Here is a 144,179-nt window from a genome sequence, read left to right on the forward strand (position 1 = left end):
TAGCTGAATTTTTCAGATGTTGCCTGTTCCAATGGCTACCCCACAGTGTTTTTGCCTTTTTTGCTCCATTCTTGTCTATTGGTCCATTATTTGTTTTTTGCTCTTGAGCGTTCTCCTCTCCTTTCCTCCTCTCTCCTCTCATCTCCTCGTCTCTCCTCTCATGGCAAAAGGCCATACTAGTTCAGATGTCACTTTTCTCAGGCCATGAATGATGAATATTTGATCAGTAGCTAGAGCTTCCAGAGGCTCCTTTCCAACATTCTTTCTTTTGCCAACCTCCCTGCCCCCTGCCCTCATGCTCTAAAGACTGGGCAGCTCCAAATGTCAATGATGTTAGTTTAGGCATTGTACACGGCTGGGTGAAGCTCAATAGGCAGCTTGTCTGTAGGCCAGCCCCCTACAACGTTTTTTTTTTCTTTATGAGATTTGTTCATAGCTTTGTCCCTCTTCATGAAGAGGACTTTTTTTTTATCTCTCTCTTGTTCCATCCTTCTTGTAGCTCATTTTCCCTAGGGCTGAGTCGGGGAAACAGCTTTAAATAAGAAGAGAAAGACCTGAACTGTGACTAAACACTGAGTAGTTTTAAGGGGCAATTTTTAACATATTCCACATGTAATTATAAGTACAGCAGAGTAGCCGTAAATCAGGCTTTTATTGAGTTACTTGTAATTCCCATCCTACAACCAGAAAAAGCCAAGAAAAACACCACATCAACTCAAAAATGCTATTTGGGAACTCCAAACTCCTCTGAATTCAGACACTGACATCAATTTACCTTGGATGCACTCAGCAACAAAGCAGCACTCCTTTTATTTGAATGGTTTACACTGTATACTTGTGTACATTATCTATACATGTGTATCGTTATCTTTATTTTATTATATTAGTAAACATGCTACCATATTCATTTATTAAATCTTTACCTAAACATTTTTGTGTCTTTTGATAATAAAAATATATATCACTCATCACAGTTAGTTTACTACCTTTCTTAGCACAGAGGTAAAAAATAATACCATCCTGAGTATCGACTTTCCACTTGCAAGTAAAATTGATTTAGTAGCAACTAAACCAGAATACATTAATTGGCCTAATTAACAATATATATATATATTTCCATAATAATCCCCTTTATGTCTCCTTTCCATAAAAATGAAGTGGACATAACCTGCTGTACGATGTGTGTGTGTGTGTGTGTGTGTGTGTGTGTGTGTGTGTGTGTGCATGTGTGTGTATTCTGTTTCATTCACAGTCAGCCGCTAAAGTGATTATTATCACTAAGCAGTCATCTAGAGTTCCCATGTGGAAAATGTTTATTTTAACACATTAGGCCAAAAAAAAAAAAAAAAAAAGATTTATGTAATATTTTTTGAGTAGCTGCTGGCCGGCCCAAAGCCAGACACTGGAGAATGGTAAGAATTCCAGCAAACACTGAACATGTGGTCAGACAGAGTATGGGAAGAAAGAGAGAGAGAGAGAGAGAGAGAGACAGACAGACAGACAGACAGACAGACAGAGTCTTCTATATTTAACCCACTCATGAAATGTAGCACTTACTAATGGTCATAATTTTTTTACATGCCTGCTATAGTTATTAAACAAAAAAAATTACAAATAAATTACTCAAGTGACTTAATAAATGAATATACTTTAAATAAATGCCAGGTAGGTAAACACTCATGCATTGATTAAAATAGCATAAAATGATGATATTCCAAAATAAAATAACATAAAAAATAATTAAAAAAGACAAATAAAACCCTTTTATAAATGTTTAATTTAAATTCCTAAAAATAATAATTAATAATAAGTGTATTTTGTGTCTAATTTCTTCCTGTTGTTGTATGAGGCTATTTTTGCTTGTCCTAGAATAAAATTGATGCCTTTTCAGCTGAACTTCTGTTCCCATATTTTCAAAGTTACTACAGATCAAAACCTGTGGGGTAAAAACAGATTAAATTAAATATTAGATCTCTCGCATCTAAAGCAGTTATAGTTAATGAAATTATCACGGATCAGGAATTTGATATACTCTGTTTAACAGAATCCTGGATTAAACAGGACGAGTATGTAGCTCTAAATGAAGCTAGTCCTCCTGGATAAAGCTACATACACCAGCCTCAGTTAACTTGTAGAGGAGGCGGCATCGCATTATTTACAATGATAATCTGACTATTATACAAAAACACGGACACAAATTGAATTCATTTGAAGTTCTCTAAAGTAACATAACAAGTGTAGCTACAAATATGAAGCCAGCTCAGTCGATCCCGATAATCGTCATTTACAGACCTCCAGGGTCCGTAAAGTATTCAGAATTTCTTTGTGAATTTGCAGATTTCCTCTCAAACCTAGTCGTTTCTGTAGACAAAGCGTTAATTGCTGGAGATTTTAATATTCATTTTGAGAATCCAGAAGATCCTTTGCGTAGAGCATTTATGTCCATACTGGACTCAGTAGGAGTAAATCAGTGTGTAGTAGGACCCACTCATTAAGCAGGTCACACTTTAGATTTAATAATATCTTTCGGATTAAGCATTAAAAACTTATTCACAACTTCACTGTCTGAAGTTATATCAGATCACTATCTTGTCTCAATTAAAGTGTGTTATAGTGATAATGTATGCGCAGCACCATGCTACCGTACTAAACGTACATTCACATCATATACCACACAGAGTTTTATCAGTAATCTCCCAGAGTTAACAACTTTGATTGGATTACCGTCTGACCCCACAGAACTCGATTGGGCGACTGAATATTTAGAGTCGACGGTCGGTTATACCTTATAATGTAGCTCCAGTTAAAAGAAAAATTATTAGAAATAAGAAACTTGCTCCCTGGTATAACGACCACACACATACTTTAAAACAGACAGCTCTAAAATTAGAACGTAAATGGGGTCAAACTAAATTGTTAGTATTTCAAATAGGATGGAAGGAGAACATCCTGTACTATAGAAAGGCTCTTAGTGTAGCTAGATCAACATATCTCTTCACTCTTATAGAAAATAAAAATAATCCTAGATTTTTATTTATTGCTGTAGCCAAATTAACTAGAAATAAGACCACTTCAGAAATATCTACGACAACATCGTACAATAGTAAGGACTTTAGGAACTTTTTTAATAATAAAATTTTAAATATTAGTCATAAAATTGAGGCTTTAAAACCGGACAATGTAATTCATGCAGATGTTAAACTAACCCTGTCAAATTGGAACCTAGAAGAAAATGAACTAATTTCACTCATCTCTACTGCAAATTCATCAACTTGTATATTAGATTCTATACCGACACATTTTCTTAAACAGATACCAGCAATAACAGAACCCCTGTTGAGAATAATTATTTCTCCACTCAGCATTGGGTATGTTCCAAAATCTTTTAAATTAGCAGTTATTTAACCAATTATTAAGAAAACTGAAATCGACCCCTGTCAGCTGTCTAATTACAGGCCAATATCAAACCTCCCGTTTATCTCTAAGATTCTCGAAAAGATAGTAGCGGAGAAGCTATGCTCATTTCTACATTGAAATACAGTAGCATACATGAACTGTATCAGTCAGGATTTAGGCCTCATCACAGCACAGAAACAGCACTCGTTAAAGTAGTAAATGACCTTCTATTGGCCTCTGATCAGTGTTGTGTAACTATGCTTGTTTTACCTGACCTCAGTGAAGCATTTGCCACCATTGATCATCGGATTCTTCACAGATCAGAAAATGTAGCAGAAATTAAGGGTACAGCCCTCTTATGGCTCAGATCCTATTTGACCGATCATTATTAAAATGTAGACTTAAATGGTGATTATTCTGCATGCTCTCTAGTGGAGTTTGGTGTTCCACAAGGTTCAGTTTTAAGCCCACTGCTATTGTCCCTATACATGCTTTCTCTTGGCAACATAATCCGTAAACATGGTATTAGTTTTCATTGTAATGCTGACAAAATACAGTTATATGCCTCAGCAAAACCAGGTTAAAAAAAAAAACAGCTTACTAAAGTTGAGCAATGTTTGCAGGACATAAGAGATTGGATGCTAATTAACTTCCTTCTGCTTAATCCTGATAAGACAGAAGTTCTAGTCATAGGATCGCATTCAGCTAGAAGTAAGATTTTAGATCACACTGTAACTTTAGATGGCCTTTCTGTTCCATCGAGTGCAACAGTAAAAGACCTTGGAGTGATTATAGATTCCAGGCTTTCATTTGAAGCACATGTAGATAATATTACCAGGATAGCATTCTTTCACCTCAGAAATATTGCCAAGATAAGAAATAGACTGTCGCTAAACGATGCAGAAAAACTAGTCCATGCTTTTATCACCTCTAGGTTGGACTATTGTAATGCCTTACTGTCTGGTTGTTCAACTAGATGCATAAACAAGCTTCAGCTAGTCCAGAATGCAGCAGCCAGAGTTCTCACTAGAACCAGAAGATAAGAGCACATCACACCTACAGTATCTTATCTTCACTTCATTGGCTCCCTGTGAAATTTCGCATTGATTTTAAATTACTACTCTTGACATATAAAGCATTAAATGCAGGTAAAATCATTTACTCAGACAACTCTGTCTTTTAGATAACAGTTTATACATTGCTCACAACAGAGGCTTTACATAATTATTCAACCCAAGGACATTGCACCATGTTGTGTCTACTCTCAAACCGAAGTGATGAAAAGTTTTCACTGCACTGCGGAAAGTGAATATTGAATAAGTCTGGCTTGAATGACTTTCACTGGTTGACTCAGTCTCTGTATCAGTGGCATCTGATGTAGAAGATGCAGGGTTTGGACAGGCTGCTAGTGAGGAAAAGGTCAGGGATTTTCTATTTAGGGATTTATTTAAGTTTTCTTGTCAGTTGTCAATGTTCCTTGACTAATGTCAGCTACCTTTGCCTGGATAGCCAGCTAAGCTATGTCTTGCATGTTAATTATTATGGCACTGGGCGAGTTTTAAAAGCTACTGTGAATAAGGCAAAAAAAATTCTTAATGACATTAAAATAAATTTAACACTAATCTGAAAACACTACCAACAACGATAGTACAGCAGGGCTGTGTTCAATAACAAGGGCAGTTTTTAAACGCTTGCGAGTGAATGATAGTTGAATCGTTTAATGAACTGTCTCAGTTATTGAACGCCGCCCTGCTGCTGTTCTATCACACATAATCCTGTTCTTTCACACCAGACAGGCATACGCAGCAAAAAAAAGTCTATAACACCATAAAAGATCATTGCATTTTTTGTCGGTCTCCATTTTTGACTGCCCAGATAAAACTAGTTGCAAAATAAAAATATTAGGTGCAGTGGCAACTATTTCAGTCACCACTTGGAGCCCTGAATGGTTAAAGACTTAATGTGGGTGTGTAAAAGTGTCCTTGATAAAAAAAACAACAAAAAAAACAGGTAATCCAGCTAGGATTACTCCTACATAGGCCACTAACACTGGCTTTGAATCTACTACGCGGTTGTATTTTGGGTAAGGATTTGTGCAGCCTACAGTAGTTTGTGCCATAGAATTGATGCAGCTAAATTGTTTTCTTTGTGCCTTTTCAGTTCTTTTTTTTTTTTACCAGGTGCACTCCCAAAAAAGTAAAGTAACTTCGTGTTTTCCATGCTGGCTTGTCTACAGGACTTGTTCCTCACGTGTCCAATCCCTGACTAAATGGTTTAAATCTTGTTCCATTTCATTTTTGCGGATGATAAAATATGTTGAGAATATAAATCTTTTACAACATCATCTATTTTTATAAGCTAACAGTATATACAGTAAGGGGTAGTGCAGGTTGGTACTGAGAGACCAGTATGAGCAGGGTGCACATGACCCATCATTAACTTTCTGTCAGCTCTCAATATCACTGTACAAAACTTTAATCATGGCACTGAAGCATAAGTTGAACCCAGAATACTACAACCCCTAATAACCTTTCTAAAAACTTTTCTCTATCTTTTGGACGATTGCAAGCTCACTTTTATAAATACATGAGTGAAAGTGACTGACTTGCAAATTACAGTTGGTTAGGATATGAAATCCCCTGATTATTTCTGCACAGCATGTATTAAACTTTGCTTAGGGCCAAAGAAGCACTTTGAAGGAGCATCTATTTCTGTTATGCATTTAATGCACAAGTTGACCAGCACCCCCTACACTGTTGTTTCGAGTCATGCAAATTTTGTTCTTTTTCAGAGCCTCAATGTGGACTCTATTTCCTGTGGTCTCCACTAACTTTTGGAGCTCCACCACTTCAGTCTCCAGAGTTTTAGGAGATCTGGTAATGTACTTGGTCGCATTGTGAGTGTTGACAAAATAATTTAGTTTACATTTTTGCCACATCCCACACTACTTAGGTAAAAAAACTGCTTCTGAAGTGTAAAAGTTAAAAAAAGAAACACAAATAATTTCTCGCTTTAAAATGTCGGTATGCCCTGTCAGCTTTTACATAGCTTTTCTTAAAAACACACTGTACCATGTTATAATTCAGCCGATGCTGAAGCTACAAGAACAGTTAAGAAGCATCAGAAAACCCAAAACCACTCTTTTTTCTTTAGTGTATTTTAAAACCAATGAACTTATGTGGCTATGCACAGCAGGGGGTGGGGGGGGTTTGGGGGATGCAGGAGGTTCAATTAAAGTACAGTAGATTAATAGGGTTCTGCCATAGAAAAGACAGAAACTGCGGGCTCAGACACAAATAGGTCACGTATAGTGGACTTGGCCGTAGCGGGTACATTTAACCCATTTTTCCTGGACTGAATTTTCAGAGTTATTGTTTGTTTTCTTAAATGGAGCGACTGGTTTCCCATAGCAGGAGAGCTCCTTTGCCTCAATTACCTCATCTCTTATAAATGGTGGTACAATGAACAGTTTTCTTTTCTTAGATGTAGTACTAAGTGGGCACGACAGTGTAAGTGGACCCTGCATCATAACACTATTTTGTAAACTTCAAGTATATATAAATTAATTTTCCAAGTATACTTTATGTAGTATGTATATAAATTTAAAAAATGATAAAATACTAGACAATAAAGATATGCAAGATTGAATATTGTATCATGTCAAATAAAATAAAATTATTTAATCAGTTTTAATTTCAGAATAAAAAAAACAGCCCTTTTAGATTCATGAAACAGTCTTTTGACATGTACAATTTGTGCATGATTACACTCAGCCAGGAAGACGCAACATTCAAAGTGTTACTGAAACATTAAATAAAACATGAAAAACCAACAAAAGTACACAACGTTATTTTCATGGACGTGTGAGTAACCACAAACATGAGTACAGCAATATGTGTGTGTGTGTGTGTGTGTGTGTGATGTGTGAAACAGCTGCGTTTTTGTGTATTATCCTACAAAAAATCTGATTCATCCAGTTATAATAAATAAAAAAATCAGATATCCTAGATTTATTACATAAATCTTTTTTGTTTGCCATCTGATATTTTGCTGTTGTCAGGAGGTTAACAACGACTGAAATAAGGTCAGACATGTCCTTGATGGTGAAGATGAACATCTGACCAGGGCTGCTTTTGGTTGCTCATAATGAAAGAAACATTTTCTCTTTTCTTCAAGCAGACTGTTTGATTCGGCATCATTCCTAAGGATCATTTAGTTTTTTATTAAATGTGTTTCTGTCTCAAGATTTTGGATTATACTCTTCATTGCCTCTGATATTTTCCGCATCTCCCACCCTTTTTTCTTTTTCTCCATTCATCAGCAGGAACTTGTTTCCATAAATTTTGAATTAAAATGTCAAAGTGATCCATGTTTTTATGTGTCAGACATCATTACATGTAGCTAAGTGGTAATCTAAAAAGCCATTGGAGAACATGTCTTCCTTATTAATTTTGACATAAAAGCGGTCTAGTCTTGCTACAGTGATGCTTGGATCATTTACTTTTATCCAGGTGTATTATTTTATGCCTTGATTTTTTCACCCTCCTTACATCAACCAAGCCACGCTGATTGATGAGTCCCTCAAATGCATTAGCAGACTGTGGGTATGGTTCCTTCCCATTTCTGTCTAAATTAAAATCTCTTGTGCTGTCTCCTCCACTAAGGATTTGTAGCGCATTATTTATTTATTAAAGAGCTGCACCCTCTTTTTGCCATTATTAGAGGAATAAACATTTATGAAGATAAAACCTATCCTCTTTATTTTTAACTGCCTTATTATTTTTAACCCTACATTGTTCTATTTTACAGTGTCACTGTTCCCTGTTACTTAAATATTAACTGCATTCAACGATCTTTTAAAAAAGTATTCTCATACCAGCACTTGCATTAGGCCAATAGCAATTCATTTGAAATCTAATTCTAATTTAATATGTTACATGCATGACCATACTCAGTAGGATACGCAGTGAAATGCTACGCAGAAACCACATTCTGTTTGATTACTGTTTTCTCGTAAGAAAATTACATTGTTTGTTTTGTTTTAGTAAATTCTTTACTACCACTTCTTTATGACTGTCCCTGCCTCTATTGACATCCCCAACAGAAGGAGTGAAACCTGACCTGTGACATGATGAATATCAGAAAAAGTTCCTTCCTGTAGTTCTTCCTCCTGCACCTCCTTATCCTGCTCAATCTTGATTGGTTGTCCCAATGACTAAGTACCCCCCAATTGAGAGAGAGAGAGAGAGAGAGAGAGAGAGAGGAAGACGATAATGCAAGTAGCCCGTAATTTATTGTCACATGTCTGCCATCGAAATTATAGCCAGGAACTGGATACAGCTTGTCTGCTTTTTATTGAAAAAATGATAATGACAATAATGCCTTTTAATGTGGAATTTGGAAAGAATAGATGATCATCATATTTAAAGAGAAAGAAGTATATGAGAAGTTCCTACTACGCCTAGCAGTCTGGAGTTACTTAAACTTTTTGTCATCTAAAACATACAGTACTTACAATTTATGGACCTCATGAAACACTAAAAACTAAAAATAATTATTTAAAAATCATTTTAAATACTACATTTCAAATATTCCTAAAACACATTCAGTGCTGCCTAGGTATTTTCACATCTGGAAGGCACATGGTATTGAAACAAAGTGAAGAGGTCAGAGGTCATTTGGGTCCTTAAATGTTGTTTTCTTATATTTTTTAAAGGTGAGGAAATAAAAGCGATCCAAATCTCAGGAGTGGTTCTAAGGCAAAATGCTGCCACGGATACCAAATAACCTACCACAAAGGACGACTAGGGTTATTTAGTCACAGCACTTCTTAAAAGTTATCCCTCTAATGATATTCCTGTTCAGACAAGCCTACCATCTGAACTGCCTTCTTTCATAGCAAGGTTCAGAGACAGAGAACCTGACCTGGCCTCAGGGAAAATCACCCCTTCACACTCTGTCTTGTCTTGTTGTTAGTGAATATTTATTTTGTACACACCTGAAGATTCAACCTATGGATGATTACCATGACAACTTGCTGAAAGGGAATGAAGCTCTGTTCTCACATCCATTTCATCTCCTCTCCACACTTTGCTCCAATGATTCACATTATTATTATTATTATTATTATTATTATAAGTAGTAGTAGTAGTAGTAGTAGTAGCAAGCAGTATTCTATTTTGAAAAAAAAAAGAAAAGAAAAAAGGAACACTTAGATCGCACATGTTTCAGGCAAATGTTTGGCCATCTTTGTTATACTTAACTTTTTTTTTGCTGAGTCACCTTTGTACCAATTATCTATTAAAGGCAGAAGCAAGTAGACAAAGATGTATTTTTATGTTGAATTACACCCTCACACAATGTGAGACATTGAAGGTTATAAAATGGGTTCAGAATGCCTTTAGGGCTGTTTTGTTTGGGCTAGTGTTTTTGGAAAACCACTTAGTGTGATCTCCTTTTGTCATGGTGCAATTGCCTTTGCTCCATCTATGTGTTTATGTTTTCTTCTGTCTAATGCTGTTTCCTGTGAGTCTCCTGTTCTGAGTAATTTTGAGGAATTTCATGGGTCTACTTTCACCCCTCCTCTCTCTTCAAAAATATCCTTTGCAAAAAGATTTTCCAAAGTGAGTGAAACTTGCTACAGTATAAAGTGAACTCATACTCAAAATACTAAAGGATGGAAATGTGATACAGTTTTGTTTAGTCTGATGTGATCAGACCACATAGGGAATACTTACCTTACATACTGTAATAAATCTGATTAGGCAAGAGGGCTTTATCAACAGAAATCAGGGAACAAATCCTATACTGTTTGTCTGTGGCTCTTTTTATCTCCCTCTCTCTGTTTAATTTTATAGCTACCTAATGAACTACCTGCTTAGCTATTTAGCTGCCTGCATTCATCTTTGATAAATGCTTTCTTTTTCGTCAATGTCACAGTGGATCTCTAGCCTTCCAGGAACACTTGACCAGTCCACTTCAAGGCACCACACACAGTGACCAATTAACCTGCTGGCATCTTTTTAGGAGGCTGGGAGAAACCAGAGAAGCCATGGAAAACCCACGCAGACAAGTAAAGAGCATGTGCAACTGCATGCACACAATAACCCAAACCCTGGACTCAATGGCCCTGGAGAGGTGGCTGTCACCATATCACACTATTTATGTACCTGCTACACATACAGTACTGTATAATACATTACATTATCTTGCTATTTCTTGCATGAAATCCTTAAAAGCATTACTGCAGTTTTCACATTTGCTAACAAACATTATCTACTACCAAGTTTGAAATAATTACTCACATACTCACAGTTAATAAGAAAAAAAATCTACTAATAAATTATAGTTACTAAACAAACTGTTGTTCATTACAAAGAACTTCTGAAAATATCTAAATTATTATTTTAGGTAAAAAGCTTACAGTATATGTAGAATAGCATATACCTTATCAGAAACAAAATTAAAATTAAACTTTTAATAATCGCCTGTAAATAGCCATTTATCAGGTGATTAAGCTTTATTACTAGTAGTATAAAATAAAGGCATGACTCACATCGCATCCAGTCAGCCAGCTCCGCTTGCCATAGGAAGTGCTGAAAAGGCATCGAGTGTAAGCTCAGTCGTGATCACTTGATTGCTGCTTAATTAGAAGATCAGATCGATTTGGTTCAAGCTCTTTAACTTTTTTTCTTTCCTTCTTAATGGTTAAATATAATTATACAATAGCTTTGTTAATAACTTACCAATTAAACTACTAATGTTACAAATACATTATCTCATCATCCCCCCTTGATTTTCATTATCTCTTTTTATAAATAAATAATTATATAATAAAGATAAATAATTTTTCTGGAAAGGAGTTCTACTACATTTGGGAACATGGCTGTGGGGATTTGTGGTCATTTAGCCAAAAAAGCATTAGTAAAACCACTGATGTCAGTTGAAGAGGACTGGTACTTTGCAATTCATCTAATCCCACCTTGGCAAAAAAAATTCTAGACAACTTAAAATGCTCTGAAAACAACTTGGTTTTAGGCTCACATATGGGTGTGATTGCCAGGCTATTTTGGCTATATAGTGTATATTATCCCAAATGGAGGGGTGTGTTTCTCTTTGTCACTGACAGGCTACAGGACTCAACATTTCTGGGCCTGTTGCAGGAAGCCCACTGTTTTGCTTCATATAATTTTATATGTTTTACTCATGTAAGTGGCCTCCCCTGACTTAGGTCTAATTTAACTGATCATTATTAGTTTGTAGGTGTAAATGTTGACTTACAGACAGACAGACTTACTATGCATATTAAAATAAAGTTTTGTGTTCTGTGGTGGAGTTTTCATTTTAGGCCCTTTGATTAGTCTTATACAGTGGAACCTCGGATTACAAGTAACACGGTTTGCGAGTGTTTCGCAAGACAGGCTAAGATTTTTAATAAATTTTGACTTGAAAAATGAACAAGTCTTGGTTTACGAGTACCAAGTATCATGTATCACGCATGCACTTTATGCTTTGACGAAGACCGTCACGTAATCACAACTGAGCCAATTGTTTTTATCTCACGCGTGCTGCTAAATTGTGGGTAATCTTCTCCCCTGCGCGGTCTTAGTGCACATCTCTCACGGGTATGATCAACATCCGTGCGCGCGTGTACTGTTTACTTTACCACTATGACCATGTGTGTGTGTGTAAAGCATCTTATTTTGTGTTTGTATGTGTGTTTATATAGCGTGCATACTGTTTTTATAGGACATGTGTGCGCACATGTAACGCAAAAGATTATTAGACTCTTATTAGAGAGGTTAAAGATCCATTCTCTTTCTCTCTCAGTATCAGCATGCTGTTATGTGTGTGTGCGCATCATTGGACATCGTGCCCCTTCACACACACCACTCCTCCTCTCGCCTTCACTCACATACACCCCTCCTCCTCTTGCCTTCTCTCACACACACACACACTGCTCTGTCATTCTTTTCAAAGATATAGTGCAGGTTAATTTGTTTTATTTTTACTTTATAGCAGTGATCTCAGTGGTCTTAGTGTTTAGGTCTAGGCTGAAAACTCGTTGGTTTAGTAATGTCTTTTGTGAATAATTTTGCTCACAGATAAAAGAGCAGACTTGAGGAACTCATGCACCTATAGACTGTTATGAATAATTGGTATATTTTGATGCATTCTTTCCCCACTTTCACGAGTTCACTCAGGTTTGTTGAAGCCTTCATGTCTGTATTTTCTTTTTGTCATAGCTAGTTCTACCAGAATCCATACTTGCATTCTGAGCAACTATTGACATATATTAATGTTATCCATTATGTGATAGTGATTATAAATATCTGTGTTTCTCTTTTTTTACGCTTTAAATAATGGAATTAAGGGTGCTCCCTGCTTACAAACCTTAAAGGGACCATAAGTACATATGTTGTGAGCATGCAACATATGCATGCAACGTATCTTCCAGAAATAAGAGAAAAAAATGCTGAAGTAATGTTGAATTAATTCCTACTGTATTGTAACTAACTTCTTACAGTGGAATGTGTTGAGACAACAGGGAACATTATGTTCTTGAAAATTTTGAAGACATGGACTGAATAAATTAATAGATTCAAGTTGAACCAGCAATTTGCCTTCACTGAGGTGAAATCATGTGAAAGTTCATCAAAACCCAGAAGTGTTAAAGGATATAAAAATTGCTATGCTAGTTTGGCTTCAGACTCGCTAATGCTCATCTATGAATGGTATATCAGTTAACTTATTTGTATGAAAATCAAATTAACAAGGTACCCAGGTAATTTAAAACATCACTCCAAACATGTAGTTACGTAAAAACTCTTGAAAATATCAAGCCTTTAAAATATGAAACATTACATAGATTTAACCCTTCATTAGAATTCCAGAAACAGTATTTTGCACACTCTAGTGTTAAATAGCATTATTAATATATTTAATTTTGATCATTGCTGAATATTTTTATGAAATTTATGTATATCTTTGTTTGTCTTTCAAAAGAAGACGTCTTTTGTTCTATTTAATCAGTAACAAACTCAAACGACTAATTCTTTTTTGTCTGAAAAAATAATGTAAACAGTTCATCATCAAGCATCTGGTGTCATTCAGGTATTTTACCGACCTTTAAGCAAAATAGAACCTGTGGTCTCCTGTTTTATGCAGATCACTGTTTTAACTTTGACTTAGTTTTTGAAAAATAATTTTATTTAAGTAATGTTTGTGCGTTATAATTGTTGGGGTATTGTTAGGCCAATGAAATTTTTTAGGGAAAAACAATCACCTGAACCAACTATATTACTGGGCTATAATGGGGGAAAATCCAATTTGTGAACAGTAAACAATAGATTAAGAGGACTAAGTCAACCCTACAAAAATATAATTAGTTCAGCCTACAACCAATACTACGTGAGCTGACTTAATTATTTGAATCTTAAGTTGAGTCTTACTTATTTGTAAGATAAACAGCAATGTGAGATATTTGTTTGGCCAGCCAATTTCTCTAAAAGCTGTTTTTACATTAAGGCTTTTTTTTTTTTTACAGTGCAGTCTGAATCGTGGGATTCTTATTACAGTATGTGCCATCAGTGGTCGGTCATCAGTGCTCGGTAAGTGCTATTATATCTAGTCAGTATTAAGCTGCAACATAATATTGCTGAGCCTAGATCTGACCTATTGAAGCAACCACAGATCATAACACTGTCTCCAGAGACTTTCACAATGAGCACTATCCAGGATGTATCGCTGTTGTTGATGGTTCATTGTTATTCTTCCAGGTTTTAATAATCCATTGGACAGTGCTTGTTTGGTGGCTTTTTATTTTGGCCAGACAGTGTACATCAATCAGCAGTGACAATCAACCTCAATTATTCAAGTGCCTGTCTGAATAAATTAGCTGTCAGCAACTTTTTATAGTTAGGTGCGACCTGTGTGCGGCAGCGTGTATTAGGCACCACTCGTGCTAGAATGCCTGACGCTGGCCAAAATGTCTCTCATGTGTTGATCAGTCGTCAGTGCTTCCTTCACTGCCTTTGAAGTTACTGGAGTGCATGGCACCACTCTGACCTTTGAAGTTTCTGGAGCGCATGGGACCGCTCCGTCTGCCTGCCCACTCACCGCTTTCGCCTTTAGCATTGGCAGCTCAACATTAGGCTCTGAGCATTAAACTTGCGCTGTTGTTACTTTAGACTTTGGACCCCTGACTCAGTTCTCACACTGCTTTTAGAATGTGCTGGAACACAAGACTAATTTATTCTTCAATTTGTCACCAGCCTTGCTGAATCGGGCTGTCTGTCACTGAGAAGCTCCATGCTGCCAGATCAGCTACCCCTATACTGTATATGTTCTCCTCCTGCAGAATTCCACATGATAAACCACAAGATCCTATTGTCTTTCCTTGCAAGCCTCAGAATCTGTGGCAAAACATGGTTTGCCTTCTACCTAGAAGGTTCCTCGTACAGTATGAGGTGACATGCTCCACACTGACTATCCACAGGTGTCCCACAAGACTCAGTACTTATGCTGCTCTCCCTCTATACCCAATCTTTTGGTGAGGTTTTATTTATGTGAATAACACTCAACTTATTCTCTTCTTTCCTCCCTCATATACTCAGGGTTCCTGAAATTGGCCATGTCTGGCAGAGATTACTTAATCTTATGTAACTTAATCAACTTTTATTTTCTAAGCACATTGCTAAATGACTCACTGATTTCTTCCTTTTTTGGGGGGGATTTTTCCCAGATTTTCTCCCTAATTTGGTCGTGTCCAATTCACCAACACCCCGTCACTATGGGGCTCCCACATTAAGGCTACTACTACCACTCAGTCAGGAGGGCCAAAGACTCTCATGTGTTTCCTCTGAACCACGTGACGCCAGCCAACCAGATCTTTTCAAACTGCTCACTCACGCACCGTTAGGGTCAGCATAACACACTCGCAGGACAGCGCTATCCGCTCCTTCCGCTTGCGTGAGCTCACAGACGCCCCTGATCGGCTGTAGAGCTGGGATTAATGTCGGAGTACTAAGTACCTCTCATCCCTCTCCTCTGAAAGAGCTCGGCCAATCAGCTCTCTAAGAAGAATTTGTTCATTTCTCTACACTCAGGCCACTCAGGTGCTTGTTCACAACTCACTCCTGATGAATCTGCCTCTGTGCATCATTTGTAATCTGTAGCAGATCAATTGCAGTAGTGTTCTACACTAAACCGGGACTCACGCCGAAGCTGAGGCTGCAAGAGAAGAAAGTGAAGACAGTCCAGTGCTCCCCGCAACCCATGACCAAGAAGCAGGTTATCTTCTTGATTGGTTATTTTCTCAATTATTATCTCTGTTTTGTTCCTGGTTTCTCCTCTATGACAGCACCACTCTAAGACCACCTGATAAAGGGCCTTCCGGAGAAGGTTTGCTAGATACCCGGCAATTAAACAATTGAAGGCCCACCTAACCAGTTTGGAGTGGTCCTGTCTCAGAAGTTAGACGGTAAAGAATAATGTAATTATGTGAGAAAGCTCTTGCCATTAAATGGGCAATAGAGAATTTGAAGTACTCAGGCACTTAACGCTTTTTACAGATCATGCTTCTCTACAATAGTTGGCAAGAGCTAAAAACACCAATCCCCGAATTTCCAATACTGTACTATATTTCAAATTTTTTGCTGTTCACAGGACTGGATCTCATCACAGAAACACAGATGGATTGTCCAGAAGACACATTGTGATCTCGTTGGCAGGTGCGAGTTGAAAGCTAAGGGGTCTGTGGCGGTACTGTGAGTTAAACCTTCTGACACAAACCACTCACACACACAAAATTGCACACGCCCCTCTACATTTACATTTACATTTACATTTAGGCATTTGGCAGACGCTCTTATCCAGAGCGACTTACAAAAAAGTGCTTCAATGTTTACAACATTGGATACATACTTATACTGGGTTAACTAGGTTAATATCTAAGTACCATTAGTCCAACACATCTAGAAGAGTTTTTTTTTTTTTTTTTTTTTTTTTGGGGGGGGGGGGGGGGGTGTTAGTCCAAGTACTGGAGAAACAGATGCGTCTTGAGTCGTCGTTTAAAGATAGTCAAAGTCTCTGATGTACGGACATCTAGAGGAAGTTCATTCCACCACCTTGGTGCCAGAACAGAAAAGAGCCTGGATGAATGCCGCCCTCGATCCCTGAGAGATGGTGGGATGAGGCGAGCAGTGCTGGAGGATCGGAGGGAACGTGGTGCAGTGTGTGGTGTAATTAGCGCAGAGAGGTAAGTGGGTGCTGGGCCATTTTTAGCTTTGTAGGCAAGCATCAGTGTTTTGAATTTGATGCGGGCAGCTACAGGAAGCCAGTGCAGGGAGCGGAGGAGTGGGGTGGTGTGGGAGAACTTGGGAAGGTTAAAAACGAGTCGTGCTGCTGCATTCTGGATCAGTTGCAGAGGACGAATCGTGGACAAAGGCAGGCCTGCCAGGAGTGAGTTGCAGTAGTCCAGTCTTGAAATAACAAGGGACTGAACAAGCACCTGAGTAGCCTGTAAAGAAAGAAATGGGCGAATTCTTCTGATATTGTAAAGAAGAAATCGACAAGAGCGAGTAAGGTTAGCGATGTGTGGGGAAAATGACAGATGATTGTCCACGGTTACCCCAAGATTGCGGGCAGTGGTTGAGGGAGTGATTTGGTTGTTGTCCATGGATATCACAAGGTCTTGACCTGGAGATGAGTCACAAGGGATAAACAACAGTTCGGTTTTACTGAGATTGAGCTTCAGCTGATGAGCAGCCATCCAAAATGAGATGTCTGCCAGACATGCTGAGATCCGGGTGGAAACCTGAGTGTCAGAGGGAGGAAAGGAGAAAACAAGTTGGGTGTCGTCTGCATAACAGTGGTATGAGAATCCATGCAATGATATGACCTTACCAAGAGACCGGGTGTAGAGGGAGAACAGAAGAGGACCAAGTACTGAGCCCTGCGGGACACCAGTAGAGAGTCTACGTGGGGCAGATGTAGATCCCCTCCATGTTACCTCTTATATCTTACCTATCTTACCTCATATGACCCTCTACCTGCAACCCCTGTGTGTGTGAGAAGGGGGTTGGGCTTGCTGATATACCCTGGCTCACCATCCTCCAGTTGCCAGCAGCTTATAAAAAAGCCACGGCATGCTTGACTGGTGAGTAGACCATTTTAATGCCTAAACTCTGACACTGTTGTGCCAAGAAGGAAGCTGCCTGCCTCATGCTTGCACATGCACCACGCTGTCTTTGCTTGCCGCGTGCCACCTGCCTGCCTCATCACGACCCAGAGGACTTATGTTATGCCCTGCGGTCTCATCCCACTTGCCTAGGCACCACCGAAACCGCTGTTCTGCACCAGAGCGTAATTTATCTAAGACTTCAAACATTTAACCTTGCTGCTGAATGTACTCAATAAAAACTGTTCATGCTTGTGAAATCTCAACAATTTGCAATCAAGCACAGGGATACCATGGTCCTTAAACCATGTATTAGTTTTTTTGGTAATGTGGGCAGGTGCCAAGTCCTGCTGGAAAAAATAAAATTAGCATCTCCATAAAGCTGGTCAGCAGAGTGAAGCATGAAATGCCCTAAAACTTCTTGGTAGATGGTTATGCTGACCTTGGACCTAATAAAACACAGTGGACCAACCCCAGCATATGACATGGCTTCTTAAACCAAAACTTTGCAAACTTTACAAGAAACTTGGATTCTGTGTCCCTCCTCTCCTCTCTCCCCTGCCAGACTCTGGGATGCCTCTGATGTTATGTCTGGCTTAAGAGTAGCTTGACACAAGGAATGCAAGAGTTGCAGCCCATGTCCTGGATACATCTGTGCATGATGGCTCTTAAGCACTGGCTCCAGCTGAAGTCCACACCTTGTGAATCTTCCCCAAATTCCTGAATGAGCTTCATTTTACAATTGTCTACTTGTAGACTACTAAACCAGACTGAGAAACAATTTAAAGCCTCAACAAACCTTTACAGACGTTTTAAATTAATTATCTGATTAGAATTTTTTTTACAATATAAAATTTTTCTGAGATGCTAAATTTTGTATTAATAAGTTTAGAATCCTGTCTTTTTAATAAATGAATTTATTAATACAAGAAAATACAATTTTGTAAGTCTGAGGATCTTCCGGCTTGGTTGGTTGATTGTACTTCGTTCATCTTCAGCCAAATACACTCCCTCACAGATGAGAAATTGAAAAAGTAGATCAAGATCAAGTTTTGTCTTTATACAACTTTAGTACTGTTATTTCAGCTGTGAAAATATTAACTGGAGTAATGTCAGTAAAAATATTCAGTTAAGCTATTCCAATTAATATTTATTGGTGTAAGTTTACATTAAGCATGTAAACTATGTAGCATTGTACATATTGAACTTAGAGTATTAAATCCGGCACACAACTGTTCCTTACATCACATTTACTCAATATTTTGACTTTGGCCATACAGTACCAATGTGCTCCCAGTTCAGGTATGTTACACACCCTCACCTCGGACTTCTATAGACATGTATGTTTGCTCGATCACTCCATGTTTTATCTCATAGTGACGCTTAATGTCCTTTAATGTATGAAACATAATGATATCATCGAAAGACAAAAAACTGACAAAAACCTTCTGAACTCACTTTTTACCAGGAAAACATCTCCCTTTCCCCCTCCATTGTCATCATCACTAAATTAACCTCTGTCATCACTGACATTTCATAGATGCGGAATTACAAGTAACAAATCTTATGGACGGAATGACATAGGTAAAAAAGTGGAAATGTTCCCTGTTTACTATGATGAGGGCTTTTAAAGAGGGCTTCGGCAAAGTAAATTGCTCTGCCCCCTCACAGATTTTATGAATGTGCTTTTGACTCATAGTGCAGTAGGTACCATGCCACAAGCTAATTGCATTTACCTCCTAAAAGCAACAAAAAATCATGTAATGTACAAATATTGAGGGACATGGAGGCACCTAAATGAGGTTACATTTGCCAGTTCATTCTCTGGCAAAAAGCTTGATTCTTCTTTGTAAAGAAGAAACAGGCTGTTTTAAACCTAAGCAGACTATAGAGGCCTGTACCAAATATTATAACTATTATTATCACTCTTATGTGACACATACAACAACAAAATTAATGTAATATTTGTTTACTGTAAATTTTTGAAGTAGGCTATCAGTACTTTACAAAAAAAAATTTCATTACAACATTTAACTTTAACTTTAACTACACTTGAACAGTGTACAGTACTAGCAAGCTTCATTGAGTATGTGATTGAAATAAACCCACTGCGAGTTCGATTCCCGGGTGATGCTGTAATCTCTCACAGCCAGAGGCTGATTGGCTAAGCTCTCAGAGTGGAGGGATAAGAGGTACTTAGTGCTTCCACATTAATCATGGCTCTAGAACCAATCAGGTGCGTCTGTAAGCTCGCGCAAGGAGCGGATAACGCTGCCCCCAATTGTGCATGAGCGAGCAGTTCGAAAAAAAATAGATGCGGTTGGCTGGCATCATGTGGTTCAGAAGAAACATGATAGTCTTCGGCCCTTGCGACTGAGTGGTAGTAGTAGCCTTAATGTGGGAGCCCCCTAGTGATAGCGGGGAATTGGACACTACTAAATTAGGGAGAAAATTTGGGAAACCCCCCATAATATTTAATGACTATCTAATGAAGATGGGCTCCCTTTTGAGTCTGGTTCCCCAAGGTTCTCATCAGGGATAAACTGCTAGATATAATTTATAACTTTTTATCATTTATATCCATAGTTTTTATTCCTGTAAAGCTGCTTTGTGACAAGGTCCATTATTAAAAGCACCATACTCAGATGCCTTAAAATGTGGCCGTAGAAACTGTCATCGGTGGTCTGGCCCCATGGCGATGAACTCTTAATTCACAATATCACAAGTGTGGAAAAACATTATAAGCATGCACTTGAGCTGCAGACTTGCCTCGCCTTTTTCGGTCGTACAGATGATGGGCTTTTCCTTTATGAACACTTGGTCTTAGGGTTGCACTGTACCCATACACCCATGTTTCGTCACAGTAATCCTCGACATGAAGGACGGGTCATCCACGGCACGCTAAGTTCTTGGCAGAGATCCTGTTTTATCCAAGGCTTCTTGCTGCGGAACATTTTGATTGATTTTTAAGTGGTCACCCAATCCACACACCCGTTAATGTGTTTTAGAACAGAGTTTGTGTAAATTTTGATCTTGGTGTCCGTGTCAGTGGTGGCCTGAGTAGAAAATTCACTCCAGTCCCTATGTGAGATCTGCTGCTGGAGAGTGGTGTCCCTTCCAGCCAAACTTTAACAGTCCTGATTTTTGGTTTCCCACATTTATTACTGAAGAGTACTACTGGACCCTCAAGCTCTTGTGGTAACTGTTGAAAATTATTCAAAAACAGTTTGTGTAAGTGTTATTAAAATTCAATAATGAGCGTCCTTCATAGGTTAATATCACACAATTGAATCACATGATCATACAGGAGAATAGTGTGCAAATAAACACACAAACAGCAAATCTGGAGGGACTCAGAGCATCGAGTTATGTACGCATTGTCATCTTGGTCTATAGTATGTATGCCTGATTATTGTTTTACAAAAAAAAGGAATCATATTTTATTGGAACTTGCTGTTGGGAGAAAGAACTAAGTTACGTCTATCAAACATCTTTTGTGTGCTTATATTTTCTCCACATTGTGGGATGCTCAATGAGTAGATGATGTAAGACTGTTTACATTGGTTCTAAATCTCACTGAAAAAAAAGCACTTGAAGAGTGGTTAACCCCATTGCGGTAAACTATAAACGAAAAATGTACCACAAATGTAAATATGTAATAGATATGAAGTAGTATTTTTTTCATGCAGAAACCTCAGTTTTCACATTTACTGTTATTTTGATAGTTCATAGTTGGCTATGAAAATAGGAAGATAGACTAATACCCAAGGACCAGAAAGGATCTGTAAATATTGTAATGAAACACTGAACTGTGAGGTGGTGGGAATATAAAGCATTTTTATATGCCTGTGGATTATATTGAGACCTATGGGCAGAGTATTTGGACTCTCTGGGAGAATGGTTCAAGATCTGACAACACTGTTCAATCTGGGAAGTCGGCTATGTATATTGATGAGATAATGAAAAGGAAGTACAGTACATGTGTTTTTGACTGTTTGTGTGAAATGTGGTGATGATATGGATGATATGGGCCAATTAGCCAAAATTAATGAAATAAAGATACTACTACTAACTAAATTAGAATGATCTGCAATAGACAGGATGTGGTGAACCACTAAAATCATTTTTTTTTCTGTTGTTCTTACTAAAATCCTATTTGCACCCGATTTTCTACATGCCAATGTTTCAGGATGCTTTCCTAATTTAATTGTTCATTCACTTTTTATCTGAGTTGCTTTATTCCATCTGCCGACACTTCCTATCAGCTCCATTGGTCTCTAATTAATCTGCCTCTTTGTGCTACTTATTCTACAATTCACACTTCACAAGATTGTCTCTTGAAGTCGTCTTTGAGCTGTCCAGCCTACATTCTGTTCCAGTAACATCTTACTGCACAAAAATGTCAGCTCCTTGTCCCTCACTTGCTTAAATATTCATGCACCATGTTTATTCATTATTTTACAACAAATATTTGAACATGTCACATAGTGCCCTTGCATTTGAGTCTGTTCCTGCTAAAACCATTACAGTATACCTGCAGAAAGGGAGGCCGCCTACCTAGTGAGCACCGGAGTACTGTACAGTAAGTGAGGAGCAATAGGAGATTTTGAACACACAATGGGCAACTGATCTATGAAATGGCCATAAGAATAAAGGAGCTGTCCTGTCAAATCTCCACTTCAGGTCCTGGACCTTGACATTTTTCTCCTAAATTTTATGCTGGTGAACAAGGTGCTTGGGAACAAGAGTGATTAGGTAGTTCTTCCTTTAAGAAATCCTTAGAATCCAAACAATTCATGTCCAATGTAGATGCTTCTTGTATGGGAGCCATTCTAATGCCACATTTAACCCTGCCTGCACAATTTTTTTTCTAATGTCTTCCTTTAGCAAAGAGGAATTTATTGGTAGCCAAACAGACTGGCAACACTGATTAGAGAAATCAGAGCAGGTTTTTTTTTTTTTTTTTTGTATTGACCATAATAACAATTACATACTTGTAAATACAAACTTGTTGGGCCTTATTCTTTAACTGATTCAAGTTTACTTTCTCCTATTATGCAGGCACTAAAATGACAAACTTGATGCCTTTAACCTGTCCATTAGTTAGATGCTCCCATTAGTTCAGCAGAGAGAGAATAACCGGACTACATGCCTAGGAGAGACCAGTCTAGAGATTGAAAGCAGGGTACTTAACTCATTACTAAATACTCTTGTACATCTAAAGATCTACTAACTGGTCTTGGGTTTCGGTCCCTTTTCTTTCACGGGTGCTCCAGTGGGCTCACAAGTCCCATTTGTCCTGTCACCCGGAGCAACCTGCACCCAAGTTGTGGTGCCTTCAACTCGACAGCTCAGAGACTATTTGGCAAAGTGTGAATTGTAAAATAGGTAGCACAAAGAGGCAGATTTATTTGAGACCAATGAAGTTAATTGGGTTAACTGGCTGAACACTGCATCTCAGACAAAAAGTGACCAAACAATCAAACCAGGAATGGATCCTGAAACAATGGTATGTTTTGATGTCTCTTCCTGTCAAAAGATGTCTGTGAATTTGTGGCTGCTTGCTCTGTGTGTGCCCAGCAAAGGCCTCTAGCTGGGTTTGCCTACCCCCACTGACTGCCCATTCCCAAAAGCCCCTGGTCCCACATATTTATTGATTTTGTTGCAGGTTTATCCAGCTCAGATGACAATACAGTACAGTCTCACATCCTCACCATAGTCAATCATTTCTTCATGCTTTATCATACTGCTGAAGTTTCTGTTAGCTAAAGAAACAGCTATAGTTACAGCGGATATATTCGATTATACATTTGCTGCTTATTATTATTTGCTGTGTTTCTGACACAGATCTGTGCTGATTAAGCTTTAAGGGTTAAATCTTGTATTAAAGAGAAAAAGTTGAGGCGATTTGCAAAAACATGGTTTATGCCCAAACATAAACAAGGCAAAGAACAAAGAATTTTTTTAAAAAGCTTAGGATAATAGGATACAAGGATGCTGAGTAGTTATTTTGCATTAACTATGTGAATTGAGAGTGCTTAAAAAGTGTGTAATTGAGATCATCTGTGATGTTTGAGTTCATAGCAGGTGACTGTGAGTGTGCTTTCATGTGCAAACACATCATTTGTGTTTGCTGGGAATTTGAGGCCCATGGGAATGTGATGCCCATGTTTGTTGTTTACAATGTGTGCTGGGAAATGGACTTTCTTGCTGAAAATGTTTGCACAGTTTTAAAATCGTGTTAGGAGCGACAATATTTCCCTTTAACACAGTATGTGGTACCACCACTAACCATAGTAGGACTGCAATTTGGTGTGGATGGTATTGGAGTCCACTGTGCTACTGTAAAGTCATTGTATGTTTAGATGTTGCTTTTACCAGTAAAATGCTTTGAAAATACCACATAGATGGGGAAAAGATGGGAACAAGAGGACTGTAGGGTGAGATGTTTAAAGGTATGGTTTAAAGAGACATACAGTAAATACAGATCCTGAATGTTTAAATAATATTTCTTAATCTGATAATAGAAGAAATACTTGTTCTTAGCAAATTTTGGTCTTTTAAAAATCTTACAAATTATTTGTGCAAATGCATTGCTTTTCCATAAGTACACCTTAGGAAACCAGCTGACTTACTTGTTTTTACATCTATAAATAAGTTTTCTGAGATTTATACTTAGGAACTAAATGTGGCATTCTGACACATCATTCATGGCAATAAGAAAGTCATATTCTATTGATATATAGTTCTTATTTTTCAGAATTAGATAAATGCCTTCACTCAAATTCATATAATCTAAACAGAAATATTAGTAGTCTTTTTTGTCCTTGGATAGCTGGATGTAATTATGACTAATTGTGAGGTCTGTTGTGAATGGACAGCAGGCAAAGAATAGTTTGGAAGAATGGCTGCATTCTTTTTATCATTTTGTATGCATACAATGAGACTCCGTAATGTCTGGAGATTTCAGTTAAGTCAAAACTTAAGGTCAGAGTTCACTTGCTCATCTCTTAGTGTGTCATGACCAACATTCATACACAGCAGGAGAGTGAATGAGTAAAGTACTCCCTTAAAGGAACATTTTAATTGAGTGTAATATTAGAAGACAGTGTAACTTTTTTGTCTATATTAATATGACCAACATTTCTGAACCACCGCTGAGGCATGGGGCTGGCATGCAAGAAAGGTCTTTAATACTGTATCGATAAGACAACAGTGTTTTGTTCTTTATTTCTCTCTCTCACTCTCTCTCAAGCTAAATTGTTGTTGGAAGGAGGAGGTGCTTTGTACTCGTTAGAGCCAGTTGCTGGAGGTGGGTGGGAGTCTGGAGAGAGAAGCAGGGTGTCAGAGATGAAGAGAGAGAAGAAGACAGCTGGGCAGCAGGAAAGCCAAGGGAGATCAGAGAGGTCATCTTTCAGGGGCCAAAAAACAGCAAGACTCGCAATATTGCTGACACACAATATGCAACACAGGAACATACATATTTTTGCTCGTGTTTTTAAGTAACTTAAATTGTATGTAAGAAAAAAAACAACAACAATTTAACAAAACAAAGCCAAACCAAATCTATTCAGTTTTTTCAGCTTATTGCCTAAAGCTTTAAATTCTAATCCCAATTCAGTACTAGCCTTTGACTGGAGATTTAGTATATAGCACACAACTCAAACTGACATTACTGCATTGCACTGAAGCAAATGTGCAAAAGTGAAAAAGAAAATTTAGTTGGCCAATTTATTTTACTTAAGACTGAATGTGACCAAAGCCATGCAGAATTTACTGCTCTGTATTTTAGTCATGAATCATTTTAGGAGACTGAATTCCACCTGTCTGTTGTAAATGTTTTCATAAATTTTAAAAATTACAATATTTTGTAAATGCCTGTAAATAGATGATGATCATCTATGTATGACTTTATTCATAAATGTTTGTTATGTTAAATACTTATTTTACTCTTCTTCTTCTTCTCATCATTATTATTATTATTATTATTATTATTATTATTATTATTATTATTATTATTATTAATGCTGATAGTTATTATTATTATAATGATACTTATTATTGTTATTATTATTATTATTATTATTATTTTGGAAAGACATTGTAGTTCTTCTGCTCCGAGTTTTGTCTTCATGGAGCTCACTTTGTGCACATGGGCATTGTCCCGGATGTATCGGAATACATTTAGGAAACCTTAGTTCCATTAAGGCATGTTAAGACATCCCCTCTCCTAGAGAGCTGCAAACCTTCAAAGTTCAGCTGCAACCCTAATCAAACACACTCTAACATGATAATCAGTGGCTTCAGGATTACTAAGGCTGCAGGTGAGTTTTTGTTTCAAGGTTGGAGCTGAAAGCTGCAGGACTGCATCTCTTTAGGAACGAACTTGCCTACCTCTGCCTTTAACTTCAAATTTCAGATGTTTATTTAGTCCAATTAGGCCTATATAAACATTGTGGAGTGTTAATTTAACCCCATGGGTCTTCATTCAACACAGAGAAATTTGCTGTGATGCATATGATTGTTAGGTGACCAGATACCTTTGGTCATATAATGTATTTGTCTGTCAAATTATGCCAAAGCTTATACTGTTTTAAACATTAAACTGTTTTTTTTTTTTCAGTACTACTGATTTCACTATTGACAGGACATAAACCCTCATCAAATGATCTATACTGTATATTAACAATTCTTGCTGTGACCTGTCTTCTAAACAACTTCTGAAAAACTTCTGCTTTTATGAATTTCGTATTTTATTGTTTATGTGTTGCAAGAACATGCATGCACATTTTATTTTATATGCATACTGGCATTATTTCATAAAATTATTTTATCTTGCATGGCAATCAAAGTCCTTCTAGCTTATTTTGTTCACATGAAAGAATACACCTTAGTTATTGTCATGAGCAGCAATTGAATGGAACAAGATGATACAGGAATGTAAATCGCTGTTAATAAAGATAAAGGATTAGCTCATACAGCTGAACTCCACAAATCCATTTTGTTTCCAGCTAAAAAATAAAAGCTGTTATACTAATTTTGTGCAACATTCTGTGTGCAACCTCAGGTTTACTAAATAAAAAAATAAAAAAAAACCTTGCCCACCTTGTTTGATAAATAACAGTTCAGACATAAGAACCATAAGAATTGTGGTTCTTGTAAAAAAATAAAAGAGAAAGGAAACGACAGAGGGGCGGATACAGAATGATAAGGAATGGCATTTGTTAATCCTTGCACATCTGGTTTCTATTATGATGTAGGGGCTGTTAAAATAATGTTTTTCACCCTACAAGTCTTTCTGTGCTATAAACCACACGCCAGCCACTATACCTTCTTAACTGGATCTCTCTCCTCTCTCTCTCTCTCTCTGCCATCCTAAGGTTTTTTCTGCCCCCCGCCCCCCCCCTCCCCAACCTCTGTATTAGCCAATGATAAATAATCCTGTCACTTCTCCACATGATCTCTCCCACTCCTTTTGTGTCCTCATGGAGTCTGGTTGCTTAAATTTCAGCATTCAGGGCTGTACTCCAAAAATGTTAAAAGTTAATTGTCTAGCATAACATTTTTTCTATGTGTCATCAAATACAGCAGTCAGCCATAACATTATAAATACAAAACATTAAGCCCAATACTGTGTTCCCCTTGTTCTCTGTACCCACAGGGCATGAAACAACAATACCTCTAGTACCGTGGCACCAGGGTTTTGGTTTTTCTGTGGGATCCGACCAAACAGCCTAGCCTTTGGTCCTTACAGAAATAGAAAAGCCTTGGGTACCCATGATCCTGTCACAAGTTCACTAGTATATAATTAATAATCAACATTATTCAAGTCACCTGTTGTGCCTGATCAATGTGGCTATTTGCAGATTTAATATAACTTTTTACAGTTTTCATTCATTCCTTCATTTATTCATCCGTTTATTCATTCATTTGTTCATTCACACATGAACCTAGATAAGTCCCAAAACTATTACCTAAGGAAAGTCATGGAGAAATACAGGGTAGGTATTAAAAATATACATACTGAAATATAAATAACAACTTACTGAATGGTAGCCTTGGAATGTAAACCCTGAATGACCATGAGATAAAGCAAGATATAGAAAGCAACCAAATTAGGCAAGGAGACATAACAATTTGTGTTTTGTCAAACTTTTACTTCATATAGCTTAGTAGACAGTGAAGCCTAATTTTACATCCTCAATCTATCACCAGAATCGCTTCTCATTTGACATGGATTGCTCACTCACTGGATGCTTTGCATGATTACCTACTCTAATGGCTTCTGATTGAACTGCTAGACAATTTTCTACCGCAGAAATTTTGGTCAGTATCTGGCTTTGTAGGAAGCAAAGCAAGTGTTTTCTCAGGTGTTAATGTGACTCTTTTTTTTTTTAAACCAGAAAAGTGATTTCTCAGGACTTTGAGAAGCTGCAGATTTTATGAAATGTGTGCATCTGCACAAGTCAAGTAGGCTTTTATTATCATTTCAACCGCATGCAGTTCAATACACTGTGAAAATCAGCTTTTATCCTTGATCAAGAATCAAGATGCTAACTAGCTAATAAAGAAGCATAATTAGACAAACTAAACAGACATTATAAATTAACAAGAACTATCAACAGTAACAACTTTACCTAAACATAAAACACCCAGGCTGAATTTGACTAAAGGTAACTTGTGCTTGTGTCTAACAAACCAAGAATCTGAGAGAAAAAAATTGTTTACCAAACTTCAATTTGGAAATGTTCATTGAATAAAATGTTTTAAATGTTCACATTTTAAAAGGCATGACAAACAAACCAATTATTCTGGCTTTGGTGATTTTTTTTTTTTTTTACCATTTTGGTAAATTCCTTCCTTTTTTCTTTCTTTCTTTTATATTCTTTGTTTGTGTTTTTACATTTTTATTAACGCTTTCTGAGGGTTGTGTGTATTTGTAAGATTATATATATGTATATGTTTATATTTTTATACTGTATATATGTTTGTTTTTTTTTTTTTTTACTAAAAAAACAAATGCTAAAAGTAGTTAGTCATATGTTGATCCTTGTTGGACTATGTGATGACAAATTTTGGACAGCAAATTCGGGAAGTGCCCAGGTAGAGAGACTTTTTTTGGTTTCTACATATGCAACTGGTAATTTCAAGTATCATACAGTATGTACTAGTGCAACCTTGAAACTAATCAGTTAAAAGGCATTGTAGTAAAGACAAAAGTCTTCTGTAAGCATAACATCATGAAAGACAGGAACTAGTGTCTAAACACATTAGACAAAGCAGTAACCTAAGGCCTGCATGTCAGGTTAGCATGGGGCCAACATTAAAATGTTTTGGGGGAAAAAGAGGTTAAAGTGTGGAGGGTCAGTACTTCTTTACTAGAGATGCCAATTAACAAAATTACAGCTGACACATTCAAGCAGATAAAGGTAGGGGTGTACTGGCTAAAAAGAGAAGCCAAACAATAATGACATGCACTGTGCTTGTGGAGTTGTTTCCAATTAGTCACTGGTTTGTTCAATGTAGTGACACTAGCATTGTAAAATGTGAAGAAAGCTTACGTTTCACTTATGAAGCAGAGTACACTTATGTTTATAAGTTTGCCCTCCCCCCCTTTTTTTTAATTCTGAGTGTTTTTATGTGAAAACATCATAAAAATGTGATCTGATCATTGTGGGTCTTAGTATAAGGCAAATATAACCTCAGATAAAAAGCATGTATTTTCTTTTTACACTACAATTTTTTTTAACAAAAATGACACCAAAAAAAAAAGCAATTGTTGTTGATCTAATGCACATTAGTAAATCTACATCAGAATAGCTGAAAAAGAAAAGAATCAAAGTTTTGTAATGGCCCAGTCAAAGTCCAGACCCCAATCCAACTGAAATACTCAGGTGGGACCTTAAGAGAGCTGCGCATAGGCAAATGTCAAAAACCTCATTGATCTGAAGCAATTAAAACATCTACACATGAGAAATTGATGAAGTCATACAGAAAATGATTCCTGGGGAGGTATTTAGTATTGCTCACATGTTTTTGTTTTTTAGCTTTATTTTTGTTAAAGTGCCCCTATTCTACTATTGCTTAGTGAGTCTCTTAAAACAGGTTTACATGTATTCAAAATCAAAAAACACTTCAGTTTTCTCTAAAAATAGATTTAATTTTACCCCATTTCTAAATGATTCGTAAACGACTCGTGTGAACCAGTTCGAAGATTCAGTCTGTCTAAACCCCTCCTTTCCGTTAGCCCTCACTGCTGTGATTGGTCAGATGGATCCATAACAGAGTAAAAATAGATTTGCTAACGACTCATTTAGGTGAATGTGAGCCGATTCTTTTTTTTATAGACAAAAACTCCATTTATCATTTTAACTGTCAGCGTCACAGATAGTGCAGATAGTTTATGTTCACATACAGCTACATGACACACTGCATGTAAGATTATATTTGAAAAAGCAGGACCTCTTTAAATAAATAGTGGCTCTGTAAAAAAAAGTCTCTGAGGTTGTATTTGGCTAACACTAAGTTCCACTATGATTAAATAAATTTTATTACACAAAAATGCATAGAATAAAAAAGAGGGGTACTAACTTTTGAACATGACTAGAGCTTTCTAGTTAATATACAGCAATCAGATAATGGTTAAGCAAATAATATAATCTGTATCGCTAAACACACAGTGTATTGTGAGGTATTGTGTGTAGCTTAGAGGGTTAAGGCACCAAATTGCAAACGGGAAGGTTGGCAGTACAAGCCCCAGCTCTGCCAGGTTGCCATTGTCAGGCACTTGAGCAAGGCCCTTAACTCTATCTGGGGCATAGATATACACTGAAGTAATTTCACTGTGCATTACTGCATATATGACAAATACAGGCTTAAAGTAATGTGACGCTTGTCCTTTTAATTTCATTTATTTTTTGTCTGATTTAGGTGCTGACATTCTTCAGATTTGTGCCCAATTTTGCAAAAAGGTAGTTTTTAACATTGGCATTGCAATTTTTTTTTATATGCATAGTCTGTGGTTTGCCTGACCTTCTCCCCTAATGATATTTGATTGAGCTGCTAGACAAAGAGATTTTAGACCACAGAAATTTTGGTCAGCTGTTTGTCTGTGCCAGCAGTAAAGCAAGCTGATTTCAACAGCAGTTGTTTACTTCAGCAGAATAACAGTTAACTCTAGTGAGATTAAAAAAAAAAAAACTCTATTGAGATTTTAAAAAGACCAGATTGGTCAAAGAAATAACCAAAATTGGTCTATGCTTTTTTTTTAATTTATCATTCTTTCATAACTAGCAGGAAAAGGGGATTTATTGGCAGAGTGGCAGTCCTCCCAAACTGAAGTAAGTGTCTAATGTGTGAGATACACCCAGGATACAGCCGGACTTTGAGCGAAATAAATAATAAACTTTGGCTGTTTATTATTTTCGTATGGTGTGAGCATATTAATTTGTAGGTTTTGGCACACAAAGCTTCAAAATTTCCAACCTATAAAAGCAGTTATTACAGCCATGTATCCTGGGGTGTACATATTTCTGTCACACTGACTTACATAAGGGAAAAACATTGACAGAATTTCTGGCAACTGTTTCTATGTTGTGTTTTATTTATTTAATATTTAAACTTACATTTCTAATTCAGCTAAATGCTGTTATTCATTTTACCACAATTATTTCCAGACTTAATAAAGTGGACAAGACATTTGTAGAAGATGCAAAAGCTGATCAGTATGCTGAGTGATCAGTATCAGTGAGATGATGTCCAGTATGCGGATTGCAGTGATGATAGGTCAGATCTTCATAACAATGGCCTTTCTTATTGGTAACATGGAATCTATTTAAGCTTTATCTTTCAAGAATTCCATCAAATAACTTATCGGAGATTTGCCTGGGTTTTGAAAAGGAAAGTCATGCACAAGCAGAACAGACACATGCTGCATGCAATTTTTAATGCTAAGACCATCATCTTTCTGTCATGATCCATGGGATTATTAGTGTGGAAGGAGAAGGAGGTGATTTCCCCACGTGGGGGTCTAAAATATCAAAGCTGAGCGAGTGTGGGGAGGGAGGGAAAAGGAGGGAGGAAGGGGGTGAGTGCATTTGTTCCAGCTCCACCCCAGGATTCCAACAAAAAGGCTCACCGAGCAGTCTGATTCGTTATGGCCCTAGTTTCTTCACTCTGATTGGTTCCACTGAGTGGGCAGATGTTCTGGCTGCAGCAGGGGTTCAGACCAAATCAAGTTCCACTCTTTCATATTGCTTGATAGTCTCCCATTTTATTAACGAAAGGTTTGCTCAGTATCACAGTACATACTGTATACAGGACACACGTATTAATACTTTAGTGTTATAATTACCTTTCCAGTTCTATATTTTTAATGTATTGTGCTTTTGACTCTCTTTAATTTGGACAAGTTTTATTTTGAAAGGTATGATAATAATAATATATATAATAATAATATCAAGGCCACAACATGATCTTAACACACAGCATGCATAACTTATTATCTTATGTGCAACATACACATACATGAAACATCTTAACTGTGCGATTCAACATACAGGCTGGGGTCCAGTCAGGTGAAAATTTTAGATTTATGAACAGAGCATGAGAGTTATAAAAAAATAAGGTCAATAGAGAGGTTGCAGTGTTCTGCAATTTGAATATGAACTTTTTATTGGTGACGTCGAGTCAAATATTATGTATTTTATCTCAGTGTCTTGTGACCTGCTCCTCTCTGGTATTTTGGTCTACTAAATATAAATTTTTGGCTTTCAAGGTCAAGACTGGATTGATGAAGCTTATTTTGCTGGGCAGTTTGATGAATTAAGCCTAATGAGACGGACAAAAAGATAGAGATGCCTGATGCAACTAGAATTAGAAAAGCCTTCAATAACTGTGGTTAGTCTGATTAAAGATGCTTGTCTAATTGTAAACATAGGATCCTCAATAGATGCCTCATCTCTGCCTATCATTGCATGCCACACTTTTAATATGTTCCTGTGCTTTCAGAGATCAAGACATCTTTTTCATTTGCTGTTTTTCCTTCTTGTAGTATGAATTGCATTAAATACATGCACCCTGACTTATTTGGAATGGTGACAGAGACTCTTAAATGAGCAACCCAAAAGAGTTATGCATGAATTGTAAGTATTGCATTGTTTTCTTGCAGAGAAACAGATGGAAACTGTACCCATAATAGTAAGACCTATAATAATCAGGCATGGGGCCCTACTTCACTCTCCCTGAAGACACTCATAAGTAGGGAGAAAAATGCAATTTTTCTGGCGGTCACACATGAAATGCCTAGGGCTTGTGAGCGCCTTAAATTCATATTGCAGTTTGTAAAGACTGCTTCACCTGGAACTCAATTGCCATGATTAGTTTATAGTCATTTTAAACCTACACATCTTTAAGACAATACCTATGTTTTGTATTTAACAATGAAAATGGTGTACTCTCTCCTTATCATTAATTTACTTTTATGTGTGTACTTCTTTGTTGGGTGACGGAGCATGTGAGTTTTTTTTTTTAAAGAAATATCTTTAACTTGGAGTTCCTTTTTTCTCTTGGGCAAAGTCTTTCCACATGTTGTGATATATTATCATGAGAGAACAGCAACATTAAGGAGAAACAGGTTAGAGTAGGGCTTTATGCCTTTGATGAGGCTAATGAACACTGTCAGTTTGTCAGAACTTAAACCATGGGGCAGGGGTCAACGATTTGGGAAAACAGACCGGTGCTGTCTGAAGCCCTCAAATTCAGGCAACTAGCAGGGAAAACACACACACACACACACACACACACACACACACACACACACACACACACACACACACACACACACAGAGTACAAAGTAACTATGTAATGGCACGACTATGCTAAAAGATAAAAAGGAAGAGAGAATGTAATAAAGAGCAATAGAGAGACATGGAAAAAAGACAATCTCGTTATGTTGATCAAGCTGGGCCTGGCACACATGCAGCTCGGCAGGTTTGAAAGATAACAGGCCACAAAGAGCCCGTCCACCTCATGGCCAGCTCCCCACCTAGTTTCACTGCCAACTGCAGTCCGAGCCAGTAATCCACATCTGGCCCTTATTTTATTGGTGTTCAGTTTTGTGTTGGTATGCACAGAGGGCAACAAACAAGTGCCGGTTCCATACTGTTCTCATATTTTGGTCTGCGAAATCCCACCCCCTCTACATCCCCCCCAGGACAGACATGCATTATCAGCTGGTTATGTAAAGGTACAGACCTTAAATTGAAGTTGAAGTCCACTGCAGCCCCCACTGGGTAGAATAAAGGGATTATTTAGAAGAAAAAGGAAAGGGGAGACTATTAGACATAATGTCTGAATAGGACAAAAAAATATCTACAGCTGAATGAGAACCCTATAGCCTCTAAAAAGAGATTCATTTACACTCACAGGAATATTTGTCGCCCTTCTGTCTGAAGAATCAATTTAGCTGTGTGAAAGTAGAAATAAAGATTAAGTAGTATTTATAGAGCTGAGGAACAGACAAGCTAGAAAAAAGCCACTCCGTCACTATCAATCTGTTCTAGTTCAGGATTGTGTAGTGCAGACATGCAAAGAAAAGCAATGCTTTCCTCCTTAATTTAACCAGCATTCTACTCGCTGTCTTCAACTTCCTGTTAGCACTTCTTCCTGTTCTTGGCTTCTATTACATTTTCAAGATTTGAAAACATTTTCCACAAATTCAGGACTTTCTCCTTGCCCTTTCCCAAAACAAATTTCCAACAACTCTCTTAAAGCCGAAAAGAGATCCTAGTCAGGCATGTAAAGTACCGCTGTCCAATGAAATGAATGTATTATGCTCTCAGGTAAGCATTAAAGCTATACAGCTAACCAACCAAACTAAAAATTGAATGCACAAATTTGGGATGAAAAACATACAAACACAACTCCAAACTTGTATGTCCTGTGTATATATATTTTATACGCCTCTCGGAGTACAGAAGAGCAAAAAGACTTTTGGGACATGGTGATGTTGAATGACATGCTTGGTAGTACTTAGTGCCTCCAACATTTTTACCAGTTACTTTGTTGTTGTCTTAGATTTCCACTGAATGTGTGCCTAAATCCTAAATTATATAGTGTCTTTGTGGTCATAAGACTTATACCACACTTATACTGTACAGACAATAGTCTGTACAGAAGACAGTACAGTGGCTTAGTGGTTAGTACTGTTGCCTCACAAAACTGCCCCGGTCCGTGTGCATGGAGTTTGCATGTTTTTGTCATGCTTGGTCTCTGTGGTCTATTCAACAGTCAAAAAACATGTATTGGTGGCTTATTAGTGTTTCCAAAATTGCCCATAGTGTATGAATGTTTGTGGGTGCGTGTGCCATGCTGGGGGACTAAGCCTTATGCAGGGATTTCCCTGGGATTCCCCCCACCTCCCCCCACCAATGACCCTCCACAGGATAAGCTGTATAGACAATCAATATATTGTTTGTATGAATGTTCATGGTACATTTTAGGTTGGAAATTGCTCTGTTGAGGACTTTTTACATTTCATTATCTTCAGGAATCTTCTAGATTATTATAAAAGATGTATTTGTTATTTCTTTCTATAAAAGATTAAACTAAGGTTGAGTTTTCCTGGTCACTTTGCAAAAGTCATGGTATCATCTACAGTATGTTTACCATCATATTTTACTCTGCTATCTGTTTTTTTTTTCTTTTATGCACCACCTAATTCTTTTGCCAAGCATGTTGGTGTTATGTAGCCTATAGCTTAAACTGAATTTTGGTCTCATATGACCAGAACACACAAATCTGACTGTATTGTATCGTATCATATAGTATTGTATCGTCTCGTATCGTATACCCATGTTTGTGGGTTAGGACGTCTAATGTTCCTTTCTGATGTAAACCTGGCATAATTCAAGGAACATATAGTTCATGCATGGATTTATTAAAATTTACTGACTGCCAAGCTGAGATCACAGGTTTTGGCCCCTTCTGGTGCTACAGTGCACTGGGAGATACCCGTGGCAGATCATTATGTCCTGGGCTGAACATGACATGACATGGTGACCACTGTGAGAGATAGCAACTAGAAGTGGGTTAGAACCATAGCAAAGATTCCCAGTGGTGTGACTCGGAATAAGGGATTATGGAAAAGGAGGATTAAGGTGAGACATGTATTTGCATGTGTTGCAACTGTTTTGGGATAATAAGCTTATTTTTGCAGCAGAAATGTATTTCTTTATCAGTATAGTAAAAAAATACATATTAGGAATTATTCCATAAAGAATTTATTATTATTTAACTAAAGTGGTGGACACTTAAAGTGGAGAAATAATATTCCTCATGGTTCAATCGTACTCCAGTCTGCTTCCTGAAGGTTAAGCGTTAGTGTTGTGGTTCAGTTCTGGTTATTTATGAGTGCTCTGAGCTGAACCATATGATGTGGGATGAAGATGAGTGGGGAGAAGTTGAAGGTTTTTATGGCTGTGGATGATCGGAAAGGCCTGTTTTAACTGTCACGCAGTTTGAGTTCAAATGCCAGTGAGGGATATCAATTGTGTCCTTGGTCAGATGCAAACATTATCCTCCTTATAATGCACTCTTCCCATGAACCCCTATGGCTATCACTGCTATTGTCATAACTAGAGATTTAAATGTCTAAAACATTAAAAAGAGGTTTTGGAGAGAGGTCATGTATTATTACTTAAAAATTTTCCTTGTATTGTGAAGAATATGAACCCAGACACTTGATGCATTTCCTGTATATTGTATGTTCAAATGACATTACCTTGAATTTACCTTGAATGTTATAACTGTATACTTATAACATTATATAACATTACAAAACAATTTTCAATTGTACAATTTACAATTTTCTTAATTTTTAACTTTTTTTGTTAAGGTTGTTAAAATTTCAGATTTGTGACGGTAAAAAAATCCCTTTTTATACTGTTCCACTTTTTTTTTATGTCTAATACCACAATATAATGATAACACAATAGACATAATATTATCTAAATTGCAAATAACTAATACATTGGAACATGTAATAAAATAATATCCCATTTAAATTATAGTTTGTATAATTATGTGACCATGGCGGCATTGTGGAATAGTGGTTAGCACTGTGGCCTCGAGTACTGAGTACTCCAGTTTCCACCCACACTCTAAAACATGCAGAGTAGGAAAATTCGCATTTCCAAATTTTGCCATGTCCTGTGATAAACTGAGAATATGGTTTAGGGAATAAGTGAGAGAGTCAATATGTGACTATTATAAAGCACTGCTACTATATTCTGTACTTTGAGCATGCTTTATTCCTTTTTAAAACCCTCAAAATCCAAGCAGTACAAAAATGTGCCAACAACGCAGCATAGGTAAATGGCAATAAAAAAAAAAAAATAAATAAACCTTATATATAAACCTTGCTGGTTTGTGTTACTGGGGATGCTCGAGACTTCAAACTGAAGTGAATTTTAATGTTTTTGAAGAGTTTTTGGATATGTTACAGTCAGGTAGAAGAAAACGTAATCATTACTTTTTTAAAGGGGAATAAGTGGAAATAATTAAAAATAAAAAAATAATGTGGAACTCTCAAACTAAGAATATTATTATTATTTGGTCATAAAAAAAATTAAAACCACAAAAAAAACATGTGATCATGTTTATCTGTGCGATTTCTTTGCTTATGTGACCCAGTTTCTATTTTTTTGCTCGGTCATCTTTGGCTAGTTGGTAAAAATTAACTAAAATTAAATCATTATTGGCTATTTTGCGCTTAAAAAAGGGATATCACACTCTATACTGCATAATCCTGAGCCCTGTATGTTAATTAAAAAACAGCAAAACAATGGCTAAAATGCTCTGTGCTTTAAGGGCTACATATACAGTATAAATGTTCATTCTTTCACTTCCCAAATCAGGTTGCCTCAGGCCTAGCTTAGCATATTTAGGCAGCATTTCCACCAGCCTTAAAGTCTTTTGTGTCTCATCCTAACATCTAGTATTGCCATGATTTTAAAGACTAGAAATGATTAGAAAATGTAAAGTTCTTTTATTTAAAGTTTAAAGTTTTGTTTAAAAACATATTGCATGAGCAGCCTAAGAGATTCTTAGGGCACAGAAATGAATTTTCTTTATTCACAGCTGAAACACTTAGCCTGTGAGTGCTAACTCATCTTATTGAAGAAACACTGGTCGTGGAATAATAGTGCAAAATGATGCAATTTATGCACTTCAGAAGCTTTTGTGTTTTATGCCTCAACATAGTCAACATGGCTTTCCTGGCCACCAACCTTACACTCACATGTTTTTTGTTGTTTGCAGCTTTCTGATGTGCAATGATTTCCTCAAACCGCTGTGTGTCCGAATGCCAGAAAATAAGCAGGTTGTGAATTACCCAGCCTGCCTTTCACTAAAAAAGATTTTCCCTAATTATTACATATGTTTGATGTAAACATTAATTAAAACTCTTGTTAACTTGTAGCTTTAATATTTATGAATTATAGCTGATTGGATAATTTAGTCAATTTTATCAGCTTTAAGCGGTAAAATAGCTATTTTATTTGACTCACGTATTATTTTTCACAGTTAAAATGTAATATAATAGATAATGGTATATTTAAAAAAGAGTGTCAGTTACAAATTTTTAATAATTAGTCATATATTTTTAGGAACTATTTCCTCATTTTTGGATTAAATATTTTTTGGGAGTAAATGCTTTGGAGTGAAATTCAGCTTCCATTCAGACACAAGACTCCCCGCAGATGAGGAATGTGCTTCCTTCGGGGTGATGGCCTTTTTCAACACTTTCATTTTACTTCCTGTTTCTATGACATCACCAATTCAGGATTTACAGCCCGTTGGCGTAAGTGAAAGCTGATGGTGTGTGTGAGCGTGTATGCATGTGTGTGTGCATGTGTGTGTGTGTGTATGTGTGTGTGTGTGTGTGTGTGTGAATAAGTTGTAATCCTTCTCATCCTATATAGCATTAGCATACTAGAGTACCAAATCTTACATTCAGCAAAACTAAAGAGCTGAAACATTCCCCCAGATCAGGTGTACGGAAGCATTTTTGTTTTCCTGGTAGGTTACAGCACTTATTCAAAATTGTCTTTCTTTGATGATTCAGTGCAGGCTAAAGAAGTCACAGCAGCTTTAAGGAAATTGATAGGATTAAAATGCACCTTACACCTCACTTACAACACATAAGCTACACAATAGCACAATGACAAAATCACACTGCTTTAAATACTGTATTTCACACCAGGAAAGCTACCCATGTTTGACTTATTAAATTACAAATTCTACTTTTGTTCTCTTGCTATATGCTGCTAAGAGTCTAAATGAATAATGCAAACACTATAATAAAGTGTCTTATACTCTGATGTTGAATATTCTACTAAGAAATTTTAAGCCAATGCTTATTTTGTACGGTATCGAAATTTACTCTCTCGTCGTCTATACTGCTTTATCCTGTGTACAGGGTTGCGGGGGGCCTGCAGCCAATCCCAGGAGATTTAGGGCACAAGATGCAGTACACACAAACTCACACACTATGGGCAATTTGGGAACACCAATTAGGCTAATCTGCATGTCTTTGGACTGTGGGAGAAAACTGGAGCACCCAGATGAAACCCACCAAGCACCCACGGGGAGAACATGCAAACTCCAAGCACACAGACCCGGCCCTGGACATGCTAAGCCACTGTGCCACCCGGGTATCAAAATTGTAAAAAAAAAAAAAAAAAAAATCCCTTCATTTTATGCTACATTTGACACACATAAAAGCAAAATTCTCTCTCTCTCTCTCTCTCTCTCTCTCTCTCTATCTACCTATCTATCTATCTATCTATCTATCTATCTCCCATTTCTGTCTCTCTATTTCACACACATCCTGGTTTTCAGTCATCATTACTTTATCATTATGATTGTGTGACAGTTTTAAGCTTGTGGGGCATTTTTTTGTATGGTATAGTAACATACATTCAGTGGAAAACCCAAAGAATATTTGCAAGTGTGTGTGTGTGTGTGTGTGTGAGAGAGAGAGAGAGAGAGAGAGAGAGAGAGAGAACGAGAGACAGAGCAGTGCACAGAAGATGTGTAAATAAGTAAGATGTTACATACTGATGAAATTCCCAGAGGGACCAGGATGGATAATGTTATCTAGCTCTAGTGATGTATAAACCAGATGGGGAGGTTATGTCTCAAATATCTCTCATTATTACACACTGTTGCGGTTCTAGCACATTTAAAACAGCACGCAAGTACATTTAAAATATATATTTTAACCTTTCTGGGGGACTAAGGAAAAAGTCTGCTATGGGGCCCTCCTACCTGTTCACTGAGCCATTTACTACTGACACACAGTAACACCTGACACCTCAGTGCTCCCACTACTATCATACCTCCTATAAATCAGCTTGATTCATCTGCCAGGGAATAACTAAACCGATGCAGAGAAGAATTTGGTATAAATAAACAATATTTATTGAATAATATATAAACAAACATTACATTAACAATATTCATTGACTGTGCCATATTCTTTTTTTAATATTATTCTTTTTTTATTATTTCTATTATTATTATTATACAATTTTCACATGACAAACATTGTGTTCAATCTACAATCTGGGCATTACTATGGCTTGGTTCAATAGCAAAGTCTACTTGAATGTTATTATTTACTGTTCATTAAAATTGCATTGTTAAAACGAATATTTTAAATTCACTGTTTAATCGATTGTCAATATTAATCAATTACTTTGGATGTGGCATTAGTCCAACTTTTTATTACATTTTTTGGCTAAGAACAGTTAAATACTAAAATTCATGTATGAATTAAAAGAGATGAAAGAGATATAAAAGTCGATATTACTGTACACTGACAGAAATATGCATTTTAAATAAGCATGAGTCTTATATTAATGATTTTTTAAAATATTTTATGAAGCTTTAACAGAATTAAAACAACAATAATATAATAAATATATAATAATAATAGTGTTAATAAAAGTGATGTTAGAATCATCTACTAACAACAGTGTGCCTGAGCATAATGGACCATTTACCTTAAAAAGTATGTAAAGAAAATTTACCACATGGTGCCAAAAACTCAGTATGAATGGGCATTCCCAAAACATATGTTTGTAATCCCCTTTAGAGCTTGTATTGCATGTTTTTATATGCATGTTTTATTATTGGACAATTTTAGCAAATAACTTTGCATGGTGTTACATACTCCATGAATGAACTTAAAGTGTATCTTAAAGTGAAAACTGATGGCCCAAATTTTTAGATGAAGTAGAAATATTATTCCAAATATTTTCCAATTAAGGTCAACACCAAAAACTCTAAGCTCTCTGGACCAGACTAAAAGAAAACCTATAACAGGATCTTTATGAGTACTGAACAAATTATACAGATAAGAGACCAAACTCTGAGTTGGAGATTTCTGTAGATGTTGAAACAGGGGATGATTTTCTAATTGAGCACCCAGGGAACACCATACGCTCTAAGTGTAGAACGCAACTTAAAATATAAGAAATAGGAATTTCCGGGAAGTGAAAAAGAGTGACAAAGATCCTGAAAAAAAACGTAAACCTTCAGAATTTAAAATTTAATTTAGGATGTTTAGATCCTGTTTAGATGGTTTAGAGCCTGTCAAGAGGTAATTATTGCACCATATATGAGAAGATCTATGAAATTTGCAATTATAGCCAAGCAGTTTAGACAACTGTTTCCAGAATTAAGTTTTAATAGGTCCCAAACGAAGTGTTAAGCTTCTGTGTGTGATGCCAGCAAATGGTAGGTCTTGTAACCTATATCAGTGTCTTGTTTTAAATGTCTGCACTGACTCTTACTGAGATTACTGCTGGAAAGCACATTTCAGTACATGCAAATATCAATGCACATTTATGTGACACACTACACAGTTATCTTTTTAGAGCTGTAGTCTAAACAATGTTGATCGAACCCAGGGTTCACTATCGTGGAGTTTTTCTTATGTATTTTTTAATGTTCTGAAGGAAAATTATGCAAATTTTGTCCCATTGTCATGACAATGTCCCGTTGTCCCAACTGTCACATTGACAAGAAAGAGTGAGAGGCTTGTTTATTTCGTAGGGCCTTACGCAATGCGTGGGGTGATAGGAAGTTCCGGCTGTATGTACATACATACATACATATATACATACATACATACATACATACATACATACATACATACATACATACATACATACATCTATGTGTATATAATCAAAGAATCAGTAAAATGGAGCTAAGGGGAGCTCAGCTCTGCTGAACAGGACACAAGCTCCCTTCAAAGCCTTCTCCCTTGAAAGAAAATTGCCCACTTTTGTGTTATAATTTATATTTTATTTTCAGTAATGCCTGAAATAAAAAAGAAAAAGCATAAATATGTCAATTTTGTGTGTTTATTTACTCATTACATTCCATTTTCCGAACATCTGTCTCCACAATTTTGTGTCTATTCCTGCTGTGGCCATCCAAGTATGATGTCTATGCATTTAAATTACTAGATTTATGTATCCATCTGAAATCCTCATCACTGAGTGGGTGCAATATTTGAATGGACTGCAAGTTGTTCATTAAGAAAACAAACTGTTTTTAAATCAACATTTCCATGCAGTATATGGATAGTCAAAATGGAAACCACCTTACCTGCTCGGACAATTTGGATTCATTAAACAAATAAAGAGAAGACGGAGGATGTTACCCTCTGCTTTGTGATTTTTTTTTATTTTTTGCTTGCTCTGATTAGACTATTAACTTCATGTGTGATTCTTTTGTTGTTATTGTGCCTATATGAAACCTTTTTTATGATAGGAATTAACTGCTTGCAGTAGTAATAATAGAATGTTTTTCTCAATATGTATGTGTTAGTTCTGTGAATATATACTATACTGTATATGTTTCACCAACATATTTTATTCTTCTGTTTTGTGTAAAATCATAAAGAATAATATCTAACCATGTACACACCCCAAGGTGAAAGGGATCAGTCTTGAGTCTGAATTGGGGTGGGTAATGTCCTGATGCTTGTCTAATTTAAAAAATAATAAGCCTAAAGCAATTATATGCCCCTTGTAGAGGAAAAGACAATGGTATGAAGCTCTGTCGTCACTTTTTGAGTGTAATATTATGTACATATACAATAATATAGGCGAGTGTAACATTTATGTTTTTAACCCGTGTTACTATGTTGCTAGTTTAGATTACACAAAAAATTTTCATATAGTTATAAAGAATATGATTATGTATTTGTGTTGTTCCAAAAGTAAGAGCAAATTAAGGTGAAAGGATGTTTTATTTTAATTTATTCTTGGCATGTTGCTGAATGTGTTCAGGGTGCAATACACAATAAAACCACCACTGCATGCACGTGACCTGGGAAGTCATGGCACACACCTGAAAATAGGGCTCCAGCCAAAGCCACTGTGTAATTTGAAGCCTTGTTGTAATGGTTTTGCTGCAGGCTGCGGACATTGTGATGTGTAAAACTGTGTGAAATTATAACCAGTGTTATGTAAGTAAGCAAAAGAGCAACATACATGAAGAAACAGTGTTATACTTGCTTATTTCATACCATGCAAAATACTCGAAAAATTGTCTGCCTATCTTTATTTTTTGCCTCTTTCTCCTCTTCTTCCCCCTCCCCCTTCTAGCGCAGAGACCTAATACCAACCCAATTAGGCTTCCAGCGCAGAGACCTGAGGTGACTTCCACCTAGCTGCCCCAGCCCCCATTCGAATGGGGAACCTTCCCAGGCAGCAGCCTTGTTCATAAACTAGATTCTGTGTATTCATTCTCACTAGGTTAATTAAATTTTGACATGATATTATTTATGTGACGTGTAAAATAGAAAACGCAAATGCCACCATCATTTACTTTTTGTGTGGGCACATGGTGCCACGCCTGGCAGCTGCCCATGTTGTCTGTACCTAAATCTGTGTCTGTTTACACATACAGTCTCACACACAGTCACTGTCTCTCTCACACACACACACACACACACCTTACAATTTAATATAAAGTGGAATTTTCATATCTGTCCACTAAAGACACGATGCAGAACAGCACCTTAATGACAAAGTGATGAAACAGCTCCCTTCCCCGATTTGATTCAGCAAAGGACCCTGAACCCTGACCTGTGAGCCTAACCTACTGCAAGTATCTGAAGTGACCTTCCTATGGCAGGGCGGACCAGGGTATCTTTGGACCTGTTGACAGTAGCATATCTGCCTCAGCTCACTTTGCAGCTCCTAAAGGCTCAGTTGGCACTACCTGTACAGTAAACAAGCCTGACAGCTTTAGCATATGATGGGTGGTTTGAGGCTTTATAACTGGAATGTGGATGATGGTCTTTAGTGTTTATTTTTGGAAAAGGTTAGGATATGTTGAGTGTTTCACATAGCACTGGGGATGTGATGCTTGTGGTTGTTTTTCTGTTAATGTCACCTGTACACAGTAAAAAGGCAAGAGAGAGAGAGAGAAAGGCAGGGAGAGAGAGAGAAAGAGAGATTTTTTTATTTTAAAAAGATTTATATCATTCAAAAAATATATATCAATAAATAAATAAATAAATAGCAACTTAATTAAAAGCTGAATAGAAAAAGCCAAGTAGGCTTTTATTGTCCTTCCAACCATATACAGTTCAGTTCACAGTGAAACGAAACAACGTTCCTCCAGGACCAAGGTGCTACATACATGCAACATACATTAACAACACTCTACCGGAAACAGCTAGCTAACTAAGAGATCTAATTAGCTGACTAGCTCAGATATGACAGATTTACATTATTTAATTTTTTTAAGTTAACTTAAACTATGTCTATACAAAAAAGAGACAACAATAGACAACAGACAAGTGCACATGCAAATGTGCAAACAAAGAACTACAAGAGTTAAGTATTATTAAGTACTATTACGTGTAAAATTAGGTTAACAATCAACAAAGCAACAGGACAGTTTTCATTATGACAGAAGACAGTTTGCACGAAGGTAACAAGGTAAAACCGTCCTTCTCTGGAGACAAAAGGGACACTTGTGGGCTGTCTCTGGACAGAATAGAGACAAAAGCATTTTAACAGCAATCATTTTAAGCCCATGTCCAAAGATTCTCCAATTTATATGAACATCTTTTATATAATAGTGGCTTACGCAGTGCTTTCCCCTGTGAATGCTCTTCCATGCTCAACCTTGGAGGACAGTGCTCCATGTCAACTCCACCATTGAGCCATTCCTTATAAAATGATAATAATAATAATAATAATAATAATAATAACAGACTAAAGATATTCAGGTTAGGTTAATTGGCATCCCTAAATTGCCCGTAGTGTGTGAATGAGTGTGAGTATGTGTTCTGCGATGGATTGGCACCCTGTCCAGCTCCAGGTCCCTGCAACCCTGAATACAGGATAAAGCGATATAGAAGATGAGTAAGTAAGTGAGTGTTATATTAATTTCACTAACATACTTTTCAAATCCTCCAATTTTTCCACATATTGTCCACATCGTGAGAACTGTGTTGCTTAATTATTTTGAGGTTAATTTTTTTTTAAATTTCAGATTATATATGCAATAGCACAAGCTCTAGTAAGTGTTGTGTGTGTAGTAACTGACAATGTTGTTATGCACAGCCCCGAAAGGATCCTCTGCAAATGCCTCTTTTGCATTCTGCCAGAAACCACAGCACACCCCAAAAAGTTTTGTGCAGTCATGCCCAGAGAGCATATTAGCCTTGTAGTGTCATGGCTGATATGTGTATACCTCACCAAACAGTCCTCATTTCTTGCCACCATCTTCCGGTCACTTGCTGGCGTCCACCAAAATCAACACTAGGAGCTCCTTTAACTTTTGGCAGAGCAGGAGGAGTGCCTGCAGCATCTGCTCTAGGTGCATGCAAAAGATCCAGTCTGTTCAAAATTGGGGATTCCCCAGTCACTGAACCTACACCCGTGTGGCACTTACAATGATGGGGTTGTAGAATGAGCCGAATGCTTTTATTAAGCTGTTTAACATGTCACTGAAGTGTGGGTCTGTCCCAAAGTCCATTGGGACTTCCCACTTAACAGCTACTGGCTGCAAACATGATCTCAAAAGGGTATTTTTCAATTTGAAGAAATACAAAATACAGCCCTTCCACATGCTGACCAACTGTGGCTGGAGCAGTTTCACACCTGCATACCGGGAGTACAGCAGAGTAGGTCCAGTGCCATTGCCTGGAGTTGCTCAATGTGACAATCCAGCGTTTAAAGGCCCATATGGTAGCATATGGAGGGGGAAGAAGGAATTTCTCTTTTCTCTCTCTTTCTATCTTGTCCTTCCTACTTTCAGGACCAGTTTCTGATGATGGAGGTAGAGGCATTACCCTATCCAAGAGGGTACACCCTTGGTGGATTTTAACTGAAATCAGACTTTTACCAATCAGTCAATTTACCAAAGCCTTTTACAAGGTAGGACAATGAGGAATGCACGGGTGGTAAAGGTAAAGTGTATTCATGGAAATGTTCACCAATTTCTGCTAGTACATTGATTAAGAACTCCGGTCCTGAAGGCTCACCTGTCCTGCACATTTTAGTGTTTTCTCATCTTCCAGCACCCCCTGATTTAAATAATTAGCTAATCAACAGTCTTTTCATAACTGAAGTGGGTGTGATAGAGCTGGGAAAACACTAAAATGTGCAGGGGACGTAGTCCTTCAGAGTTGAGAACCACTGTGTAGTACCTGTCACTATTCAAATCTTGGAACCAAAAGGTGGCAGTTGGCCAACTGAAAGCAACTGATGTTCAGCCAACGCAATCAAATTTTGGGCTTTCCCATCTGTACTTTGCAGTTATTAAATTTAGGTTTAAGTTGCAGGATACTCAAAATTAACATGTTCTTATCTTGTAACACCCTAGTAGCATAACATGAGGTGTAATAAGCATTTTGCGCTCTTTATTAAGAAAATAAAAAAGCAACGTTGTGCTTTGACATTGCTGCTGATCACTTGTCGATTGGAAGAGATACAAGCACACTTACTGAGAGATTGAAGAGGTGTATAAGTCCTGAGCCAAACACCCTGAGTAAACATGTAGAATGTACATCCCCTGCTACTTTAAAGAGCATGAGCCAATCACACAATCTGAAGAAATCCAAGGAAATAAAGAGGGGGAAGATTTCTGGAAGTTAATATAGAAAATAGAAAAAATAGAAAACACTAACAGATATTTACTTAAACATCCTTTCTTGACAATATAATCATTAACAATAATGTCGGGTGAGACCGCTGGCATGGCCAACCCAAAAAATGTGTGCAATTGGACAAGTGGAAGGTTGGAATCTGGGATTCCAATTAGGACAAGCTGAACTCTGTTGCAAGCTGCTCTTACAGTATCCTGAATTTCTTGACAAGTACAGCACTATGAAGAAAGAGTGTTTGGCCCTTGACTCGGCATTCCACACATACAGCATTTGACGTTTGAGGTAGTCCACAGCCTGGGGGTGCAAATTGCTGTAGTGGATTTCTGCTCCCATCAAGGGGAGGATGGTCAGCAGCAGGACAGATAGCCAGAGTCTGGCAGTCGGGGTATGTGGCAGCTGAAGCATGGCCAAGCTAGTCATTGAAGAGAGGACGTAGGAAAGGTGAGTGGCAAAAAGGTTATGGGGATTATATGCATCACATCATGGCTTAAAAGTAAAATAAAAAACGGAAGATAAAAAGTCACTACTAGGAAAGTAGGGTTAAAGTCAGAACTTTAAATAAACTTAGGTTAAAGTAATTGAAATCTTGAGTAGATAAAAAATTTTAACCTCTCCAAATTTTTTTGTTAACAGATTATAGTTTTGGCAAGCCAATGCCTTTTAATTCCCTATACACAAGTAGAGGGGGTCAAATGTTTTCAAGCTCTTGATGGGCTATGTGACATCATTTGATTCAACTGTAGATATACCTGTGGATATATTTAAAGGCTTACTTTCCTTGCCTCAGAAAAACAATTGTAGAAATCCAGAAATTCGACTCATCATTCAAACAATCCACCCCATTCATCTGTACAAACAATACTATGCAAATCCAAACATCATGGCAGCCATCATACGCTCAGGAAAGAGGGACATACTTTTGTACAAAAAGTACATTTTAATCCCAGAACAACTGCAAAGGACCTTATGAATACACTGCAGGAAACAGGTACAAAAACAGCTATTCCAATAAAGCGAGACCAATATCGACATAACTTGAAATGATGTTCAGCAAGAAGGAAGCCATTTATTTTATTTGCAGCTTCACATGGGGACAAAGATCTTACTTATCGATTAAATGTCCTCTGGTCTGATTAAACCAAAATGTAACTATTTTTCCATTATGATAATCATTGTCTGGAGGTAAAAGGGAGGCTTGCAAGAACACCATCTTAACTGTGAAACATGAGGGCTGGCAGCATCATATTGTGGTGATGCTTTGCTCGAGGAGCTTCATTATGGTGAGGGAAGATTTTGTGGATACATTGAAGCAACATGTTAAGACATAGGGAAGGAGGTTAAAGCATGTTTGCAAATAGGTTTTTCAAATGAACAATGACAGCAAGCATATACTTCCATTGTAACATGTTTAACAATTTAAACTCAATATTACCAAATACTAACTAAGTGTATGTAAACTTCTTACCTTCTAGGAATGGGATAAAAGACACAAAAGCTTAAACAAATCTTTAATTTACATTTCTTAAATAGAGTTTCTAACTGATGTAATTTATAATAAAAAATTCAACTCTCATATACAGTGGATATATAAAAGAATCACCCCACAAATTAATCACATTTTGTTGCTTTGCCATTTGAAATTAAGACAGATATAGTTTGTGTTTTACCTAGCTGTATTTATTTAGTGCGACTTTAAACATAGAAGCAAAAAATATAACTCCAACATGTCAGAAAATATGGACAAAAATAAAAAACAAAATCATTAAGTTGAAACAGGATCATCCCCTCCTGAAGCATTTATTTAGTTCCTGACAGTGCTCTTTCCTGGAGCATTTCGGTCCCTGGTAGTGCAACTGAAGCAACAATCAACTATGAGTGGCAAGGCACTGTAAAAAAGATTTCTGAGATAAAGTTTTGCACAGGCAAAAGTCAGGAGAACAATACAAAAGAATTCGAAAGGGTGTCTAGAAACAGTCTATTATTAAGAAGTGGAAGGTATTTGGTACAACACAGACACTCCCTGGATCAATTGAAATGCACTGCAGGTATGTAATAACATCTAATTATTTTAGGTAGAAAGATGCTAAAAAAACCACTTACTTGTAAAAGCTATCAGGGGTAAAAAAAATATGTGCACATACTTGCAGAAAAAAACTGCTTTATAACTAAGGAGTGGCAAATCTGTTCCAGCATGACAATGGCCCAGTGCACAAAGCAAGGTCCATGGAGACAATGTATACAGGTTGGTGTGGAAGAAATGTCCTGCACAGAGCCCTGACCTCAACCCCACTGAGCACCTTTGAGAAAAACTGGAATGTTGACTGCATGCCAGGCCTAACTCAATATCGGCTGACGGTGCCCAAGTCCCAGGTCCTCATCGTACCAATATTGCATGAATATGCAGTCTACATCTGCAACATTTTAATTACATCAATCTGGCAGCAAAATGTAAAATCTCACCAAACAGAATGAAATCATCACTTGCGAAATAAAAGGCACTTGTCATACTAGGCACATAACCAATTTTTTCTCCTTGACTTTTTCTCTTTCTAGGGTCAGGTTTTACTAGACCTAAGATGCTTAAAGGAAGAATTAAGAAAAAAGCTAATTGTCTTGCTTCAACTAGTGTTATGGTAGACTGAACATACAGTACAATTATTCATTCATATTAAAAGTGAGACTTCGAGAATAGTTCAGGCATACAACTGGAGAATCATAAAATGATTTTAGTTGGCTTTCAAATTATTCTGCATAAATAAATCACCATCACTCTTTATAAAACTCTGCATCTGAGGATTAAAAGTGATAAAATGAGGTACTCATGCAATAGACTATATATTTTATCATACTCACATTAAGGAAGCTTAGCACACTCTTTCATAAAATCTAGCCAAGTCAAAAACACTCTTGAGGATGTAGGGGTGTCATTGTCAACTTATGATTCTGTATGACTGGCATGTCATGGGTGTATATTGATGACCTGACTGCTGATAAAAGTAACAGGATAAATTCTGAAGTGTATAGGTGTCAGAATTCTGCTCAGATTCAGCCAAATGCGACAAAACTGATAGGACACCACTTCATATTGCAGGTGGATAATGACCCAAAACATACAGTGAAAGCTACCCAAGAGTTTCTCTTTCAGTTGTTTTTCAGGTGCTACTCCTGTCAGCTACGAATGGCAAACTGACACTACAGTTGACATAGGTTCACCAAAAGTGAACAATAGCTGATTGGAAAAATGTTGACTCTTGGTTTGATGAATCTTGAAAAAACATAAAAGCATTGATCCATCCTGCCTAGCATTAATGGTTCAGGCTGCTGGTGGTGATATAATGGTGTAAATAATGGCATTTTTTGCCACATTTTGGGCCCCTTTGTACCAGTTGAGCAAGAATTGAGTTGAGTTGAAGTGTAGGCACTACATATGATGGGTGCAATTAGTTCTTCTAGCTCCCTTATTACCGTGATGAACCCATCACTCTAAAATGGTAAATCAGGACCCCTCAGACGACATGACCTTTTTCCAATGCACCACAGCCCAGTCTTTATGCTCCCTAGCTAACTGAATCCTTTTTTTCTGATTAGCCTCAGCCTAAGGCTACAGGTGTCTAGTCCCAATCCCTTAAGTTATCTTTGTGTTGTGATTGTGGAAATGCTCTTACTTTCACTATTAGAACAGTATTTTTTTAATGATTTGATTTTATACTAAGCTTTTACATGACCACCCATCATGTTTATTTAGAATGTTTTTGCAACCACATTTCTTTCTTGATGATGATGGTTCGCCACTATCCTTCTAGGCTTTAATAATGTGTTTTACAGTTCTTAATGCAATTTTAGTAGTTTCAGCAATCTTCTTAGTTGTTTTCTTTTCTTGGTGCAGGGCAATAATTTGATCCTTCTAAAACAGAATAACATCTTGACTTAACATGGTCATTTAGTTCAATTCAATTTAATTCAGTTTTATTTAAATAGCGTGTTTAAAAATAGTCATTGTTGCAAAGCAGCTTTACAGAATCAAAAAAATGGCAATGGGTTTACTATAGTATGTATAAATTATGTATAAATTATACTTATCAGATTGTCTCTGATGAGCAAGCTGAATTGGGTCATACTGTATGTTAGGAGGCTGGAAGTTCAGTATAACAGGTAAGGTGTTTAAGTTAATATGAACTCCACTTTGATTATTGGAACAAAAGGTACAAAACTACTCTGGGAATTTCAGCTCTGAATTATTAAGCGAACCTTCCCCAGTCACCACACACATCCCAAGCAGACTACACGGGCAATCCTCAGCAGAAAGCCGGAGGCCTCCATGCAACAAAATTTTCAACCAAAAGCAGGGCACCATGATGTTTTAGACAGGGCTGAAGGGCAGAGAGGCTGTGGACCACAAGCAACTCAGGAGTGCCATTTGTAGTTTGAGATACAGAGAAAGAGAGAGAACAGTCAGGTATGCTAAAAGTCATATAATATATAAGGTCACTGTATATTTTGTAAGTGCAAGCAGGGACTCTGGCAAGAATGAGTATGAGAACATAACTGAAAGGGAGAGCCAAAAGAAAAGAGACATAAGGGTTGGCTGGAAAGTAAAGCAACCAGTCACTTCACCGTCAACAATGCTAAAATGTCAATTTATGACTTACAGATGACCTGCAAACATATGGTTATAATAAAGTGAGATGACATAGTCAGCAGCAGATAGATATTTGTTTTTTTAAAACATGGTAAAAGTCAATTTAAGGCCATGGTGGCTCCATAATAGTTAATTCTCTGGGACCAGCACTACCAAACTTTCACAGGTGGCCAACTGAGCAAGGCCCGTAACCATCTTTGCTCAGGTGGTACCAGTCCCTACCCCAGTCTCTATACAAGCTGAGCTGCTCTACCAGTTCTGACTCCAAACTTTAAAATTGGATCAAAGATAAAACTCAAGTCTTGTCTTGTCAAGTCTTTGAACCTCCAGGGTTCTGGTTTGATTCCCACCTCAGGGTCTGTGTGCATGGAGTTTGCATGTCCTCCTTGTGCTTGGTGAGTTTTCCGCTGGGCACTCCGGTTTCCTACCATAGTCCAAAAACCATGCAGATTAGGCTAATTAGCGTTCCCTAATCGCTTGTACCACAGCTGTAAAAATAGGAACAATTACAATGGTGACTGTTGGCCTTCCCTGTCCCCTACACTACGGAGATTCTTAGATGGATGGATAGATGAAACACTCAAGTAAATCAGAAATTTCAGATATTTAAATGACTGTCTTAAGAACAGTGAGAAATGTATTCTACTGATCTATTTCCCACCACTGCTAGTAAATGCTCAGTCCTAAACCTAACACACAACACTAAGTACATACTGTACTGTACTGTACTCGTGTGTACCTTGTCACTATGTGCAAAAAAAACCCCTGCAACTGGCCGTCCATTTGCTACTGCAGTTGACCACGTAAAGTTACAACTTGTATATTAATGTGTTTCTTTAAAAACGCATGCTCTTTTTTGTTTTTGCACGCGGTATATCAGTTTGCTGCTAAAAGTTTGCTGTGTGAGTGGCTGTAGTGCAGCACCCCCTCCTTTTTCTGCTCCGGCACTGCCCTGTTGTGGGCTTGCGGGGTTGGTACATTCCTGGTTTGACGACCAGCCTGCGCCTTCGCTGCCATGATTTGCTGAGCAATTCGATCCTCGCCTCGAGCATGTGTGTGTGTGTAAGAGAGAGAGAGAGAGAGAGGGCGCGTGCGTGCGTGCGCGCGCGGAGAAGGGAAAAAAGACAGTTGCAATGCGAGAATGAGCAAGAAGCATAAAACCTACACGGTCCCTGCGGTGCGCGCTGTCTGTGAACCACTTCACATGACTTTTCCTTTTCTGCTTCACTTCGCCTAGTTGACTTTGTACTCCATGAGCGACGCTACCTATCACCTAAAACGAGAGAGAGAGAGAGAGAGCAGAGGAAAGAAACTAAGAAACTGTTCGCTCGTTTTTTCTTCTCTTTTTTTTTCTTTTCACATCGTGTCTAATGGAGGGTCCTGTGCGGATTTGCTGCTGTTAGAATGCTCTGTGCTGCTCGGCGCTCCGGCTCTCTGCGTTTTCCCTCCATCAGAAGGTAAGAGTTCCTTGAAGAAACGCGCAGGAAACGCTGCTCAGGTTGCTTGCTTTGAACACACACACCCGCACGCACACACACACACACACTATACACATTTTACGCAGACTTATGGATCGCAGGACTTGAGTGTTGGTAGAATATTTTGCGTGTTGTACGCGTTGTACACTTTAGGTAAACGTGTGTTTGTATGTGTTCGGTTCAGTGTTACGGAGCTGATCTGTAGGAAAGGGGGCGCCTTGACCGCGGCTCTAACTTACGCGTAAAAATACGGGAGTAAATCGGTGCAGTTACGCTGAAGAAAACAACTTTTTCTTAAACATTTCGGAAACTTTGTAAAGTTATTGTAACACATAAATACCGCGACTTTCAATCGGTTTTCAGGTTTCAGTTTCAGTCAGTTCAGACCGCATACACTCACTAATCACAGCCTGTGCTTGCTTTAATTGTTTAATTAGTAACTTTGGTTACTAATTAGAAGACCCTGTTTTTTTTATTTGGTACATGAATTGTGTCAAGAACTTCAAAACAAAAATGTGCAATTTAAAACTGAATCATGCAAAAACGTTTTTTTGTTTGTTAATAATAATAATAATAATAATAATAATAATAATTGTACAGTGTCCTGGGGTAAACTTGAAATTGAATACATGTTTGCTTCAGCAAAACTAAGAAATTAAGATTTAAAAAAATAATAGAAAGAGATATAATTTGAGAAAGCTATATAATTTGAGGCACCTGCAGGAACAAAGGTGTTTCTTAATGATTATTATTAGCAAAACCAAAGTTATTTGCTTTAAATCACAATCAGTGATTGTTTCACTATGAAAATTGTGGTCTTGTTTGAAATAAAACATAACCTCAACATAAATCCTAAGAAAAATAATTAATTAAGTAGATATCGTTCTACCTTATATATAAAAAATTTTAAAAAATGTGAATACATACATTATATTTAGAAATGTTTCTGAAAAAAACAGAAACATGTACGCAAGTAATTCATTAACAAACGCCCTAGTTTTATTCATCTGTTTTATCCGTGAACACAATCTTTCAATCACAAACACCATCACAAAAAGAATGCAACATGCTTTTCCCCCCCTTTATTGTTATAAGTACAAAAATATCAAAAGTTTAGTCCTGATTAACATGTCTATGGAACAGATTACAGTGCTATATTTGTACACCAAATATACACACAAACACATTATTAGAAAAATGTCTAATATAAAGTACTGGTTGCACGTAAAAAATAATAAAAATGCATGCTTATCTCACGGACTTGGACTGTGACTGGTGCTGTAAGATTCTCTCACAGAACTGCTTTTGACACAACCCTCCCAAAGAGATGTAAATGGATGCCTACATGTGGCATGTGAGTGGCTTTTGTCTGAACAGAGAGGTTAAGAAAACATCGCTGCCACACAACAAAACCCCCTACGCTTCCTTTACAGAGAAAGAAAGTGAGATTCTTTTACCATCTTTAACCGGCACAATATAATTTTGAAGAGCCTTTGGTTTAAAGCCATAAATGTATATATGGGAAGGTATTTAAGCAAAATATATTTTGCTTTTATGGTGGAATAATCCCCACTCATTGTATTTCACTTTAGTTAAATTTAGTTCCATTTAAATAATCCTGCTTTTGTAGCTGGGTAAAGGCAGAAAGTTACACTCAAGTAGAAAGTTCAGATTTATAAACTGCCTGGCCAAAGTACATCACCATTTGGATTTAAATAAGCAATAGTTAAGGGCCTATGATTGGATAATTACTCAAGTGACTAATACGTTTTAGATGGCATCAATTATTTTAACATGAACTGATGTAATACGTCGTTTCTTAGTCTCTAAACAACAGTGTTGGAAAATGTACAGTATCTTGTAGCAAAACGGGGTTACTGTGTCTCAGAAGCCTTAAAGTACTGGCATGCATCAAACAAAGAAAACATCTAAGAAGATTGCTGAAATTACTGAAATTGGATTGCGAAATGTCCAATTCATTATTAACATATTAATATATGTGGTTGGGGAAAAAATGAATGACCATGATCTGAGATAACTTAAAAAACGTAAAGTTGCATCATTTATAAAGTGACAGTAAAAATCAAAGCTATGTTTAATAGTAAACCTGTGAGCATTCCACATGCACAGTGGGACAAGAACTTACAAGGTTGTGACTAAACAGCTGTGCGCCCATAAGAAAATGATTCGTTAGTAAGACTAATTGGCTTCAGTTTGCTAGGGAGCATACAGATCGAACTTTTGAAGCAACAACAATAGATCATGTGTTCTGCTGAGTCTTCATGTATTGCATTCTCAAGCGATAGCAAGTTAAAAAACAAAAAAAGTGCAAAAAGCTATGCACCCATTATGCAGAGTGTGGCATTAAAATTAAGTTAACCTATTTTCTCTATCTCTCGTGAATGACCAGGTTATCCCTTCCGTGAATTTTTTTTTATTATTTACCTAATGCCATGGGCATATTCTAGGATGACAAAGCCAAGATTCATATTGTTCAGTTTGTGAAGAAGTAGTTCCAGGAGCATTATTATGGGAATCATTTTCACACATGAATTGTCTGTGGGCATCCTTGCTCAGACATGCTTTTTAGGCCATATGCAGGCCATTAATTTTTTTGAGATTCAGGTCAAGGGTGTGTGATGGCCACTCTAGTACTTTTACTTTGTTATTTTTAAACCATGCTGGTATGATTAAGATCAGTGTTTTGCTGAAAAAAAATCTGCCAAAGACATTCTTGAGGTTTTGCTTCAGTATTTCTTGATAACTGTCCTTCCTTACAGTATGATGCAATATACAGTATTATATGGTGTAAAGGTAGAAGTTCTCTGTGTTCCAACTCATCCAGATGCTGTTTATTGGTGCTGTCAGGGCTGTGTGCAGAAAGTCAGAGCTGTGTGTGCAGGCCCAGTGAGTTCTTAAACAACTTGGCATACAATCTTTATGGTGGTTGCTTTGTGCACAGGAGCATTGTCTTGCTGAAAAAGACAATTGGCTAGACACCTTAGGTGCTGTTCACACCTGGCGTTAACATACATACTGATGATCAGTTCACAAGTGATTAGTACTGGTGTGATACAACATCCTGGGCTGGTCTGAGATGTGTATGACCACATTTCATTTGTAGAGTTAATGTTAATGCATCTTTATGCCTCCCAGACAGCAACAAAGCCTTAGTTTCCATCAAGGGAATTCATAATGCTACAGCGATTTTCCCTACAAAGATATCTAAGACAGTTGTGTTCTTTCAACTGTGGGGCACCAGTTTGGGGATGGCCAAAATATTTTATTTTAACTAATAATACAATTAATATGATTTATAATAATTTTAACCATATCCAAATATTTTATTCATACCACTAAATTTATTGTTAAATTATTATTATTATTATTTTTTCCAGATTTCCTTAATGTAAGGGCTTCTTTATTTCATGACCGTCTTTCAGGCAGTGTCAGTGTAGGGCTCTTTAAATGGTGGATGTTGGTATCTGATACCTCTAATTCCTTCACCAGTTTCTTTGTTGTTGTCTTGTATTTTTTAAAAATATTTTAGACCAAAGATCATTCATCACATGGGCTTAATTCGTGATCCTTTCCTGAATGACATATGACATACCTACTGTGTGGCCCAAGATTTATATATATACAGTATGTGTGTGTGTGTGTGTGTGTGTGTGTGTATGTATCCCCCCCTTCTCCTAAGAAGAAACTGGTCTTATGAACATGCACAGGTTTTTTTTTTTTTTTTTATCTTGGCTTGGTTGGTTTTTCTCATTGTATCAAGCAAATGGTTATGATCTCTAATTCCTCAGATGCACATCTTAATTAATGTCTGATTATGACAATTGACCACATGCAAAAATCACTGCAAGAAGTAGTTGTAAGTATATAAAATATTTATTTCCGGACTGTCTAAAGTTACAGTCAACTTAGTAAATTTTGGCCATATTGAAATTCTGATGAATTTAGCTAATTAAAGCACAAATCACTGTGTCTCAAAATCTGGAAACAAAGCATATCCTCTAAAAAGTCTCAAAAATAAATGTATGGTGTATTTTTAGCCTTGTTGTAAACATTTGGTTTTAATGGTATACTCTAAATAGTACTGATATGTATAGTCACAGAAAGTAGGCTAATAAAATGTTAGTAATTTTACAAAAAAACTAACATTATTTAGCTATATAGCTCCTTATTAGTTAAAAAAGTATTACCATTTTTACCTATAATTTTATATTACCTTTAAGTAGCATTAGGTAGTCAGCACGAATGTAAAGTATACTGTGATGCTGATAGATCGTGTAATGCATGCTTAAACCATAGCAATTTCCTTTTCTCACTTCCCGTTAAAAACATGACAAAAATGCATATCCTTTGCGATTTCTTTCGCTTTGATCATTTTCCAGATATGCAAACAGGTGAAATAGATACTGTTTTATTGAAGTCTAACATCTTTAGACTGGTTATTGTTTATTTTGTTTCTGCCAGTGTAGACTAATGGAACCCTTATCACACTAGTTTTCCCGAGTGACTTTTCTTTCATAGGGGCTGTATTTAAGCTGAAATGTTCAGAGGAACAAGGTTGTGATTTATTAAGTGCTTGAAGTCACACAGATGGGTTCCTGGGAAATAAAGCACCAATGGGGTTGAGTTATTTATACTTTTTAAAAAATATATCATTTGCTGTTCAGAGTGCAGGTAAAGCAAATGTTTTTTTTTTTTTTTCATTCCTAGATGCACCTAACTTAAAGAGAGTTGGTGTGTTTGATTTTTTTTTTTAAGTCTGGTTACTGAACCTGGAACCATTAATCAGATAACTATGCTACATCCTGTGATTTCAAAGGAATCATCCATCAGTAGCTCCAAGTATAGGCATTAACAAATCATTAGCATACCAGAGCTTATCATACAGCCTGATTCTAAACACTGCTGTGCCATTACAAGGGCTAGAATAATGTTTGGCCGATTAGAGTGTTCTGGGTAATGCTAAACACATGTGGCTGCTAGGGAGGTATGTTATGTGGCCAATTTGAATGTGTGCTTGTGTAGTGGACTTTTTGCTTCTTAGGATACTCTAGTGTTGTATGTCCTTCAATGCGAAGCATACTGAATCATTGTGCTAAGGTCTGTCAGACAGTAAGGGCATGGGCATGGCAGCATTGCAGTGGACTCAAAGTATGGTTTTGGTGCTATGTTTGTGCTGCACACAGGGCAAAGAATGCATAGTAAAATTGAATAATAAATATGTTGTGGTGTAATGATGGGAGGCAGACCGGGTGTGTCTGCCAGAGAAAGAGAGGGACGGCCTGGTCTAAGTTTATTTTGGAACCTCCTTGGCTCATTGCAACACGGATGTTATACAGTTTGTTAATCCTGTATCTGGCATAGGAGGGATAAAATGGAGTTTAAGCTGCTAAATCAGTGTGTGATTGTGCTGTTTGTTTGGGGCTTTGAGTTTCATACTCATTCTTATAGAAGAATCAGAAGAGACATAAGATGACTTGGCAAAATCACCAGGGTGAAAAAAGCAGCACAATTTAGGTTTCATCATACATGCCCATAGGAGTATTTAGAGTCAGTTGTGCAAAAAGTAACAATATGAGGTGTCTTGTAGAGTATGTATTGTAGCATGAGAAGTTAGTATAGCTAGAGAATATCAGTGCAGTATAGTAATATAGAATTTTTCTGGATCGTCGTTAAACTTGGTTACAGAAAACAATAGTGAGTGATTTAAGCCCTCTGCTCACCTTATATTTGAATTGAATTTGACAAATGCACACACCATGTATTAAATGCAACATTGGAAATGATCGAGTGTTGCATTTTTTTCTTTTTGGCTAGCCATGCCCAGAGCCTCAGGGAAAGTCCCTAAATATTTAGCCTGCAGCCTGGCCTGAGCACAGTGCTGTGAGATTACAGTGGCGTTAGCCTGTTGCCCTCTATTTTGCTTTTTCACCTGGCATTCAGTAACTATGCATCAATCACACTGATGTGCAAAATAAAAATATTTTGGTCTCGCTTATGTAACACTGAACATTCTTAAATCACTAATGCCTGTATCCTAACAGCAATGAGATGATCATTCATTTCACTGCATAGCATAGCATGGTGTTTCTGTATGTAATCTAGCAAATATTTCTATTCTACATTTTTCATATCATATTTTAAAAATTATGAATTGTTTCCTGTATAATTTATTAGTTATGACTTGGTGGATTGTCTTGTAAAATATGTAATTGAAGGGATTCACCGCATCACATTGCTGCTTCTGATCAGTGAAGCAAGCCTACCTTCTGGGCAAAATATCAACTGATGTTAATAAAGGAAATGAAATAAATGTTTACTGACAGGTGACTACCATTGCAACTTCTGAAGTGATGGAGGTTCTGTTGTTTCATTGTTGACGATCTGTAAACTGAACTTATTCAGCGCTCCAGACTGCAACGATTTTTTAAAACAGCATGACTACATTTTATAACCAGGCAAACCATTGGGACTTACAAAAACTCCCGCCTTCTTTTCTTATGAATCATCATTGTGTTCAAAACTTGTATTTCATTGTGTTAAAACTCTATCCGACGTTGCTCTCTGCTTGTCTGGTTCATGAGATAACATAGGTGTCGAAAAAGGCAAAGACCTACAAAATACTATTTACTTACTTGATATAGTCATTTTATAGCTAGTAGTAGTTACAGCTACAAATGAACTATTCACTCTTTTTGCTAAAGGTATAGCACTGGCAAAATGGTTAAATAAGTTTATCTGCCTAGCTTGTCATAACAGGCTTTCGTGTTTTTCTTCACTTTGTATGTTGAATGTCCCAAGGTTTGGGGTTATGTAATTCCAACTTTCATCTTCTGGGTTAAGTTGAAAGCAGCATTTGGTTGATTGCGCTCTGTCTCATTAATCCGCTCAGAAAACAGCCGAAGGGTGACAATAGATGACTAAGTACCGTGCTGCCAAAACAAATATTTCATACTCATTACTAAAGAGGCTGTAATTTTGTCTGTGTCTGGGATCAGCAGCGAATCACCATTCGGGTGAAACATTTGGACAAGGAGTGGCGTTTTGCTGTCAGTTTCACTGGTGAACATAAGAATGGTTTTCCATTTTGTAGAATGATGTTTTGTTTGTAGAAACTCCCTATTTGCAAGATTTTTTTTGGCCTTTTCCTGTACTTAACTCTACCCACTGTCCTGAGAATGAGCTACTTGCATCAGACTTACTTTTTTCTTCCATATGTGCTATAACCAATTTCCCTGGTTATATCACGTTCCACTTTTAAATTGAAAGTCATGAATATTATATTATATTATACTGTATGATAAAGGGTCAATTACTCAATCCGAGTGACCACTATTTTAAAACCAGTGATGAACATGAGCTCCACAGCAATACATATTAAGCCAGAAGCTGTTTTGGAGCCTTTAGTGTATCGAGACCCAACTCGTGGTCTTTTAAAACTGCTTTGAGATTGTCAAGGAGAGTGAGTAATAATATTTTTGAATCCTAAGGATAGGGCTGCAGTATTTGATAAAAAAATGTATATTGTGATTATTTTGACACATTGCAATTTAAACTATTAAACGTACCATTGAGAATTCAAACTTATTTATATAGACTAAAAGTAAGTAATAGCACCAAAAATAGTGGTGCTAGCATGAAGACAACTTGTGTTGTGTGTTGTAGTCTCATGTGTTTATTGAAATCCCTCTTTCACAACATGGCCACCGTGACCGTTCGGCATGATGATGTTCCTAAATGCTTCATACGAATTATCCCATTTATGTTCAAAAAGCACCAAAACCACACATACCTCCACAGTGCATCTTTTTTTCAAGATTGTGAAAAAACGTTTTTTTAAATTTGTTATTTGGGTGAAAAAGTGAAACTCCCATATATGAAATATTAGAGAAATATTTTAAGCATCTAATATTTCAAAGATCCAGTACCTCAAAATATTAGAATATTTCATCTCAAGTTAAAGCTGATTCACTGTTCATATGGTGTAAATACCTGTTATCTCTCAGCCTAGTTCAGTACATGCATTACCTGCAAGAAATTGCAACTTTTCGCGATTAGATATTTGCATGGGTTCAATTTCTGTGCGATTAATCGTGCAGCACTATAAGCAAATCCAGAACGCAACGCAAAGTTAATAATATAATCATAAGCATGAAAGGGTGATGTGTATGTTTTCTGAAATTACACTGACCAGTTTGTCTTATGATATTTGGGCAGCAAGACAAGAACTTTACACTTCCAGTGAGTCACTAGATTATACATAAACATTTTGACAGCCCGAGGCTCAGGCATGAGTTTTAGTGTGGGCAAGGGAAGAGCAGTTAGCCTGTTTTATATTTTATATCTTTTTTTCATACACTTGGAAATAGACTAACATAACCATAGATACCAAAATGTTAGCTTCTAATGATCTCTTTGTAGCATTGTAGTTCTCTATTTGCACATTTTACCTCATGGGTTTCTATAGTAACTGTTTGTAATCATACCATCTGCACAAGAAAGCTGTCCAGCATGAGCTTTTTCCCCTTGACAGATAATTCACAGTTACCTGAGTGTGAGCATTTCTAGTCTTTGCTTCTTGGAACTATCTGTTTGGAGACTTGCTGTCAACTTGTTTTTGCTTTCCACATGTTTCAAGGCACAGTTTTTAATATATGTCTCTACCCCGGGGGTGCTTTTGGTCGGGGGCCAGGGACCTATCGGCGGGAGACTGAGCAGAGCCTGTTGTGTAGCTCAGTTACCACAGTGACAAAAAGATGTGATGGAGGAACATTGGGAAGAGCTGGGGCTTGAACTGAGATAGAGAAAGAGAGGTAGGACATGAAGGTTGAATAGTGGAAAGCCTTGAACTGGGTCCAAATTTTAATCAATCTGACTGTTGTCTTATCATAGTCAACAATCAATGTGATGTGCAGTAATGGGCCAGGCTTGGCTGGATAAATGTATGGTAGAGTGGTGTTTTAAGAGAAAAGGACATTTTAGCGCAAAAGTTACTTTAATCCTAGTTTTTTATTCTTTCTAGCTCTCTCATAGTCTGTGGAATGTGAGTAATCAGACACCCCCTGACAACTCAAACCTCCTTTCTGAATCCTTAGTACTCCAGGGGGACATGAACTCTGCTACAGGACTATTCAGTGACTCCCACAATACAGGGGGCATACCTTCGCATTGTAGCAAGCTCAGTTGTAGCCTTAAGGATGAGAAAGCAGCATCCTAAGATTCATTTCCAACTTCTGAGAAGTTGCTCTGATTGTTTTTGACATGGCTTTAAATTTCGGTTGTGGAATCACTTACATTTTCGCCTCTTCTGTCTCTTTGGATGGGAGGATTGTTGAGGGCTTGGTCAGCAAAGCACTGTGTTTGTTCTTGGTAAATATTGCTTTGTTGAATGTTAACCTCTGCCAAACTTTGTTCTTCTTTCATACTTTTTTTGGTGGGACACATTTGCCAGTCTGACTCCATCACAGGGCTGTAAGATAAGTTCTGTGTTTAAGTTAGAACAGGTGCTAGTAGTCATAGGTCATAAGATTTGCAGATATTATGATAGTAGGATAAGTAGGATTGGCAGATATTATGATGCCATCATTGATGTTTGAGATTTCCTTTTCTGAAGTATGGAATCAAGATTTTTTTTTACAGCGTCTCCTGTTACAAGCATCATAACTGTTTCAAATGCCCCCCACCATGAAGTTAGATCCTACATGCTGCATGTGAGCACAGAGAACAAGAAATACTTCAAAAGTGGGGACATAAAAGGCTCATCTACCCACACAAAACACAGGCTAGTGAGATTGGAGTGGTGTGGGGGTGAAAGAGAAGCCAGCAGCAGGAAGCAAGAACACCAGTAGTCTGGGTCATTGCAAGAGGTGCAGTTACTGTGTAACCTGTAGCTGCTGCTGTTAAGACTAGTGTTGAAACTAGTGCTAAGACGGGACAGGCAAGAGGAATTATGATCCTAAAACTGGGCATGGAGCAGACTCCTCGAAGACTGTATCACTGAAGAACACAGAACAGAAAATAAGGTTGTAACAATAGAGATTGATAATATTGGTTTAATATTGGGAATCGCTGATCTCGTAGTAAAGATTGCTAACAATAGGTTGAACAGAAGTAGTCTGATAATTGTGCTTAAAGGTTAAGGAGAACGAAAAAAACTCACACAGGTTACTGAGGTGGGTAAAGTGCTTTAAAAGCATACGTAAAGTCTGTGATTCGAAACATTCCCTTAGCATCTCACAAGCTAGACATCATCTAAACGAATATGGGGAAAAGATTATAAGAAGGTCTTAAAATTCATGAGAAACTGCTGATGATGGGGATTATCAAAGTTTCCACTTTTTTATTAAAATGCTGATCTGAAGCAACTAGGCTCTTGCTTTATTAAGATCAAAATGTCATTCCTGCATCAGTGAGAGCCAACATGTTGCAGTAGATAGACCAGGACCAGAAGGGATTCACAAAGAAATAGAACAAAGGAACTATCTTATGGTAACCTAGAAATGGCTTAATTTACCTCTAACGCTAGGCTTAAGGCTATTAAGCAAATTATGTGAATGAGCTGAGAAATGAGGGAGTTTAACTTAGAAATGACTTCTAAACCAGGGTGGCCTATATCGTGCCCTCATTGGCCTAACAAGCAATCCCAATTGCTGCAACTGGAGCAAGCCTATAACTGTTTATGACTTGTTGGGAAATCTTCATCACCATTCGGTTAATGGGGAAGAAACTATATATACTCCTTTTATTTGAGACCTGGTCCAACAAAAGGACTCGAAGGGGAATCATCTTACCAGCACTTCTATAATCTATGACATTTTGCACAGCTGTTTTCAGTGCTATGTTCAGACCAGGATGTTAGAGTTAAACTTGTTGGTGAAAAAAAAGGTGGACACCTGCCAAAACTGTGGCCAGATGGAAAAAACCACAGTCTTACTTTCCTTAGGAAGGACCACAGCAAAGTGTTGGGTATAACACGATTATTAGTTTATATACTGTCAGGAGAGTCACACAGACTGTGAAAGACTGTTTTAGATTTCAGATTAAAATGATTCAGATTTTGGACAATGATTATTGTAGCAGACTACCATAAAGTCATATAGTGTCTAAATGTTTATTATATTTATGGGAATAAAGTATTGTTTTGTTAAAAAAACTATGTTATATATTTTTTTAAGTTTAGTGTTCAGTGTCCTTGAGTTATACTACCGTCATAAAGAGCTGGGATGCAGTGATTGTTGACCTAGTAAACCTGCCACAGTAAGCAGGTGAGCATGTGCAGGTCTAAAATTGGACACAAATAAAATAAACCATGGATGGACTGGTGTAAGATGTCTATTTGACTAAAGAGGTAAACTCATGTTAAAGTAGTAGTGTAACAGCAAACTTGAATAACATTATATGATTTATTAGGCAGTAGACCTGAGTGTACCTGAGACTTGTGGTGCATTTTGAAGGGCTTTTTTTTATTTGTAGTGTTAAATACTAACTTTGTCGCAACTACTGTCTGCTGCTCTTTTACTTATTCACTTATTTTTACTTTACTTAAATCATTTATTAAAATGTATTTTTTCTTTTTCCTAAAGGCCCAGCTGTTTTGGGCTAAATCTTAAAAAAGCCTCTGTAGATAACTCAGTACACTGATCACAGAGGATCCTAACCCTATATTCTGTTAGTCTTATTAATAGAAAATGATAATATTCATGGATCTATAGGCAATGTTATGTTTTTTGTATGTTTTTACATTGATTTGATGATTGCATTTTAATTTTTTTTAAATAGTGCCATATTTCCAACCATCAGGAATTCCAATGCATCTATTAATACATTTTCTTTCAAATTGAAGCTTTAATGTTTGCTCAGGAATAAAACTGGAAGTTAAGAATCAAGGTTTAATTTGAGAGGTCTATAGAAAACAGTAAAGATTTGACGTTTTGCCTTCAAACATGACGTATTTACATGGTAACATGTGCACATGGTCTCATTGGCTTCTGGTCTTTCTCTTTCTCTAAGGGGTGGGTGAGTGCTTGGAGGACTGCAAGGACTATAAGTGCTTGGTCTCCTTAACTGCTGTTTGCAGGTATATATGTACATATTGATTTACTTTAAATGAGATCACAATCTATTTCTGGAAGAAAGTGGATTGTTTGAGAGTAACTGTAAGAACATGCATCGTATTTCCATTCCAAGTCAATCATCAATAGATTGTAACCTGCAAAAGATAGCAAAGCATGAGATTGTGTCACTGGTGAGTGTCTGATAAATTGAAGAACATTTGCACACTGAACTTTCTATTCACCCTAGTGAATTGTTTTGCATGTTATCAAATCAAGAAGCATGTTTTATTAATATGGCCACATTTCAAATACTTAGGCTATGCTCACATTACAAGCCACGTTGTTTAATTATAGTTTAAATGACAGTTTACTTTGATAATTTCAAGTGACTTTTATCTGACTGTAATGTGCTCACATTATTTGGGTTTAAACACATCGTATTTGTTCGTACACTCATTCATTTTAAACAATGGATGCAATTTTACAAAAAAATATTTGGTTTTTGGTTTGGCAACTAACTTCGGCAAGCAGTTAGTTGACTATATTTGTTAAGGCCAGAAGAAGGAAGAAAGCCAGATGCCCCGCTTAGCTGTTTTAGCGCCTATTGCTAGCACTGCTATGAAATCCCAGCAGTGTTGATGTCAGTTCCCTATACATGTGAAGAGGCACGAAGTCGCATGAATACCGATCTGGTGTTCTCATTCAGGTCGCATGACTGCATAAGATATATGTCCGATCTATGACTACATACGAACGTGACTCAGATCTGATCTGGAAAACATCACATTTGTCTTCATCCTAGGCTTTTTAACGTCCCTGCTCATTTTTAAAAATCGGTCTGGAGCCTTTAATCAGAGAGGAGCTGCTTAGGAGAGGCCCAGCATTTCCATTTATTAACATCCTGTGCAGAGTCTAGGGCTGCTTCATTCCTTAATCTTTAACCAGTAGAAGCCAAATATAGGCTTGTTGTGGCTGGCGGTGGTGCCTCAACAAGTCCACTGTCTGTCTCGCACTCACTCCAATTACCACCAAGTCACCCCCGAAATGAACCTTAATTCAGTAAGTTGTACCATTATATAATTGTAATCAGTAGACAGAAAGTGCACTTCACACAGCATCAGTGTGTCTGTCAGGCATTAACAGGGGAAATGAGATGAGGTTTGGCAAGTGTTTACATCCTGATTAATCCTCTCATTTCTCCCGCTCCTTCCTTCCCCTTGAGCCATTTCTCTCCTAACGGGTTTTATGTTACACTTTTTTTGTAGTCATTTTTTGATATCAGTGATGGTCTTGTTTTCAGTGACCTTTTGGTTTTTCATGTTCTTTCTCAGACGTCTTACCCTCCTTTGCTTTCGCTAAGGAATGTGTGTGTAGCAGCTCCTCTGTCAGCAGCTGGGAAGACGAGTGTGGACAGGTTCAGAGTGTAGTATGAGAGACATCTTCAGCATGTTAGATCAGACTATCACAGCTATTAACTTCTTTCTTTTTTACTGTGCTAATGATGTCTGTTTTACATCCATTTTACACATCTGTTAACTAGCGTTTGGTTTTGCATATGAGAATTTATATATAAACTGCCTCCTCTTTAGTATTTTTCTCAATATTTCCTGTCTCTGTCTTATGTATTTCACTGTCTATGTGCAGTGTGATGCCCTCTGCTCCTTTCTCTGTCCCTTGTTAACCAATACAACTATTTTGTGTTGTACTTCTTATTTAAAGGGATGCAGGTTTCTCTAGATGAAGCTTACCCACAGGGGCCTTTTTAAATGCTTATCTTTTCTGATGTTGCCCTGGACGGAGCTTTCACACCAACAAAGATGCTCATCTTTCTGGAATAGACCTTTGGGGGTGTTAGAGTATACCATTTTAGCAGTTAATGGATATATGAAGGTAGAGAAAGTTTGAATACTTTCTCTCCTTTGCAGCAGTAATGTACAAAAGAAGGAAAAAATCTCAGCAGTGTACTTGGCCCTGGATAGGAGTAATTTTTAATGACTGTTTTTTTTTATCGCTTGGCATAGTGAGAATGTTAAATGCAGTTTCCTTGGACATGGTAGAGATGCTAGGGATATTTAAAAGAACATAAAAAAAAAATCCTTCCCACATATATTAGGATGTGTGGATGCACATTTTAGTAACTATCACAACCAGACTTATTTAAAAATAACATATATATCTTATCTATCTGTTGAATTAGAATACTATTGTTATTAGTAAAATTACGAATTACTACTACTAAACACATATATTACGACAACATTACATACATACTACATTACATTTATACGTCAATTAAAAACATTACTGATACTAATATTATTATTATTACTATTGTTGTATCTAACACATACTTCCCCTGGTAAAAAATTTTTATTAAAATAATTTAAAATTATAGATAACATAGACATCTCTACCTTTACAGGTATAGATAACAAAGACACCTCTCTACCTCAGCACAGCCCCAGAAATAAACATTATTTTGGAATACAGTATGTACAATAGGTGGAGGATTTGCTTTCAGGCAGTGTTTTAAAGGCAGTCTGCAGTGGTTTTAAAAGTAAAATTAATAATAATTAATAATATTATTAATGATAGCAGAGGATGAACAGTTATAATGAATAAAAGTGGAGAATTTTGTTTTAGGACATGAATTGTCATAATGTCATTAGTACACACAAGCTGTATGTGTATATAAGCACGCGTGTGTGTGTGTGTGTGTGTGTGTGTGTATTTTATTGTGTTTTTATGACGGACAAGACAATTGAAGTAATTATTCTCCTAAACTGTAGCACAATTTCCTAGCATATAAAAGATGCTTTACTGTGTTAGAGTATACCGAAATTACAGTAATGGATGCTCTTTGTGACATTAAAACACATTAAATATTACAAGGGAGCCAGAAGGTTAAGTTGTAGTTAAATTTGCTAAAATAATCTTGTAAAAATAGTCTGTGAACAAAACTGTGTATGTAGAGAACAGCATACATTTTTATAAGCCTTTGTAAATAGAGTTGCAGTGGAAATCTATTTCAATGCTTTCAAACCCAGCAATAGACCATTTCATACGCATATGATTATATTTCACTAGATTTAGGAAAGTCATTTCGCCTTATGCATATTTTTAAATGGTAGACGAGATGCTGAATTTACAGCTAGAAAGCAGTGTTTTAAAAAAGCATTTTATTTTTAAATGAAGAAGCTATAGTTTTAGCAAAGTGTTTGTTGAATAATGTACGAAAGGTCTGTGGTGTCCACTTGCTGTGCTGTCCAGACAGCATGCAGCAAATTCTTTCCAAGCACATTATTATCATTTATTATAATCATGATTTATCATATCATTCTTTCATTACTGTGTCATTCTTTCATTACTATTTTTTCAAACACCGTTCCACACAAAAATTACATAAATATATACCTACCCGTTCAGCTGCTCTTATTGTTCTATATTTCTTCATACATTCTTCAAATATTTTCTATATTGTGTGTTTTTGTCGTACAGTTATTTATTTATTTTTTACTTTAGTTTTTATATTTTATTTTATTCTTTCCTAGTTATATTTACCCTATATTTTACTTTTCATATTTATTGGCCTAGTAATAAGCACAACAATTTATATCTTCAGTTTGAGGTGAATTATACTTTTCCTGGTTGTGGAAACCTACCAACAGACAGGCCTTGGTCTTTTTATGCACTAAATATCAGATGAGGCAATACAGGCAACACTTATGTGGCACCATGGTGTTTTATCAGCTGTTGCTATTTTTTGCACTTTTGTTACTTAAGATTTAAGTATTTAAAATACTTAAATACTTAAAATACTTAAATACTTAATACTTAAAATTCTTTTTTTATTGGAAGTAAGATTATCATCAAAACAAGAATATACTGTACTGTAAGAATGTGTATTTATCAGCCTTATCCATGTCTCTCTCTGTCTCTCTGTCTCTGTCTTTTTCTCTCTTTTCCTGATAGCCATTTGTTAAAATTACAGATAGCCCCTCTTTCCTACCAGCATCCAGCTCCTCTTGCTTTCCCTCTCTTTTCCTCTCGGTCTATGAAGAATGATACCAGATATCCTGTGCAGTATCAGCCTACCATGAGGCTACTGCCTACAGGCGGATGTCAGTAGAATGACAGTGAGATAAGAGACAGGAATGATGCCTCTGTGTTTCCTCGTCTCGCCAGATTGCCAGAAGAGATAGCAAGAGCCACTACTTTCTGTACCCACCCCTCACTTTATCCTGTGCACGAACAGGTGGCATTAGTCCACTGTAAAGTGCCACATTTTGTCCACTCAGCATTCGCACCCTTATAAGATATCAAAATGCATGGTTTTGAGTGGGGTTTTAAATGACAGGCTTTTGTTATTGTTGAAATAATATATGATTATGCTGGAGGTAAGGAGCAGATTCCACCGATGGCATAGGGGCAATGCTTAAAGCTTGTCAGGACACGTAGCAGAAAAGAAATACTGCCCTTAGATTTATAGGACAGCGAAGATAAAACACAGCTATCTGCTTCTTACACATTCTACACGTCACCTTTCTTACGTTACGTTTTAAAACATATTGTATGAAAACTAAGACAGGTTGCTCATTTTATCATGACTTATTTCTTTTTATACTGGGGTCACCTGTGTGCATCCAAGTGTATGGGACTGCTTTCTTTAGCAGCTCAGCGGTGATGTGATAGTGTTTCTTACCCGCTCCTTCTTACCCACCCCTTTTTTTTCCAGAGGTTGACCCCATGGGGCAGGCTCAGGCCTAACAGACACCCACTGCCTCTTCATTTGCTAATGACCTTTTGACCCTCTGGGTAAGAGTAGGCGTGAGCGAGTGGCTAGAACATTTATTATTTCCTGTGTGTGTCCTTCTGTCGCCGATGTGCTTGTCTTAAGTGTGTATTTACACCTCACTGTAGTTGGCCAAAACATGGTATTGGTGCTAAAAACATGTCTCACCTAAGTGGAAAAATTAAACACAATACAATTTCTTTTATGTTGTGTCTGTAACTTTTATGAATTCAAATCTATCAATGATCTCAATATTCATTTAGATGAAACTTGGCCAGTTTAAATTTCACATGAAAAGACTTTATAAAGGGGTTATATTCTAAAATGCAAAATTGTTTATATATTGCAATATTTGACATTGTTATGGACACTACAGCTTTTTTGGGGAAAAAACTCCCTATTTAATTTTGCACGGGATGCATTAATTAAAGCAACAACTTTAGCAGGTCAGATGCTTTTAGAAGCTTACACCAATTTGAAAAACAAAACTTATAAAGGAATATGAATTAAATTAAGTTTTAAATTATTATTGTTTGAAGCGAGACAGTATAACATTGAATATTTGCTATTTTTGGCGCACATATAAAATCATCTCTCCAAAATGGCTGAAGTTTGCAACTTGACATTTTTAGGGAAGCAAAATTGGTCACTTCTATGTTGCATAAACTTCAGATGTAGCTTCTTTGGCACACACATTTTCTTTTTTATATACATATAAAACAAAAAAAATTAAACACAATCAGCACCAATACTGTGTTTTAGCCAAGTAGAATAACTCCTTCACTTTTTTGAGTTGAGTAGTTGACCAGACTTTTTATGGATGTTTTTGGTTGTGGTTATCGTGGTAGTATGTTATTCAGAGTACACAGAGGAACATTGCGTAGAATTTTTGCTGTTAGTGATTCTGTCTTTAGTTTTTTCTATACACTGAAAACATTTAAGTTTGAGATAAAAAATTAGCCAATAGATTAAATATTCAGTTTTCATTTCCCCAAATCAGGTGCAGTTAAACTTGTAACAAAGCAGATTTGGTGGCAGAACATCCAGGATTATGGTGAACACAAGTATTGGAACAGATAGTGTAAACAAATATTGTTGATATTTAAACTCAGCTAAAGAAATGCAGAAATTAACGAACCTGCATTGCCAAGGCAGTGCCACCAGCACCTGGCCTAGCTGATCAATATTAATACGAACCATACGTGAACATAAATACTGCCTATTGCTGATTAGCTGGAATATTGTTGTGTGGTGTGCTGTGTGCCACTTGGTTTGTTTCCTTTTTACAGAGCCAGGGCTGTGCATGACCCCCTGATTTTTTTTTTTCCAAGCCCACAAACAGAACGAACAGCTAGCAGAAGGCGAGGAAATATTTGCAGACTTTGACAAAAATAAAAAGGACTGATTTGTGATTGGCTTCTGATGAAGTCTTTTGTTGTGGTAGCAGTGTTGTTGAGTCACTGTCTAACTGCAGGACGATTTTTTTTTTCTGTAAATATGCAGACAGAATATTTCTGTAGACTTGTGAATTCATTAGCTCCTACCGTCAGCAGTAATGAGTAGTGAGCCTGCTCCAGAAGCGGACGTACATGACACTATCGCCACCATGCTAGACTGATGATCTTGTATTTCTTGGCTCACTAACAGATCCATTGTTTCTCAAAATTTTTGGCCTTTCCATCACTTTCTTAAAGGTTAATCCTGGTTCTATAACTTTCCTGACTCAAATTCCAATTCTGCCTTTCTGATTCTTTTAGCTGATTCTTTGTGGCTTGGATCTTGTGGTATGGCCTATATTTCTGCTCTCAAAGCCTTCTTCAAATAGCGTATTGTGATACATTCAACCATGCCCTGTGATGGTTGTTGGTGATGTCACTGACTGTTGTTTTTGGGGATCCGTCATCAACTGCTGATGTTTTCCTTGGCTGAAGGCTTTGCCGTCTGGTTGTTAGTACACCAGTGTTTTTTTAGGCCATTTCAAATCTTATGTATTCGCTATGCCTAATGCTTGTCTAATGTCTCTGATTGATTTTCCCTCTTTTCTTTTCCTTCAGAATAGCTTGCTTTGTGCTCGTCATGCTGGTTTATCCTTTTTAACAACAAATCTAGTCTTCAGGGGTAAGGCACATCTGTACAACAAGGAAAAACCTTCAAAACATGTTCCATTATTTTTAATCACGTTTTTACCACATATAGATGCGAGTATCAGAAAATGGAAGCTGGAACTTCTGAACTGCGCTTTCTTGTTCATCGGTTGATCCCAAACTCAAACATCTTCAATGTTTAGCAAAAACAAAGGAATGGCCTTTGACATTCCAATACTATCAAAGGGCGCTATGTGTGTCACCTCTTTAATTTGTCCAAGCTGAGCAACCTGTACTGTGTATTAAGCTCCATGGTATCCCCATTATGAATGCCTCAGCTGGAAGGCTATTGTCGCTAGCCCCCCAGCCAAACCACACTTACAAAAGAGGGTGATCAAAGAGTCATCAGATTAACTTGGGCCTGACACAGGAGGTGGAGCCAGGAATGTGGGGGTGGGGTGTCTGCTGGTTCAAAAGGAAAGAGGAATACCTCTCATTATGTTCCTTCCACTTCTTTTCTTGTCTGTCTGTTTGGGTTCTCTGCAGCAGTGTGTTAATGTGTGTCTGTGTGAGAGTGCGGGAGCATGAGCCAGCACCCCATGTCTGCCCTTCAGGCTACAGTGAACCTTTAAGGAAGCAACACACTGCGAGAGGAGAGTGATATTAAGAGTAGATGATGGCATGTGCTCCAGGCAGAGAGTGTCCCTAAGAAACACAAAGAGGGTGTCAAGAGAGACAGTAAGAAGTGTGTACGACAGGGGGGCAAGGAAGACACTACGTGGGAATTCCAGAGCGTGAATTTGGAGAGTGGGAGTCAGAAGTGAGAGATTTCTCATTGGGAGGAAGGCTAGCCAAGATAAAGGAATGCATAGGAGGATGGGTCGCAATGCTTGGTGTAAGAGTTGTTGGGGATTCGTAGTAATTCAATAAACAATACAAGTGTACACTGATCAGCCATTACATTTAAACCACCTCCCTAAAATTGTCTAGGTGTCACTTGAGCCACCAAAACAGCTAAAAGGAAACATCTTTATGGAATAATGTTGCAATCACTGGCAGCACCAAAAATTTTCCTGTAGGACATTGCCCAGAGCATCACACTACCTCCCCCGGCTTGTCTTACCACACTTACCATAGTGCATCTTGCTGCCATCCTCACCTCAGATAAACATGATGCCAGAGAATACATAATTTCTTAGACCAACCCAAATTTTTTCACTGCTCCAGTTTGCATGCTCATGTGGTCATGGTTGTGGGAAGGGGATGGGATGGGAAATCTGAGATCTGTATTGTGATTCTGCAAACATCGCAATTTTATGATTTCGACTTAATATAATTTTTGTTTGATTTTGTTGCAATTAAAAAAACTTAAGATGCAACACAGGATGCTTTGCTGCCTGCCAAGGTGTGAATAGTTTAGAGCATGCCACCTGTAGGATTATAGTGGAATAACACCATTTAACCATCTCAAATGCAAACATATATAAATGACAAAATACAGAATTACAACATGCAGAAGTATGCTGTGCATTCTGACTCACAGAAACAGAAGTTCAGTTGGTTCTTATAAAAATATGTTTGCCCGAAAAAAAGTATTTTATTCATTACAGACTTAGTTTTACCAACACAATTACCTGCCAGGGCTAGCGCATACAGACACAAGTATCGAGAAATGTGAATATAGTGTGTTGCTTTAATTAGTTGTGACTCGTAGTTTGTACATCACATATATGAATTAGATATTTAATTACATTAAGTGGGGAAAAACATAAAGATACATGTGCTAACAATCTTTTCCTTTTCTGTGCAGGTGTGCATGTGGAGGGTGTGCATGTGTGAGACCTCTGGTTAGTGTCCTGAGGTAAAGCAACATCATGGAAGACAGAGGCCTAAGAGGCCAGAAGGTTCTGTCCATTGTGTTGTGCATTTGCCAAACCCTATTTCTCAACTGTCCTTGTGAGTATACACACACACACACACACACACACACACACACATATATATATATATATATATATATATATATATATATGTATATATATGGACAGGAGGTTTTATGCACAATATGTGGTGTTCTCCTGGATATACACATCTGGAAATTGGTTATGCATATTTCCCCCCTTCCTCTGGCCATGCATACATCAAAGCATTCAATTCCAGCATCGAGCTTTGCTTCAATATGAGTCATGGTAAAATTGCTGAAATATGTCATGTTCATTCATTCTCTTTCTCTTTTTCTCTCCCTCTCGTCTCTCTAGTTGCATATTCTCTTCTATTCCACACGCAGCCTGCTTCTGTGGTTGAGAAGCAGGGTGGTGCTGTACACCTGCAGTGTTTAGTGCATCCTGCCTCAGCCAAAGTCACCTGGTTTTTCCAGGGTCGTGCCCTGGAGCAGGATTTGCCACCTGGGGTGGTGGTTCATCCTGACAAAATCTCCCTGCCTTCTCTCCAGCCCCAAAACACTGGCACGTATCAGTGTGTGGCACACTCAGGCACAGGTTCCATCACCAGCCAGTGGGCACGGGTAACCATTGCAGGTATGCAGACAGGAAGGAAAAGTACTGAGAAAATATATTTTAATGAAATATGCTTTAGGCTTGGGACAGAAGTATCTGTAATCAGGAAAAGATACCTATCATCACAATGGCTGGAATAGATCGTTTAAATATCCTTTGGAAAATGTGCAGGGCTACAGCTTTAAGATAAAATAAGAAATATGTTATTGTTTTAAGACAAATCAAATTTTTGTATCGTATAATGGTTTTTTTCATACAAACTGTAATAACTATGTCTGATTTTAGAGCAGAACAAGAAAACATCTTTCTCTGATGCATCTTGGCTTCCCTTGTCTGTGCTTGCTGTTTTTTATGTGATGTTTATTAGAGATATTTCTCTATAAAAGAATTTAACTTCGCCATGTTCACCCAAGTATTGTAATTGTCCATCATATTGTTCTACAGCTTCCATTTTTTTACTCGAAGTTTTAGAATTGGCTTAGGGGGAGTTAATGTAAGTTAGTTGACTTCAGTTATACAACCATTCCTGACCTTGTTGTCAGTTTATTAATATAAATAAATAAATAAATAAATAAATAAGGTGGCTTAGTGGTTATCACTATAGCCTTGCACTTTGAGGGTCAAAAATTCAACCTCGCGCCTCGGGTGAGTGTGCATGTCCTCCCCGTGATTATTGGGTTTCCTCCATGTACTCCAGTTTCCTTCCACAGTCCAAAGACATGCAGATTAGTTTAATTGGTGTTCCCAAGTTGCCCGTGGTGTGTGAATGAGTGTGTGGTGTGTGCACTTGTGCGCTGTGATGGATTGGCACGCTGTTCAATTTCCAGGGTTAGGCTCTAGGCTTCCTGCGACCCAGTATAGGATAAGCAGTATAGAAGATGTGTAAATGAATGAATAAAAGAAACTGACTAAATGCTAACATATTTCATTTGTACTTTGACTTGTAGTTTAAATCATTTACTGTATATCTACAGTATATACACTTTCATATATATATTTACAATTACAACATTTAGCAACACCACCATCCAGAGAAACAGCATACAACCTGTGAAATAAGACATTAAACTAGACATTCAATTATGATGAAAGAAATGTTGTAACATAAACAGAGAATGGGGCTGGTCTGTCTGTGCATACCCTTAAGCCATAAACAAATGCCTCAGCTGACAGAAGACTAAGCTGTGTAACACTTCAGGATGTTGGCCGAAACCACTAGGTTAACCACTTAACAGGCTCTGCAATTCAGCTTAATGCACAATGTTTTATGAAGCTTTTATCTTTAGACAAGTCCTTAGATGCATCACGGTCTGAACTGCACTGTAACTAGAGCTGTAACCACAAGTGAACCTGTAACGTTAACTGTAACTATGCTAACAACCACTATACTATGTGAGGGGTCACGTCACATGATCCAAACATCTCTGTTAAGAAAGCTTTTAACAGCTGGATATTTGAAACTCTGTTCTTTACAAGGATATGCAAATCTCACTGATTGGTCAGTATTCTGAGTAGCATGGGTATGCCCAGCCACATTCCCCATAGCACATGCACTCACAGTATGGACATGCTCTCCAGAGTGGAGTGTAGGCTGAGAAATAACGATTTCTGAACATGTGCTGTGGTATCTGGCACCGAAACATTAAAAGCACCTTCTTTAAGCCCAGTTATTAGATACTGTTGCATTGTTTTTAATTGGGAGTGTAGGGAATTTACAGTACTGTGTGAAGGTATTGAGTCACCGCTTATTTCTTCATATTTTGCTTCCAAAGCGCCAGACTTTCTTGTATTTTTATTGTAGTCTTAAGGAATAGTTCTCAGGACTTCCTGAACGACTTTTTTGGCTCTCATTTTCTGTCCAGTCAATCTAGAAATTATTCAAGCCAAGAAACAAAAACATTGAATTTACATAATTTAATTTATTATAAAGAAATGAGGTGTGTCCCAATACATTTGCACAGTACCGTATAGACACTGAGGGGAAATAGATCCACTCTATTTTCGACAAATTTTCATACCGGCCCTCGCAGACCAGCGCTCATTAATGGATGTACATTCAAATGAAAAAGGAAATGATGCCAAAATAGAAGTTTAAGCTGCTACACTCCAAATCAAGGGCTTCAAAGGGAGGGAAGTTAAAGTTGAAGTTTTTTTTTTCCTTTTTTTTAGTTCATGCACCTCTTTAGCAGCATCCTTTATTAGCCTCGGGGTTTCCTCTGCAGCGGCACAGGCTTATGTCGGGAAGTGGATGTTATGAATTGCAGCACTTACATATGACTGGCCAGATAAAATGATAATAATGTATAATTATACAGCATAGAGGACATGATCCCACTTACTTACATTCTTGGTTATGATGTTAAATATGTTTTATTTTACGATTTTACATTGCTTTGTGTGTTCACTGCACATTTAGATATTATGGAGTTTGGACAGACCCATCGGCGGTCTTTAGTAGAAAGAGAAGGGAACACTGCTGTTATTGAGTGCCAGCTACCTCGGAGTAATCCCCCAGCTTTGCCACGTTACAGAATACGGGGGAAATGGCTAGAAGAGTCAACAGGTATACGACAAAATCTTCAAGAAACTTCAAGAATATAACTTATGTTTATTGTCAAACTTTAATACTTTTTCTTTTCCTGTGTTTACTTTTCAGATGAATATTTAATACTTCCTTCTGGGAACCTGCATATAGTCTCTGTTTCCCCAGAGCATCAGGGCATGTACAAATGTGGAGCTTATAATCCTGTTACCAGAGAGGTCAAGGTCGAGCCTTATGGCACTAAGCTCCTAGTGAAAAGTATGCTGGGGGGGAGAAAATGCACAACTGCAAAGACACTTTGTGGAAAACACAAATAATGTTTTGTTTTTAATGTTTATGGATTGCATTTAACTCACCCCTCTCCCCCTTTACAGATGCAGATGGTCCTTCCCCTGTGGGGATAGTATATCCCGTCAACTCTGTCAACCTGACAGTGGAACAGTCCATGTCCTTGGTTTTGGAATGTGTAGTATCAGGAAATCCCTCTCCTGTTGTTAAATGGTTGAAGGATGGCCAAGAGCTGCCTCTTGCTCCCAGACTGAGACTTCTGCATAGTAATCTGGTGCTGAGTGATGTTCAGATAAGTGACGGAGGAAATTACACTTGCTTTGTTCAAGGAGAGGATGGTGCCATGGCCAGTGCCAACTACACTGTTGATGTGCTTGGTGAGTTTAAGTCATGTAGAGTATAAAAAGAAATATAAATACAGCTACGGTTATTCCATGTTTTTCCTGTGATGGAAACGTGATACACTGTTATTATTGTTTTCCTTTTCTCCTACAGGGCCTCCTGTTATAGTAAAAGGTCTGAGCGATCAGCTTGTGAAACCAGGCTCAAGTGTGCAATTCAGTTGTCTCACTTCAGGAAATCCTGCTCCTAACATCACCTGGCTCTTCAACTCTTCTCCTGTTTTTTCCTCACCTCGACTCCAGATATCAAACTCCATTCTGCATATTTTCTCAGTCACCGCTCAGGACCAGGGCATGTACCAGTGTGTGCTGGACAATAGGATTGGCTCTGCACAGTCAGCTGCCAGACTTAGCATTCAGTTGGGTAAGAATGTTTTCTTTTTTGAACAGCATTTAAGGTTTACCCTCAGGGTAATTTATCCGTTTATGATTTACGAGAATCGGCAAGTTGTTGGAAAGTCCATTACACAGCATATTCGAATCAATGTTGGAGCGTGAGCAGTGGCGTCAGTGACTGATATACGAGACTGGTGTTGGAGGGGAGTGGGAGTACGCCAGGCTCCGTTGAAGAGTTGGAAGGAGGATTATGGGATGCAGACAGGCTTTTTGGCTGCAGCAGTGCTGGGGGAGGGTTGCAGGAGCAGAGAGGTCCTTGGCGGGCAGCAGCAGAGCCATGAGAGTGAGCTTTGTGTGTACTGTCGTGGATAAGCTCTTGAACAGCGGAATGTAAGGAGTAACTGTACAAGGTTATGATGAGAAGCAGACCACCCAGCTGTCAACCATACACACAACTGGCCTTCTACTTAGTAACACACACCTATGCACACACAAACACACACGCAAAGCCTCCCCCATTCTGCTCCAACTCTGTTTATCAGCATTGCACTGCATCTCTGAGTATGATTGATAAAGGCAGAGATATGCAAGCTTTATGTCAGAAAAAAAGACAGCTGAGGCCGGTTCCAAATGGTATTTTTTTTCCTGGCTTGAATGATGGAGAGAACATGGTTTGATAAAATGCAGGTTGGCTTAAAATCATGACTGTTTATGAAAGTTGTTCATCTCAGATACTGGAGGGGAGTGTATTATGGAAAAAAGTTGCATGGTTAGTTGTCTGGAAGATCTATCATTGCAGCACGAAAAATGTGAATTAAAGTAATAGCTCATCGCCTAGTGCATCTGTTCTGCTGTTTGAAAAACTAAAACTAAAAAAAATACTAAAAACAGTTTAAATTCATGTATCCAAACTGTGGAGTTGTATTGCTTTAACATAGACAGACAACATGCCAAAACATCTTTAGTATATAATTTAAGGTCAAGTTCATGGTACATCGAGAAAGTTTGGTTTCCCAAACGGGACGTGAAGGTGGAATACACATTTGAGTTTATCTGGCCCTGTCTACACCTACGCACACACTCATTTAAACCTAGTGACAACTTAACATAGGCATTATATCTACCTGCACTTGTTTTGAGAGAAAGGGGAAAACCAGAATACCTGGAGAAAACCCATGTGTACACAGGGATTAAAGTTCTCCATTACTATGTTGGATTTCCGTCAGTGGGCTTCCAGAGGGCCCATGCTTGTGATCTGCGTAATTCCAAAGAAGAAAACGTGAGTGTCCTGTTACAGAACTTAGGAATCATGCTATCATGTGTTTTGTGATTTGTATAGTACCTGATTTGTACAGGCATACAATCTTTAGGAGATTAATGATGGGATGAGAATCACCAGGGACCACCCGATACGATATCATCGCGATACATAGGAGTTGATTCTTGTTGAAAAAAGGATACATTTAAAAAAATGACATTGGGATTATTTTGACAGATAACTCAATTGATATTTAAACTGTTATTTACTTATCAAATTTACCATTTTGTATTCAAATGTATTTATCCAGGCCAGCAGCAAATAAAGGCACAAATGATCGCAGAGGGTGGATGCCAATATTTATTCATCACCTCAAAATTATTAACAACAGTAAAACAAATACTTCAATTATTGACACATTCTGCATGAATTCCTGACTATGCATATATTACCTGTAATAAATTGCAGCCTTTTGCGATTAAATAATTGCATATGGCCAAATTGCGATTTTGATTTTTATGCAAGTAACTGTGCAGCACTTCTATATAGCCTGTAGCCTAAACTGTCGCAGTGCTTCCCAAAGTATAGGCTGCAGCCTCCTGGTGGGCTGTGAAGACACTGCAGGTCAGCCATGAGAGATAAACAGCTAAATAATTGCATGTTTTCAATATTTTAAATCAAGCTATTTAAAAACGAACTAAATATGTACAACAAATAGTATATTTATATAGATTTTTACTATTTATTAAATAGTATATATATTTATTAGGGCTGCAACTAACGATTATTTTGATTATCGATTAGTTGGTCGATTATGTTTTCGATTAATCGATTAATCGGATAACGCCTAACCACTTCTTTAATTTGATATTTTGCTTATAACTATTTAAAAAAACATAAATCAGGTATTATTTATGTATAAAAAGAAACTTTTAAAAATGCAAAAGCCACATATAGAGTTTAATAATCTTTAATTTTGACATTTTAAATGAACACCTTAAATGAAAATATAATATATACAGTATAAATATATACTATACTATATATATATATATATATATATATATATATATATATATACACTTTAAAAAATACACTGATATATTCAGTTAATAAGATATAAACAGCTAAAATAATGTAATTTTGTATAATAAAATGATGTATGCATAAGTAAAACCACAGTAAATTACAAGTTAACTTTGTAGTAGACTATAAAAAAACTGTAGAAATGCATAAAGCTAATAGTCATAAATATACTGTTATTTGCATTCGCTGAAAACCACAACATTTACTAAATGTTATATTCTACTGTGTAAATTAAGCTACTCATTTAACTAATCACTATTGCTCATGAGGTGATTGCGCAGTGTGATGCTAGCGAGTAGCCCGTGAACAGATCTAGCGCGCGACTGTCCCGAAGTTAGCAAACAGTTTAAACAAAAGCACTTAAACTATATAACTTTTACACGATGGAGATACAGTTTTTACCGAACCTGCTGACGTTTCGCCATCCGTAACACCAACACGTTTTCTGTTTAAGTGTTCGTGCATGACATGCCATGAAAGCTCGGTCTTGCATAGCGTGCAGGTTACCGTCTTCTTAGATGCGTTTAATGTAAATTGCTATCAAACCTTGGAGGACTCGGGGCGCGCGCTTTATCCTGCAGACGCTCCTGTAACATCCATTGCGCGAGCGGCTGTGTATCTGTGTGTATTTGTGCATCTTGTGGTCGCGGTCTTTAGTGACGTCAGCAGCCCAACTAATCGATAACCGCATTCGTTGACAACGAATTTCATTATCGATAATTATCGATTTTATCGATTAGTTGTTGCAGCCCTAATATTTATATATAATTGTGAATAAAGGTTTGGGTCGGTTGCGGATCATTGTCGGATTTCAAATTGTACGGTTGGCAGCTTAAATGTCCTGCCTTGAATGACGAAGAGAATATGGTTTGATAAAATGCAGATTGGCTTAAAATCATGACTGTTTATGAAAGTTGTTCATCTCAGATCCTGGAGGAGTGGATTACGGAGGAGGAAAAATGTTGCATGGTTAGTTGTCTGGAAGATCTATCATTGCTGCACGAAAAATGTAAATATAAGTAATAGTTCATCGCCTAGTGCATCTGTTCTGCTGTTTAAAAAACTGTGCAGTATTTTCACTAAAACTAGAAAAATAAGGTTTTTAAGGTTTAAATGCCAATAAGTTGTATTGCTTCAAAATACACAGACAACTAGCATCACCAGCACCTCTTTAGTAAATATTTTATGCTTGTGGAAATGCTCCTACTTTAACTATTTAACATAGGTATTTCTACTGTCAACTTTTTTACGAAGCAACTTCACCATTCAAGTGATCTCTGATCGCTCTCAGTCGTTATTTTTTTTTCTGATTATATGTCTTCTGTAAGGGTAACACTTTTCCACTATCCTGCCAGGTTTAACATTGTGTTGGACCATTCTTAACCCAGTTCCAGTAATTTTATCAGCCTCCTTAGTTGTTATCTGTGCTTCATTCAGGTCAATAATTTGAATCTTCCTAAACACATTAACATCTTTTCCGTGAATATGTGATAGATCTTTCAAATTGTTTAAGAAATGAGAATCTACTCACTGTATCAGTTAGAATAAAAAAAATCATATTGATTTCTGCAGCAATTAGCAATTTAAAGGCTCTTAAGTGTTTGCTTATTTAAATGCACACCGTGACTTTGATCAAGTAGTGTAGAATGTAGGCTTTTTCAAAGGTAAACAAACAGTTTTTTACCCAGCTGCCTCCACCTGCTTTACATGAAACCCTATGGGAAGTGACCACACGGCTGACTGAGGGGCCGCTTTAAAAAGGCACTGACTACAATTTTCAGTCAGAGGATTTTTTTTCCCTGTGGACATCATGTGAAACTTTGCACAGGTGAGAAATGAACTGGCGGTTCCTCAGCTAAGAAAATTTAAATGTCACAAATTTTTAACTCTATGTTAATCACCATGTTAAGGAAATTTGGCCCATCCTGTGGTCATCTGATCCATGTGAGCCGCTGCTATAGCTGTCCACACCGCCACTCGCTCCCTCTCAAAGATCAGCCCACTCATTTTATTTAGGCTTCAAAGTACATTCATGAGGTTTCTGATGAGCACAGATTCAAATAGATCAAGGCTTGCTAATGGCTAATACATTCAGTGCACCCACAGGTTTCTCTGTCAACTCCCTCATTTTCTCACACTCCTATTTTATTTGTCTGTTAGATGTCATGGTGGTCTCGTAGTGGTTATGTTTAAAGGTCATTCAACATTCCCAATTATTACACATAACAGAGACAGGTGCATGTGTAATTAATAATAATGTATTCATGTTTGGTTACGTTCCTAGTGGACAAAGTAAACAGGATAAATATACTGTACGTCTCGGAAACTTCCCCTGCCTGTCTTGCTGCTTCACAGAAGATTTTTTTTCACTATCCAGATAATCTCAGGTGCATTAATAAAAATTATACAGTTCGTACTGTTAGTTACTCACCATTACAAAAAAACAAGTTGAAATGACTCTTTTTTAGTGTTTGCAAAATGAGCGTTGTAAATAATAATAATAATAATAATAATAATAATTATTATTATTATTATTATTATTATTATTTTATATTTTAAAGACATAATTATAAGTAGTTTATAAGGTTTTATACATGTGGCCAAATTATTGTGTTTAAACCTTAAAAAAATAAAAAAATGTTTAACATAAAATTTTTCATTAAAAGACAGAAAATCAAAGTAGAAACTGAGAAAACCATTACAATACATTACAATAATTACAGTTACTAATTGCACAGTTTTACATAGAAATTCTTGCTTCACTGGTTGAACCAAGTAAATTAATGACTTTTCTGAAATTTAACAGACATTATTATAGTAATACCACATTTAATTGTTTTTTGCCAGTCTTACCACCTTTTTTTTTATTTTTTATATTTGATATCTGTGAAAGAGTTTATTTTTTACGATGTAATACCTGTAACACTTCTGTGATCTTAAGATGCTAAAATTCCACAAAATACTTGTGGAAATCAGACTAAATGCACAAAACGTTTTGAGTAAGTTGAATAATTTATATATATATATATATATATATATATATATATATATATATATATATATGGCATTCTCTTTCACCCGTCAAGTCAAAGTGAGACTACCATACACGTCTGTAAGCTCATGTACGCATGTATGCCCTTTCAACATTCTTGAATGATCGTTCTAAGCAGTAATTAAAAGAAAGTATCCTCAGATGTCATGCCAGGATCCCAGTTGGATTTGCAGAAACAGCTGCAAAGACGTCCCAGCTTTATAGCAGATTCTGATAATAAAAATAGCAGATTGTCATTATATTTCTGGAATGTTACACTTTCCAGAAATATAATGTTATACTTATAATATTTTTAATGATTTACTTAAAAAAAAAAAAGATATTTAAAAAATAGTAAGGTCAATTTGGTAAAATACTACTAGGTAGCTATTATTCTAAAGAACAAACGACAGCTTCTTTATTTGGAAAAGATATTATTGCTTTGAAACACAGTTAGCTCGTTACTCTTTTGGTTAAGGAACTGAGTGTGTTTCTGTTCTGCAGTTAGAAAATTTAATTTAAAAAATGACTTTTCAGCAGTCCTTTTTTTCATCAGTATTTTCAGGTAGTAAGGTTGCCAGGGCATATGGTAAGGTTAACATAAAAAAAAAACATTTTGGGTATGGACCACACACACTTTCGGTTTAACGATGCAGATACTGGTATTGCATGAAGTCTGTATTTTCCGTACTCTATGCATTCAACTGCTTGAATTCTATGATTATGTGTCTGTGCGCGTTAAAAACTTGCTGCACAGAGAGGACCTAAAGGGGTAAAAACACAGTGATTTACTGCCCTGTGATGGAGGGTATGAGTGTAGAGCTACTTTAGGGCCCTGACTGTTTCTGGTAGTGTACATGAGTCAGGTGAAAGGCAATGCACTTGTTTTATGCCAGGCCTTTTCTCTATCTTCTTTTTCAGCTTTTTTGGTAAAGAAAACCAGTGCCATGCACGAAGAAGCAGGTCTGATAAGAGATTCAGAGATATCATGTCGTATGCAATGAAAACTCTGAATGGTTCTTTTTTCCCACACAGATTTAGCTCTTTTCTCTGTTTGGCGTATAAATAAATTTGACAGAATTTATTAATCTAACTACACACACTACTCACATAGACACCCACTGTTTCAAGGCATCACTCATTTCCATAACGTTTTAACTTTGAGCTTTTAAACATGTATGAGATGTAGTAACTTTCCAACACTTTGTTATTTCCCAGGTGGACCACTTTGGCTGCAGATTAGCATTCAGTTGAATAAGAAATAATAAACAAAGCATTACTGTGCAGTGCTGTTCGATTCCTGGCTACTGCTTTTTACAATACAGATTGAAACAGCGCCATATTCGCATTTAGGCTTCCAGCATGGTCTCCTGTTGCACTAAGGTTTTCTTGTGCCGTTAATAGCTTTTCAGATTATTTCTGTTTTTTGCAGGGTGGGATTTGAAAGCACTATATAGAGATTCAACATAGTGCTCATTATTGTGTTATATTATTAAGTTCGACTTTTATTGTTCAAGCACAGAATATTAAGGAAAACTGCTAAAATAATGTTGTTTATACTGTGTGATTATTGGATATACTAATAAGACATAAAGCATTAGATATTAAACACATTTTTAATAATACCCAACATTTTTTTTTTACAGAACCTCAGTACAGTTCCACCACTGCTGCTACTGTGGACACACAACCAACTGTCCATCCAATTCAGAGTGATGGAGAGGGGCTGTTCTTGCCCTCAGAGGACGCTCGTAGTGATGCCAATGGTTCATTCACAGAGACGGCCAGTGACAAGCCCACTCCAGAGGCTCCGATCATTATCAGTCCACCACAAACACATAGACCTAATGAATATGATTTAGAGTGGCGGCCAGGACGAGACTGGGGCAGAGCAATCAACGCTTACTTCGTTAAATATCGCAAGGTAATTAACGTTTTATTTGCTGGTGTGGTTCGCAAAATTTTCTTTTGAAATGCTTGTGATTATGTTAGTTTGTTCCATTATTTATATGGAAAATGTGTACAGGACATGCTTTTGCTGTTGACCAAAACCTCTAAAGATGGTGTCAAAATGACATTAAACAAATTATTATTATTAGTAGTAGTAGTAGTAGTAATACTCAGAGACCTGTTCAGGCACTTCCACACAGCAAAACATGGTTAAATTAGAGCAAGATTGGAAAAAGACAAACGGAAATGCAGATAGCATCAGCATGTCTATTTTGTATGGTATTTACCTTCCCATTTCCTTTGTATGAGATAACTGTTGATGCATGTTGATGGATAATCATAAGCCACTGTGGATTTGCATGTTGCTGCAGGTGGATGAGATGGGCAACGTGGTGGGCAGTTGGCACACAGTACGGGTTCCAGGCAGTGAAAGGAGCCTCCCCTTGTCTGACCTGGAGCCTTCCAGCCTGTATGAGGTGCTGATGGTAGCACGCAGCAGTGCCGGTGAGGGCCAGCCCGCCATGCTTACCTTTCGAACGGGAAAAGGTGAGGATTACACTCACTCATTCATTGTCTCCCTTTTTTTTTTCCTCTTAGCTTTTGCCTGGTTGGTAGCCTGTTTCAAAGCCAGCATTGACACTGAGCTGTTAAAATCCTAGCAACATTGCTGCACCTAATAAACTTTGTACCTTTACAGCCATGGGAATGTCACCACGGTGCTGACAATTGTTTACCAAGTCAAAGTATATAGGTATCAGTTCAGGTTAATTATTTAAGATTAAAAATGAGTTACATATTAATACACCTGTAAGCAATGTTAACGAAGTTGCCAAAAGTATTAATTCACATATTTAAAGGTTAACTAAATTGTCATTAAACACACATTGACAACTTCCTTTTTTACTTAAACTCACTCACTCACTCATCGTCTATACCGCTTTATCCTGTATACAGGGTTGCGGGGGCCTGAAGCCTATCCCAGGAGACTTAGGGCACGATGCGGGGTACACCCTGTCCAGGGCACACACATACACACTCACATACTCATTCACACACTATGGGCAATTTGGGAACTGATCTGCGTGTCTTTGGACTGTGGGAGGAAACCCACCAAGCACGGGAAGAACATGCTAGATCCATCCGCACGGGGAGGCGGGAATCGGACCTGGCCGGGAATCAAACCTGGCCGGGGATTACCACTAAGCCACTGTGCCGCCCCTTAACTAAACCATAAATTAAACAAAATTACATTAAAATAAACTTTTAAACAAAACCAAAGTCTAGTCTCCTGGTGTTAATATCAAAAGTAAAGTTTAGCATTTTGCCACCTACATCATATGAATAAATCACCTGTTTGTTCTAAAAGACATCACTTAACATAGAAATGTTACTTATGCTTGTTTGTTAATACTGATGTATTATACTTAAATGTGGTCTCTCAAAAGTTCATTAACAAGAAAGAATATTTTGTTTATCGAACATAGATAACTTAACCTGTATCAGCTATCTAAATTTTAGCCAAATTAACTTAATAATAAAAAAATAATAATGCTGAATTAACATAAATTAGTAGTTAACATAAAAGAGTAGTTGAATAGACTCACAAAGCAATATGCAAAAAGTTGTGTGCCTTCAAACATGTTCCAAACCAACATTTTCCCAAATGTACCCAAGTTTGTTGTGCTACAGTTGACGTCTACTATTTTAGTTTTTGGCTTTATTACGTCCCAGAAAGATCAGAAAAAGTTCACTGGGCTATAAAACTTACAGAGCTGCTGGGAGTCAAAACAGGATCCTTGATGTGGCATTTTGTTTTAATAGCTGTGCGATTTTCTAACATTATATTGATGAAAAAATGATGAAGAATGATTGTTTAACAACGAAGACAAGTTTGTATAATAAATGTTTAAATTTTGCAATATTATTTAATGATAAATGATCAAAGTCAGCAGATATATGTTGTCCTGTGCATGCTATATGGAGCAATACTTGTTGTTGTTGTTGTTTTTATTCAGATGGTAGACCTGTCTCGCTTTTTCCTCCATAAACTTCATATGAACCTTTGCATTGTTACTATTTTATTGCATGCATTTATTGCTTTACAGCCTTTTAATACAGTTAGTGCAGTAACGCGTGGCCAGTCTCGAAAGCTAAATGAAGCATATAGACTACACTGGCACAGTGCAGCCGCTGTCAACAAAGGGAATAACACAACTATAAATCACTGCAGATCTCTTCCCAGCACTTCTCTCTGCTTCTTTCTTCTTGCCTTCTCCTTTTCTTTTCTCACTTTTCTCTCCTCTGTGATGTTTAGAGAAGAACCCCCCCTCCAGTAAGAATCCGTCCAAGGCCCCATTTGTGTCTTTGCCTGAGAAAGCCCCTGAAGAAAAAACCACCAATACGCACTATGGAGTAGTCATCCATGACAGAGGTAATCTGTAAAGATGAATAAGTCTGATTAGTTGAACAGAGTGAAATGAAACAATTCACATACTGTGCAACTGATTGTAAGTGAGAATGCATGGTTTAGATAGTTATTAGAGTATGTAAGCATGTATGGGTGTGTGGATATGTTTGTGTCTATGATTGGACATTAATGTAGGCCTTACACAATAAATTATCAATTTTACTAACCCTCTCTCCTCTTTGGCTCTCTCTCTCTCTTTGCTTGCCTCTGTCTATGTCTATGGCCCAGAGCCCATTCAGTAAGTACATGCTCCACTCTGGCATGTGGTTTGTCTATGTTGTGTGTTTCTGTTTATTTTTTCTTTAGCTTCTTTTTTCTCTCTGTGTGTATTTGATCCTCTTCAAAAGATGAGTGGCCAAACGTTTCTACTTTATAGGAAACATGGCCATTTATCACGTTCAGTCTAAAAACTAGAATAATCATGTTCACAGTGTTTGATTTACTTACATTTCTGTTTTGTTTTACAGTTCCTGAGGCCCCGGATCGTCCAACCATCTCTACGGCATCAGAGAATTCCGTTTACGTCACGTGGATACCACGGGCAAATGGCGGTTCTCCAATCACAGCTTTCCGTGTAGAGTACAGGAAGGGCCGTAACACGGCTTGGATCATAGCTGACGATAACATCTCGCCTCTCAAGCTATCTGTGGAAGTGCGCAACTTAGAAGCAGGTATAGCAGCACACAACATCAAACACTGGCCTGCGTCTAAAGCTAAAGAAAATAGTTTTAGCTTTTAGCATTTACCAATATGTCTTCACAGAAGTTAAGTCACGAAAAAAGGCAATATATAGACATACACTACACATATACAACAAATTACTGCTATATAAAATATTTAATATTATGATTTCTCGTTATCACAGACACTAAAATTGATATTGGATAGACTTTAAATACACCATGACTAAACTACAGTTGTATTTTACAAAAAAAAAAGGTTTAAAAAAATGTATAGACCCAAACCACAGCTGCAAGCCAATACATAGTCAAACACTTATCCAGGGTATTCAGTTAAACCATGTGTATCTTTTTCTCATATGGATATGCAGAACATACCACGAGGCCTTAGCCCTTTTGTAGCCAGGGACGTCTTTAAGCACAAAAATAAGTTGTATAAAGCTTTTAGTCAAATAACTTTTACAGCATTGGCATCTGAGATTGACCTACCTCAGAAGGAACTCTAACATTAGATGTATAGCGTGATGACATCCACCCTTCGGGACAACGTTGTTCTCATACGTTAGATCAACTTTGATATAAAGACATTGAGATTCCGTTGAACGAATAACCTAACACAATGTCATTTTAACCATTATTTGGAGAATTAATGCTGTTAAGTGTACATATTCTGTATAACATTTACACAACGTCCAAGCAAAAAACTTCTCAACAGTGTTGAGTGGTTTTACTTCGATTGTAATGTTAATATCAATCTTTTTATTATTTAAATATTGAATGATGGAAACTTTAAAGCACTTTTGTATGTCGCTTTGGGTAAGAGCATTTTCCAAATGCTTAGATCTAAATGTTTATTTATTTTTCGCAAATATTACTCTGTAGTGCATCTTAGCTTCTGAAGTACTGTGATTTAATATAGTGTTTCATCACATTACATCAGTTCCACAGAGCAGATCTCAGACGTTAAGAAGGAGTTTTGTTTTAATTTTGGATACTTTACTGTATAATGTAACATTGTCACCAGCATGTCCCCTCGCGCTCCACTGGTGTGCGTGCAGTGCTCTCATCGTAGCGGCTGAAGTTCAAATCTCAGGCTGCTCAAGTTGTACATTTTGTATTAATATTGTTTTAAAATCGTTTTTTTCAACATTATATTAGGGGCATTGGTTCAACGCTATTCCATTGTCATGCAATTTTAGTTTTTTAAATAAATTCTGGTAGTTCGGTGCAATTTTTTTTTTCTTTTTGGAATGTAATAACAATGTTTGGATGTGTATTATTATTATTATTATTATTATTATTATTATTATCATTATTAGAATTATTGTCAACCAAGAATTCCTCCTGGGAATTTGTATTTAACCAATTTAAACTAATTAAACAGCTGAATATCTACAGTATTTAAAAGCAATTATTAGTATAATATAATGTAATAATAGTAAGGGCTGTTTAACGTGCACCTTTAAGGTTCTTGAGAAACAGTCACATACAGTCCTCCATCTGTGTTTTTGCTCTGTCAGTCAAGCTCTGCTACAAAGGGCCTGAATAACAGACCTTCCCAGACATACAGACATAATCCATTGTAGATTTGTTAAGCGTTATCACTATTCCCTCCACAGGTTTCACGTACCGTTTCCGTGTCATCGCCATGAACACCTATGGTGAGAGTCCCCACAGCGCTACCTCCAGGCCATACCAGATAGAGACGATAAATCCACCTGGGTCCAACCGACCAGTGGCCGGCCCTCACATCTCTTCTACTGACGCTGTTAGTGACACGCAAATCATGGTGCGATGGACTGTGAGTACTGCACTAGCAGGAACATGTAGAGAAAGTACAGACACACTTGTTTTTACTACAAAATAAACAAGTTTTATTTTTGTTAGATTTATCCCCTTTATTTGTGTGCGCAGCGTGTGTTTCTTTGTATTGTCTCTATGGTACCAGCAGTACTGTTTTCCCACCTGGCAGGCTAGGCACAGAAAGCCTACAGACTCTGCCCTGCATGATTTCATTAGTATGGCTATAAAACTGAACTCCCTACAGGATAACCAGTTAAAAATTCATATAGTTTGGAAAGCTTAAGTGGATGTTGTATGCTTGACATTTGAATTACGTTAAAAAGCTCAAGAACACTTATGCATTCCAAATCCTTTGTATTGTCAGTGAGCTGAATTGGCAGCGGCGGTAACTGCTATATATTTATTGCATGCCTGGAATCACTGACCTTCTGTATCATTTCCCAGTTCTGAGTTAACAGCACAAAATTTGGAAAAACTTACCCAAACCTGTGTGAAATCGTATGTATAGGAACAGACTTGTCTGTGTTACTTTATTTTTGCCAAATGACACTTCAGGGTTTGCTTCAATTCGACTGGGTGTTTTCAGGGGGGGTTGTAAGTGGGTATGACCTGAAGGTGTTTGTCAAACATTAGGAGGCTGTGTCACGTGTGCAGTTCTAGTGAGCAGGAATGTAGACACAAAAGGAGAATGTGTTCCATTTTAGGGAAATAAAGGACAAAAGTAATTAATGAGTGAGAATATGGTTTCCTCTGTGGGTTTCTCTGTGACAAGGCTATAACATATTGGATCCAAGTCTGTGTGTAATATGGTGTGTGTGTGTGTGTGTGTGTGTGTGTGTGTGTGTGTGTGTGTGTGTGTGTGTGTGTGTGTGTGTGTGTGTGTGTGTGTGTGTGTGTGTGCGTGCTGGTGCATATATGTAACAGAGGGTTGGTATTATGTTTCTGTCACCTTTACTACACAGATTACTTAAATATACAGTAAGCCAAACATGATGGTTAAAAATCTGTTCGGTAAATGCTTTCGATATCACAGGTATGTTGTGGCCGGTTTTGCCGTTAGACTTAAAGCCTAAAAGAAAAACAGTGTTTTCTCCTTTCTCAGACTAAAAGAGATCGAGTGTCTGAAGCTCCTACACCAGCATAGCAACTTAACTTTCTACAAAAGGATAATATTAAAAAAAGTCAATAGACAATTATTTACAAAATCTGTGTGTATATAAGTTGAGGGCTTTTTATAATATTTTAAATTAGTGGATGATCAGCCTCACATGAATCACTTCTTTTTATTCACAATAAATGGCAATTCATTTTACTTTAGAATTTACAAGCGTTGCACAATTAATCACATAACAATCAAAACTACACTATGGACCCGTGCAATTATTTAAGGCTGCAATTTATTACAGGATTACAGGCTATATAAACATAGGATTTAAGAATTAAGAGTTTGTCAGTAGTCTGGGTATTTATTTATTTATTTGAATAATTTTGAGATGTTAAATCAATATTGGCAGATATCCTTTTTATGAGATCATTTGTCCAATTATTTGGTGTTAGCCTGATAAATATGTTTAAATACAAAATTGTACATTTTATAGTGAAATATTGAATTATGCATCGCAATATGTCTTAAAATACTAGCAATGTGATTTTCTGATCAAATCGTCAAATAGTTGATCTTAAAGGTAGGATTATCTGGTGATGGCTAGAACAGATGGTCGACTGTGATTAATAGGTCATCCAGCTCACTATTATTAAACCAGATGGGAAGTAAACCGTGCAACTTTCTGAAAAGGAGAGAAGCAGCACAAATATCTGTAGAAAGGTATATCCATATCCAAAGCATGACTACAAGACCATAACATCTGGTTCCTTTACTCAAGGTACATGTTTATAATGGTGTCATTCAGTGATGTCATTCAGTGATCACTTTCCCTGAATGGGTGGAACAAAAAACTTGTTTTTAGTTGACTCTGAAGTCAACTAAAAGGATCTTCAGTCTGAAGTCCTGGAGAAGTTTTGAAAATGCCATAAAAAAGGTTTCGCCCAAAACAGTGTATGTTAACCTTGCTGTGAATATTAGCTATTCTATGTGATAGTTTATTTAGACTCAGTGTGCTATTTGTATTTGGAAGAGTGAACCTAAATAATTCCTCATTTTGGTGACTTGTGTGTCTCTCTCTCTGGTTTTCTCCTATAGTATACCACTTCCAGTAACAACAACACCCCCATCCAGGGCTTCTACATCTACTATCGACCTACGGACAGTGACAATGATGGCGATTATAAGAAAGATGTAGTTGATGGTATGGAAGATTCATGCTTCATGATGAGGGCATTTTTCTACACTATTTTTAGTCGTTTATCCAGTATACCAGCTGTCCTTCAAGTTGAATCATGCTCCATGTTAATCGATTACATTTAAAGTTACATGTTGTTCCATGCTCCATGTACATCTGTGATAAATTGGGAGGGGCTTTTATGTTGGAGTTAAAGCATTAGTATTTTGTGTTTAGGGGTGTGAGGGTAAGGGATATCCTGTGCGCTATGTCTGCTGATTGATGTGCAGTGAACCTGCAGTATGACTTAATGAGCCAGGCTAAAAGATTTGTTTGCTGTAAACAAATGGCTACCTCTCTAATGGGCCGAAACCCTACACTCAAAACATCAAGACGGGCTTCCATAGTTAGAGGAATGTTAAGAGTGATTCCTAAACCTTCCCATCTTAGATATAATTCTTTCAATTTCACAGGGGACAAACTTTAACTGTTGTGCTTTTTTGGTGCTGTGGTATGTTGTATGTGTGTATTTCTGCATGCTGTAAGTTCCTGTTCAATGCATGGTCATGAAACTCTGTCCCACAATCTGTGATTAAAGAGCTGACTTAGAGTGTGCATCTGTGAGATCAGACTGTGTGCATAGTGCAGTGGGCGTATTGAAGCCCAGCCAAATCAAACATTAAAGTTTCCTTATAGGGAATCTGTCTGAAATAAAGCATGTGGCTTAGAGAGGGGGGTTTAGAGAGGGTGTGTGTGTGTGTGTGTGTGTGTGTGTGCGGGTAAGAAATGGCAAAAAAGCAAAGTGAGAGAGAGGACTTCACTGGTTTATAGTAAATGAAATACACTTAAGGGAGACAGAGCCGTGTAAGTATGTCATGGTAACATTCCCCCAATTTTTTACCCTCCCATAGGAATCAAACGCTGGCACATGATTGGTCATCTCCAACCTGAGACATCCTATGACATCAAGATGCAGTGCTACAATGAAGCTGGAGAAAGCGATTACAGTAACGTGATGATATGTGAAACTAAAGGTGAGAGAAAGAGGAAGTATGAAAGAGGTGTGTGTGCATGTGTGTGTGTGTGTGTGTGTGAGAGAGAGAGCAAATTTGCACTGTTATGGGAATATTATACTTGAGCATACTACAGGAGGCTATAAAATCAACTGCTGTAATTACAGACCTGAACACAGCAATGGTCTATTAGACTCAGAGACAATGGGACACATTGTGCTTCACTGCCATTACGTCATTTTCTAATGACTGTTATTAATACAGGCCTGGGGTAATCAAAACCTGACTCAATGCACACAATGACCTGTTATTACCCCAAAGCTTTGAACCTGTAAGGCGCTTGCTGTGCAGTTTTTTTTTAATAAACATGTGTTTGTTTCTTTTTATCTTACATTTTATTTTGCAGCTGAGGATTTAAAAAAACATGGTATAAATATACACAGAATACTATAATATCATGGCTTTTGGATACAGCTACTTAAACAAAATAACTGCGCACCTGCACATTCATGCAGTTATCGAGTCAGCCAATTGTGTGGCAGCAATGCAGCGCATAAAATCTTGCAGGAACGTGTCAAACGTTAATCTTCTCAACAAACACCTGGAAAGGGAAAATTTTGATCTTTTTTACTCTGATCGTGGCACAAAATGAACATAAAAACTTCCTGTGAGAAGGGATTTGGCATGCAGAAGTGTCTTGTTGTTGAAAGAGGTTAGAGATGTACAGTAGGGCCGACCTCAATCTAGCTCACAGGAAGGCTGATGAAACCCCTTAATCACTCTTTACAACATGGTAAGCAAAAAGCATCTCAGAATTTGCAACACAATGAACCATTAAGGCATACAGCGTCACTAGCAGAGGACTAAGTCATGTTCTACTCCTGTCAGCCAACAACAGAAATTTGAGACTACATTTGTGCTCAGGCTAACTAAAACTGCACAGCTGAATAAAAAAAGCTTTTTTTAGTCTGAAGACCTTTTTTTTTTTTTTTTTTTTAATTAAAGGAAACTAAGGAATTAGCTATGATAAATTAACTTGGGTTCTGTCAGGTAAACAGAGAAAGACGCACAGTGCATATGTCTTAGCAGCTTAACATAGAGCAAACTGGATAATAACTGTTCAGGGTGTACCTCACCTCATGCCCTAAGTCTTCTGGGAGATGCTTCAGGCCCCCATGACCCTGTACACAGAATAAAGCGGTATAGAGGATAAATGAATAAATAATCACCTTTTCATATAATCAGGTTGCCAAGCAACCAGTCAGTGTATTGCAGGTGTACAAACCACAAAGCTAGCAAATTTACCTTTTAGCTTCTGATGGCTAGCTAGCATACAGTGTTTTTTTTTTTTTTTTAATACTTTCAGTATAACTGACTGTAAAATGCTTAATAATATGTGCATTATTTGAAGTAAATCTGTGTGTCCAAAATACTGGAGTTTAAAAAAGTGCTATTTTATTAACGTTATGGAGATTTTTAAGAAACTGCAGAATGTGGCTCAATATTGATGCTAATTGAAGTAGATATCTAGTATAGTAGAAAGAACCTCATTGATAAATTAGTAACAATAACTGTGATGCTGTTTGCAGATATAAAGATATATTTTGTTAATATCCTTTAAAAAAAAAAAAAAAAAAAGTCAGTGGCTGCTATATATGGTATGATGCCTTTATTCTTTTTTGATAGGATTGAGCTTCACCTTTAAAATATATAAAAAAAAGAGCTGACAAATTATTGGGACATGCACAGCATTATGATATCTGTACACAGTAAACCCTAATGCTCAAAGTAATTAAACATATTGAGTACTGTTAACTTAAATAATTACAATTAGTTCAAATTAATAGACCTTTATGAGTATTTAGAACTTTTTGGTATTTATGAGTTTGTAGAAATTACACTTTTCAAGTTAGCTGAACAAATTTTATATTTTAAGTATCTTTTAAGTACTTAAGTAACAGTAACTGTCACCTTAAAGTTCCGCCAACTTAAAATCTTTCAGACTAGCGATTTTGTGTCTGACGTCATCAGGGCAATAGGGCACTCAGTGGTAGGGGTTTCGCCTGCAATGCGAAAGGCCCGGGTTCGATTCCCAACAACTGAATGAAGTGCCTGCCCCAAGTCTAGATAAAATGGAAGGGTTGTGTCAGGAAGTGCATCTGGCGTAAAACCTGTGCCAAGCTTGTGTGCGGGTTGGATTGTCTGCTGTAGCTACCCATTGCCGGAAGCAGCCGAAAGACCAACAACAATTTATTTAATTTGCAACAACAAAAGAAAAAATTACTACAATAAACTCAATAGTTCCATTTACTTAAAACTGGAAACATCATTACTTAAAAAAAACTTAAATTTTTTGAGTTTTGCCAACTTATTCGGGTTTACGGTGTATTGCTGTAAGTTGGAATAATCATTAACTATTCTTCCTTCCTCCCTTTCTCTCACTCTCTCTTTCTCTCTCTCTCTGTCTCTCTCGATTTATACAGCACGTCAGCCTCATGGTGTTCCCAGCCAGTGGCCCATCACCCCACCAGTGGTGTATCCTCCTAATTCAGGTTCTTCAGCAGGTGGCGTCTTGTACCTGATTGTGGGCTGCATTTTGGGGGTCATGGTGCTCATCTTAATTGTCTTCATCATCATGTGCCTTTGGCGAAACCGCCAGCAGCACACCATGCACAGTGAGTCTCAATCCATTCTCAAGTACATGTAAAAGTAGAAGCCCACATATCCTATTTACAGAACAAGGTTGGCAAAGAAGCCAGTCAGTTTATAAAGAACTGAATATTAATATGTTCTTCACCTATTTCTGCACATTTTTTTCTCGGGACAGTACCACTAACAAACAATGTTTACCTGCTCTCTCAATGTGTCTAGCTATCTGTTTCTAACTTTCTCTTATTTTCTACAGAGTATAACCCTCCTGGTTACCTGTACCAGCCTGCTGAGATGAACGGTCACATTTTGGAGTACACAACTCTATCTGGCTCTAGCCAGCTCAATGGCAACATGCATGGTAGCTACGAGAACAATGGGTCAGTCATGCCGCAGAGTTGCCATCACCTCCACCATAAACTCCCGAATGGTCTGACACTCCTGAATGGCTCAGGCCCTCACTACAGTATGGGACATTCCCACACGCATGACATACCTCTGCCCCACAGCACCATGGACTTTGATCATGCACACCCTCACCATATGCACAGTGTAAGTAGTTTGAGATAAACTGTCTGGCTGTAACCAGTGTACAGATTATGTGTGTTTATATACCAGTCATTATCCATATAGTGACAAATTATATGGATTTATACACCACTCATTCATAATATTACAACTACTGACAGGTGAAGTAAATACAAAAAATATTTTAGCAAGTAAAAAACAGTCAGTTATCAAAGTTAATGTGTTGGAATAAGCAGGCGTAAGGATCTAAGTGACTTTATCCAAAGCCAAATTGTGATGGAATATGTCTGACAACTGGGTCAGACTAATTCTATGTGGAGTGTTCCAGGTACTCAGTGGTTATTACCTTAAACAAATTGTACCAATAGAGACAACTGGTTAACCTGCAACAGGATCATGAGCCCCAAGGCTAATTGATACACATCAATGGCTAGTATGTCTGTTCCATTTCTATAGAAGAGCTACTGCAGCCCAGATCTCTGAAAAAAAGTTTATGCTGGCTCTGATAGAAACGTGTCAGAACACTCAGTGCATCACAGCTAGATGTGTTGGGCTGTGTAGATGCAAACCATTTAAAGTACCAATGCTGACCCCTGTCGACCTAATAAGATTTCTTTGCAGATCACATGCACCACTTAATAGCAACTATTCCTTAATGAAAGCTGCCTCTTAATGCTTCCTTCCACACTGCAAAGATTGTTCAGTGCTGTTTTAAGGAATATGACTAAAAGTTTAAGGCATCAATTTGAGATTAAAAGCCTCACCTTTCAAATTACTGGATTGAAAGCTAATTTGTCCAATGACGCACGCGCACACACTCAAAGAGCAGGCTGATACAGAGAGAGAAAATGGATATTTAACCTCTCTAATGCGACTTGCTTTTGCTTTTCACACGTGCTGTACACACACGCATACAGACACAAAACAAAATATGTTTTACGTGCACACACGTGGTTTAATCAAACAGATGTTGATTATACCAGTTAGAGACGAGCACTAAGACCCATCAGGGGAGACGATTACCAACAATTTCGCAGCACAAGAGAGAGAAAAACTATTGGCTCAGTTGTAATCACGTGACAGTCAGCGTCAAAACAAGAAGCGCATGCGTGGTACATGATACTCGGTACTCGTAAACCAAGACTTGTTCGTTTTCCAAGTCAAAATTTATTAAAACCGCATTACTCGCAATCCGAGGTTCCACTGTACTCATATGCTCTGTGACACTCTCTTGGTCAGAGAGTAGGGAAATGGGAATGCAGGCTTGGCACAACATGCGCATATGCTTTAAGATGTGCAGGCATGCACACCCACTGACACACACAGCTCTCTGTTGCTCAGCACTCAGCTACCAGCCCTTTGCAAGCTCAAAATTCTTATGTTATAAATGAATAGACTTTAATATTTAGTCACATTTTGTTGATTAGAGCGGACATTGGAGTTTCCTCTGATTCTCCTCTGCTTCTTCTGAGCAGTCTTTTGAATAACAGAAATAATCAGAAGAGAAGCAGAAAAAATACTTCTGTCTAATTCTGGTTGCCGTCTTGTTCGTTCGATTGTAAACAACATCTGAATCAAAGTCCAAGTCTTGTCTTCTCTCACTGGCGTCACACAACACTGGCTTATTTGTGAAATACATTGGCACCATTCTGAATTTGTAAGTTTACATTTGGATAGTAATAAAAATGCGCATTTCTGTTGTTTAGGCAACAGTGGTTGCATAACCTCAATCTTATTTTGGCATGACAAAACACCTGCCATTGGCTAATAACATCAAAATGTTGCATATGTGCACATTGTATGGGTTCATGTCACCTGAATTCTATATCGAGGTATCCCACAAAGATCAATGTTTATTACCCTTTACCACAATTGTTAACAATTAATGATTGACACCTGATCATGAGTGAGATTTTAAATTAGATGTCTAAGTGAATTTGAAAAAAATATTTTTGAAATAGAGTCACTGAACTACAGCCAGATGTATTTCTCCATACATTTTACTAAACCATTAAATCAAAGGGAAGATATCTAACTAGCTGTACTTTTGCTGTGGCAGCGAGAAGGCTTGTACACATCTGTACCCCAGACGGACTCTTCTGACTGCATGAACTGCCAGAACTTCTGTAACAACAACAGGTGAGAGAAAACCACTTATGGAGAAAGTGCTCTTTCTGTCTACATGCCAATCATCTGGGTCTGAAGAGTTCTTTCTGGTCCAGGCATACACACACTCTGTGGCATACGTCCATCAGTGGGGCTTGTTTATCTGTTCTAGTGTGTGTAGCACTAACAGTTTATTCGGCGTGCAGCCATGCAACTCCCTTAATGACAGCAATGTTTACTTCTCAATGTCCCACAAGTCAGTGGGGAGTGCTTAAGTGAATGGAACTGATAAGAGCAGAAGTCATTCAGAGTTAGCTATGCATGCGTGTGTGATTCTGTTTACTTAGAATAATTTCTCATTGTTTCTGTGTGTGTATTTATATATTTTCGGGTTTACACATGTGCATGTATTCGTGTGTGAAAAGAAGGTGGATAAAGTTTTATCACTCAGCACGGACAAACAGGGCTTGGGTTTGATAAAATGCATCCAGGAGCTGAGACAGACTAGAAGCCCATTGAATTAAGGAATTAACTCTGTGATATTTTAACAGCCTGGATGACCAAAACCACTTCTGTGTTTATGACTAGGTGTTACACGAAAGCCAATGGCAATTTCACAGGTGGCTTAAAGCACCACCTGGTACCTTGCCAGCTTGATGGTCTTGAGATGCTGCCTTTAAACCATGGCTCACTCCTGTGCCATGGTAATGACTGCCCAGAACCCCAGGGGAATTGCGAGAGGGCAGATGGAATCAGAGAACAGATGCAGGTTAACTCAGACTCAACATCATCCCGGAGTTCTCAGAGTGGAACTGAACAAGAAGTGCAAGGGATCATTTTTAGCAAAGGTGAGCCACTAAAGTAGTTTTCTAGATCATCAGCTTTTTTATTTGTAAAACAAAAATCTAAAGCAGTAGTTATTATGCGTATGTTTTAGCTGCATTAAATGGCCAAAAGTCCATTGTGGACATCTTGACTATCATACCTACACCAAGCAGTCATAACATTACCACCACATTACATTAATATTGATTATCAATTATATATCAGTAAACTGATGGAAGGATCATGGGCCAGCCAGTCCGGCCTGATCTCACAGAAAAGCCAGTGCGACTTAACTCTCCAAAAAAAGTCAGCAGTGGCCAGCAGAAAGGCACGTCAGGACCCAGTGTATCATAAAACACCAGGCGTGGAGCCTGGCACGCCATGAGCCCAAGGCCTTCTTTTTTTACCCCAGATCCCAATTCGATTGAGCACTAATGATGCAAGGAGCAGCAAAGATGTGCGGCCAATATCTTGGTGCCAGACCAACGCACACCCCAGAGGTCTTGTGGAGTAATTTCCCATAAGACTCATAAGGCTACTGTGTGCAGGCCACATCCACCATACCTTGACAAACCATGTCTTTATGGTGTGCAACATTTTTAATGTGGCAGGAGATTATAAAAGGCTATATATGGGTGTTACGGTCAGGTGTCCACATACATTTGGCCATATAGTGTATGTAAAGTGTATCTAACAGATTGTTGCCTTTGACATATCAGTAAATCCCGGACTGTAAATTGCTTACTGAAATGTACTTTTTATAATTTTTTTAATCACTGTAGAATTTGCTAACGCTAATTGTCTTCTGCTTGTCTCCCCTTGTCTGCTGTGCACCTTTATTTTGTGCATATGATGATACAGACTCAGCACAGTGTGTGAACTCTGATGAGCCACTGATGTGTTTGGAGAGGCTGGACCTATCTGATTTGGACTGTAGAGAGAAAACCATATGGATCTCCACTTCAAGTCTAAATGGAGACCTTATCCATCCTACTGCACAGGAGATCTGAACTCACAGACACACAGCAGCAGTCAACACACGCATGCACACACACACAATAACATGCATCTTCACATACATACGCATCTCATACATGCGTACCTACTTATGAACCGCAAACAATGAAGAAACGTTTAAACATATTCAGTGAAAAAGAAACAGCCAGCGCCGAAAGGAAATGCTCAGACTTCACCTGAAGGACACTACTGTGCTACGTGTGAATGAGCGAGGAATGAGGAAAAAGTTTGTAGGCGTCGAAGCATGGTTTTTGGAAGTGCTGTTTCTTTTTTTTTTTTCCCATCTGTGCGAAGGACTTTAAATAAAAGAAAATCTTTTTAGATGGCTTATTTATTTTTTGTAATAGTAAAATATTCTTTCATATGAATGTATCTGTTTTAAGAAAAAAAAGTTAGTCGTTTATATTATTTATGCTTTTTGGATGAAATACATTTTATTTTTTATTTTTTTGTCATTTTTTAGTTTTCGTCACATTCCACACAGGGTGGAGTTCAGCCATTGTATATATAAAGCTGTGTAATAATATAAAGAAGATATCTTAGAGAGTGTGTCCTGCTTCTCTTTGTGTGTGTGTGTCTGAGTCTGTCTGTTTTCAGTCTCTGAGAAGCAAGGAATTTATTTTATTCACCATCACTGATCCTAAAGCATATTTTCACCAACACATATAAATGAAATCAAGATTTCAGGAAAGATGCCTTATTCCCAGAACATCCTAGCCGGACATCGTTTATCAGATATTTTTTTGTTTTTAAGCAGTTTACAGACATCTTACAAGTCAGCAGTAGCCCTGTTGATTGATCTCTAAGTCTTCCTGAATGCTTTATTTATACATTTGCTCCTCCCTTAAGTTCTCTCTAGCCCTTTGTTCCTACTAAACCAACAGGGAGCCTGGATGACATTTGACCTTTTGGGTCCATTGTGGCAAACTAGCTGTTTTGTGTGATTGTAGAGTCTCTCAGTTAAAGATGTGGTCTGTGTTGGTGACAACTCCTCAAAGAATATAAGGATTTTTACTGGTCTATACAGACAGTCAATACATGAGCGCTGGTTAAAGCAAATTTATGGAGTGCTTTTTGATTCGAGAAAACAATTCGGAACATCATTGTAAATACAAGTCAGCGGTTAACACTTTAGCCAAGTATATTTTAACCCAGTTTTATACAATTCAGGACATTTAATCCTTATTCCCTGTTAAAAGTTAATTAGGATCAACCACTTATTTTAAGAATGTGAAATGTCAGGATAATAGTAGAAAGAAAGATGTATTTCAGCGTTTATTTCTTTCATCACACTCCGAGTGGGTCTAAAGTTTTTAAACACTTTGTTAGTTGCTTAAATTGTTAACCTCGAGTCAAACGTTTTGGATAGCGTGCCACCAGCTTCTTACAATAATTTGCTGGAATTTTAGCTTTACATGGCTTTTCTATTAGCACATGCTTTTTCAGTCCTGCCCACACATTTTCTTGCGACACTAATACCTCAACTTTATTGTCTTTAGGCCACTTTGCCACAACTTCGGATGTGTGCTTTGCCCATTAGGTCATTGCCCATTAGAATACACGTTTGTGACCAAGCTTTAACTTCCTGACTGATGTCTTGAGATATTGCTTTAATGTCCACATAATTGTTCTTTCTCATGATGCCATCTATTTTGTAAAGTGTACCAGTCTCTCCTGGAGCAAAGCAACCCCACGACATGATGATGCCACCCACGTTTGGTATGGTGTCCTTCAGCTTGCCAGCTTCCCACTTTTCACTCCACACAATGATGGTCGTTATGACCAAACAGTTCAGTTTTGTTTTATCAGATAATAGGATATTCGTCCATAAAGTAAGATCTTTGTCCCCATGTGCAGCTGCAAATCATAGTCAGGCTTGTTGTTGTTGTTGTTATTGTTGTTTTTTGTGGTTTTGGAGCACATCACTTCATCCTTGCTGACCAGCTTTTCAGGTTGCATCAATGTCAGTCTCATTTTACTGTGGATATGGATATTTATGTACCTGTTTTCAACACTGTCTTCACAATGTGCTTTGCTGGTGTTCTGGGATTGAGATGTACTTTTTGTACCGAAGTATGTGTATTCTTTCTAAGAGGTATGATGGCTGCATCATCTAAGGGAGTTTAAAAGTTTATAGTATTGCTGGTACAAGGTGCTACCTACAGGAATTTGGAAATTGTTGGCTGAACCAGGCATGTTTTTTTTTTCTTGTTTTTTTCTTTGATGTCTTGACTGACGACGCCCAAAGGTACACACCCCATCATATCAACTAGCCTGTCAGAAGTTTCTAAAGACATAACCGTTTTTTTTTCTTCTTCTTTCAAGCTGTTTAAAGGACCAGTCCACTAAGTGTATGTAATTTTTTTAACCCACTTAGAATTGTGGTATCGTGAATTATGAGTGAAATGATCTGTCTGTCAACAATTGTTGGAAAAATTGTCATGCAAAAAAATTGATATCCTAACTGACTTGCCAAAACTAGATTGTTAACAGGAAATCTGGGGTTTGGGAAAAAAATATTTTAATAGCTTCCACCAAAGCGTATATAAATGTCAAATTTGGTCTGTACGAAACTTTGACATTGCTTTTAAAAAAAAGACTGAACATTTGTGAACACTTAATAGTTCAGTAAGCTAGAGTGTTATTATAAAAGGTACGATTTCGGAAGTCTTCTAAAGAGACAGAAATGGTGCTTAGTACCTCATGGATTTGCATGCATGAATGCCAACAGCAAGGTGATTTACAGTCTTGCAGGGCCAAGCATGTGTCCACTGGCAATTAGGACTCCTAGACCACCATTTTGATGATAACTTCCTTCTACTGTTTGTTTGGAGAGAGCGGTTGTTAGCTTGCATCTGCCAGTCTGTGGTCATTTATAGTTCAGGCCAAGACATTCTGAGGCGGTTTTGTATGTTTTTTGGTGCAAGATTCTGGCTTGAGGTTAAACTGTCTGGACTATAAAGTCATACAGGCATCTGTTGAAGAACAAGAGCCAGAATCCAAACAGGTGGACAAATCAAAATATTACTTCAAATCTTTTTGCACATGAACAGCACTGTTCATCTGAAAACAAATGTACTGTACAGAGGAGTTTATGGTCAACTGAATGACTACAACCTGCCCAGGCCCTGTAGCTACAAAACAAGCCTTATTTATCAACCCTCCACCCCCATGCTGGACAGTGAGTATGAGGGGTTTCTGTTGAATTGCTGTTTGGTTTTATGAAACATGGCACTGGGCATTAAGGCCAAACTATTCCACTTTAGGAGGCTTTCTCCTGGCACACCTGCTGGTGAAAAGCCATGTGGAGTTTATTTACTTAATACTGAGACCTGCTACAATCAGATTTTTTTTTTAATGATTTTTAAAAAAATACAAAAACAGAAAGAATTAAAAGCTGGAAAAAAGTTTTTCACATAACATTTTATGTGATTTAGTTATCACCATACAGTGGTGTGAAAAACTATTTGCCCCCTTCCTGATTTCTTATTCTTTTGCATGTTTGTCACACTTAAATGTTTCTGCTCATCAAAAACCGTTAACTATTAGTCAAAGATAACATACTTGAACACAAAATGCAGTTTTTAAATGAAGGTTTACGTTATTAAGGGAGAAGAAAAACTCCAAATCTACATGGCCCTGTGTGAAAAAGTGATTGCCCCCCTTGTTAAAAAATAACTTAACTGTGGTTTATCACACCTGAGTTCAATTTCTGTAGTCACCCCCAGGCCGGATTACTGCCACATCTGTTTCAATCAAGAAATCACTTAAATAGGAGCTACCTGACACAGAGAAGTAGACCAAAAGCTAGACATCATGCCAAGATCCAAAGAAATTCAGGAACAAATGAGAACAAAAGTAATTGAGATCTATCAGGCTGGTAAAGGTTATAAAGCCATTTCTAAAGCTTTGTCACTCCAGCGAACCACAGTAAGAGCCATCATCCACAAATGGCAAAAACATGGAACAGTGGTGAACCTTCCCAGGAGTGGCCGACCGACCAAAATTACCCCAAGAGCGCAGAGACAACTCATCCGAGAGGCCACAAGAGACCCCAGGACAACATCTAAAGAACTGCAGGCCTCAATTAAGGTCAGTGTTCACGACTCCACCATAAGAAAGAGACTGGGCAAAAACGGCCTGCATGGCAGATTTCCAAGGCGCAAACCACTTTTAAGCAAAAAGAACAACAAGGCTCGTCTCAATTTTGCTAAAAAACATCTCAATGATTGCCAAGACTTTTGGGAAAATACCTTGTGGACAGACGAGACAAAAGTTAAACTTTTTGGAAGGTGCGTGTCCCGTTACATCTGGCGTAAAAGTAACACAGCATTTCAGAAAAAGAACACCATACCAACAGTAAAATATGGTGGTGGTAGTGTGATGGTCTTGGGTTGTTTTGCTGCTTCAGGACCTGGAAGGCTTGCTGTGATAGATGGAACCATGAATTCTACTGTCTACCAAAAAATCCTGAAGGAGAATGTCCGGCCATCTGTTCGTCAATTCAAGCTGAAGCGATCTTGGGTGCTGCAGCAGGACAATGACCCAAAACACACCAGCAAATCCACCTCTGAATGGCTGAAGAAAAACAAAATGAAGACTTTGGAGTGGCCTAGTCAAAGTCCTGACCTGAATCCTATTGAGATGTTGTGGCATGACCTTAAAAAGGCGGTTCATGCTAGAAAACCCTCAAATAAAGCTGAATTACAACAATTCTGCGAAGATGAGTGGGCCAAAATTCCTCCAGAGCTCTGTTAAAGACTCTTTGCAAGTTATCGCAAACGCTTGATTGCAGTTATTGCTGCTGAGGGTGGCCCTAAGGTTCAGGGGGCAATTACTTTTTCACACAGGGCCATGTAGGTTTGGATTTTTTTTCTCCCTAAATAATAAAAACCATCATTTAAAAACTGCATTTTGTGTTTACTTGTGTTATCTTTGACTAATAGTTAAATGTGTTTGATGATCAGAAACATTTTGTGTGACAAACATGCAAAAGAATAAGAAATCAGGAAGGGGGCAAATAGTTTTTCACACCACTGTATATATAAATTACATTGATAGTACAGCCCATGTATTTCAATAATGCATTTTTGCTTCATTCGTCTCTCATCTTTGTTTAACTCTCACCTGGTCTGAGCTCCAAAGTCTTATTAAGGGTATCATGAGAACAAGTGCACCTATTGTCGGTCCCCCAAATTCTTCACCTGCTTTTTGACAGGACCTGTTACCACCATCTTCTGTTTTCCTGCTACCATTCTTCTGCAAACTTCTCTGGGAAGAGCATGATTGGCCTTAGATTTTAAGCTGTTTATCTGCAAGAAGTCATTCTACCACATGTATTCTTTCACTGCTGGGTATAGCACAGACATGTATTATTTTCTACAATTTAACATTAAAGGAAAATTCTTAGCTTAGGAAGGACAAATTATTGAGCTACAGTACATCTAGCAAGGAGATTTGAAATTGGTGGAACTGGGTTAGGAACCCTAAAACTCAGAATAGTGCTGAATCGTCAACTTTTTGGAAGAATTATGGTCAGTAAAAATCATGAAACTTGATTCTGAACATTTTAACTTTAAGTTTCTTATATCAAACTAAAGTTATTATCTGTTCAGTAATAGAAACTTAAATGTCAACTGTTCTTAACAGCAATTGCTGTCTTAATGCTATGCAGGAAATCTTATTATTTTGAAGAGTTTATCGATCCCTAAAGGAGCACTTCACAAGCACATTCATGCTGTGTTCCATTCCACTTCTAAGTGTACTCCTGTGCACTTGTGCTTCCTGTGCAGGGAATTTTGGATAAGGGAGCTTCCTTGGAAAATTTGCAGTGTCACTAATGTGGACATCTTTTTTTTCTTTAGTTTATTTCAAAATTAGAAGTATAAAATATGAGTGACCTACTGTACAATACACAGCTTGAGAAATAATAAATATGCAAATACACCAAAGGATTTGATAAAACTGAAAAAACATACATTAAGTAAATAAACATGACAGTAATCATACAAACACATTATATTGTATTACTATAAGTTGTAATAGCTGTTTGTGTTGCTACAATCATCTATGTAGATGATATAAAGGTTAAGAAAGACATCAAGGCCAAAAGAATTGACCTTTTAAATCTGTAAAAATGTATTAGTGCATATAAACTTTCGACAAAACTAGAATTTGTACAAAGTCGATTAATTAGATAAAATTGAGAACAAGCATGCTTGTCAAAATTAGTGAATCCAAGCAATACATTTTCACAGTAAAAGGTAAAAAGAGGGTGTATATTATGCAAAATATAACATGATCATTTCCTCCAGAGTTGTTTGGTATGTGATTATAGTATGGTATAGTATGTATGTATATAGTATGTTATAGTATGTAATTATTATTATTATTATTTTTATTGCAAATTTCTTAGTTTTTGTTTAGTGATTTATTTTCTACATTCTCCAACAATACTGGGGATTTCAAAACTATAAAATAACATATGGAATTAGGTAATTACGTAACAACAAGAAAAACAACAGTTAGTTGTTATTTTAAGACACAGAGATCAGCCTTTCTGTAGTAGTAGACTTGCAAGAACAGTATTGTCAAGTGATTTGCAAAATTCGTCAAGCACCATAATGAAACTGGCTCTCATGAAGGCCATCCTAGGAGGGCGAGACCAAAACCTACCTCTGCCCCAGACGAGAAGTTCATTTAGAGTTATCAGACTGAAAAATGACCAATTAACAACACCTCAGATTAGAGGCGTTATGAAGTCTTTACAGAACACATGTAGCAGAAACATCTCACTATTAACTGTTTAGATGAAGATTAAAGAAGATTAATGCATTTTTGGACGCCTTCAGCATTCCTTTACAATGTAGAAAGAAATCAAAATCAGGAACCATCATGGAGTTAGAGAGTGTTCTAAAACCTTTGAACGGTAGTGTATATATATATATTTATTTATTAATTACTAGTCTGTATAATATAATTATTATATTATATTATATTATATTATATTATATTATATTATATTATATTATATTATATTATATTATATTATATTATATTATATTATATTATATTATATTATATTATATTATATTATTATTACATTGTCCCTGATAAGCTGTGGTGCATAACATTAATGTCAGGTCTCATGCAAGAGCCATGTGTTTTTAAACTCCAGCAAGATGCAGTGACTGATGGGTAATTTTGCTTGACCACAAAGTGAAACATTGTTTATATTTTTTTCCCCACACTGTTTACAGTTCCCTTTGAACTGAGTGGTTTCACTCCCTATGGTTTGGAATCCTATTTAAGATGGTTAAATTCCCTGTGCAGTCCACTTCGCAGGGAACTTCTAGCCGATGGGAGCGCTGCATTGGGCTCATACTCACACCTGTTTCCTATTACAGTCCAACCCTATATATAAGAGTTTGGAGACTTTGCCAGTTGTGTAGTAATGCTCAGTGTGCTCATACCTGAACTCACAAGTCTTGCATTTTATGACTCAATTTTTTGTTTTTTATCATGTTCTTTGGATTTTTAGATTTGAAATAAATCTCCAAGTTATGTATTCACACTCATCTCTGACGTTGCTGCATGACAAATTGCTTCCCATTTCCCCCGAAGAGAGGCAATAATTCTGCAGTCACCATCACGTATGCTGTATAATTACAAGAAGGATAAAAGTCTTTATTGTCACATATACAGGTAACATACAAAAAAAAAATTATTTGTAATTATTGTACAGGTTGCATTTTTTTTTTTTTTTTTTTTAAAGGGGGGGGGGGGGGGGTAAGAGCAGAAGGTCACCAATAATACAATATCTCTGGAACAAGGAGTTTTAGAAGTTTTGCACAAGGGCAAAAAAGTAGCCACTTAACATTTATAATGCTGGGATTTAAGTCCGCAACCTTCTAATCAGTAGCCCACACCCCCAACCACTGAGCCACCTATGACCCTTAATAGGCAACCTATCACTCACCTATCACGTTCAATAATTTTTTTTTCATTTTATCTATTTTTCCGCCACTCTATTTATTGACAATTCCATAAACGTTAACGCTCATGACTAATTCTAAATCCTTAATCTGTTAAAATAACTTGTCCCCCTTGATCCTTGATGCCAGGCAGGGTGCATCTGCTTGGACAAATTTTAGAAACAGATATTGTTCAGTGGATTGAAACAGTTCTGTGATTCTAAACTGTTCTCAGAATTGTTTGCTAATGCATCTCTCACTTCTGGGTCCGCTCTACCCTGTGTCACGTTGGGGAAGTACAGTATTTCCATCTGGCCCACTAGTGACTCATATGCCCTACCATCAAGGACTACAATCATCAGTATGTACATCAATGAAGTCTGCATTAATTTCACTAAAAGTTTCACACATCAGACTAACAAGATAAAAAAAAATATCTGGCAGCCCTGATTGTTTAAGCAAAACGTTGAAAAGAGAAAAAAAAAGCTATTCACTTTGCAAACATCCACTGGTGTTGAATAAGACACAAAGAGATCCATATGGTGAATAATAACATATTGCTGTTTTGTTTTTTTGTCACATTATATAAGAAGCATGTGACATTCCTCACACGTTCGACCCTTTGCCTGTGTTTTTCTGCCCTTGAAGGCTCAAATTGGTATAGTAGAATGTAACTCTTGGCCCTTTATCTGTGTCATAAAGAGCCTGGCATATGTAAATCCCTTCTGCTTCAGCCTGTATCCTCATTATTAGAAGGCTAGATGTGTTGGCAGCAAGGTAGGGGTCACCTAGAGAGTTGGCCAGTGGAAGTGTCTTGGGGCCAAGGCCATAGTTGTAGGCAAGGGCCTCGTTGTTATCAGAGCCCATCTTTGAGAATACCCAAATAAAGAGGGTTGGCATGGAGGACCCACAGTGCAGTGATACAGTGCTGTTTATCACAGCCTGTGCTTGTTGTCTGATATAGTCGATGTGATCAGGGTCAGGAATCTCCAGTCCTAATGATCCACATCCATGTTCATATGCATCACACATGTATGGGAAAGAAAAGACAGGTTTAGAGGTTTGTCAGTAGTCTCGTAATCAAATTGCTATCTCCTAAATATAGAAGCAGTACATAATTAAAAGTTTAAATTGCCATGTTTGATGTCAGTAATCAAAGAACAAAGAGATTTTCCATGATCTGCTTTAATGGAAAGTTAAAAGTATTTAGGTGTAATTATCATCACTAGATCCTTTTAAAAGCTTATTCTTTGATGTTTTCAATGTCTAAGTACTTAGATTTAAGACTAAAACCAACAAGAGAATTGATTTCTTTAGAACTATATCTCAGTTAAACTACCTCAGGCCACCAAAGAGAAAATGAAGTTATCGCACTCTATCCCAGCAGAATATCTGGGGCTCTTCTGTTGCCATGCCACCCAACATTTATCAGACCTTTTAATAAAAGAGACTATGACACACCACAGTTTGTTCCTTACCTTGTGTCAGAACTAGCAGTATGCAAAAAATCTGAGCTCTTTCCAGGTGAATCCCCATAGTACCACAAACCACGGGAAATAGTAATAACAGATCTGCAGACTACAGATGCTTGGAGAATACTTGAAGATCAGCCTACATTTACTAGACCATCCAAACCACCTGCAGCTACACGTATGGTAGACAAATATCCAAGCCACACCTGAGTTCAAATAATTTATTAAAACCTTTCTAGTTTTGGACACCCAATCCACCCCCCCACCCCCACCCCCCATCTCGTCCTCCCCCCCCCCACACACATCCTCTCTGTTTCTCTCTCTCTCTCTCTCTCTCTCTCTCTTTATCTCTCAACTCACAAACCCCGCTGGCTTTGAGAAACCTGAGACAATGTGTAGAGTTTCAGGATTATCATACATTATTGAGAAGGTAGGAGGGCTACTGAAATTCCATCTGGCCAAAATGTACCTGAAATCAAACTAGCTTCAATATGCAGCAAATATATTATTGTTGAAAACATATTGATAACGATGCTGCCAAATTTTCTACAATATAGAGTGCATGTTTTTTTAACATTAAAAAAAAGACATTTTAATAGGCATATTCTGGCATGTTGGTGCTCAGTGGGAAACAGGCTATTATTTCTACATGCAGTACAGCAACTTTTGTTATAACACCTACCTTGTCATTTAGACTTCTGGCCCTTATCCAGAGTGACTTACATTTTTATCTCATCATACATCTGAGCAGTTGAGGGTTACTGGTCTTGCTCAAAGGCCTAACAGTGGCAAATTGGTTTTCATGGGGGTTTGAACCTGGGACCTACCAAACAGTGGTCCAATAGCTTTACCACAGAGCTACTCCTGACCTCCTATATGACAACATATTTCATACTCGTGAATGAAATTGCCCATTCTGTGATTAGAAATGTTTAATGTATTTAGCATTGGTACAGTGACGGAGATGTTCACCACATAACAACTGTATAATCTTTGGTTAGTTAGATTTCTAAAAAAAAAAAAAAGTGACTTAGAATTTCGAAATAATTTTCAAATAGATGAGGATTGAACCCACAGCAAGTTGAAAAAAGAAAAAAAAACAATTACATACAAAATCAATTCTGCCCTTCCTCTAGGGCACAGCAGATACTGTATCTCATAGTGTGTGTGTAGAAACGCAGGTTCAAGAAGGTGATTTGTAATTTAGTGGGAGGATGAGTCAGTGTATGCTGGCTGAGCAAATTCCATACGGGTGAAGTACATCCCTTGTTAAAGCAGTCCTAGCCCTAAAAACTCTACGATCTTACACAAAGCCCCAGACACATCTGCTCTGGCAGACCCATGGCCCAGGGAGGGATGGAATGAAGGAGGGAGGAGATGACTGGAAAATGTGAGTTGTTGGAAAAGCAAAATGTTGTGGGAGTGGGTTGTATTAGGGAGTTTGGACAAACAAGAGGAGATAGCGCAGGAAAGAGCTGACTGTGGGGGTGCCGATTGGAAGATCAGAGAATGCTTTGAGCCTTATCAGTGTGCTATGTAAGAACTTGCATGTGTTATGGCCTTTGAAAGGCAGATTTGGGCTCTTGCAGCATATGTGCAATGCTCTGACAGGAGAAAAGAGACGTATTGTCCATTTCTAGTATAATAGTGCATATAATGCAGTAACATGGTTTACGTGGTGATTGGATTGATTGGACTGTCATTTTATGTACATAAAAAAGTTAGATAGATGGTAATCATTATTTTTAAAATTTGAAATGATAGATTCAGATACAAAAGAAATTGAGAAATAAAGATAATAAAAAAGTTTTTTTATTGTTTTCTTCTTTCTGTAAAAGGAGAACATGCAGATATACTGGATGTGTTAATGTTGTTTAATCAAAGTACTATTTAGTGGGATAATGCATATTATTATATATTCCTTTCTAAGCCAAAAAAAAAACACTGCATGTGTGACAGCAGGGGTGTAATTGGGCTTTACCGCTAGTCAGAATGGGGCAGTTAGAGCCAGCAGGTAAAAATACGAGGGTAATTAATAAGGCTATTTATGTAGGTGTATTAGCTTCAAGTTGAATGGTGGTTTCTGTCAGAGGAAAGCATTGGTGGGGATGTTAGTGACCAGGTGGTCTTTAAACAGCTGCTGCAGGGAACAGGGCATGAGTGCAATGCCATCACCTGGCATCATTAGCTGAACCCACGCAACTGCCTGGACCATCTGGTCACATCTCTGGAAGTAAGTGGAACTTCTTTTCCTCTTGCTCTTCTTTCCTTCCCACCTCAAAAACAGGGACCTATTCCTCCAAAACCGCTTCCTAAACCTGGAGATTTCTATCCTGATTTTGCTGTCTTACACAATGTCTTCTTTAACTATCTCACTCTCCCCTTGAGGTGGAACAATTCATCATTACCCTGACCTTAGTTGGGTGGCATGTGGCAGTGAGAGCAGGACACCTGTAGAAAGAAAGGAGTAGGTGCAGTCAGCAGGTACAATTGGATGATTTAACCTATAGGTAATTGACAAGGCTATTTATGTGTGGTTTTTCACTGCACAGAGAATGCACGTGTAAGCATGTGTTTGTGCTTCAATTAGGTGGCTAAAAAACAGAACTCAGCTCAGGAAATAAAATGATTTGACTCACAAAACCTGGTTCCAGCCATTTATTCCCAGCACCTCCCAAAACTCTTACAGAAAGTTTTCCAGGCTTCTGTCATATCCCTTGTAGGTTACTGCAGCAAGCATGCATGCACAAACTCAGATACATTCTTTTTAGAGAGACTGCACAGAGAGTACGAAAGGATGTGAGCTCATTTACAATAATGATGTCAATGATACAAATGCAGTATTCAGACTGAATAGATAATGTGTCCTAAGTGACCATGAATATAGATTCAAATCATAAGCAAAATAATACTGGGGCTTTTTTGCCAGCTTGTGGGGCCAAAGACCCAAAAGCTTTTAGGACTTGTTTGTGTTGGAATAGACCGCCTGTCACTTATTTTATACTCTGCCATTTACCACTATTTACTTTAAGGATGGAGCTTCATGGACCTGGTGGGGCAGGGCGAAGTGGGCTTAAGGAGAAAAGAAAAGTGTAAATTAAAATGTTGAACTTACCTAGTCATTACTGATTTATTATTTGGTTTGCTGCATATATATACAATATACAGACATTATATGGGAATATGACAACCCAAGTCACATAAGGTAACTAATAAAAAAAGCAATCAGTTTTAGCCATGAACACTGCTTTACTGAGCTTCAGAATAAACCCATGTTTATACCATATTTCTTTAGAAATAGAATATGCTTTCCCGTATACAGTACTGCCTCTCCACAGAGCTCACATGGACTGAATTTACTGCACATTCATTGTAAATGTTTTTCTTATTCTTCTTATAATTTCTGAATTATACATTAGTTCCTTTTGTCAGCCATCTTTTTCAGTGTTTTTCAAGGTTTCTAGGTTACCAATTACCACTTTTGTATATCCTTGTATAAGACCACACCCAGTTCCAGTTTAATCTGACTATAATATTGTAAGCACTTAACAGATAACACATAACAGCAATATGTCACACATCTAATTTGCAGGTTCAAATGCATTTCATGTACTTTGCAGAGAGAAATAATACTGCATGACTATGGGTATAATTATAATTGCTATTTTTATTTTGTGTTTTGTGGACAGTCTGTCTTTAGGTTCATGAAGAAAGAAGGTTATTTTCAGACTAGAGGGCCTTTCTAACTAAACAAGTAAGTAGGTGAGTAATCCCAAGTTCCTTCTAAGCAGTGTTTAAAGTTGAGGTGTCAGTGTGTGAATTATGTTCTTAGTGACATTGTTCAGGTTTTTGGTAAACATGAACAAAGATTTTGTTATATTTGTATAAGCTATTCTATAAGCTTCTTCGTATTTATCCATCTTTCATACTGCTTTATCCCACTGTATGTACAGGGTTGAAGGGTCTTATAGCCTACGCAAGGAAACTTAGGGCACCTGGCTTTGGACTGTGGGAGGAAAAAACTTATTCTATTCTATTCTATTCTATTCTATTCTATTCTATTCTATTAGATTAGATTAGATTAGAATATGTTAGAGTAGATTTTATACACTTCCATGCCAAAAAAGGGTACACACTCTAATATTTTGTTGGACTGCCTTTTGCTTTGATTACAGCATGCATTTGCTGTGGCATTGTTTCAATAAGCTTATGCAATGTTGCAAATTATTTCAGTTCACATTAATTTCTCTCCAAGATCTTGTATTGATGATGGGAGAGTCGGACCGCTGAGTCAAGTCTTCTCCAGGACATTCCAAAGATCAAAGAGGTTAATGTCTGGACTCTGTGGTGGCCAATCCATTTGTGCAATTGATGTCTCATGCTCCCTGAACCACTTGTTCACAATTTGAGTTCGATGAACCCTGGCATCATTATTTTGGAATGTGCCCATGCCACCAGGGAAAAAAATAAATCCATCGATGGAGAAAAAAACTGGTCATTCTCAACTGACCTCATTTTTGGGCCCATAACCCTGCTGAACTGAGACGTGTCCAGCAGAAGCAAGTGTAACCCTGGATTGTTACACTGACCCCACAGGCTTGTACCGTAGAGTAAATCTGGGTCACTAATACTCGCAAAAATAAAATCAGGAACAATAAATAGCAAATAGGAGCACAAAAGTGCACATATAACATAAATCATTTGAGCAAAGAAATTACTGTTTGGGTTGGGTTGTATTTTGGAGTGCCGATGCAAGATCAATTACAATATTGTACAATGTCAGGGCTCCTGCTGTGAAAGTTTATTGGTTTGGTAAAGAAATGTATACTGTAATACTGCTGAAGTTTTAAAAAAGACTGGTCAGAAATAATTTCATACATTTCTGTGACAGCACAGCTGTGACAATAGCTCTAGATGTAACTTTAATTATATGACATTAATTTACTTCCTATTATATACCATTCTTTCTAATAATGACAGCTTATACACAGAGACTTGTATGGCAGATGGTCTGTGTAGAGTCATAGTAAACAAATTTAACAAAGGAGAATGTGTAATCATTAAGTTTTCGTCATATTTATTTGTTATGGTGCATGAATATGTTTCACTATTGGAGATATTCTGTCTGATGTTTTTTTTTGTCATATTGAGGGAAAGGAAACAGAGGCTGATGAGAGAACATCTGTTTATAGCTGCTGTTCTGTAAGTGATAGCATAAACAAACAAGTCTTCCAGATGTTCCAAAACCTTTAAATTAAATAAACTATAAATGGTTATAAAACAATTGTGATTATATTAAAATTATAAATTGTAACCATTAGCTGTGGTATACGTGTGATACAATGTATACTGTACATGTCCTTATGCAAAGCATAGTTGTCCCTAAGTCAAACTGACACACTGTTATGCTGTTGGTAGAGAGAGAGAGAGAGAGAGAGAGAGAGAGATGTATGAGTATGTATGAGTAAAATGAAACATAAAAGCTGGGACAGGGTTTGCCATAGTTGTGAAGGAACCACTGTGGACAAAAGTATAGAATCTTGTCAGGCATAGTGTGTGAGTGTGTGTGTGTGTGTGTGTGTGAGGAGGGGGTGAACAAACTGAACTAAAAAAAAGAAGGCAGCAGGGGAGAAGGCTGTGAGCACCACTGAGGCCTTCTGCAAACAACATGTGGAAAGGCTCTGGCCTTTAATGTAGCGTGGAGCGTTTATACACTGTGTGTAGACTCCTCCGTCTGGCCATTGGGGAGCTACAGTAGTACGGGCTTAAAGCAGATATGACAATCTAACACGGCTGTCTTGGTCTTGTCTTCTTTTTCATCTTAATTTACCTCCTGTCCCCAGCATTCAGAAGGAAAGGCCGCCTGAGGATCAACATACGCCAATATATATATATATATATATATATATATATATATATATATAATAACTTTGTTTTTTTTTCATGTGCATTACAGTGACAGGGTCTTATATATGCCAGATAATTTTCATAAGAGTAGACAAATCCAGAATTGCACGTTTACATGCTGCTTGGGATTTTCTTCAGCCATTCGATGACTCAATATGCAGTTGGTAGCTTAACACTGGGTGCGTCTCCCAGAAGGATACAACTGTAAACATTTGGTGAAAGGCCAGACAGCACACTTGACCTTTGGCACATTCTTTACACATTTTTACACTCTCACTGGCCTCCTCATGAGCTGCATTTACAAACCCGCAGGAGATCTTCGAGTCTCCGCTTATTCATTTAGGTATTTACATTTACATTTAGGCGTTTGGCAGACGCTCTTATCCAGAGCAACTTACATTTTTTTTATCTTATTATACATCTGAGCAGTTGAGGGTTAAGGGCCTTGCTCAAGGGCCCAACAGTTGCAACTTTGTGGTTGTGGGGTTTGAACCTGGGATCTCCCGAACTGTAGTCCAATGCCTTAACCACTGAGCTACCCCTCCTCCATCTGCATTATTCAAAAGGAAATGCATCAAATATCTTTTTTTAATATTATTATTATTATTATGTCTTGAATAGATGAGGCTCATAATCTCATGTGGAAAACCAGTTTCCATCTATGCTCAATTAGGCTTTATGGTCTGGTTTTGTTTCTCTTGACTACACAGCTAAAGGGGTAAAATAACCAGGAAAATCAAATCTCCAGCATCAATTTTAAATAAAAAAGTAATAATAATTTTTAAAAAGACCTCTAAAGACATTCTCACACTGGCCTTCTCCACTCTCCTTCCTGACCCAGCAGCTGCATACTCTGGACATATCAAGGCCAGCTCAGCATGCGAGAGGCAGATGAGAGAGCCGCTTTTTCTGGCCGCGTGCTTTGAGCCCGTCTCTAGTGGTTGTTAGAACAGAAGGAGCAGAGAGTGGAAAAGTCTGCTTCCTGCCGTTGGCCAGCAGTCTCTTAAAAGAGTTACTGTGCAGTTCCTTACGCACTTTATGGACATGTGAAACAGACTTAAAATAGTAACCCGATTGTCTATGGGTCTTTATGTATGAACAAGATGAGGTAATGGTTAACTCATATTCTATGACTGCCAGTCTGTAACATTTCATAAATACGAATTTAAAGAGCTCCAATCACACTTAGTTGTGTAAGTCAAATGCAAATGTAGGGCTTCTTCAATCTGCTTATCAGAGTGAGTGAAAGGGCACATTCCCAGCGCTCTCCCTCTCAATGGCCACCAGATAACATTTTACACAGTAAGAACGTTTAAACGATACTGATGTCATTGAAATGACATCAGAAGAAAACGTTGCTTGTCGCCATCATAAGCACAAAACAAACAAGTAATCAAATCCTTCTTAGGAAAGCTATGCTCCGCTCCGTCCACATGATCTGCAGAAACATACTTTGAGTGCTGCACAGTTTACTTGCTTCTGTATTTGGAAAGAAAAATAATGTTTTTAAAAAAGAACTCCTGTGTACCTCCTCCATCTGGAAGCAGTAGAATCTTTGTCTGTGAGCTTGTATAGATCGCTCTTGGCAACTCATACAGCTAGTCTGGTATCAATTACAGGGATAGCATTGTACAAGCAGACGGGGTAGGAACGAGAAACTGAATAGTGTGTGTGCGTGTGTGTGCGTGCTTGTGTGCCTACAGGTCTATAACATACAAACATGAATACACAATTGAATGTGTACACTTAGAGTTAAGATTTTCTTTACAGCCTATATTTTTGAAAGTCTATGTACTCATAGGTTAAGAGGATGGATGGTATCACATGGTGAGACAAGTGTCCCTGGCCGTTTGATCACTTGAATAAGGCTCAGAATTTCTGTCAAAGATCAATAACTCAGGATATCGCATTTTTTTTCTGTTTGTCTTTCCATGTGATACATTTCTTTCTAATATTCAGTAGTTATAAAAAAATATTAAGGCAAAAACTACCTATAAATATAAAGCAGCTGTACATATATGGTATGCATGTAAATTCGATTTCTAGATGTTTTATCCCAAAAATCAAAACTGCTTATCATTTGACTAAAAGCAAAATTCTTGGCTTTGCAAAAAGACACATGGAGGCTTTCATGCATGCACGCCAATGCCCCTAACTGCGAAACATTTGCCAGGCAGCACTGCACTGTGGGAATGATTTAGGTTAATGAAAATAATATGAGCAGCTGAAAGAGAAAGAAGATAAGACAGGAGAAAGGGAGAGAAAGGGTGAAAAAAGCCAGCAACAGACAGAGAGTGGTGTAATGCAGTCCAGATTTCTTGAGACAGTTATTGTTTTAAATGGGGCATATTGCCACATGTGTGTAAGTTCAGTTTATAAAAGCTGAAAAAAAAGCAATGTTGCTACAGTGTGATTCATCTATTTCCACAAGAAATATCACTGTCCTCTGAATGATCAGCGCAAACAGATCATAAATCTATTTTATTTCATATACTGTAACTGCGCCCTGCAGTGGACTGGCACCCTGTCCAGGGTGTACATATCCCGTCTTGTTCCCGAAGTCTCCTGGGATAGGCCCCTGGCTTCCCATTACCTTGTACAGAATAAGCGGTATAGAAAGTGAATAAAGGAATGAATGATTGAATGAATATTGCAACTCTTGTTACTAGAATTATTTTTCATGGTAGGCATGTATACTAACTGTGTACTAATAAACATTCCATAATCCTCCAAAAATAATAAATCATTTATGAAACATTTCATGGCTGGTTATAAAGGCGGTCACTAAGTAACTGTTTGCTGAAGTTTTTGTTACAATGTTTCTTTAGTGACATGATGAATATTAACAATTGTATTATCAGAGCTTGAATACAGACTTTAGGAACAGATCAGAACAGCAGAATTACACAGGGGGCAGGGGTGGCAGGGGTGTGTTTTCCGTGCTGCGTGGTGTGGTGTACATGTCCCTTTGTGCTTCTCCAGCAGGAGTTTGACTTTATCAGGGTATGAGGGGCAGTTAAAATGATACCTTTCTTCATTTTGGTAAAGAATTCAATTTGATTGTGGTTTTCTTCAATTAATAAATAAGTGCAGCTCTGTTTCTCTTCTATTTAATGAACATTGCTGTCTTTTCTCTCCAGACAGGCAGTACTATATGTTTAGGTCCCTCTTGATGGCCAAGCAACAATCACTGAGTATTTAGGCTTAGAAGCAACTGGTCTCATGGTCATGGGTGTCTGCCATAGACTGCATTTTAACTTGGAAGCTTACTTCGGTTATACTACAAGGCCAAATAGTTTGTGTTCAGTGCTTGTTTTACCTGGATACAGGGTTACCTCGCAAACCAACCACAGTATGTGAGAACTCGTGACTGTGAGTCTGACATTATTGTTTGCAACACTGGAGTCCTGCAGGGAACGGTCCTGGCTCCGTTCCTCTTCACTGTCTACACTGCAGACTTCATGTTCAGCTCAGCAACCTGTCACCTGCAGAAGTTCTCTGATGACTCTGCCATTGTCGGCCTGATCACGGAGGACGATGACAGGGAGTACAGAGGACTGATTCAGGACTTTGTGGACTGGTGCCTACCTCCAGATAAATGCGAAGAAGACCTAAGAATTGGACTTCCAATTCTGGACTTCTGCAGGCACAAACACTTCACTATCAGTGATCATTCAGAGAACGGACATTGACCCTTGTATATACCTGGGTGTTCATCTGAACAGCAAACTGGACTGGAAAGACAACACAGACACAATTTAAAAGAAAGGACAGAGCAGGTGCAGGTCTTTTGGAGTGCAGGGAGTGCTACTGAAGACCTTTTTTGACTCTCTGAAAACCTCAGCCATGTCCTATTCAGTGGTCTGCTACTAGAGACAGGAAGAGACTGGACAAGTGGATAAAGAAGTGGAGCTCAGTTCTGGGGATTCCACTAGACACAGTACATGAGGTGGGAGAAAGGAGGAAGGTAGCCAAGCTATCATCATTGCTGGAGAATGATTTTTATTCCTCTATGAAACAGTTTCATCTCTGAGCAGCTCCTTCAGTGGAAAAACACCATTTTAAACTGTGCAATATTACCTAGTGCAATTCATTTGGAAATGTAACTATTGTATTGTTATTGTTTTTTGTTGTTATTTGTAGTTATACAGTACATAGTTCTGCTCCTAATTTATGTTCGCACATTTTTCTATGCTGTTGTAGCATAGAAATTTCCGCCTGTGGGAGGAATAAAGATATATCTTTCGTTGTCTTATCTTGTTTTATTTGGCAATTTTAATTGAGTTGTAAATTTGTTTTGTTCCTAAGTAAAGGGTGTGTTAGCAGGGTTGTAGAGCGGTGACTCAGGACCATTTGCATGAGGCGACTGGTGACTTTGCTCAACTATTGGCATTGCACGGCTTTGTAATATGAGTGTGGATCATCTTTTTAGTGTTTCCTTAATCTAAGTGCCCAATTTTGCCCTGCATGCATTGTTTGTGGTGTTTCTAAGCACCTTAAAATAGTTTTACAGAATTTTGCACGCAGAGTTTTGAATGGATGTTTCTCACATGTAATTTGCACAATCTGTCCTTTTTGTTAAAGTGTTGATATATCAGTAGAGCCTGCACTGCTAAACAGGGCAACTGGTTCAATCACTAAGTCAAATATTTTGAACCAAATACTGTTTGGAATTTTGTTTACAAATGTATGTCACTTTATGGCATGGATTTAGCAAATTTAGGTTGAACTCATTTTTAGTCTTAGGCAGGCCAAAGATTAGATATTATGGACGGGGGACAACTTTTTCTACCTTGGTCCACTCATACACACCCACACTAGAACCACCAATCCCCTCTCACCCTTAGATTCAATACAACACAGGCTATTTGAAATAGGCACAGGGCCATTAGCCTTAAAATAATACTCAGATAGAAGTCTGTTAAAACCATTTTATTAATTCAGTGTCATCCAATACAAGCCATACGCTGTTTTGAACACAACATGATTATCAAACACACATCAAGTCCAATATTTCAAAACACAGAAAAAAATACTTTCGTATTGGTCTGACAATTTAATTCCTCCTTTTACTGTTAAAACAAAACAAGGAGTGAAAAAAAACAATGAATCATGATTAGAGGAAAGTAAAATAAAAAAGGTAATTGAAGGAATTACTGGAAATCACATCATGAAATCACATAATGGGTGGATAAATAAATGTATTCATCATTTCAATCCTGAGGGCTGCATTAATCAAACTATTGGAACTAAGATCTTTAAATACTGAATAGATTACATGATTGTCAACTGAAAATTATGCCAATAATAATATTAACATCAGGTTACTAAGTATGCACTGCCTATTTTTATTAACCATCTTTGCAGCTGCTTTGTATGACTTGTGATGTTTTGCTAATGTTGAGGTCCAAATCTGAGTTACCTGAATTTTCTTGCAGCAAAGTCTCTGATAATGTCCTCCAAATACAGTTTTGTCTCCGTGTGGTGGGTGGCAGGTCTACTAAGCATTTCCTGGCACATTGTTAAGCATACAGTATATAGGTTTTCCTATAGAGAGCATATAGTTTCATTTTGCTGAGTGCATGCTGTCAGTCACCTGGGATCAAAGAACAAGTAGAAATGTGGTTTACATTAGCAAATTTATTGATCATGTAAATACATACAAATTGTATGATAAATTACATAAATCAGGAAGGAAACTGTTGACCAAACCATCCACAGGCCTTTGCATGGGTCATCCCTGGAACATTGGGCCATGAGATCTATATCCTTTGTCTTTTCCTGACAGTAGGCCTGGTCCGCAAAAATATCATTTTTGGCATGTTCAAATTCTTGTGCACCAACCCCTCATTTATGCTTTGTCCTCTGAGACCTGAATCTTTTGCAAAATATTATAATTAGTATTTTTGTTGTTGACTGTTAGGGCCAAGGTCTTACGGGCAATGCTGCAGCAGGTCCAGATTCTGCTAGTAAATTTCTTTCACAGACACAGAAAAGCTTCCACATTTTCTTTTGTCTTCTGTTCATGCCATTCTCAATGCCTAAGAGAATTTAGTCCTAAAAACAGTGCTATTGCCATCTAGTGGTTGCAATAACACAAAACAGCTCAGAAAGATTGCTCCTTCTTTAGAAGGAATTTGGTTCAAGTAATTCAGTTTTATTCAGCTTAAAAATATCAAACTATCGGTGACTAAAGTTTCCTGGCTCAGTATAAACACATATATACGCATAACCTTACCTTACTTTATATGTAACATCTCACCTGTAAGCAAGCTGCAATACGTTCAGGAGACTATGGGCTTTGGAAGAACAGATAAATCACAGAATAAAACAAAATGGAGCTCTAAAATATAAATTGTGTTCCAGGCTATTTTCTAAAACATTTATAACTCAAATATGTAAGTCATATGAATTTGTAACTTAACTTATCCTCATTTAAACATTTTCCTACAAAATGTCAACAAACTAAACTTAATAAATATAAAACATATTGTAGCGTTTTTCACCGCTAGAAAGGAACTTGGAGAGACGAGTGAGCTTGCTTGCTGCCCAATGCAAATAGCTGGGAGTACTTTATTTAGCACACCGTCATACAGCATGAGCAGCACATTCACACGAGAACCACCAATTCAATTCAACCTACGCATGAACCAGAGCACATTCAACACGTCACGCACACCTAACACACACACACACACAACATGGCCGAAGCCTTTCCCCAATAGGGTGAACACACAGCAACCCCTCCCGCAAGGCATGATGGTCGCCAGCCGAAACCCTGCCTACGCCACACTGCCCCCACCCAAGCTGCGACCGTCCCCGGTCACCATGACGAACTCAGTCTCTGAGGTGTGACGGTGGTCGGCCCTGGCGTTGTGAACGCCGGAGTCCTTTTGCGGCGAGGGAGGAGCGCAACCATTTCCCTGAGGCGGATCGGCCTCCACAGAGTTCGATGTTTCACTGGCGTGGGGCTGATAGGGAGCGAGGCGGTCTCAGTGGAGCACGACCACTTGCGCCCGCCCCGCCAACCGGACCTGGTAGACAACATCTGAGAGCTGGGCAATTACCGTACAGGGGCCCACCCAGTGAGACATAAGCTTAGGCGAGAGTCCCCTTTTCCTTCCGGGGGAATACACCCAAACCTGCTCTCCAATATCAAAATCTCGCCCCCGGCTGTGAGTGTCATAAACACGGCGCTGCTTAAGATCGCTGGTAAGCATGGCGAGTTGTGTGGTGAGCATCCGATTGAACCGTTCCACAAGGCCGTCACTTTGCGGATGAAGGGGTGTGGTGCGGGTCTTTTTTACCCCGGGGCGCTTGCAACACCGCCGCAAACACCTCCGCCTCGAAGTTGCGCCCCTGATCGCTGTGTAACTGCCCCGGGGTGCCGAATCGGCTGAACACCTCATCCACCAGCACTCGAGCCATGGTGGAACATAACGGTGGAACATGGCACATAACGGTTCCCGCGATTGGAAATGGGAAACGGCCCAAGAATGTCGCGGTGCTCGCGAGCGCTGGATAGGGCCCTTCTTTGCTGTGCAGAAGTCGCATGTGTGGGATAAAGAGTTCACTATCAGTATGACAGCCCGGCCAGTAGGAGCGAGTGCGCAAATGCCGCAGAGCTTTAATTACTCCGAAGTGTCCCGAACCTGCATGCCCATGAACCATCCCCAGCACACCTGCCCGCGAAGTTTGCGGTTTCAGCAGCTGAAAGCATTCGCCAGCGCCGCACGACCGTTCCCAGTGGCGGCAGAGTAAACCTTCCTGCAACGCTAGGCGGGTAAACTGCGAGTGGAGAGCTTTTACCTCTATCCCCAAATAAGTGACCGCGGTATAATCCCGTCTCAGGCCCGCTTTAACCCAACCTGGTACCTGCTGCAGAGCCGGATCCTTCCCCTGCTCGGCAATTAGCTGATCACGGTCCAGCTGTTTTGGAGAGTGTTCGACGTCACAACCACCCACGTGCTCTTCAACCCGCTCGCAGTAAGGACAATGTGCTTTGCTGCACGGCCGGCGGGATAAAGCATCAGCGTTAGCATGTAATTTTACCGCTTGGTGTTGACGGTGAAATTGTGTCCTTTAAAGGCTCGAGCCAGCGCTAACTGCCCCTCGGGCTCTTTAAAACTGAGCAGCCAAACCAGCGAAGCATGATCGGTCCGCAGCAAGAAGGGTTGCCCGTATAAATACGCCCGGAAATGTTTAAGAGCCGCGACGACCGCTAGCAGCTCGCGCCGCATGACGCAGTAATTCCTCTTAGGTCCAGACAACGCGCGGCTGAAGTAGGCGATAGCACGCTCTTTGCCCTAGGAAACCTAAGACAGGACAGCCCCCAGCCCCACATCGCTTGCGTCCGTGTCGAGGATTAACATACGAGATGCGTCAGGATAGTCGAGAACGCGTGCACCCTGTCCCAGCAAAATGGCTGGTTCTTTTTTGTGAGCCCGTGCAGCGGGCTTGCGATCGTGGCAGTCTTTCACGAACCGGCGATAGTAAGAGGCTGACTCAAGGAAGGTGCGGAGCTGCGACACATTTATCGGTTCTGGCCAATTCTTTACCGCAGCAATTTTGGCTGCATCGGTAGCAATCCCTTTAGCATTAATTACGTGGATCAGAAAAACGGTCTCTTGCCGCAACAGCTGGCACTTTTTAGGGTTAAGCCGCAAGTTCGCCCGCCGGATAGCCAGAAAACTTCCCTTAAATTACCTAGCGTGCCCTCAAACTCTTTCCCGTGCACCAATAGATCGCCCAAGTAGACCACACAACGGCTGCAAGGAATTTCGGCCAGCACTTTCTCCATCAGCCGTTCAAAAGTAGCTGGAGCGTTACATAGGCCAAACAGCATGCCCCGAAATTGCCATAGCCCTTGCCCGATCAAAAACGCGGTTTTAGGTAGTGCTTCCGAGGCGAGCTCTACTTACCAGTACCCGCTACGCGGATCCAACGAGCTAAATCAAGCCGAGCCCGCGACATGTTCCAGCGCATCATCTATTCGCGGCAACAGGTAAGAGTCTTTTCGCGTCACCTCGTTTAACCGCCGGTACTCAACACAAAACCGTCAAGAATCGTCCTTTTTACGCACGAGCACAACTGGTGAAGACCATGTTGCGGATGCTCTCCAAAGCCAGCCAGCTTGTTCCATCTATGAAATGAAACCAGTTAGGTCAGGTTTTTAAGTTTGACAGCTACAATCACCCCCCCCCCCTCCCCCCACACACACACACACACACACACACACACACACCTGGAGTGAATGACTTAGAGGAGCACCAGGATTGGGTTTGATTCATCTCCACCTTGAACCTGACCAAGGGATCTAGAAGTGAAAATAATAACACATTCAGCAGAGCGAGAGGCCACTGATGACCTTTTTTTCCCTCCATGCAGTCCCAGCCACATTCAAGCAGTTGAAAGACAGTGTTCTGTGCCAGCACAACCAAAATGCTTTAGTATTTTTATCATCATCCATTCCTGCACCTGGGCAACCACCTGCATCATCTTAAAAAGGTGCTAAACAAACTTTGGAAGGCTTGGCTTAAATTCTTTTCCATGGAAGCTCTGCCAACAAGTAGGGCATTGAGGGGCTGATAAAACTACCTGGCAAGATGACACTTCATCCACATTACAGAGTACACTTCTCTTCCATTCTACCTCGATGATAAGGGCTAAAGATATACAGTAAATACACGCATCACACACTGGCTCCTCTCACTTCAGGTCTTTTAGAACAAGGCCTGGGATCCTGCAAGGAAACATGAGCAACCTATACAGAAAACATGCACTTTGGGCTGCTCCGACTGTGAGCTAATTGCTGGGTGATTGGGGGTTAGGTGATGGCACCGTGACTACAGCCTGCACGTTTAAGAAAACCCACACTCCTTACTTATCAGCGGCTGCAGCAATGTACAGCCTACACCATTTTAGCACCTACCATGATATGGAGAGCAATACACCTAGCAGGCCCAGTGTGGGGTAAAGAAATCTGACGTTGCTGCAGGGAAATAATCACCCACCCTCTATCAGAAGATAGCAAAGTTAAAAGGACATCATCGCAACAGCCATTTGAGTGTGAGTGATAATTGACACTGACGATGCCTTATGTTTTCCCTAGACAGCGATGCTGCCAACTTTGACAATGACTGTAGAGACTCTGTCGCTTCCAGAACTCAACCTCACCATATGACCTCCCAGAACCCACTGCAATGACACTGCTAACGTCCCTGCAAACAATCCAGTAATACTACTTTCCTTAATTTCATCCTAAGCCAACATAAAAGTGGCAAAACATGCAGTTCCTTGAATGTGCAAAAATGCTACAAAATGAAGTCAAACCCCACAGATCCTCATGTTATGTCTAACTTTACAACCAGAATAAATGTTTACAGCATGGTAGAAAACCATGTGCCATTATAAATTTTGTAATGCATAATTTAATGGTGTGGCAAGTTTGATTGACAGCTTCAATACATGTGTCAAGCTGTCTTCTAAGCCTCTTTTCAGCTGTAGCTTGTGAGTGGTAGCTGTTTTCGATTCCTAACAACAGCCAGGCTCCTGTCGATTTGGATTAACTCGGGATCTAGGAGGAGTCAGCTTCTGCTAAGATGAAGATGACCAGAGGTGTCATATTTAAGCTTCTATACCGCTATTCAGAAATCTATAGGTGACATCATAGAGGTTTGTCAAATTCCTTTTATCTATTTCTGGTTTAATATTTCATAAACTCTTTAAAAATCATGTTCAAAAGTACCTCTGCTTCTAGTTGTAATTATTTTTTTTGTGTAAAACATCATTTAAAAAAAATCATCTGATCATAGGGAGTTTTAAGTATTAAACAAAGACAACCTCAGATGGATAACATATAACTTTTTTTTACTGTGCTATTATTTATGTAACAAAAATGAAACCAAAAAGAATAAGAAAAACACGAGGGGATTACAAAGTATCCCCTTGCTGCTTCCACAAGATTTAAGAGGGTAAGTTGCAGCCAGGTACTCCTTGGTTTCCTTGATAGAAATTGGGTCATGTAACTGGACCATGATCCTTAGCATCCCAGTAAATCTACACCAGATTGGCCGAAAAAGAGAAGAATTAATTTTTTGGAATGGCCTAGTCGAAGTCTAGACCTCAACCCAACTTAAATGCTGTGTTGCCGTGAGCTGTGCGAATGCCCAAAAACGTCAATGAACTGAAGCAATGTTGTAAAGAAGAATGGGCCAAAAATTATGTGGGAGACTGATAAGGTCATAAATAAAACACTTACTTCAAGTTATTGCTGCTAAATGTGGATCTAAAAGCTATTGAATAATAGGGGTTCTTCTCCTTCTTCTTCTTTGATTCCTAGCCTGTGGCTGATGGAGAGGGCTGGATCTTTTACTGGGTTGGTCATTGTCGCCAGAGGACTTGTTGAGGTGGTGTTCATTCAGCAGACATAACCTGCAGTTGCAGTTTTTGAACATGCTCTTCGATGGTTACCTAGTAGGCACGCCCATCACAGATGACTTTGTTTCAAACATGTTTACAAATGGAAATTCCCAGTATCTGTCGCAGGCATCACATTTGGAAAATCTTGTTAAGATCGGATTTGAGAAGCATCCATGTCCTCCACAAAGGATCCATAAAGATGTTTTAGGAAAATGAGCGTCTGAAAGAGGCAGATTTTGCTGATGTGAGAGATGTTCTGCTTCTTCTATAGGCACCACTTGAGAAGGGTGAATGCCATGGCTGCCTGGCCGATTCTCCTGTGGATGTCTGCCGAAGATTCTACTTTCTACTCCTAAACCAATGACCAAAGGTACTTGAACTCTGACACCGAACTAAACAATTCCTGCTATCTGTTCCACCCAAATAAGGATGGGTTCCTCTAAAGGTTTCTTCCTATTGTCATCTCAGAGAGTTCTTCCTTGCCACTGTTTCTGATCATTTTAATTCATACACATTTTCTCACATTGTATACACATTCCATCATTTTCTTTTGATTTTGTAAACCTGCTTGGCGACAATGACCATTGTTAAAAGCGCTATACAAATAAAATTTATTAGAATTAAACTTTTGACAGGTAGATATTGAGCTTCAACCTGTCAGTTGCCATTACTTTCGTTTTTTTTTTAAGTGTTCACTTTGAGGCCATAGGACCAGGCAGTATGGGTAAATGCCAGACAAGATTTCAGTGGCTTCCGTGTTGGTGTCGGCAAATATCCGAAAAAAAAAATCCACAGGTAGTAATTCCGGATCCACACACAACTGCTTGAGCCAATCGCTTTTTAGGGTAGGTGATCAATCCCCAATGTTTTACAAAGGGCAGGTGCAAACGTTTCCACAATGAATCCGTTCTTCCATCAGCTGCCGAAGGACAAAGATATGCGCATAGCAACTCCAGTTTGGTTGAAATCCCACCTGTTCACACAAAAATGTGGGAAGCCAATGGAGCAAGACTTAACCGCTTAACCTTCAGCCTTGACAGCTTTTCCTGATTCACTCCAGGTGCTTTCCCATTCTTCAATGATCTTATTGCTGCTTTCAGTTTGTCAAAAGTTATAGTTTGCCGTCAGGTTTAATATCACACATGGGGTTATGTGGAATTTTTACATCAGTTGAGCACACGGATGTCCCACTTGTTTTTCTGTCATTTGGTTTTTCCTTTCAGCCCCTTGAGAATTGGATACAGCGCACAGAATTCATGTTTGGATATACAGTCAAACCTTGGATTATGAGCATAATTTGTTCCAGAAGCATGGTCGTATATCAAAGAACTCATATATCAAAGCGAATTACCCCATAAGAAATAATGGATGATTTATTTCACAGCCCGAAAATATTCATATCAAAATGATTAATACAAAATATAAAGTAAAACTAAAACAAATAAACCTGCACTTTACCTTTGAAAAGAATCTAGAGTAGTGTTTTCCGTTAGTTTGTGTTTTTGCATGTGTGCACGTGCCTATTACAGTACCATGAAGGAATTTATTGAGCTCTTAAGAGCACCCCATTCTTTCCCAAATGTTTGTAGAAGCGATCTGCATGTCTAGGTGCTTGACCGTACCACGCTGGAATTCATTGAGTTTCTGAAAGCGAACCATTCTTTCACAAATGTTTGTAGAAACAGTCTGCATGCCTAGGTGCTTAATTTTGTACACCTGCATGGAAGTGATTGGAACACTTGAGGTCATTTATTTAGATGGGTGAGATATTGATCATGGTTGACCAGTTTTACGCATTTCCTTTGGTCCACTATGTGCAGGCATTTGTCGGATAGCCAAGACTGTGTGCAATAGCAGATGGAACTGCACAGTGGTTTGGTACATTCCAGGATGGCATCTGAAATCAGATTTTCTTGCTCATCTAAACCATCCATTTCAGGCAGCATACCGAATGGATTAGAAAGGGCAATTTGGAATTCTTGCTTGTGAGCAGGAGTCAGCATATGGGACCAATCTACCCTGGCTGGTAGACGTGCCATTTTGCAAACTATAATTGAAGCTGGACCAGGGCCTATACATCCTTTTCATGTATAGCCCAATGCGATGTGGTAACATACTGTAGATTACAGCAAGTTATGGTCGCTGAACTGCTGGATGTCCAGGTGGTGCCCTGAAAACATTGTGGGCTTCATAGACAATTGGAGTACCTTTGATGGCAAACATGGCCAGTTAGGGTGGGATGGTGTCCATCCTAATCAGAAAGGTGCTGCTCTTATTTCTTGTAGTATAGCACATAGTGTTATGATAGGCCTCGTTAATTAGTGACTACCCAGAGCTTAGACCAGGGAGCAGGCAAATAGGCTAATCCAATCATTTGCTAGCTGCTTAGGAACAGGTTTCACCATATTTAGACTATGACAAAACAAAAATTTAAAAACTTTTTTTTAGTAATTTAATTAAAAAAGAGACCACAGATTCAGAACTACTGAATACACAGTCAGCACCTCTGATCTGAAGCTTGGACTATTAGATATTTGTTCTCTTACATGTAAAGCACTTACTGTTAATGAAACTATCACGGATCAAGAGTTTGATATACAGTGGAACCTCGGATTACGAGCATAATTCGTTCCGGAAGTGGGCTCGTATTCCAAAACACTCGTAAACCAAATTTAATTTTCTCATAAAAATAATGGAAACTTAAATTATTCATTCTACAGCTAAAAAAAATAAATACATAAAAATAATTAATACAAAATATTAAGTATTGAGATTTATGTAGCATTAAATTAAGATAGTCCTTAGATTTGGCTAACTGGTAGAGGAGGAGCTGTCGCAGTTAATTACAATGATAATCTGACCAGTGGCGACTGGTGAAAAATTTTCCTGGTGGGGCTGATGTGACAAAATATTTCTTTGCTTAGTCCAATATAAGAATTCAAATCAACAATTCAACGTCAGACGATGATTACAATTAACAGTAATGATTTAATCTCCTCCTCAAAATCACCAGTTTCACAGATAAAGTAAATGAACAAATTTCCATTGTATAATATGCCATGCATGCTTAAGAGAGTATCAAATACAATAATCAACATCAAAGGGTATGATCAGCTGGATCACCTTTCAAGCAAAGTTGCATCTCAAAGTGGTTCACACAAAGAAAAACAGTTTTAAAAATGCAATTTAACACAACAGTCTAAAACGGGTATATTAATAAGGATCGCACCGAATTTGGTGGAAACTGCTCTTCGCTCGTTAAGTTCGCCATCATTACTCTGATTGACCGCGCCTCTCTCTGATTGGCCGCGCCTCAAAAGAAAAAAAACTTAAATCTCGCGGTATTTTCTGCTGCTTGGGGCAGAATTTTCAGCGCCCCAAGACCATAAAATTCTGAGGAACTGATTGGCCGCATATTTATTAATTTACCCTAGCAACAGTACATGACAGGCTATTTGGCTGCACTCAGGGGCGCTTTTTCTCAGCGCCCCATGACAGAAGCGATACAAGTCTGTTTGTGGAAATTCACTGGTGAATGAATGTCACTAGGTGGGAAATGTTGTATATGTTATTCATATCGCATGTAGGCACATACTGGTGGGTAAACCGAATTTAAAAACTTAATTTGTAAAAATATATTTTAAATTTTTAGCCCCACTTATCAGGGAGGGCGGTGCCCCAGCGCCCCCTATGGGCCGGCCGCCACTGAATCTGACTATCATACAAAATCATGGAAACAAATTTAAAGATGTAGTAACATAACAAGTGTACAGTAGGTACAAATATTAAGTCTGCTTAGTCGATTCTGCTAATTATCAGAATACACTATGTGCAACAAAAGCACTCACACAGTCGCTGTGTATGTTGCGGCCCCTTGGTTTGATTCTCAGCAGGCACAGTGTCGGTGACATGTTGTACCCGGTGAGAGCGGACAGCAGGCGGCTTTTTTCTCAGCGAACAGAGCTCAAGCACTGAAGTTTTGGGAGACAACAGATGTTTATGAGTTTGAGATCAAAGTAAGATGACCCACCAGAAAGAAACAAGAAGGCTGCTCAGAGTTTTGCAGAGTTCTGTCCAACTACAGGGCAATATCAAACCTCCCCTTTATTTCTAAGATCCTGGAAAAGATAGTAGCACAGCAGGTATGTTCATTACTCCTGACAAGACACAAGTTCTGGTACTAGGACCACATGCAGCTAGAAGCAAGCGTTATAATCACACCATAACTCTGGATGGCCTTTCTGTTCCATGAAGTGCAACAGTAAAAGACCTTGGTGTGATTTTAGATTCCTATCTAACTTCAAGCTCATGTAGATAATATTACCAGGATAGCATTCTTTCATCTCACAAATATTGCCAAGATGAGGAATTTATTGTCACTAAACGATGCAGAAAATTTTATGTTTTTTTTTTTTTTGTTTTTTTTTAACGTCTAGGTTGGACTATTTTAATGCCTTACCATCTGATTGTTCAATTATGTGCATAAACAAGCTTCAGTTAGTCCAGAATGCAATAGCAAGTGTTTTCAGTATCTGAGTGAACTGCTAATGTTTTGTCATCCGCCACACCTACTTCGATCAAAGGATGCAGGCTGTTTGTCAGTACTGCATATTATGAAAACTATAGCAAGGGTCAGAGCTTTTTCTTACAAAGCCCCAAAGTTATAGAATATCTTTCTATACCTTAATGTTTGGGACTCAGACACTATAAACCTATTTAATTAGCCAAGCATTTTTGTGAATAGATTTGCCTTAGGTAAAAGAGACAGATCATGACTTATGGATGTTTTATGGTGAACTGGAATGTTTAGAGGGTGTCTTTCCCACTCTCAGTGATCACTCATGTTCATTGATGGTGGAGTGACTGGTTGCTTTACATCCCAGTCCTTACAGTATGTCTGTGTTTCCCTCTTGCTCTTCCTTTAAGTTACAGTATGCTGTCATAGTTAGTTCTCCTGGATTGTCTGCTTGTGCATTGCACTAAATATACATTATATATAACAAATGTAACTGTTATCTCTTCTTTTCTTCTCTTCTCTTCTCATACCGTTCCTGTGCTGCCAGTGATCCAGGCACATTTTTCACATTTCTTACAAATTTCCATAATTTCCTTCTGATTCTGTAAAGATGTTTTGTTAAAAGTGCAACATGGACATTGAAATCATGGCAATTATGATGAGGTTTGATTCTAGAATTGAATTCTGCATTTCTTGAAGCTGGATGTAAGTCAGGGCTTGGTTTGGTTGTTGAGTACCCATAAATAATTGTTCCATTGATGGTAAGCACTGACAGAATCTTGCATTTTGTGAGTTCTCTGGCAATTATCTTATTTGGATTGACTAGGTCTCCAGTTCTTACATTTGCTGCAGCAATATGGATTTATGTTTTGGGTCCTTAATGCTGGTGCATCGGCTACCTCAGATGCATTTGCAAAAATGGAAAAGTTCAGTACCTTATCCATACAGGTACAGTAGGTATCATGCCTTGGTTTTATAACCCCTCATCAAGGGGTCCACTGTCCTCCTTTTGCTTGAGACCATCCATGGCGAAGTTACTTAGTTTTGCCCTATTTTATTTTTCCTTTTGGATTCATTTACAGTTATATGTTCTTGCTCATCTGAGGCTGTATTTGCCTAATACTAAGACCTGTTATGATCAGATGACTTTTATGTTTTTACAAAAAAGATTTAAAATGTATTAATTATTTACCAACTCCTTAATGCCATCCAAATGTGATAATTGAACAGATAATGAAAAGAAGAATTTTTGAATACACTGAAATTAATAAGCATTTAATTAATTTATTAATATTCACCTGACATTTGGGCTTTGGTTGTTGAACATAATAGCAAAATTTGCATCTGAATACTTTACAATCAAAATCAGCTCTTTTGTTCTGCACCTGCTTGTTAGAATTTTCTCCTTGTGGAATAAAATGATTGTCTTGGAAAATGTTCATGTTACATATTTTAATCTATTAAAAATGAGTGACAGTAAATAATTGGACTGGCATTGTGGTAGGGGTGAAATGTCCATTTTTAAGGCAGATGCAGGATGTGGAATTATTTTAGTGAAGGTCAGCAGGTACACAAGCTTACAAGGGCAGGGTGATTTCAATAAAAGCTTCATTTCTTATGCAGCTATCCCCATCAGTGACCTTTAATATTAGAAATTTAAAAAGCTGGGAAAAAAATATTATATCTGTTTCACAAATTTATTTTGTGTGCATTCTAGCTTGAGGTTGCTATACCAGACCACAAGACCAAATGTTATAACACACTCAATAAAAGGTTTATAAATGGTGTCAGCAATTTTGTGTTAACATTAAACCTATTTAGCCATCTTAAATTGTATTTTTACTCTTGCTCTCAAAACTTAAGGTATCGTTTAGTTCAGTAGTTTGTAGCTATCTACAAGCTTAAATTTTTCCCTTTTTTATTTCTGTAAGTGGATATTTGTTTTTACACTAAAGGCTAGCGATGCATGAGATAGCAGTACATCACAGCTACTGTGTTAAAAACCCGAAAATGTTGTGTTTATGGACAAAGTATCTTTTGAGTATTGTGGATTGTGATACTGTTATTTTGTTAAGACAAAATTTTTATACCCCTTGGGCATTACACATGCTTAAATTATGCTTTGCATATTTATATACTCTGAACAGCAATAAAATTAACGCCACAAAATGTTCATATATTAATACTGACTATTAGTTATGTAACAGTAAATTGATGACAGGAGTACCCAAGGCTCACTTATATCGGTGGGGACCAAAGGCCACCCTGTGCAGTCCAATCCCAGAGAAAAGCCAATGCAGTACAAATTGATAAAAAAAAAAGTCTATGCTGGCCACAATAGAAAGGCACCACAACACCCAGTCCACTACAGCTGTTCATGTACTTATCCCAGGACCAGACATGGGAAACTTACACAATTCTCAGTATAATAATGTTCTGCATTATAATGTTATGGCTGATTGGTGTATAGTGCTCTAAAAAGTGCCATCTTGCCATAACATGTCATTTAAACCCATCAGATCTCAATCCGAACAAGCACCTACTGTATGAGATGCCCTAGATGAACAACATTGATCCACACTTCACAGAACCCAAAGGGTCCACTGAGAAATGTCATGGTGCTAGACACCACGGCACACATTTAGAGATCTTGTGGACTCATGGACTGCGATCCCAGATTTGAGGAACCTACACAATACAGGCCAGAATGTTTGGCATTGTGATGTTATGGCTGATCAGTGTATCATCCTCTAATAAAGTGCCACCTTGCCATCACATGCCATTTAAACTCCCCAGATCTCAATCCAATCAAGCACCCATGAGATATCCTGGACAAACAAGGTTGATCCACAGAGGCCCTACCCCACAATCCACAGCACCCTACAGTGGTCCAGAAGGATCCGCTAAGAAATGTTATGGTGCCAGACACCACGGCACACCCCAAGAGGTCTTGTCTCTCACATGTTGTTTAAACAGTTGGGATGTCATCTGTATTTCATACGCCACCCACACTAAGCCTGGGTTTGACTTTTCAAGACTTCAAGATTATAAATAAAACATTAACACATTGCAGTTATTACTTTTTTAAAGCAGACTCATACTTCCTGAGGGACAGAGTATTGTTCATTTCATGAATCATAGAACCAGTTAGCTCCAGGCATTGACATTTGATCACACTTTTGAACCAATCTTTTTACCTGTGAAAATAGCAGTCTAAATATTTTTTTAAGGTTTGCAATGTGTGTCTATATTTCTTATATAAAACCCTACTTCAACATTTAATGTACTAATTCTCAGTGTTGAAAAGTAGCTAGAGGACATTTTTCACAGTAACAAGCAAATTTCATGCATTTTTACCCACAAAAATTTGTGGAAACTAGTGTATTTGTCAGCAATTTCAATTAGTGTAGAATTAATGGTTACATCCTGATGGTTACATCCTAGTGTCTGCCTGCATAGACCTGTGTTAAGAATAAGAGGATCACACTGCAGCTCCAGAGAATGAATTCATCTGATGACAAAAACAAGACAATCAAACATCCAAAGCTATCATTTGTTTGTAACAATTTGTAAAAAAAAAAAAAAAAAAATGTTATGTCAGAGTCCATTCCTGAGCAAAATGCACATGGTCGGCACTTAAAGGACTCTTATTGTATTCTGGTCTAGTCTACAGTAATTGTACTGGTGTACAGTGTAGTAGGCCAAAAAACCTACTACACTGTACACCATTTTCATTGATATGTAAAACAGCAGCTCAGAAAATTAAGGAAATGATAACTGTAGTTAAAAACAAAGCAATCCTTGAAGAAAACTTATGGAGAGCACATTGAAGTAAAGGATTAATTTCAACACAACATAATAAAGGAAACAGCCAACAGTATGCTGAAATGGCTTTGGGACAGGTCTCCAATGTCTCTAAATTTCCTGTGTGGTCCTGGCAAAGCTCAGGCTTATGCAGCAGTGGAGAAGATACAGTCAGGTCCATAAATTTTAAAACAAAGACACTTTTTCTTTGGCATTTGGTCTCTGTACACTACCACATTGAATTGAAGTAAAACACCCAAGATGTAAACAAAGTCAAGACCTTCAGTTTTAATTTAAGGGGTTTGACATAAGTGCGGCATTAACCGTTCAGCAATTACAGTCATTTTCATAAAGACACAACCATTTGGTTGGCTCATAAATAATGGAACAAATGCTGAGTTCCCTCCCATAAGATCCTTTGCCAGGCCTTTACTGCAGCTGCCTTCACTTGGTTCTTGTGTGTGGGGTTTTCAGCCTTTAGTTTGTCATGAGTACAAATAGCGAAAAGCATGCTCTATTGTGTTGAAAGGAGATGACTGACATGGCCAGATATCCAATTTCTTTAAGTTGAGTAGCTTTTACTTTATGATAAAGATTTTCCATCTGCAATATTGTACAGATTTTAGCAGAAACCGTAACATTGAGATCCTGCTTTTGCAGCATTTGGCGCATACATGGTGATTCTGTTTAAAGTTCTATGGAATGGCATTTTGTTGTAGAAGGTTTAATCATGAGGACATTTTATTATTATCCAAGTACACTAGTTAAGCACGCACTAGTTTTATAAGGGACCTGCACTGTATGAGAGTTAGTGCTCTGCTTAACAGGTTTTTTTATAGTGTATTCTACACTCCTGCTTTTGTTTCTGACATACAATGTACTGTATATGTAAACATTCATATTTGTAGAGCTATATAAACTGAGCATGGGCAGCTGATCCTCCTGTAAGAGATGCAGTGGCAGAGGTACTGTTGTCGCCACGGAAACCACTAGTTGCTAGGCAACCAACCCATCAAGCTAGACCAAGAGTGAGCATGGCATCCAGTGATGGGATTCCAGCAGCTCTAGATGTCAAAATACATCCGCTTGCTTTGTGTCTCTGTGTGCTCCTAAGTGACTAAGTGGGTGGGCTGAAGGCTGTAAAGACATCAATAAAGTACTGAGATGTTCTTTAATCAAAAGAGGTGAGTGATCGAAGGCATTGAATATGAAAAAAGAAAATCAAAACAGTCACAAAGCTTTTGAGCAGAGAATGTGAGCACTTCAGTGGCATCTTATTCAGATTTAGATCTATGTTATGAAAAACTAACTGGTTCAACGATATGAGGCAATGTGAATTGTCCCATTTTATGGTCCCCTTTGATCTGCTGTATTTTTCGTGAGCATCCCAATGATAGCCATCCATTATTTCAAAGATGGTCATCAATGGAAGTGAACTAACTAATGCACCATACAGTAACAAGCACTTAACTCATGGCTAGGATTAAAAGAAAATTAATGTCTGAAAGCAAATACAGTTTAACAGCAAGAGAAGATAAACACTTTTCAGACTTTTACTACTTTTGGCAAGTTATTTTCCTCTGGCACACAAGGTTATTAATATCCACACTTTTAATTTGAAAACCTTTATGTATAGCCTTATTTAAGAAGCTCTGAACTTTATTCCCACATTATTGGGAAACCATGAGATGGAGTGATGACATTACCTATCGTCCTGAAATGCCAATTGCATCATTCCTATTGAATGATTCATCCAGGAAATACAGGTATGCATCATTTAATGTTAAAAGCAATACATTCTGTAAAATAGTATATTAAATGAATTGGTTTTGTTTGAAGACCATATTATATCCTTAACAAAGGTATATAGGATACTGTAGTGTATATTGTTTGCTTCACTTTCAAAAACTTTCCATTTTTCAGCGTTATACAGTCTTGCTTTAAATAATAATCGTCTATAATGCAAATTGTTCATATTTCTTTGTATTAATACTAAAATTGGTATAAGTTTCTAGAAGTATATATAAAAAATGTTGCTTAAATTAAAGCATTCCATGCTAAATTTAGCATTTTATTCCCCCCAAATATCTGTAGTGTCCATAACCATGGAAAATTCATTCAGCAAAATCTTAAGAATCTTTTCAGCTTTCTGTCTTTTTATGTGCAAAGTTAATCTGAATTACAGTTAAGATTATTGAAACATTTAAAGTTACAGCCACTACGTAAAAGGGCATAAAATTGTATTTATTAAATGTTTTTTTTTGCATATTTACTAAACATTTTTTAGAAAAATGATGCTCAAATGGACATTATGCGACACAGATCTCTAATATGACTAAGCACTCTTTTAGGCTACTAAAATTCGTAGAGGAGCAACCTAATGATGCTGTAAACTGAACTATTAGTATTGTTTTTTATATAACTTATACTCTTTATCACTCTATACTGTTTTCACAGAAAAAGATTTTCTGTGAAAACAGGACTCAAACATTTTCTTTTTCCAATTTGCTTACAATGACTTACTGGAAAAACATGAGTTTGCTACATTTTTAGTAAAACTCATCCGTTTGATATTGAACTGCATACTTAAATTAACACAAACACAATTGCAGGCTTTTTGGCGATTTAAAACCCTTGAGAAATTATAGGTGTATTACAAAATTATTTTGTAATACACCTAGCTTTATTAAAGAAAATGAAAAAAGAAAAAAAACTGCAAAAACACAGTAGATTTATCTGATTTTGCTCTCAACCTATTAAAGCATTACTGTGTATCATATTTCATGACACAATGACTGACACTCATTGACCACTATAATAGGTTTAAACTAGGTAATAGGTTTTAATTGTGAATTTTAGCTACAGAAAAAAAGTAGGTTGAGATTTTATTTATTAATTTATATTTCTAAATTACTAGAAATTACTAATTAGCTGCACCTCAGATTAGATCCCTTTACAAAGCATAAGTAGTAGACACATTTCAATATCAATGAACATTACTGCATGTTTTGGACACCTCAACATCGGTTTACAATGTACTGTAGAAAGAAATACCAGGAAATGCTATGTAATTTAAAGTTGTGTCCAAAAATTTGACTGATGCAGTGTATACACTGTCTGTAACACTGTCTGGCCAAAAAGTTGCCATTTGGGTTGTCAAAATATATAGCAGCATCAAGGAAAGAAAAAAAACTAAGGATATTTTAAATTACTGGAACTAGGTGAAGAACCATTCAATAAATTATCTGAAAGGACATAGGCTGGATCATCATCTTTGTGGAAGAAATTGGGTTGGAAAAAAGGCATGCATGGAGATCACTTAAACACTAGGTAATGTTCCATGGTACAGTAAAAAAAAAAATCAAGAGTAAAACTAAACAGCTGAATGTCCATAAGAAACCACCTGCTAGATAGGCTAATAATAAAAAAAATAAGAAGGGAGGCACATGAATTGATGCATTCCTTATGCATAGTGGCCACTATACAAACCTCTGGAGTTGTATTCAATTTAATTAAATTGTATTTGTAAAGCGCTTTTAACAGTTGTCATTGTCACAAAGCAGCTTTACACAATCAAAAGAATAATTTAAGTTTGTATGGAATGTGAATGTGTATGAATCAAAATGGTCAGATAGTCCCTGGTGAGCAAGCCTCTCGAGAGCAACAGTGGCAAGGAAAAACTCCCTGAGATGGTAATAGGAAGAAACCTTGAGAGGAACCAGACTCAACAGGGAACCCATCCTTATCTGGGTGAAACAGAGAGCAGGAATTGATCTGCATTCATACTGTGTGTTAGGTGACAGCCAGTTGATGTATAACAGTTGATGTTAATTGATGTTAATATGGAGTCCAGGTAGTTATTGGAGACTCAGGTAGACTTGTAGGAAATTCCAGTCCTGAACTATCAAGCAACTGCAGCCACGCCAAGTCCTCAGAGAAACAGCTGTCAACACCAGTCGAGGCTAGAACCTAGAATCTAGTCCCCAGACATCGGACGCATCCCCAAGAGACACACGGGGCATCCATGTGACGAGATCCCAAACCAGAAGCGGGGCACCAGTATGGGTCAAACAGGCAGAGTCTGGATCACTGGCAGCTCAGGAGCGACAAGTGTAGCGCGACAGAGAGAGAGAGAGAGAAAGTAAGAGAGGGGGAGAGAGAACAGAAGAGGGGAGAGCAGAAGAGGTATACAACTATAACAGCATAACTAAAAGGGAGAGCCAGAAGGAAACACAGACATGAGGGCTCCCTGAGATGTAAAGCATCCAATCACCTCACCGTCAGCAAACCTGAGTGATCAATGAGAGTGGGGAAGACAGCATCTCAACATACCAGTTCACCTAATATTCTACGTCCATGAGTCCCCCAGATCTGGGGGATTTGTCTTTACCCAAGACAAATCTATTCATAAAAATGCTTGATTAAATAAATAGGTTTTCAGCCTAGAGACTGAGACTGTGTCTGAGTCCCAAACACTATTTGGAAGACTATTCCATAATTTTGGGGCTTTGTAAAAAAAAAAGCTCGGCCCCCAGCTGTAGTTTTCATAATACACGGTACTGACAAGCAGCCTGCATCCTTTGACCGAAGTAGGTGTGGCGGATCGTAAGACACTAGCAGTTCACTCAGATACTGCGGTGCGAGACCATTTATTGCTTTATACCATTTAATGCTTTATAATTTTTTAAACAATTGACAAGAAATAAGAGACAAATAGAAAAAGAAGCAAGTAATAAATAAATAGTTTAACTATAAGAAGTCAGACCAAAATATAAACATTTTCAAAATATATAAGAAATATAAAACTCTCCTGTACAAGACAAAATAAATTTTAAATGCAAATAAAAAGTGGAATGAATGAAAAATGTCCAGAAGTGTGCAAATGAGCATTGTGTGTGCAAATGTGCAATATGCAATATGTGTGCAAATGTTGCAATGTGTGTGCAAATGTGCTGTGTCCATGGTTGTCTGGTCTACAGTGTATTGGGGTGAGTGCACAGATGAATAATGTCCATGAGTGACCATGTCTGTGCAATGTTGCAAAAACACAGAGATGATTAGTCCTGTGTGCTAATCTGGTTAAGGGACCATATTGCCTGCGGGAAGAAGCTTCTCCTCAGTCGCTAGGTCTCTAAAGCAGGTTCATATTCTAGGTTCGATCTGACATGGTTAGTTTAACATCTGCATCAAATACATTGTTTGGTTTTAAAGCCTCAATTTTACCTAATATCAACAATTTTATTATTCATAAGTTCATAAAGTCCTCACTATTGCACAATGTTGTGGAGATTTCTGCAGTGGTCTTATTTCTGGTTAATTTGGCTATGGAATTAAATAAAAATCTAGGAACATTTTCGTTATTTTTTATAACAATGTATATAACTGTCGTCTACAACAGTGTTGTGATCTGGGGTTGCTTCAGAAGCTGATGACCTGAATGTACTGAATGTCAAGGTTATCACATCTACAGTATGAAGTTTTTCTGCCCTGATAGCACAGGTACATTCCAGGACTCAAATTTTGTAAAGTAAGCTCTCAGTTTAGAATCTCACTGAAGGCCCATGTCTGAAAGGTACAGTTTGTTTTCTATATTTTATATCTAGGTCATTCCTTGAAAGGATACTTGTATAGTTGTCACCCTGGGAGAAAGTAACACCTGATGATTTGCAAAACATTTATGTGTGAATAGCCTTTCTCTTAGTGGGTGTGTTGCTAAATGGTTTTTCTTTTGTGTGAATTGTTTGTGTTTAGAAATAAAATCTAAACATAATTATTTAACAATAGGCAGTGCATTTGAAAATAGAGACTCTACACTAGACTGTTAAAAAGCTACAGTATGCCTTCTCTAGACAAGAGGTCTGATTATTGATGCCAAATCGGTGTGAGTATTTCAGAAACTGCTGATTTCTTGGAATTTGCACAAAATTATGTGAAAAAGGACAATGCATAAAAAATAGAAGTTAAGCTGCTACGTAAGCTTAGAGAAAAAGTAACAGATTGGTTTGAGTTGACAGGAAAGGTATAGTAACTCCACTAAGCACTCTTTACAACTGTGTTGAATGGAAAAGCATCTTAATTAAAAAAAAGCACAAACATTTTAATATTTTAGTAGATAATCTACAACAGTTATCCTTTATCCAACAGGGATCCTTCATGGTACTGTAGCTCTTGTATTGATAATTACAAACCAATCTGTTAGGTCTTTCTAACACAATTCAAAGGGTTTGGTTAGGACTCACCAGTACATGGTGTGTGTTTTGTACTAGGGATGCAATGATACCATTTTTTTTTTAAAACTGCCCGATCTGATATCAAAAATTCTGAGTATCGGCCGATACAGATACCAGTCCGATATCAGTGGGGGTATTTTACCTTCAAAACGAAGAAATGTATACAATTCACTTGGTCATTAAACTTTATTTGTTTTAGTTATAGAAAGAAATACCAAATCTGACTGCACATTGGTGGATGAATAAGAGGAAAAAAAAGAGATATATGATATGGAATCTACAACTTTATAAAGAAAACTTGAAATTATTTTAACAGTAATTTCAACAGTTACGAGTTGTACGACAATCTTTTCAATAACAACCAAATATTTACTGCAATTATTAAATAATATTATTTTCTGATGAAAATCCAAAAAGTAATATTCTAAATCAAATAAATCTTAAATCAGAATGGTAGCAAACTGCAACACAGTGCTCATTATACAGAACACCTTACATTCATGAAAAATATTAGAAAACAAATGTTAATATAACAACCAAGATAGATATAGGCAACATTAGAAACATAAAGCTGCCTCAGGATTCACTTGATCATCATTGGTACTGTAGTTTTGTTTTTTTGTTTTTTTTAGAAATATTAGCATTTCTGCTCTCTTTGCTTTTAGTCTGTCTCTTCTTTTCATCTAGAATGTTAGAGACCGTTTCAAACAGTCTTTCACTTTTAACACTGGTACAGGGGGCACAGAGAAAGGCTGATTCAGTAGCAGCGAGGGAAACGAAGCTTGTTCACTGCCCAGGAACGGAATGGGTTTTCAAACCGAGGGATAATTTGCTTTGTCATATACAGTATGTTTGTATTGGAAGAAGAGCACTTGTGGGATTGACTCCTCCAGGTTCTTCTTGCTCCTTAAGAACTTAATCAAACATTATCATTGCTTGTGTGTCCGTTTGACCCACTTCTGCATGAGAAACCTTCTCTGTTGGATCAGCTGTAGCAGCTAAGGCAGTAGTCGGCCTCCCGTCAGTGCATCTTACATCTTCTCAACCTCTTGTATCAAGGCTTTTTTTTGCATGCCTGGCAGCATCTGCATTTGAAAAGCAAAAGACAAAACATGCTAAATATATAGTTTATTTTATACAAATGTTACATGGTAATTTTATGTAGTTGCCAGTTATATCTTGTAATAAAAATAAGAAAACCTATCTATTATACCTATCAGAGATAATAACTACATTCTTTAAAAACAGCATGTATTAAATGTGCTGTTATTTAGGCTGAATATTTTGTTCAACATATAGTTTTTGTGTTTCTGCGTTGCAAGGACAGAAAGTAATGAAACCTTTTTTTCATGAATAAATGTTCAATAAAAATCAGCCTGCAGTCATTTTTTTATATGAGATGCACAGATCTAACAGTCTAACAACACTGAATCTTTGTAAAAAAAATAAATAAATAAAAAAAAATCCACTGACATAATGCCTACAAATGTTTTCCTTACAGGTTAAGGTAATGATTTTGTTAAACCCCTTGAATTAAGGATAAAGGTCTACACTTCAATTACATCCTGATTTCATATTCATATTTGTGATGTACAGGGGCAAAATGGGGGTGGGAGGGGGTCACTGTCTAAATACTTATGGACCAGGCTGTATACATTCTGGCACTTTTGCTGCCTGGACAGTAAACCTGAAGATTCGCAATAGAAGCTCTCACTCTCTCTTGAGGATGACCGCTCTCTAATAAGATTAATTAAATCTGTGCAAGACAAACAAAGCAAATCTCCTATCACACTGCATGCACACCAAAAGGTGTGAACACACACACACACACACACACACCACAAACTCCTTATTCTTACCCCACCTAAGCCTTATTAGTAGGGCTTCTTAATTACTCAAGTCGTGGATTTTGCTGCTAATTCGCTGTTATGTCTTCCAACTGTCTGTGTTTCACCTCATTAGCTGTTTGCAGATTTAAGCCATTTGTTGAGTGTATGCAAAAATATGTTTTGGTTCTGGCTGAGGCAATTAACCTTTAGTTTGAAAAGTTGGACTCATTTCAAAGTCTCTAATTAGTTTGTGTGTGTGTGTGTGTGTGTGTGTGTGTGTGTGTGTGTGTGTGTGTGTGTGTGTGTGTGTGTGTGTGTGCGTGTTTACATTTCTTTATTCTGTGATTCGCTTAATTCGCTTATTATTCATTTTGTGTGTTCCTCCCCCTTTACATTTTTTTTTATT

The 144,179-nt window shown here is 37.7% G+C and overlaps 1 protein-coding gene across 3 annotated transcripts; it reads left to right on the plus strand.

Annotated features, from left to right (window-relative positions):
- Positions 1–52,492: 52,492 nt before the first annotated feature.
- cdon (cell adhesion associated, oncogene regulated) lies at positions 52,493–101,165 on the plus strand. 3 transcript variants are annotated; one of them, XM_053500573.1, is made up of 20 exons: positions 52,493–52,878; positions 64,927–64,993; positions 73,657–73,802; positions 74,105–74,383; positions 76,779–76,925; positions 77,019–77,162; positions 77,279–77,569; positions 77,688–77,957; positions 84,951–85,228; positions 85,626–85,800; positions 87,569–87,685; positions 88,189–88,392; positions 90,021–90,202; positions 92,405–92,510; positions 93,395–93,517; positions 95,980–96,171; positions 96,402–96,697; positions 98,733–98,812; positions 99,368–99,627; positions 100,466–101,165. In XM_053500573.1, the coding sequence occupies exons 3-20, from the start codon at positions 73,721–73,723 to the stop codon at positions 100,612–100,614; spliced, it is 3,375 nt and encodes a 1,124-aa protein (XP_053356548.1). In that variant the 5' UTR covers positions 52,493–52,878; positions 64,927–64,993; positions 73,657–73,720; the 3' UTR covers positions 100,615–101,165. The 3 variants fall into 3 exon arrangements, with proteins under 3 accessions (XP_053356548.1, XP_053356549.1, XP_053356547.1); XM_053500572.1 differs by lacking the exon at positions 64,927–64,993 and having other exon boundaries at positions 52,494–52,878; XM_053500574.1 differs by lacking the exons at positions 64,927–64,993; positions 87,569–87,685.
- Positions 101,166–144,179: the final 43,014 nt, after the last annotated feature.

The sequence above is a fragment of the Clarias gariepinus genome, chromosome 7 (assembly GCF_024256425.1).
Source record: "Clarias gariepinus isolate MV-2021 ecotype Netherlands chromosome 7, CGAR_prim_01v2, whole genome shotgun sequence".
NCBI lineage: Eukaryota > Metazoa > Chordata > Actinopteri > Siluriformes > Clariidae > Clarias > Clarias gariepinus.

Coding starts and splice junctions, on each gene's coding strand:
- cdon (XM_053500573.1), top strand. CDS start 73,721: ATGGAAGACAGAGGCCTAAGAGGCCAGAAGGTTCTGTCCATTGTGTTG. Junction 73,803..74,104: donor CCTATTTCTCAACTGTCCTT/GTGAGTATACAC, acceptor TCGTCTCTCTAG/TTGCATATTCTCTTCTATTC. Junction 99,628..100,465: donor AGGGATCATTTTTAGCAAAG/GTGAGCCACTAA, acceptor ATGATGATACAG/ACTCAGCACAGTGTGTGAAC.